This window comes from Antechinus flavipes, chromosome X (assembly GCF_016432865.1).
Source record: "Antechinus flavipes isolate AdamAnt ecotype Samford, QLD, Australia chromosome X, AdamAnt_v2, whole genome shotgun sequence".
NCBI classification, from domain to species: Eukaryota; Metazoa; Chordata; class Mammalia; order Dasyuromorphia; family Dasyuridae; genus Antechinus; species Antechinus flavipes.
The window spans coordinates 80,900,612-81,044,790 of record NC_067404.1 but is presented as its reverse complement, the minus strand read 5'-3'; the positions used below and the strand labels follow the sequence as shown (position 1 = coordinate 81,044,790).

At 42.0% G+C, this 144,179-nt stretch overlaps 3 protein-coding genes, 1 long non-coding RNA gene and 1 other non-coding gene across 11 annotated transcripts; 2 read left to right on the top strand and 3 right to left on the bottom strand.

Moving 5' to 3' along the window:
* Positions 1–61,087: 61,087 nt before the first annotated feature.
* LOC127543200 (melanoma-associated antigen B10-like) lies at positions 61,088–108,348 on the top strand. Of its 4 annotated transcripts, none has more exons than XM_051969219.1 (13): positions 61,088–61,180; positions 100,771–101,150; positions 101,401–101,841; positions 102,728–102,818; positions 103,157–103,300; positions 103,760–103,823; positions 104,229–104,308; positions 104,732–104,826; positions 105,332–105,411; positions 105,516–105,558; positions 107,049–107,111; positions 107,740–107,857; positions 107,979–108,348. In XM_051969219.1, the coding sequence occupies exons 2-13, from the start codon at positions 100,798–100,800 to the stop codon at positions 108,204–108,206; spliced, it is 1,800 nt and encodes a 599-aa protein (XP_051825179.1). In that variant the 5' UTR covers positions 61,088–61,180; positions 100,771–100,797; the 3' UTR covers positions 108,207–108,348. The 4 variants fall into 4 exon arrangements, with proteins under 4 accessions (XP_051825179.1, XP_051825178.1, XP_051825181.1 ...); XM_051969218.1 differs by lacking the exon at positions 61,088–61,180 and adding an exon at positions 94,747–94,818; XM_051969221.1 differs by lacking the exon at positions 61,088–61,180 and adding an exon at positions 94,749–94,818 and having other exon boundaries at positions 107,740–107,854.
* Positions 75,266–92,480, bottom strand: LOC127543202 (uncharacterized). The gene is made up of 8 exons (XM_051969226.1): positions 92,292–92,480; positions 90,706–91,123; positions 81,900–82,053; positions 80,523–81,755; positions 80,176–80,298; positions 79,350–79,469; positions 77,962–78,087; positions 75,266–77,005 (listed from the first exon to the last, which is right to left on the bottom strand). Exons 4-8 carry the CDS (start codon positions 80,625–80,627, stop codon positions 76,724–76,726), a joined length of 756 nt encoding a protein of 251 aa, XP_051825186.1. The 5' UTR covers positions 80,628–81,755; positions 81,900–82,053; positions 90,706–91,123; positions 92,292–92,480; the 3' UTR covers positions 75,266–76,723.
* Positions 98,593–102,721, bottom strand: LOC127543204 (uncharacterized). The gene is made up of 2 exons (XR_007949154.1): positions 102,227–102,721; positions 98,593–99,096 (listed from the first exon to the last, which is right to left on the bottom strand). It is a non-coding gene; the product is annotated as an uncharacterized LOC127543204 (long non-coding RNA).
* LOC127543295 (small nucleolar RNA SNORA11) lies at positions 107,435–107,569 on the top strand. Its single transcript, XR_007949197.1, has one exon. It is a non-coding gene; the product is annotated as a small nucleolar RNA SNORA11 (small nucleolar RNA).
* Positions 108,349–109,425: 1,077 nt separating the features above from the next.
* PFKFB1 (6-phosphofructo-2-kinase/fructose-2,6-biphosphatase 1) lies at positions 109,426–128,531 on the bottom strand. 4 transcript variants are annotated; one of them, XM_051969225.1, is made up of 15 exons: positions 128,328–128,531; positions 122,866–122,991; positions 121,324–121,417; positions 120,698–120,764; positions 120,244–120,318; positions 119,826–119,882; positions 119,131–119,252; positions 117,683–117,890; positions 115,718–115,864; positions 115,190–115,294; positions 114,535–114,664; positions 112,683–112,745; positions 111,737–111,801; positions 110,753–110,868; positions 109,426–109,943 (listed from the first exon to the last, which is right to left on the bottom strand). In XM_051969225.1, the coding sequence occupies exons 1-14, from the start codon at positions 128,356–128,358 to the stop codon at positions 110,782–110,784; spliced, it is 1,377 nt and encodes a 458-aa protein (XP_051825185.1). In that variant the 5' UTR covers positions 128,359–128,531; the 3' UTR covers positions 109,426–109,943; positions 110,753–110,781. The 4 variants fall into 4 exon arrangements, with proteins under 4 accessions (XP_051825185.1, XP_051825182.1, XP_051825183.1 ...); XM_051969222.1 differs by lacking the exon at positions 128,328–128,531 and adding an exon at positions 125,235–125,465; XM_051969223.1 differs by lacking the exon at positions 128,328–128,531 and adding an exon at positions 125,235–125,465 and having other exon boundaries at positions 110,753–110,846.
* Positions 128,532–144,179: the final 15,648 nt, after the last annotated feature.

Sequence of the window (144,179 nt, the reverse complement as noted above, 5' to 3'; positions counted from 1 at the left end):
GGCACAAGGCGCTGGTCTCCACCCAGGATGAGACCGTCCAGCCCAATGGGCTCTGTGACAGACAAACTAGCATATTTATGGCAAAAAAGTGTCCACGTTGCTGGCTTTCTGAGATGGTTTTGGGGTCGCCTTCAAGCAAGATTTCATGGAAAGAAGGACTCACATCCAGAAGTGCCCCGGCCTGCTGGCCTCCTCCTCCTGCCTGTGGTGTCATGGCGCCCGAGCACCTGCCATCTTGTGGGGCGAGCCACAGTTGGCAATGGGGAGCAAAAGGGGAGTCCCTGGCCTCGAGGGGCCCCCGGGCTGCTTGGAAGAAGGGGTGTGTCCTCAGACCTCCCATGGCTCCCCTAGTCCCATCTACTCAGCTGAGAAGCTTGCCTCCTATTTTACTGGGAAAAAAAAAGCAGGACCCTTAACATGCCTGCAGGCCTCTTGGGGCTCCTCCTGTGCAGGGCCCGGGCATCCCCAGTGTCTTTGACATTTTTGCCCATTTGTCTGTGTTAACCATTTTCTTTGGTAATTTGTGGGGAGAAGGGAGGGCAGCAGGGAGCCCAAGATAATCCTCAATCTCCAGCTGTAACAGTCGGTGACTTGAAAGCAGGGGTTTCACATGTTTTTTTTGTCATGGGCAGGACAACCTGGTGGAGAAACCTATGGGTCCCTTTTAAAAGATTAGCTTTTAAAAGATTAGTGGATGGAATGGCTTCCCTGAAGCTCTAAGAGAGCACATTTCCATGGTTACAGGAGATAGAGCATTCACACAGTTCCTGTTTTTGTGTGCAGAGAGGTTTCAGAAACCAGGGATGGATTTTTGCCGAGAAGCGAGAGTTAGACGGCTCAGCCCAGGAGCTCTGCCGTCCCATTGTCCTGCTCCCCCACATAGACATAAGGCCCCAGAGTGGGAGCCGTGGGAAAACAAGGGCCCTGGGCCAGGTGCCTCGTGTGAAGAATCCCAAGGGAAAGGACTTGTGGAAAGATGCCTGATGTGGCTGTTTGTACTTGTCACTGACAATTGTTTTCTACCTTCCTCTGGCAACCTTGGTCTTAAGACCAGATGCTTTGATGGCACCCATGTAACCCAGGTTGGACATATTACTGTCTCAGGGAGGGATGAGGGGAAGGAGACAGAAAATTTAAAAAAAAAAAAGGTTAAAATGGTTTTTACATGTAATTGGAAAAAATAGTTTTAAAAAATCAGATATTGATGTAGCAAAGGTAGCAGTTCTGTGTGTGTGTGTGTGTGTGTGTGTGACTGACATCATAACCAATCTAGCCTCCCTTCCTCAAAAGTCCCATTTGGTTTTTAGGTTTGGGAGGGTGGGATAATTGAATGAGAGAAGAAAACATTCAGAGCATTATTATTACAACTACTTCCTCCCCATTGTTACAGCCCAGATCCATATTTTCTTTTCTTTCAGATCATTTTGAGAACTGAGCTCTCCTGCTATTAATTTATCTTGAGAGCATGAAGAATAGTCCTTCATTCCAGTGATACCATCGGCCCTCCTAGGCTGCCCTGATTTTCAGCTAGAGATTTGTCTCAGCTTTTGGAAGAGGTGATGAGCACAGCTCCCTTTCCGGAGGTGAGCTTGCCCTGAGACTCTCAGGCCGGCCTCAGTCATAGCAATCTCAGGATAGAGCTGATAGGAGCGAAGAACTGGGCATCAGAACACCTGGGTTCTAGTGCCAGCTGAGCCACTTCTTGGGTACACACTTCAAGACATCATTGTGAGCATCAAATGGGATAGGAGATGGGAAAGCTCCTTGTCGAGTTAAGCACTGCAGAAAGGCCAGCTGGTACCGTGTGGAGCATTGTCATGCTGCTTGTTTTCAGTCATCTCAGTTGAGACTGGCTCTTCATCTCATTTGTGTTTTCCTCGGCAGAGATCCAGGAGTGCTTTGCCCTTTCCTCCAGCTCACTTTACAGATTAGGAAACCGAGGCAAGCAGAGTTAAGTGCCTCGCTTAGGCTCACAAAGCTGGAAAGTGTCTCAGGCCAAATTTGAACTTAGCAAGATGAATGTTCTTGACTCCAGAACGTGTTGCATTAGTATTCTCTATCCAAGGTGCTACTTAGCTGCCCCAAAGAAAAAAATAGTAGAATGTATGGAACATCTACTCTACAATATTCTACTATATGACAGCAAAATAACATTCTACTCAATAACATACAACATTCTACTATATAATAGTACATAGATCTAGAATATACTTTATTTAATATCCTACTCTTTAGGATTAGAATGTATATAATTTCTACTATATAATATTCACTTATATAATATTAAATAACATTCTATATCTTCAATATACTGTATTTAATATCCTACTCTCTAATAGTAGAATATATATAATCTCTACTATATCATATTCAATTATGTAATAGTAAATAACATGCTACTATATAACATACAACATTCTACTATATAATATATTTTTTACTGTATTTAATATCCTACTCTCTAATAGTAGAATGTATATAATTTCTACTATATAATATTCAGCTATATACTAATAAATAACATTCTACTCTATAATATACAGCATTCTACTCTATAATAGTAAATAATATTCTAGATCTAAAATACACTATTTAATAGCCTACTGTCTGATAGAAGAATATATATAATCTGTACTATATAATATTCAGTTATATGGTAGTAAATAACATTTTACTCTACAATATACAACATTCAACTATATAATAGTATATATAACTAGAAGATAATGTATTTAATATCCTACTCTCTAATAGCAGAATGTATATAATTTCTACTATATAAGATTTAGTTTCATACTAGTAAATAATATTCTACTCTATAATATACAGCATTCTACTCTATAATAGTAAATAATATTCTATATCTAAAATACAGTATATTTAATATCCTACTCTCTGATAGTAGAATGGATATAATCTGTAGTATATAATATTCAATTATATGATAGTAAATAACATTCTACTCTACAACATACAACATTCTACTGTATATAAGACTAGAAGATAGTGTAGTGAAAATCCTACTCTCAAGAGTAGAATGTATATAATTTCTACTATATAATATTCAGTTACACAATAGTAAATAACATTCTATATCTTCAATATACTGTATTTAATATCTACCCTCTAAGAGTAGAATGATATAATTTCTACTATATAATATTCAGTTATATACTAGCAAATAAGATTCTACTCTGTAATATACAGTATTCTACTATATAATAGTAAATAATATTCTATATCTAAAATACTAAATAATATCCTACTCTCTGATAGTAGAATGTATTTAATCTCTACTATATAATATTCAATTATGTAATAGTAAATAACATTCTACTATATAACATACAACATTCTACTATATAATAGTATATAGATCTAGAATATATTGTATTTAATATCCTACTCTCTAAGCATAGAATATATATAATTTCTACTATCTAATATTCAGTTATATACTAGTAAATAACATGCTACTCTGTAATATACAGCATTCTACTATATAATAGTAAATAATATTCTATATCTAAAATACATTGTATTTCATATCCTACTCTCTGATAGAAGAATTTATATAATCTGTAGTATATAATATTCAGTTATATGATAGTAAATAACATTCTACTCTACAATATACAACATTCTACTATATAATACTATATAGGACTAGAATATATTGTATTGAATATCCTACTCTCTAATAGCAGAATTTGTATAATCTCTGCTATATAATATTCAATTATGTAATAGCAAGAAACATTCTACTATATAACAAACTACATTCTACTATAAGATAGTATATAGACCTAGAATATAATGTATGTCATATCCAACTCTCTTAAGAGTAGAATGTATATAATTTCTATTATAAAATATTCAGTAATATACTAGTAAATAATATTCTATTCTGTAATATACAGCATTCTACTATATAATAGTAAATAATATTCTATATCTAAAATACACTGTATTTAATATCCTACTCTCTAATAGTAGAATGGATATAATCTGCACTATATAATATTCAGTTATATGATACTAACATTCTACTCTATAATATACAACACAGTACTATATAATAGGATATAGGACTAGAATATACTTTATTTAGTATCTTACTCTCTAATAGTAGAATGCATATACTTTCTACTAAATAATATTCATTTACATAATAGTAAACAACATTCTATATCTTTAGTATACTGTATTTAATATCCTGCCCTCTAAGAGGTGAAAGTATAAAATTTCTACTATATATTATTCAGTTATATACTAGTAAATAATATTCAACTCTATAATATACAGCATTCTACTCTATAATAGTAAATAATATTCTATATCTAAAATACACTATTTAATATCCTACTCTCTGATAGTAGAATGGATATAATCTGTAGTATATAATATTCAATTATATGATAGTAAATAACATTCTACTCTACAACATACAACATTCTACTGTATATAAGACTAGAAGATAGTGTAGTGAAAATCCTACTCTCAAGAGTATAATGTATATAATTTCTACTATATAATATTCAGTTATGTAATAGTAAATAACATTCTATATCTTCAATATTCTGTATTTAATATCTAACCTCTAAGAGTAGAATTATATAATTTCGACTATATAATCTTCAGTTATATACTAGTAAATAACATTCTACTCTATAATATACAGTATTCTACCAGATAATAGTAAATAATATTCTATATCTAAAATAAACTGTATTTAATATCCTACTCTCTGATAGTAGAATGTATTTAATCTCTACTATATAATATTCAATTATATAATAGTAAATAACATTCTACTATATAACATACAACATTCTACTATATAATAGTATATAGATCTAGAATATACTATATTTAATATCCTACTCTCTAAGCATAGAATATATATAATTTTTACTATATAATATTCAGTTATATAAGAGTAAATAACATTCCATATCTTCAATATTTTATATTTAATATCCTACCCTCTAAGAGTAGAATGTATATAATTTCTGCTATATAATATTCAGTTATATACTATTAAATAACATTCTACTCTAAAATATACAGCATTCTAGTATATAATAGAAAATAATATTTTATATCTAAAATACACTGTATTTACTATCCTACTCTCTGATAGTAGAATGTATATAATCTGTACTATATAATATTCAGTTATATGATAGTAAATAACATTCTACTCTACAATATAAAACATTCTACTATATAATAAGATATAGAACTAGAATATACTGTATTTAATACCCTACTCTCTAAGAGTAGAATATATATAATTTCTACTGTATAATATTCACTTATATACTAGTAAATAACATTCTACTCTATAATATACAGCATTCTGCCATAGAATAGTAAATAATATTCTATAGCTAAAGTACACTGTTTTTAATAGCCTACTCTCTGATAGTAGAATGGATATAATCTGTACTATATAATATTCAGTTATATGATAGTAAATAACATTCTACTCTACAGTATACAACATTCTACTATATAATAGGATACAGAACTAGAATATATTGTACTTAATACCCTACTCTCTAAGAGTAGAATGTATATAATTTCTACTATATAATATTCACTTATATACTAGTAAATATCATTCTACTGTATAATATACAGCATTCTACTATATAATAGTAAATAGTATTCTATATATAAAATACAATGTATTTAATATCCTCTCTGATAGTAGAATGGATATAATCTATACCATATAATATTCAGTTATATGATAGTAACATACTACTCTATAATATACAACATTCTACTATATAATAGGATATAGGACTAGAATATACTTTATTTAATATCCTACTCTCTAAGAGTAGAATGTACATAATTTCTACTATATAATATTCATTTATATAATAGTAAACAGCATTCTATATCTTTAGTATACTGTATTTAGTATCCTACCCTCTGAGCTGAAAGTATAAATTTCTATTATATACTATTCAGTTATATACTAGTAAATATTATTCTACTCTATAATATACAGCATTCTACTCTATAATAGTAAATAATATTCTATATGTAAAATACAGTGTATTTAATATCCTACTCTCTGATAGTAGAATGGATATAATCTGTACTATATAATATTCAATTTTATGATAGTAAATAACATTCTACTCTACAATATACAACATTCTACTATATAATAGTATATAGGACTAGAAGTTATTGTATTTAATATCCTATTCTCTAATAATAGAATGTATATAATTTCTACTATATAATACTCAGTTACACACTAATAAATAACCATCTACTCTATAATATATAACATTCTACTGTATAATACTAAACAATATTCTATATCTAAAATACACGGTATTTAATATCCAATTCTCTGGTAGTAGAATGGATATAATCTGTACTATATAATATTCAATTGTATGATAGTAAATAACATCCTACTCTACAATATACAACAGTCTACTATATAATAGTATATAGGACTAGAAGATACTGTATTTAATTTCCTACTCTCTAATAGTAGAATGTATGTACTTTCTGCTAAATAAGATTTAGTTCCATACTAGCAAATAACATTCTATTCTATAATATACAGCATTCTACTCTATAATAGTTAATAATATTCTATATATACAATATACGATATTTAATATCCTACTCTCTGATAATAGAATGTATATAATCTCTACTATATAATATTCAATTATGTAATAGTAAATTACTTGCTACTATAAAACATACAACATTCTACTACATAATAGTATGTAAATCTAGAATATACTATTATGTAGTAGAATGTTGTATGTTTTATAGTAGCAAGTAATTTATTATCCTACTCTCTTAAGAGTAGAATGTATATAATTTCTATTACATAATATTTAGTAAATAACATTATACTCTATAATATACAGCATTCTAACTATATAATAGTAAATAATAGTCTATATCTGAAATATACTGTATTTAATACCCTACTCTCTTAGAGTAGAATGTATATAATCTGAACTATATAATATTCAGTTATATGATAGTAAATAACATTCTACTCTACAATATCCAGCATTCTACCGTATAATAGTATATAGGACTAGAAGATACTGTATTTAACATCCTACTCTCTAATAGAAGAATGTATATAATTTCTACTAAATAAGATTTAGTTCCATACTAGTAAATAACATTCTATTCTATACTATACAGCATTCTACTATATAATAGTTAATAATATTCTATATCTACAATATACTGTATTTAATATCCTGCTATCTTAAGAGTAGAATGTATATAATTTCTACTATATAATAAGCATTTATTTAATAATAAATAACGTTCTATATGTTCAATATACTGTATTTAATACCCTATCCTCTAAGGGTAGAATATATATAATTTCTGCTATATAATATTCAGTTATATACTAGTAAATAACATTGTACCCTATAATATATATATTATATTATATAGAGTATATAGGAGTATATAGGTATATAGGAGTAGAGTATACTGTATTTAATATCCTACTCTCTTATAGTAGAATGTATATAATCTCTACTATATAGTATTCAGTTATATGATAGTAATATTCTACTGTATAACGTACAACATTCTACTATATAATAGTATATAGATCTAGAATATACTGTATTTAATATCCCACTCTCTAAGCATAGAATATATATAATTTCTAATATATAATATTTAGTTATATACCAGTAAATAACATTCCATAGCTTCAATATTCGGTATTTAATATCCTACCTTCTAAGAGTAGAATGTAAATAATTTCTGCTATATAATATTCAGTTATATACTAGTAAATAACATTCTACTCTATAAGATACAGCATTCTTCTATATAATGATATATAGGAATAGAATATAATGTATTTAATATCCTACTCTCTTATAGTAGAATGTATATAATCTGTACTATATAGTACTCAGTTATATGATAGTAATATTCTACTGTATAACATACAACATTCTACTATATAATAGTATATAGATCTAGATTATACTGTATTTAATATCCCACTCTCTAAGCATAGAATATATATAATTTCTACTATATAATATTCAGTTATATAATAATAAATAACATTCCATTTCTTCAATATTCAGTATTTAATATCCTACCCTCTAAGAGTAGAATGTATATAATTTCTGCTATATAATATTCAGGTATATACTAGTAAATAACACTCTACTCTATAATAGACAGCATTCTTCTATATAATAGTAAATAACATTCTATATCTAAAATACACTGTATTTAATATCCTACTCTCTGATAGTGGAATGTATATAATCTGTACTATATAATATTCAGTTATATGATAGTAACATTCTACTCTACAATATACAACATTCTTCTCCATAATAGTATATAGAACTAGAATATACTGTATTTAATATCCTACTCTCCAAGAGTAGAATGTGTATAATTTCTACTATATAATATTCAGCTATATACTAGTAAATAATATTCTACTCTATCATACAGAGCATTCTACTCTATAATAGTAAATAATATTCTATATCTTAAATACACTATTTAATATCCTACTCTTTGTTAGAAGAATGTATATAATCTGTACTATATAATATTCAGTTATATGATAGTAAATAACATTCTACTCTGCAATATACAACATTCTACTATATAATAGTATATATAACTAGAAGATACTGTATTTAATATCCTACTCTCTAAGAGAAGAATGTATATAATTTCTACTATGTAAGATTTAGTTCCATACTAGTAAATAACATTCTACTCTACAATATACAGCATTCTTCTATATAATAGTAAATAACATTCTATATCTAAAATACACTGTATTTAATATCCTACTCTCTGATAGCGGCATGTATATAATCTGTATTATATAATATTCAGTTATATGATAGCAACATTCTACTTTACAATATACAGCATTCTTCTCTATAATAGTATATAGAACTAGAATATACTGTATTTAATATCCTACTCTCTAAGAGTAGAATGTATATAATTTCTACTATATAATATTCAGTTGTATACTACTAAATAATATTCTATTCTATAATACACAGCATTCTACTCTATAATAGTAAATAGTATTCTATATCTAAAATAAACTATTTAATATCCTACTCTCTGATAGAAGAATGTATATACTCTGTACTATATAATATTCAGTTATATGATAGTAAATAACATTCTACTCTACAAAATACAACATTCAACTATATAATAGTATATATAACTATAAGATACTGTATTTAATATCCTACTCTCTAATAGCATAATGTATATAATTTCTACTATATAAGATTTAGTTCCATACTAGTAAATAACATTCTATATCTTCAATATACTGTATTTAATATCTACCCACTAAGAATAGAATTATATAATTTCTACTATATAATATTCAGTTATATGCTAGTAAATAACATTCTACTCTATAATATACAGTATTCTACTATATAAGAGTAAATAATATTCTATATCTAAAATATACAGTATTTAATATCCCACTCTGATATTAGAATGTATTTAATCTCTACTATATAATATTTAATTATGTAATGGAACATTCTACTATATAACATACAACATTCTACAATATAATAGTATATAGATCTAGAATATAATGTATTTAATATCCTACTACTCTCTAAGCATAGAATATATATAATTTTTACTATATAGTATTCAGTTATATAATAGTAAATAAATTCCATATCTTCAATATTCTGTATTTAATATCCTACCCTCTAAGAGTAGAATGTATATAATTTCTGCTATATAATATTCAGTTATATACTAGTAAATAACATTCTATTCTATAATATACAGCATTCTAGTATATAATAGAAAATAATATTCTATATCGAAAGTACACTGTATTTACTATGCTACTCTCTGATAGTAGAATGTATATAATCTGTACAATATGATATTCAATTATGTGATAGTAAATAACATTCTACTCTAGAATATACAACTTTCTACTATATAATAGGATATAGAACTAGAATATACTGTATTTAATATCCTACCTTCTAAGAGTAGAATGTATATAATTTCTACTATAAAATATTCATTTATATAATAGTAAACAATATTCTATATCTTCAGTATACTGTATTTAATACCCTATTCTCTAAGAGTAGAATGTATATAATTTCTACTATATAATATTCAGTTATATAATAGTAAATAACATTCTACTCTATAATATACAGCATTCTACTCTATAATAGGAAATAATGTTCTATATCTAAAGTGTGTATTTAATATCCTACTCTCTGATAGTAGAATGGATATAATCTGTACTATATAATATTCAATTATATGATAGTAAATAACATTCTATTCTACAATATGCAACATTCTACTATATAATAGGATATAGGACTAGAAGATATTGTATTTAATATCCTATTCTCTAATAGTGGAATGTATATAATTTCTACTATATAATATTCAGTTACATACAAATAAATAACCATCTACTCTATAATATATAACATTCTACTATATAATACCAAATAATATTCTATATCTAAAATACAGGGTATTTAATAGCCTATTCTCTGGTAGTAGAATGTATATAATCTGTCCTATATAATATTCAGTTGGATGATAGTAAATAACATTCTACTCTACAATATACAACATTCTACTATATAATAGTATATAGGACTAGAAGATACTGTATTTAACATCCAACTCTCTAATAGTAGAATGTATATAATTTCTGCTAAATAAGATTTAGTTCGATACTAGTAAATAAGATTCTACTCTATAATATACAGCATTCTACTATATAATAGTTAGTAATATTCTATATTTAATATCCTACTCTCTAAGATTAGAATGTATATAATTTCTACTATATAATATTCAGCTATATATTAGTAAATAATATTCTACTGTATAATACACAGCATTCTACTCTATAATAGTAAATATTATTCTATATCTAAAATATACTATTTAATATCCTACTTTCTGATTGAAGAATGTATATAATCTGTACTATATAATATTCAGTTATATGATAGTAAATAACATTCTACTCTACACTATACAACATTCTACTCTATAATAAGTTATAGAACTAGAATATACTGTATTTAATATCCTATTCTCTTAGAGTAGAATGTATATAATTTATACTATATAATATTCATTTATATAATATTAAACAACATTCTACTATGTAACAAACAACATTCTACTATATGATAGTATATGTAGATCTAGAATATATTGTATGTAATACCCAACTCTCCTAAGAGTAGAATGTATATAATTTCCACTATATAATATTCATTAATATATTAGTAAATAACATTCTATATCTTAAGTATATTTTATTTAATGTCCTACCCTCTACCAGTAGAATGTATATAATTTTTACTGTATAATATTCAGTAATATACTAGTAAATAATATTTTACTCTATAATATACAGCATTCTACTCTATAATAGTAAATAATATTCTATATCCAAAATACACTGTATTTAATATTCTACTCTCTGCTAATAGAATATATATAATCTGTACTATATACTATTCAGTTATATGATAGTAACATTCTATTCTATAATATACAACATTCCACTATATAATTGGATATAGGACTAGAATATACTTTATTTAATATCCTACTGTCTAATAATAGAATGTACATAATTTGTACTATATAATATTCATTTATATAATAGTATATAACATTCTATATCTTCAGTATAGTGTATTTAATATCCTACCCTCTAAGAGTAGAATGTATATAATTTCTGCTATATAATATTCAGTTACATACTAGTAAATAATATTCTACTCTATAATATGCAGCATTCTGCTATATAATAGTAAATAATATTCTATGTCTAAATTACACTGTATTTCATATCCTATTCTCTGATAGAAGAATGGATATAATCTGTACTATATAATATTCTGTTATATGATAATAAATAACATTCTACTCTACAATATATAACATTCCACTATATAATAGTATATAAGACTAGAATATACTGTATTGATATAATCTGTACTATATAATATTTAGTTATATTATAATAAATAACATTCTATATCTTCAGTATACTGTATTTAATATCCTACCCTCTAAGAGTAGAATGTATATAATTTCTGCTATATAATATTCAGTTATATACTAGTAAATAATATTCTATAATAAACAGCATTCTGCTATATAATAGTAAATAATATTCTATGTCTAAAGTACACTGTATTTCATATCCTATTCTCTGATAGAAGAATGGATATAATCTGTACTATATAATATTCTGTTATATGATAATAAATGACATTCTACTCTACAATATACAACATTCCACTATATAATAGTATATAAGACTAGAATATACTGTATTGATATAATCTGTACTATATAATATTTAGTTATATGATAATAAATAACATTCTATATCTTCAGTATACTGTATTTAATATCTTACCCTCTAAGAGTAGAATGTATATAATTTCTACTATATAATATTCAGTTATATACTAGTAAATATCATAATATCTTACTCCCTAAGAGTGGAATGTATATAATTTCTACTATATAATATTCATTTATATAATAGTAAACAACATTCTACTATGTAACAAACAACCTTCTATTATATGATAATATTCACTTACTCTATAATAGTAAATAGTAAATATAATAGTATATAGATCTAGAATATACTGCATTTAATATCCCACTCTCTAAGCATAGAATATATTTAATTTCTACTATATAATATTCAGTTATATAATAGTAAATAACATTCCATATCTAAAATATTCTATATCGACAATAAACTGTATTTAATATCCTACTCTCTGATAGTAGAATGTATATAATCTCCACTGTATAATATTCAATCATGTAATAGTAAATCACATGCTAGTATATAACATACAACATTCTACTTCATAATAGTATATAAATCTATAATATACTGTATTTAATATCCTACTCTCTTAAGAGTTGAATATATGCAATTTCTAGTATATAATATTCAGTTACATGCTAGTAAATAACATTCAACTCTATAATATATAGCATTCTACTATATAATAGTAAATAATATTCTATATCTAAAATACACTGTATTTAATATCCTACTCTCTCATAGTGGAATGTATATAATCTGTACTATATAATATTTAGTTATATTACAGTAAATAGCATTCTACTCTACAATATAGAACCTTCTACTATATAATATTATATAGGCTTAGAATATATCGTATTTAATATCCTGTTCTCCAAGAGTAGAATGTATATAATTTCTACTAAAAAATATGCAGCTATATAATAGTAAATAACATTCTATATATTCAATATACTGTATTTAATATCCTACCTTCTAAGAGTCCAAAGCATATAATTTCTGCTTTATAATATTTAGTTATATACTAGTAAATAACATTCTACTCTATAATATACAGCATTGTACTGTATAATAGTAAATAACATTCTATATTTAAAATACACTGTATTTAATATCCTACTCTCTGATAGTGGAATGTATATAATCTATACTCTAATATTCAGTTATATGACAGTAAATAACATTCTACTCTACATTATACAACATTCTACTATATAATAGTATATAGGACTAGAATATACCGTATTTAATATCCTGCTCTCTAAGAGTAGAATGGATACAATTTCTACTGTATAATATTCAGTTATATAATAGTAAATAACATTCTACTATATAATGATATATAGAACTAGAATATGCTATATTTAATATCCTACTCTCTAATAGTAAAATTCTATTATATAACATACAACATTCTACTATATAATAGTTTATAGATCTGGAATATAATGTATTTAATATCCTACTCTCTAAGAGTAGAATGTATATAATTTCTACTATATAATATTAAGTTATATACTAGTAAATAGCATTCTATAACTACAATATACTGTATTTACTTTCCTATTCCCTAATAGTAGAATGTATATAATGTCTACTATATAAAATTAAGTTATATAATAGTAACTAGCTTTCTACTATATAATATCAAGCATGCCACTATATAATAGTAAATAATATTCTATATCTACAATATACTGTATTTAGCATCCTACTCTGTAATAGTAGAATGTATCTGATGTCTACTGTATTAATATTCAATTATATAATAGTAAATAACATTCTACTCTATAATATACTGCATTCTACTATATAATTATAAATAACATTCTACATGTACAATACACTCTATTTAATATCCTACTCTCTAACATTAGAATGTATATAATCTCTACTATATAACATTCAGTTATATAATAGTAAATAACTTTCTATATCTACAATATACTCTATTTTATATCTACCCTCTAAGAGCAGAATGTATAAAATTTCTACTATATAATATTCAGTTATATACTAATAAATAACATTCTACTCTGTAATATACAGCATTCTACTATATAATAGTAAATAACATTCTATATCTAAAATACACTGTATTTAATATCCTACTCTCTGATAGCAGTATATATATAATCTGTCCTATATAATATTCAGTTATATTACAGTAAATAACATTCTACTCTACAATATACAACATTCTACTATATAATATTATATAGGCTTAGAATATACTGTATTTAATATCCTGTTCTCTAAGAATAGAATGTATACAATTTCTACTGTATAATATTCAGTTATAGAATAGTAAATAACATTCTACTCTACAATATACAACATTCTACTATATAATAGAATATAGGACTAGAATATACTGTATTTAATATCCTGCTCTCTAAGAATAGAATGTAAACAATTTCTACTGTATAATATTCAGTTATAGAATAGTAAATAACATTCTACCCTACAATATACAACATTCTACTATATAATAATATATAGAACTAGAATATACTGTTTTTAATATCCTATTCTCTAATAGTAAAATTCTATTATATAACATATAACATTCTACTATATAATAGTATATACATCTGGAATATAATGTATTTAATATCCTACTCTCTAAGAGTAGAATGCATATAATTTCTACTATATAATATTAAGTTATATACTAGTAAATAGCACTGTATTACTACACTATACTGTATTTAGTATCCTATTCTCTAATAGTAGAATGTATATAATGTCTACTATATAAAATTAAGTTATATAATAGTAACTAGCTTTCTACTATATAATATCAAGCATGCTACTATATAATAGTAAATAATATTCTATATCTACAATATACTGTATTTAGCATCCTATTCTGTAATAATAGAATATATCTGATATCTACTATATTAATATTCCATTATATAATGGTAAATAACATTCTACTCTATAATATACTGCATTCTACTATATAATTGTAAATAACATTCTATATGTACAATACACTCTATTTAATATCCTACTCTCTAATATTAGAATGTATATAATCTCTACTATATAACATTCAGTTATATAATAGTAAATAACTTTCTATATCTACAATATACTGTATTTTATATCCTACCCTCTAAGAGTAGAATGTATAAAATTTCTACTATATAATACTCAATTATATACTAGTAAATAACATTCTACTCTGTAATATACGGCATTCTACTATATAATAGTTAATTTAATATCTTACTCTCTAAGAGTGGAATGTATATCATTTCTACTATATAATATTCATTTATATAATAATAAACAACATTCTACTATGTAACAAGCAACATTCTATTATATGATAATATTCACTTACTCTATAATAGTAAATAGTAAATATAATAGTATATAGATCTAGAATATACTGTATTTAATATCCCACTCTCTAAGCATAGAATATATATATATATATATAAAATTTCTGCTATATAATATTCAGTTATATAATAGTAAATAACATTTCATATCTTCAATATTCCATATCTAAAATATTCTATATCTACAATATATTGTATTTAATATCCTACTCTCTGATAGTAGAATGTATATAATCTCTACTGTATAATATTCAATCATGTAATAGTTAATCACATGCTAGTATATAACATACAACATCCTACTTCATAATAGTATATAAATCTATAATACACTCTATTTAATATCCTACTCTCTTAAGATTAGAATTTATATAATTTCTACTATATAATATTCAGTTATATACTAGTAAATAACATTCTGTTCTATAATATACAGCATTCTACTATATAATAGTAAATAACTTTCTATATCTAAAATACACTGTATTTAATATCCTACTCTCTGATAGCGGAATGTATATAATCTGTACTATATAATATTCAGTTATATTACAGTAAATAACATTCTACTCTACAATATACAACATTCTACTATATAATATTATATAGGCTTAGAATATATCGTATTTAATATCCTATTCTCCAAGAGTGGAATGTATGTAATTTCTGCTATAAAATATGCTGCTATATAATAGTAAATTACATTCTATATATTCAATATACTTTATTTAATATCCTACCTTCTAAGCGTAGAATGTATATAATTTCTGCTATATAATATTTAGATATATACTAGTAAATAACATTCTACTCTATAATATACAGCATTCTTGTATATAATAGTAAATAACATTCTATTTCTAAAATACACTGTATTTAATATCCTACTCTCTGAAAGCGGTATGTATATAATCTGTACTATATAATATTTAGTTATGTGACAGTAAATAACATTCTACTCTACAATATACAACATTCTACTATATAATAGAATATAGGACTAGAATATACTGTATTTAATATCCTGCTCTCTAAGAGTAGAATGTATATAATTTCTACTGTATAATATTCAGTTATAGAATAGTAAATAATATTCTACCCTACAATATACAACATTCTACTATATAATAATATATAGAACTAGAATATACTGTATTTAATATCCTATTCTCTAATAGTAAAATTCTATTATATAACATACAATATTCTACTCTATAATAGTATATACATCTGGAATATAATGTATTTAATAAATAACATTCTACCCTACAATATACAACATTCTACTATATAATAATATATAGAACTAGAATATACTGTATTTAATATCCTATTCTCTAATAGTAAAATTCTATTATATAACATACAATATTCTACTCTATAATAGTATATACATCAGGAATATAATGTATTTAATATCCTACTCTCTAAGAGTAGAATGTATATCATTTCTACTATATAATATTAAGTTATATACTTGTAAATAGCATTCTATAACTACAATATACTGTATTTAGTATCCTATTCTCTAATAGTAGAATGTATATAATCTCTATTATATAAAATTAAGTTATATAATAGTAGCTAGCTTTCTACTATATAATATCAAGCATGCTACTATATAATAGTAAATAATATTCTATATCTACAATATACTGTATTTAGCATCCTATTCTGTAATAGTAGAATATATCTGATGTCTTCTATATATTAATATTCAATTATATAATAGTAAATAACATTCTACTCTATAATATACTGCATTCTATCATATAATTGTAAATAACATTCTTTATGTACAATACACTCTATTTAATATCCTACTCTCTAACATTAAAAAGTATATAATCTCTACTATATAACATTCAGTTATATAATAGTAAATAACTTTCTATATCTATAATATACTGTATTTATATCCTACCCTCTAAGAGTAGAATGTATGAAATTTCTACTGTATAATATTCAGTTATATACTAGTAAATAACATTCTACTCTATAATATACAGCATTCTACTATATAATAGTAAATAACATTCTATATCTAAAATACACTATATTTAATATCCTACTCTCTTATACTAGAATGTATATAATCTGAACTATATAATATTCAGTTATATGATAGTAAATAACATTTTACTCTATAATATACAACATTCTACTATTTAATAGTATATAGGACTAGAAGATACTGTATTTAATATCCTACTCTCTAATAGTACAATGTATATTATTTCTACTATATAAGATTTAGTTCGATACTAGTAAATAACATTCTGCTCTATAATATACAGCATTCTACTATATACTAGTTAATAATATTCTATATCTACAATATGCTGTATTTAATATCCTACTCTCTGATAGTAGAATGTATATAATCTCTATTATATAATATTCAATTATGTAATAGTAAATTACATGCTACTCTATAACATATAACATTCTACTACATAATAGTATATAAATCTAGAATATACTGTATTTATTATCCTACTCTCTTAAGAGTAGAATGTATATAATTTCTACTATATAATATTCAGTTATATACTCGTAAATAACATTCTACTCTATAATATACAGCATTCTACTATTTAATAGTAAATAATATTCTATATCTAAAATATACTGTATTTAATTTCCTACTCTCTTATAGTAGAATGTATATAATCTGAACTATATAATATTCAGTTATATGATAGTAAATAACATTCTACTCTATAATATACAACATTCTACTATATAATAGTATATAGGACTAGAAGATACTGTATTTAATATCCTACTCTCTAATAGTAGAATGTATATTATTTCTACTATATAAAATTTAGTTTGATACTAGTAAATAACATTCTACTGTATAATATACAGCTTTCTACTATATAATAGTTAATGATATTCTATTTCTACAATATACTCTATTTAATATCCTACTCTCTGATAGTAGAATATATATAATCTGTATTATATAATATTCAATTATGTAATAGTAAATTACATGCTACTATATAACACACAACATTCTACTATATAATAGTATATAAATCTAGAATATACTGTATTTAATATGCTACTCTTTTAAGAGTTGAATGTATATAATTTCTACTCTATAATATTCAGTTATATACTAGTAAATAACATTCTAGTTTATAATATACAGCATTCTACTATAGAATAGTAAATAATATTCTATATCTATAGTACGCTGTATTTAATATCCTACTGTCTGATAGTAGAATGTATTTAATCTATTCTATATAATATTCAATTATGTAATAGTAAATAACATTCTACTCTATAACATACAACATTCTACTATATAATAGTATATAGATCTAGAATATACTGTATTTAATATCCCATTCTCTAAGCATAGAATATATATAATTTCTAGTATATAATATTCAGTTATAGTATAGTAAATAACATTCCATATCTTCAATATTCTGTATTTAATATCCTACCCTCTAAGAGTAGAATGTATATAATTTCTGCTATATAATATTCAGTTATATACTAGTAAATAACATTCTAGTTTATAATATACAGCATTCTTGTATATAATAGTAAATAACATTCTATATCTAAAATACACTGCATTTAATATCCTACTCTCTGATAGCGGTATGTATATAATCTATACTATATAATATTCAGTTATATGATAGTAAATAACTTTCTACTTTACAATATACAACATTCTACTACATAATAGTATATAGGACTAGAATATACTGTATTTAATATCCTGCTCTCTTAAGAGTAGAATGTATATAATTTTTACTATATAATATGTAGTTATATAATAGTAAATAACATTCTATTTCTTCAATATACTGTATTTAATATCCTATCTTCTAAGAGCAGAATGTATATAATTTCTACTATATAATAAGTTATGAAAGTGTAAATAACATTCTACTCTATAATATACAGCATTCTACTATATAATAGTAAATAATATTCTTTATCTACAATATACTGTATTTAATACCCTACTCTCTAAGAGTAGAATGTATATAATCTCTACTATATAATATTCAATTATGTAATAGTAAATAACATTCTAGTATATAACATACAGTATTCTACTATATAATAATATATATTTTTACTCTATTTAATATCCTACTCTCTGATATTAGAATGTATACAATCTTTACTATACAGTATTCATTTATATAATAGTAAATAACTTTCTACTTTATAATGTACAGCATTCTAGTATGTAATATTAAATAACATTCTTTTCCATCATATACGGTATTCTAATGTATAATAGTATATAGATCTAGATTATACTGTATTTAATAACCTACTCTGTAATAATATAATGCATATAATGTGTACTATATAATATTCAATTATGTAATAGTAAATAACATTTTACTATATAATAGTAAATAACATTCTATTCTATAATATACAACATTTTACTATTTAATAATATATTATATATATCTAGAGTATACTGTGTTTAAAATTCTACTCTGTAATAGTAGAATGTATTTAACCTGTAGCTCTATTTTGATTCAAATGATATTTCCTATATTTGGAGCTTCCTTAGGTGGAGGGGGACACAGTATCTTTGTTATTAACAGTGCCCTTGTCTTTAAAGTTCTGTGTATCTGCAAAAGAGCTGTTGCTGGGGAGATCAGTTATTCAATCAGGTGGTAAACTCTTTGATAAATCCTGAAAATATTGCCCAGTTTCCAGGCCAGTTTTTTCCTTATTGCCCTTCACATCCTTTGTCTTTCCTTCTTCCCCCCGTCCCCCCATCACTTCTGCAGCCACCTTGATCAAGATCCCCAATAGCCAGGAAACATTTTGAGGAGTTGGACAGAGGGCTGCCAAAGCCTGGCCTTCTCATGCTCCAGATGACCTCGTGGGGCCATTTTGGAAAGGTCGGGATTATTATGGCGATTCTGGTTTGATTTGGGGCTTGGGGAATGTGGTCTTGTCATTGCATATTCTGATTCTGAGAGAATCATTCCCTCTCTTCTCTCCCTGTGCTCTTCCCTTTAGCGTCTACACTACATGCCTCCCTCACTGATACTTCTCCACCTGTACATGCATGTGCCCACAGACACACTTCCCTCAGGCCACCCACTATTTACAGGTCATCCAAGTACTCAGGGGAACTGAGGAAGGACTTTGTGTCACAGGGAGGGGTGCGTGGCACCCAAGGGCAGGGAATTTAGATATTAAAACAGTAACTTAGTGTTGCAGACCAAGGTCTCCGCTTTGGGCTCATCTGCCTCTGACTGGGAATGTCAAGGCCAGACTTGGGCTCTGTTATCAGCGAGAAGCTACAAATCATTTCTATTCCCCCTCCTTGTTCTCCGTCATGGAATAAAATGTTGCTTGTTAGGAATCCCTTGTTCCTCCAACTTGCACGTCCTTATCTCTCCACTGTTTCTTTCTTCTCCCTTTGCCATTGGCAAAAAATCTATCGCTCTCCATGAGTCTGTTCTCTTTTATTCCTGGGCTAATTCCTCTCTTTCCCACCCCATGGCCAGTTGGTAGCACTGTTCTATTAACTTTATTTGACACCGAAGAAAACAAAGTACTGATGTCAAAGAGACACTAACATCTCGGCCTTCTGGGATTCTGTTGTGGGATAACTTGAATCTTGGTGCCAATGAAAGGCGAGGAGGTGAACCCAGAAGGGCCCTTGGCTTAATGGGCTCCTCAACATTTTATCACATTCATTCAACTAATAGTGACTGAGAACGTCCTTTGTGGCATGGCAGGTCATGGTCAGCACTAGGCACAGAGCATCAGAAGAAGAATCCGTGACCTCAAGGGGCTGGAAGAGAGTTTGGGGGTAGGATGAGGCAATATACCAATAAAGGGAATACCAGAAAGAATGGCTTATGGTGAAGGAGAGATCCAGGGTTCTCCAGAGAGAATTTGAGGAGGATGAAATCAGGTTCAGATTAGAGGGAATCAGGGAAGACTTCTTAGAGATGGCTCCTCAACTAGTTCTAAAAGGAAGGGAGATTTTTTCTTTTAAAAATGCATTTATGATGATTATTTTTACATTTTAAGCTCCAAGATATAGACTTCTATGGCATCAGCTCTTTTTCTGGAGGCAGATAGCATCTTCCTCATAGGTCTTTTGTAGTTGATTTGAATAGTTATAATACTCAGAATAGCTTGCTTGTTCACATTTATTCTTTGAACAGCTTTGCTGTTCCGGCATACAGTGTTCTCTTGGTTCTGCTCTTTTCACTCTGCATTATTTCATGCAAGTCTTTGCGGGTTTTTCTAAAATCAACCTGTTCCTCATTTCTTCCAGTACAATAGTATTCCATCACACTCATATCCCATAACATGTTTAGTCACTTCCTAATTTTTGGCCATCCCCTCAGTTTCCAGTTCTGTACCACTACGAAGAGAGCTGATATAAATTTTTTGGAACATATAAGTTCTTTTCCTATTTCCCCAATAACCTTGGTATTGCTGGGTTAGAGATTATACACAGTGTTAGAAATCTGGGTATAATTCCAGTTGCTTTCCAAAATGGTCAGATTTGTTCACAATTCCACCAACAGAATATTAGTGTCCCAGTTTTTCCACATCTCCTTCAAAAGCTGTCATTTTTCCCTTCTATCATAGTCAATCTGATGTGTATGAGATGGTACTTCAGAGTTGCTTTAATTTGCATTTCTCTAACCAATAATGATTTAGAACTTTTTTCATTTGACTATATAGCTTTGATTTATTCATCCCCAAACTGCTTGTTCCTATCCTTTGGTCATTTATCACTTGGGATATGATTCATAATCTTATGAATTTGACAAAGTTCCCTATATATTTGAGATGTGAGACCTTTATCTGAGAAACTTTGTATCAAAAAATTTGTCCAATTTTCTGCTTTCCTTCAAATCTTGGTCACTCGGTACTATTTGTAAAAACCCATTTTTCTCAACAATATTTTATTTTTTCAAATACATGTAAAGATAGTTTCCAACATTCATTTTTATAAGATTTTGTGTTCCAAATTTTTCTTCCTTCTCCCTCCCCAAAACAGCAAGTCATCTGATATAGATTAAACATGTATAATCCTGTTAAATATATTTCTGCATTTTTCATGTTGTGCAAGAAAAATCAGACCAAAAGGGAAAAAACCAATAGAAAGAAAAAACAAACTAAAAATGAGGTGACGATACTGTGCTTCAATCCATATTCAGTCTCCATAGCTCTCTCTCTCTCTCTGGATGTGGATTGCATTTGCCATCCCAAGCTTATTGGAATTGTCTTGAATCACCATATTGCTGGGAAGAGCCTAGTCCATCATAGTCGATCATCACATAATCGTGTTGTTGCTGTGTACAATGTTTTGTTGGTTCTGTTCACTTCACTCAGCATCATGTAAGTCTTTCCAGGCTTTTCTGAAATTAACCTGCTCGTCATTTCTTATAGAACAATAACATTCCGTTACGTTCCAGTGACTTATTCAGCCATTCTCCCACTGATGGGCATCCACTCAGTTTCCATTTCCTTGCCACTACAAAAAGGGCTGCTACGAACATTTTTGCCCATGTAAATCCTTTCCCCCCTTTTTATGATCTCTTTGGGATATAGACCCCATAGAGACACTGCTGGATCAAAGGGGATGCACAATTTGATAACCCTTTGGACATAGTTCCAAATTGCTCTCCAGAATAGTGGGATCAGTTTACAACTCCACAGCAGTGTATCAGTGTCCCAGTTTTCCCACATCTGGGAATTGATAAGAATCCGTCTGAATTGATCATCTGGCATAGCAGGGAAAGTACTAGATAGTACTTCAGTACGCCAATACTATAAGGAACTTCCAATGCATGAAGACTGCAAAGAATTTCCATTCTGCCCAACTTGAGGAATGCTCAGATTTCTATCTTGTCAGCTGGTCTTGATTTCCAGGTCAGTCTGGCCTCTTCTGGATAGTAAGGGAGCTAGAGTTAGTAAGGTCACATTTTTACATTCCTTCCTTCTGGTCAAGAGAATGCCTAAGACATTTCTCTCGGATAAAGAAGGAAAGGCCACAGCCAGCATTATTTTGTTCCCCAAGAAGATGGAGCACTTATTGGTCTAGACAGAACCCATGATAGATCATTAGCTGCATAAAAAGCATTCCAGTACCAAAAAGGAGAAACCCAATAAGACCTCCCACCCCCAGCAGGGTGGGAGCCAAAAACATCATACCGCTGGGCTGCTGGAGCTTATTCCCATTTATGGCCTGGTTTTCTGCCTTTTAAGATTATCAACCTGTACATAGTTCCTAGAGAAAAAACGTGTAGTCCTATTGCTTTTCTCAACATTTCATTTAATTAGAAAGCTTTCACAATCCCTTGTCTAACAATTCCCCCCCTTTGGAGGATCTAATCCCTATGTTATAAGTAAATCATAGATATAGGTTAAAATTGAAAGGTGTTCAGACTTATATTCTACTATAATAACTCAGAGATGTTCCAGTATCAATCTATTATTTAATAGATTTAGTGTTGTACTTACAAAACTTCTTGATTATAGAAATTTGCTATAAAAGAATAGACGTGAGAGAAAATGTTCCCTTAATTTGATGTCAATTTCAGACAAAAGTTAGATAGATGACCAATTGCATTGAACCAGGCTTAAGTCAGCCAAGTGCGATGTAGAAATTCGTGTTGGGGAAAATGAGTCAGAAGACTCCTACCTCAACTTTATGTAAACAGTTATTTTCCCAACCTTTCCCATGAGAACTTCACTTCTAGTTTATGGATATAAAACTCTATACAGTTGCTGGCATTATGGATCGTTGGCTTAATAGCATTCCTTGATGATCATATGTAGAGTCAGACTGAGAATAGCATCATTTAAAGTCCCAGAAAGTCTTAAATAGCAAGTTCCAATAATCAGATCATCACTTAGGTTCAGCTCTCAAAGATCACATCTCCTCAATAATAGGTATTGACTATAATTTATAGTCAATAATTTATTACAGAAAATTCACAACTTCTCTTGATATAGCTAGTACTCAATGCTAAGTAGATGCTTTTTAGTTCAACATTACACAAATGATTTTGCTTTAAGATGCCTAATAACAACCAAAGATTTGTCATGTATAAATACAAACATTCTAATATAGAGAAACATTCTATAGAGAGAACAGGTTTTATGAAATGTTGTCTATAGTAAAACATGTTCAGTTATTATTTTTGAAGGGACATAAACATAGACTGACTGCTTCTAGAATCCCTTTAAAAATGAGGACATCTTTTTTTTTCAGTTCTTATATATTTTATTTATTAGATTATACACATACATTCATTTTTTACATATTTCTGTGTGAGTCATGTTGGGAGAGAAAAATCAGAACAAAAGGGAAAAACCATGAGATAGGAAAAAGAAACCAGAAAGGAAAAAAAAAGTGAAAATAGTATGCATCAATTGGCATTCAATTTCCATAGTTCTCTCTCTGAATGCAGATGGCATTTTCCATCCAAACTTTATTGGAATTGCTTTAGATCACTGAATTGCTGAGAAGAGCTGAGTCTATCAGTTGCAATCTTGCTGTTGCTGTGTCCAATGTTTTCCTTGGTCTGTTCATTTCACTTAGCATCAGTTCATGTCAGTCTTTCCAGGCTTTTCTAAAATCAGCCTGCTTGTCATTTCTTTCTTTCTTTTTTTTTTTTTTTAACCAGTTTGAAGAAGGACAGGAGCTCTGTTTTTTAAATTTAAATACAAAATAGAAAAAAAAATAGAAAAAGAAAAAAAAACAGAAAAAAGAAAGAAACTTTGTCATATATACAACAGAACACAATGGAGGATTTTATGAAAGTATATATAATAATAGAAGACACTGTATTCAAAACTGTCCATCTTTGCTTCCTTTAACTAGATGTGTGACTCTCTTAGTAATCCCTTACATTCTGGTTTCTGACCTCATCATTCCATGGAAAATGCTCTCTCCAAAGTTAACATTAATTTCAAACATATGCGTGGACAATTCTTCAGCATTAGCCCTTGCGAAACCCTGTGTTCCAATTTCCCTTCCCCTCCCCCCATGCCCTCCCCTAGATGGCAAGTAGTCCAGTATATGTTAAACATGGTAGAAATATATGTTTAATCCAATATATACATACAGATTTATACAGTTATCATGCTGCACAAGAAAACTCAAATGAAAACAGAAAAAAAAGAGAAGCAAAACAAAATGCAAGCCAACAACAACAAAAAGCGTGAAAATGCTATGTTTGAACCACACTCAGTTCCCACAGTCCTCTCACTGGGTGTAGGTGGCTCTCTTCATCACTGAACAATTGGAACTGGTCTAAATCATTTCCTTGTCGAAGAGATCCACGTCCATCAGAATTGATCATCATATAATCTTGTTTTTGCCGTGTATAATGGTCTCCTGATTCTGCTCATTTCAGTTCTGCTTATCATTTCTTATAGAACAATAATATTACATTACATTCATATACTATAACTTATTCAGCCATTCCCCAACTGATGGGCAGCCACTCAGTTTTCAATTCTTTGCCATCAAGAAGAGAGCTACTAAAACTTTTTTTTTCACATGTGCATCCTTTCCCCTCTTTTATGATCTCTGGGATACAGGAATTGAAACATCTTTAAGGTGATGCTTAAGTAGTTGCATAGAAATCAATACATATTCGAATTCCATGTTATATAATAAACATAAATAAAATCAGGTTTCTCATTAGGATGACACAAGATAGCTCATAAATTATGGCTCTTCACCAATATAACTATTGAAATTCTTTCTATTCCTTAAGAAACACAAAAGACTTCTGAACTTTAACTTCACAATTTAATAGGTTGATATCTTTATTTTACAAGTTTATTTGTCTAATTATCCTCATAGCAAAAAAAGAAGGAATTGAACCCTATTCATGTGACAGGTTCAAGCACTAAATTAACTCTTGCTTAGGCCATGAAATAACAAAGTGAGCTCAAAACAGCAAGATCTTTCGCACACATAGCTTGTTACAGTTATTTAGCTATCTTGGTATTATTCAAACAACTCACAATTCTAATTATTTTAATAATAATTCAATATTTCATTGGCAAATTTCCCCTTTTTGTTCATCCTGATAATAGAAATTGGCCATGAAAGGTATAAGCAGAGACACGTGACCTCCCTACATTGTTCTCAGGGCAGATATTCACTAGCCTTAGACTTCAGGTATGGCTTCCAGTGAGCTGCTGACTGTTGACTGTTTCTCTGGATGTGCTCATTTAAGGAGGGTCCAAATTTCAAAAATAATTTTCAGGGTCCTGAAATCTCACTAATCACAGTAGATTTGGACATAAGGCTTACCAATATCACATTATTATTATGGTAAATTAGCTTATCACTGAAAATTTAGTAGGCCTTCTAAAAATCACACAAAAGATTTTTACAAGAGCTTTCTTTCCTTAACTTCAACATTTCTTCCTAAAAGTATTTTCCTTTTTTAAAAGCATCTTAAAATTTGTCCATGTGTCAAAAAGAATAACCACTAAACTTTTATGAAGTAAATTAGATGGAAATCTCTAAAACAACAGATCTCTCTCTCTTATTCAGCCTTAAAGCAAAAATAAATTTTTAAAATTGGAATTTATCAAAACCATCAGTGTAAAATTGTTTTAAGTAACAAATAAATCTCCAAAGTATTGTAACAAGATAAATTGGAATTTATCAAAACCATGACTGTAAAATTACTTTAAGTAACAAATAAATCTCCAAAGTATTGTAACAAAATAAATTCCTAATCATTACAATTTTTTTTTTGTTACAACCTTTCTTTAACCAAAAAGTGTTTGCAGTGGGGATGAATTTAAATTTTTATAAGCCAGAAAGAAAAATACAACAGTTAAATTAGCTTTATCACAATAAAGTGTATCAGCCTTTAGATTTTTACTCAATATCTTTTTCTTCCCTTTTTCTTTAAATATCTCACTAGAAATCAAGCAAAATCCATTCTGAAATCCCACATAGATAGTTCACTTAAACTCCCAATTAGCATAGATACATCCTTCTCTAAAGGTTATTTTGTATTCACCCCTTAAAGCAAAACTGATCTTTAAGAGTGGAGTTGGTTAAGACCGAGTTGTTTCAAGATGTGTATGATCTCCACAAGTGATAGACAAATGATCTTAGAGAAAGTCATTTTACATTACAAATAGGCTTGAAAATTTCACTCCTTGTTTTGGGCAAGGATTCCCATTTTGTATCCCATTTACTCATCAGGAATTCCCCAATAGAGCACTTTTGCATAAGATAAACAAGAATTTATGATTAGATGAGTCTAAGAATCCTTGTAGTTGATTCTAAAAATTCCTGTAGGTTTACAAAGTCTTTTCTTTGCAGAATCACCCATTTTCCTTTAAAAATACCTTTGTAAAGGTAATCCCAATAGACTTGTGGTGGAAAGCGCCATCGCATCCAGAGAAAGACCTATGGAGACCAAATATGGATCAAAGAATAGTACTTTCACCTTTTGTTGTTGTTTGCTTATTTGTTTTTTTTTTTCTTTCTCATTTTTCCTCCCTTTGATCTGATTTTTCTTGTGTAGCATGAAAGATATAGAGATGGCTTTGGAAGAATTGCATATGTTTAATCTATGCTCGATTGCTTGTATGCTGTCTGGGAGGGAGAAAAGTTTGGAACGTGAGGTTTTGTAGAGATGAATGCTGAAAACTATCTTTGCATGTATTTGGAAAGATTAAAAAGCTATTATCAAATAAATAAAATAAAATGCCTTTGTAAATACTTCATTAAAATATTAAGTCCAGATAAATTAGTTTAAAATATATTAATTTTCACAAGTGATGGCCAAATCATTTTAAGTGTACTTTCCTCTTATATATACACAAAACTTGGAAGTTTCTAAGTTCTTAATTATAATACTTCAGAATATTACTGCAAATGTTCAGCAGGACTGATAGAATGACCTAACAGCTTCCTAACCCATCCATTCACTTCTTTTTAAATAGTACAATTCTTCATTTAACAACATTTATGTTATAAGAGAAATGGCTTTTCTAATAATATAACAATAATAATATATAACATATAACATGTATAATTGTTTACCAATTTGCACAATATAAGAAAATTTGTAAATATAACAATACCATAAATGATATTACATTTTACCAATCAAGTGACATCTTACACACAGAAAATCATTCATGTCAACATTGGCATTCTATGCTGATCATATATAATCATATAAACTTATCGAGTGTGAAGTAGTTACGTCCAATAAAAAACAGGTGATGTTCATTAACCCTTCACTTATAAATTAAAACTACCTCTATTCTGGGGCTTCAAATGTACATCAAATAAGTGATAGATTAGTAATATCACTAGATATTCCTCATTAAATATTTAACAGTTTTCAAATATCCACAATTTTTTTTGATCACATCCTTTTAAAAGCCTAGCTCATGTGTAATAACAACCAAATTGAAAGGGAAGTTTTGTCAAATAGTGTTTCCTGATTAGTAATGGTCTCTCTATAGAGAGAGACTATAGATTTCACACTATGGATTTGGAAATACAATCCAATTTAGAAATATAATTATAGTACAAACAAACATCAGATGACATCAATTGCATTTACAAATCATCACCTATAAAAAGCATCAGTCTTATCACCTTTGGCACTATAAAACCATTTTTGAATTATCGGGTATGGAACAATTATGTTCCATTACATAAATAATCATAACGTAGTGCTTAGCAAATGCTAGTCACTGTGTAAAGTACTTTACAACCAGGATATTATATTTTGATCTCACGACAGGCTGTGATCCCAGAGCAGCAAGTGCCTGAGGAACAGAGGGAAACACTCCCTCTCCGATTTAGAAATCTTATAGACCTTTTGAATTAATTTGTTTCTAAGATCAACTAATTTGGACCCGTGATGAGAACCCCACTGGACTTCAGGGCCGCTGACTAGCTCTGGCAATACTTATGGTCATCAGACTGCGTCACTGAGATTCTGACTGACCCATGCCCAAATTACAGAGGCTCTCTGTGGGGCCCCTATGCTCCTCTAGCAATTGGTATGGTCTTTTTTTTATTAAAGCTTTTGATTTTTCAAAACATGGATGCATAATTGGTACAGTCTTTTAAATATTTAAAAAATATTTTATTTGTATTTTAACCAATTTCCTTAGTGATTTGGGGGAGGAAGGCAAGGTAACAGGTAAATGGTATTTAAGATCTTAGCTCAAACAATCAAAGATTTAAAGTCGGAGGTTCCATACCCCTTTTGTGTGTGGCTGGGGGGGGTAGTTGTCGCCTGCTGGATAAGCCTATGAGCCCCTTCTCAGACTAAGGCTTTTAAATTATTAGATTTCATTGAAATTATGAAACCTTTCCCCCGGGAATAGCAGAACTCGTTTCCATGGTTACAGGAGACAAGAGAGCCACATAGCTTGGCCTTCTGTGTCTAAAGAGGTTCTATAAACAAGGGATGGATTTTTCTGGGAAATGGGAGCCAGAATCCCAGGTAGCAAAGCTACAAGGATTCCATCGTCCTGCCAATGCAGACAGATAGGGGTTCCCAAAATGTGATCCATAGGAGGAAAACCTGCTGGCCGAACCACAGGGAACAAGGGCTTACCAAGGAAAGGCCCTTTGGAAAGAGGCAGGGATGTGATTGAAGTCCTCACTACTTTAGACCCCAATCCATTTCCATCTTCCTCTAGCTACTTTGTTCTCAAAATGGAATGATTGGTGGAACAAAGCTTGAAGGGTTTTGTGTGTGTGTGTGTGTGTGTGTGTGTGTGTGTGTGTGTGTGTGTGTTTTGTGTGTCTGACATTAAGGACAACCAAGTATCCCTTAAAGGAGAGTTCCATTCAATTTTTGTATTTATAAAAGAGAGATTTATGGGAGGAAAAATCCATCCTAGAGACAATAAGAATGTTATTATCATGGCTGCTCCCCACCCTCTTGCACAGACATACGCAGATATAGTTATATACATATAAGCATATACACACACACATACAGACAAATATATATCTCTGCAGGGAATAGGGTATATATGTATAAATATTATGAACTCATTATGAGTATGTATATGTGTATGTGTGTATATATATATATATATATATATATATATATATATTATATATCTCAAAGCTTCTTAAACTGTGGGTCACAACCCCATATGGAGTCTCATAACTTAATGTGAGGGCTGCAAAAAAATTGACAACAGTAAAAGGTATCAAAATACCACCAAGATTTAATTTTCTATGTAAAAATAAACAAGCAGGGGCAGCTAGGTGATGTAGTGGATAGAGCACCAGTCCTGAAATCAGGAGGACCTGAGTTCAAATCTGGCCTCAGACACTTAACACTTCCTAGCTGTGACCCTGGGCAAGTCACTTAGCCCCAATTGCCTCAGCAAAAAAAAAACAAAAAAAAAAAAAAAGAAAGAAAAAAAAAGAAAATAAATTTCTTTATGATTTATTATCAGTGTTTTATTTGTATACCTATTTGAAATACCTGTACCTATTTATTGATATACCTATACCTATGTGAAAAGGGATCACAAGTGGAAAAAAAATTTAAGAATCCTATGGATTTACATTTTCTTTTCATTCAGAGTATTTTGGGGACTGAAATCCCCTGGTAGTAATCAGTGTTGAGGACATGAAGAAGGATCTTGCACTTCAATGATACTGTCTATCATACTGGACTGATCTCATGTTCACCTGGAAACTTATCCCAATTTTTGGAAGAGAAATCAGTGATGAGCACAGAGGTGAGCCTGCCCTGAGACTCCCAGGCTGGCCTCAGTCATTGCAGGCTGAAGGCAGAGCTTGTAGACAGGGCAGATGATGGGGCATCGGGACACTTGGTTTCTAGTCCTGCCATAGCATGTTTGGAGTTCATACTTCAGTGGGCCCAGGTACCCTCTGGATCTCAGGCTGTCATTGTGATCATCAAATGGAATAAGAGATGGGAAGGCTCTTTGGAGAGTTAAGCACTGCAGAGAGGCCTGGGGCTCCCATGGCCATCCTCATCAATGGAGGGCCAGGAGTTTCTGGGGACTCTGTGACAGTAGCAGACACACGTGAGAGCTCAATAAATTGGATGATGGAGTGGCTAGGTGCTGCTGCAGTGAACAGACTGCTGGACCTGAAATTAAGATTTATCTTCCTGGATTCAAATTTGGCCTCAGATACTTACTAGTTGTGTAATCCTGATCAAGTCCCTTTCCCCGGTTTACCTCAGTTTCCTCATCTATAAAATGACCGGGAGAAGGAAATGGTCAACCACTTCAGTACCTTTGCCAAGAAAATTTTAAAAGGAGTCACCAAGAGTTGGACAAGATTGAAAATGACTAACCAAACAAAATAGCAAAAACATTGGATGGTGGTGTTGATAGTGACGGTGACGTTCTCTTAAAGCAAATTGGTTTCCCTGGCTTGTATTTAGCACTTTAAAGAGGCCCCCTAGAAATCCTTTTTGTTCCTGGACCAAGAGGACAAAAGTGTGGAACAGCTTTTCTTGGAGCCAAAAACATGTTTCAAGATTTGCTAGCCTTTTGGAAATCAATTATTTTGAAAAATATTTTTACTTTGTGGAACTCTTTGAAAGTAAATGACATTTCCTATATCTGGAGCTTCCTTAGCTGGAGGGGGACAGAGCATCTTTGTTATTAGCAGTGTCCTTGTCTTTAAAGTTCAGTATATCTTGACAAACCCAAAGACCCCAGCTTTTGGGATAAGAACTCACTATTTGACAAAAACTATTGGGAAATTGGAAACCAGTATGGCAGAAACTAGGCATGGACCCACACTTAACACCATACACCAAGAAAAGGTTGAAATGGGTTCATGATTTAGACATAGAAAGTAATATCATAAGCAAAGTAGAAGAACAAAGGATACTTTACCTCTCAGATCTGTGGAGCAGGAAGGAATTTGTGACCAAAGAAGAACTGGAACTCATAGTTGAACACTAAATAGATCATTTTGATTATATTCTTAAAAAATTTTTGTACAAACAAAACCAATGCAGACAAGATTAGAAGGGAAGCAATAAATTGGGAAAGCATTTTTATATTCAAGGGTTCTGATAAAGGCCTACATTTCTAAAATATATAGAGAACTGACTCAAGTTTGTAAAAATTCAAGTCATTCTCCAATTGATAAATGGTCAAAGGATATGAGCAATTTTCAGATAAAGCAATTGAAACCATTTTTAGTCATATGAAAAGACGCTCTAAATCACTACAGATCAGAGAAATGCAAATTAAGACAACTGAGATATCACTACACACCTCTCACATTGGCTAAAATGACAGGAAAAGATAATGACGAATGTTGGAGGGGGTGTGGGAAAATTGGGACACTAATACATTGTTGGTGGAGTTGTGAACGGATCCAACCATTTTGGAGAGGAATTTGGAACTATACCCAAAGAGCTATCAAACTGTGCATACCCTTTGATCCAGCAATGTTTCCACTGGGCTTATATCCCAAAGAGATCTTAAGGGAGGGAAAGGGACCCACATGGGTAAAAATTGTCTGTGGCAGCCCTTTTTGTAGTGGCAAGAGACTGGAAACTAAGTGGATGCTCATCAGTTGGAGAATAGCTGAGTAAATTATGGGATATGAATGTTATGGAATATTATTGTTCTGTAAGAAATGATCAGCAGGAGAATTTCAGAGGGGCCTGGGGAGACTTACAGGAACTGATTGAGTGAAGTGAGCAGAACCAGGAGATCATTATACATGGCAACAGCAAGATCATACGATGATCAATTCTGATGGACTCTTTTCAATAATGAGATGATTCAGGCCAGTTCCAATGGAATATTTTTTATTAAAGCTTTTTATTTATAAAACATGTGCATGGGTAATTTTTCAACATTGACCCTTGCAAAACTTTCTATTCCAAATTTTTCCCTCCTTCCCCCCAATCCCTGCCCTAGATGGCAGGTAGTCCAATACACGTTAAATACGTTAAAATACATGTTAAATCCAACACATGTATACATATTTATACAGTAATCTTGCTGCACAAGAAAAATCAGATCTAGAAAGGAAAAAAAACGCAAGATAGAAAACAAAATGCAAGCAAACATCAACAGAAAGCATGAAAATGCTATGTTGTGATCCATACTCAGTTCCCATAATCCTCTCTCTGGGTGTAGATGGCTCTCTTCATCACCGAACAATTGGAACTGGTTTGAATCATCTCATTGTTGAAGCAAGCCACATCCATCAGAATTGATCATTATATAATCTTCTTGTTGCCATGTATAATGATCTCCTGGTTCTGCTCACTTCCCTCAGCATCAGTTCCTGTAAGTCTCTCCAGGCCTCTCTGTATTTATCCTGCTGGTCATTTCTTACAGAACAATAATATTCCGTAACGTTCATATACCATAATTGACTCAGACATTCTCCAACTGATGGACATTCATTCAGTTTCCAGTTTGTAGCCACTACAAAAAGAGCTGCCACAGACAATTCTTGCACATGTGGGTCCCTTTCCCTACCTTAAGATCTCTTTGGAATATAAGCCCAGTGGAAACACTGCTGGATCAAAGGATATGCACAGTTTGATAACTTTTTGAGCATAGCTCCAGATTGCTCTCCAGAATGGTTGGATCCGATCACAGTTCTGCCTACAATGTGTCAGTGTCCCAGTTTTCCCACATCTCCTCCAATATTTGTCATTATCTTTTCCTGTCATCTTAGCCAATCTGACAGGTGTGTGGTGGTATCTCAGAGTTTGTCTTAATTTGCATTTCTCTGATCAAGAATGATTTGGAGCATCTTTTCATATGATTAGAAATAGTTTCAATTTCTTCATCTCAAAATTGTCTGTTCGTATCCTTTGACCGTTTATCAGTTGGAGAATGGCTTGAATTCTTATAGATTTGAGTTAATTCTCTATATATTTTAGAAATGAGGCCTTTATCAGAACCTTTGAATGTAAAAATGTTTTCCCAGTTTATTACTTCCCTTCTAATCTTGTCTGCATTAGTTTTGTTTGTACAAAAACTTTTCAACTTAACATAATCAAAATTATCTATTTTGTGATCAATAAGGATCTCTAGTTCTTCTTTAGTAACAAATTCTTTCCTCCTCCACAGATCTGAGAGATAAACTATCCTATATATAAAAATAGTTTCTTGGGAGTCTGATTGGTATAGCACTAAATAAATACATTAGTTAGGTAGAACTGTCATTTTTATTATATTTGCTCAACCTATCTAAGAGCACTTAATATTTTCCCAATTGTTTAGATCTGACTTTATTTGTGTGGAAAATGTTTTATAGTTTTGCTCATATGGTTCCCGACTTTTCCTTGGCAGATAGATTCCCAAATATTTTATGCTTTCGGCAGTTACTTTAAATGGAATTTCTGTTTCTCTTGCTGTTGGATTTTGTTAGTGATATATAAAAATGCTGATGATTTATGTGGATTTAGTTTGTATCCTGCAGCTTTGCTAAAGTTGTAGATTATTTCTATTAGTTTTTAGTTGATTCTCTAGGGCCCAATAGACTTGTGATGGAAAGAGTCATCTATACCCAGAGAGAGAACTATGGGAACTGAGAATGGATTACAACATAGCATTTCACTATTTTTGTTGTGGTTTGCTTGAATTTTATTTTCTTTCTCATTTTCTTTTACTTTTTGATCTAATTTTTCTTGTGCAGCAAGATAATTATATGAATGTCTTCCTATATTGGATTTAATATATAATTTCACCATTTTTTATCATATATATATACATATATATACATATACATATATATATATATATATATATATATATATATATATACACACACACACACATACATACACACCATATATACCATTTTTAGCATATAACAGATTACTTGCCATCTAGGGAAGGAGGTGGGGGGAAAGGGAGAAAAACTGGTACACAAGGTTTTTCAGGGGTCAATGTTGAAAAAATTGACCTTGCATATGTTTTGAAAATAAAAACTTCAATAAAAAAATAAAACTCAGTCTATCTCCAAAAGAGCTGCTTCTGGAGGGGGCGGGGAGGGATAAGTTAGTCAATCAGTCAATAAACTCTTTGATAAATACTGAAAATATCGCCCAGTTTCCAGGCCAGTTTTTTCCTTATTGCCCTTCACATCCTTTGTCTTTCCTTCCCCGCCTCTCACCTCCCATCACTTCTGCAGCCACCTTGATCAAGATCCCCAATAGCCAGGAAACATTTTGAGGGGCTGGACAGAGGGCTACCAAAGCCTGGCCTTCTCATGCTCCCGATGACCTCGTGGGGCCAATTTGGAAAGGTCGGGATTATTATGGCGATTCTGGTTTGATTTGGGGTTGGGGAATGTGGTCTTGTCATTGCATATTCTGATTCCGAGAGAAATGTTGCTCATTCCCTCTGTTCTCTCCCTGTGCTCTTCCCTTTAGTGTCTACACTACATGCCTCCCTCACTGACATTTCTCCACCTGTACATGCATGTGCCCACAGACACACTTCCCTCAGGCCACCCACTATTTACAGGTCATCCAAGTACTCAGGGGAACTGAGGAAGGACTTTGTGTCACAGGGAGGGGTGCGTGGCACCCAAGGGCAGGGAATTTAGATATTAAAACAGTAACTTAGTGTTGCAGACCAAGGTCTCCGCTTTGGGCTCATCTGCCTCTGACTGGGAATGTCAAGGCCAGACTTGGGCTCTGTTATCAGCGAGAAGCTACAAATCATTTCTATTCCCCTCCTTGTTCCCATCAGGGAATACAATGTTGCTTGCTAGGAATCCCTCGCTCCTCCAGCTTGCACGTCCTTATCTCTTCACTCTTTCTTCCTTCTCCCTTCACCACTGGCAAAAATGGTGTCCATCCTCCTCTATTCTTGGGGGGTCCCTCTCTTACCCACCCCGTGGCCACCTGGGCCTAAAGTTCCATTCTGGGTCTTCCACATTGGAGAAAAGAAAGCAGTAATGGCACAGAAATGCAAGAGCCCATGGATTTCTGGTATTCTTTTAGGGGTGACCTGAAGCTGGGGGCCAGTGAACGACAGGGAAATCCCCAAGTGGCCCAGGCCTGGTGGCGGCCTCAGCATTTTGGGCCCTTTCGTCGGGCCGACGGTGACCGAGCTCCAGCTTTGCTGCAGGCGCGGGGCTTTACTAGGGGAGCCCCTGTCCCCAAGGGGCTCGCAGTCTTTGTGGGGGGGGATAAGAGACACACACAAATGAGGAGGGTACAAGAAAAAATGTCACAGTGAAGGAGTGATCCAGAGAGAGGAGAGGTTCAGATTGGAGGGAATCAGGGAAGGCTTCTCGGAGGTGACGCCTGAGCTGGTCCTAGGAGAAGGGGGACTTGAGCAGGTTGTGATGAGACAGACCGTGGGAGAACAGAGAGTCTCCACAAATGCACAGGGGAGAAGAGAGACCAGAGGAGGGCGAAGAGGACCAGGGAGGCCCAGGGTTCGGGCTGTAGGAGGACAGCGTGGCTGCCATTGGGGCACAGTTGCCACTGTGCCACCTAGCTGCCCACCTACAAATTCTTTTGAGATACCTTGCAATGCCAGTCTGGACCCCCAACATTTTTGGGATCCCCTTCAACCTCAACTTGAGTCAACTTGACTCTCCTCCAGCTGTGACAGAAGCAGGTGGAAGTCTTGCTATCTCCTGTCCTGTGAGCAACCTATGGTGTTCTATTTCCATATAGGGACAAAGACTTACAGAAAGGTCACATCAGCTGACCAAGTTAGTTAACTTCTCCCCCCCAAAGAAGGAGTTCTCTGTCATTTATGAACATGAGTTGTCTGATGGGAGGGGGGGCCTGTCTGTTATTTTTGTCATCCCCAGCCAGTTGTGGGGACAAGGGCGGGATCCTCCACTTCGGGATAGGAAATACAAGGCTCCTTCCCACAATTATACAGGTGAGTCCCTGGGTATAGCACTCATTTCTTGCAAAATTGTAAAGAACCCAACTTACTTCATAGACTCCTGAGGCCTCTTTATCTTGCAGCACATTTTCTGCCCTAAATCTTCTTGATGTTGGCCAAGTCTCCCCCTCTCTCTTTGGACCTCAGTTTCCTTGTCTGTATAAAAGGAGATGATTAGGTGGTCCCTGGCATGTGTTCTCTCCCTTTTTTTGGCAGGGATGCCCAGAATCATGCTTTAAGAAGATGGCTTGGGCATCTCCCAAGTCCCAGTCCCAGGTTCTCAATACCTACATTGAACTTTGTTGGGTTAATATGGATGGCGCCATGTTTAGAGAGCACAGAATTTTAATCATGAAAACCCCGGCCCAAAGACCTACATCTGGCACTCCCTAATGTGTGACCTTGGGAATGTCTCAAAACCTGTCAGAAACTCACCTTGCTCCTCTGGAAAATGGGGATAATGCTGACATCTACTTCCCAGTCCTACCATGAAGGGCATGAGGCAAAGTGGGCAAGGCACTTGGCAAACCTGAAATCATTATAGATATGTGAGCTATTACTATGAAATGAACTTTGCTCCAAATAGATCTCCCAATAGATGTTTCATGGGTTTTTTCACACTTGACATGGTTGGGGTCCCATGTGCCTGTTGGAAAGAGTAGGTTATTGGCCCAGAGAAAATGGAGCCTGGCCCTTGGAGCCTCCGACTCTGGTGGAGAAGAGACAGAGATCAGTTTGAAGTGGTGGTTATTTTTATTGTTGTCGTTGTTCAGCTTTTTTAGTCATCGTCTTACTCTTTGTGGCTTTATTTGCGCTTCTTTTGGCAGAGATACTGGATGGTTTGCCATTTCCTTCTCTAGCTCACTTTACGGATGAGGAAACTAAGGCAGACAGTGTGGAGTCACTCGCCCAGTGGCACACAGTAAATGTCTGTGGTTGGATTTGAAGTGAGATCTTCCTGATGTCAGGCTTGAGACTGCATCCACTACGGTACCCCTTAGCTAGCCATGTAATAACATAAAAACCAAAGAAACATTGATATATGAAATACAACATAGAAGTGTTTAGCCACTGTTGGGATACTTTTATAGACAGAGGTGAAAGAGAAAATCAGATGCTGTTGAGGATTAACTCATTAGCTTCAGAATGTCACTGATATGCTAAATTTATGGCTTGGGTCAAAGGTAAGATTTTGTCAGGCATTTTGCCTTACTATTATTAGTCATTATAGTTGGCCATTAATATGTGAACTAAGGTAAGATCATTCTTTTTTTGAGCTGGCACCCTAGTCATGAAATATAAACACAACCAGGCTTCTTTAAACCCGATAACTTGGATCCTGTCCTATTATATCATCCCTAAGGGCTGCATTTCTTAGGTTATTAAGCCTGGTGGTTACAATCACATCAGCCACCACATTAGTCATGTTAGAAAACCTCGTTGATTGCCTTCAGAACCTTGAGCAAACAATGGAACGTCCCCACTGTCCTAGAAAGAAGGAATTTATTTTTGGAAATGGCTGAAAGTCGCTGGAGTCTCAAACAATGCACCTGCCACCTAAATTGATTATTAGCTGAACGATAGATACCCTTTAGGGGTTTCAACCTTTTCCCCCAGAGTCCGGTCTAAGAAAGTCAAAACAGTTTGGATCCATGACTTTATTCCTCCCGAGTAAGCAGACAAGTGTACATGGGGTACAGTTAGAACTGGGCTCCCAGTGGGCATGGGCAGCAGGGGTTATAAAAACAAAAATAAAAAAGTTGGGAACTGTGATGTAATCCCAGTGCCTTTATCAGATCATCTCTGGACTGGATTGTTTTTTGGAACCGGGAGCCGATATTGATCAGTCTGAGTTGGTTATGGAATAGCAAGGAAAGCTCTAGGTTCAGTATGTCAATGCCACAAGGAACTTCTGATACTATAAGAAACTTCTAAAAAGCCCAGATGAAGAAATACTCAGTTTTCTCTGATTCCCAGATCATCCTGGCCTTTTCTGGAGAGTAATGGAGCTTGAGCAAATCAAGGTGATTACGAAAGTCATTAACCATTCCATTTTCACATTCCCTCCCTCTGGTCAAGAGAAATGCTTGAGGCCTTCCTTGAAGACCAAAAGGGAATGGCCACAGACAGCGTAAATTTTTTTTTAGCTTTTAGCAGTATTTTATTTTTTTAAATACACGCAAAGGTAGCTCTCAACATTCATTCACTTTTGGAAAAACTATGTGTTTCAAAGTTTTCTCCCTCTACTCCTCTCATTCCCCTCCCCAAGATTAGCAAGCAATCCAATATAAGTTAAACATGTGCAATTCTTCTAAACTTATTTCCATATTCGTCATGTTACTAAAAAAAAAATCAGATCAAAAGGGGAAAAAACACAAAAAAGAAAAAAAAAACAAACAACAAGAAAAGGTGAAAATTCTCTGCTTCAGTTCGCATTCAGTCTCCATAGTTCTCTTCTGGATGTGAATGGCACTTTCCATCCCAAGTCTAACCTGGATGTTGTCTGCTTCTGGGTCCATACCAGATGAGATCCCAACCAGGGTTCTGCCATTTCCTCAAGAGCAGGGGCTTTCTTCAGCTGATCCCACAAGTTTAGCAGATATGGGTGATGTGTTTGGGGTACAGCACCAAATGCTGGGATTGATGTAGGCAACAAATGATGTGATTGAGGAGAGCAACTGCATCAGATGTTGGGGTTCGGTCATATGAAGAACTCACAATGGCCATTCTCTTTGCCGAAAGGGACATTTGTTTAGGAGAAGAGTTTACTGACAAAATGAAGAGACACAATAGATACCAGGAGTGGTAAATTGAAATAGATCTGGAAGAGCATATGTTTAACAAGGAAAGGGGTTGTAACAGAATGGAAAAGACAAGTTCCCTGGTGTAAATCACAATTAAGCAGGAGGAAAGGGAATACACTATGAGGTGGGAGTACTCCATTGGCTGCCAGGCTAAATCCATAGAAGAGTTTAATACCCTAAAAGAGTTAGTTAGGGGCAGCTAGGTGGTTCAGTGATTAGAGCACCACCCTGAAGTCAGGAGGACCTGTGTTCAAATCTGACCTCAGACACTTAACATTTCCTGGCTGTGTGACCCTGAGCAATACAGACCCTGGAATACAGACCCAATATTTAACCCCAATTGCCTCAGCAAAAAAAAAAAAAAAGATTTAGTTAGGAGAAAGGCCCCATCAGGGGATGAGAAAAAAGACATCAAAAGGTCTGGAGGAAGAGTGAGGATAAAGACATCACAAGACTGAATGCCTTGGTGGCCTAGGCCAAAAGGATTCAGCAAAGATTGTGTGGGTCATGGACAGATTTGTAGGGGAAATTTAACCTTGCGGGTGATTGGGCTTTCTGATTAGATACTGTAAGGTGAGGTTATCCACAACCTCCAGGAGATGGGAGGGAGCCTATAAGGTTGAGCTGATCCTTATCAGTGCACTTCCCAGCTTGCCCTTAGGGAGTAATCTTATCAGTACTTCAGGCTTTTTCTGCAAATCCTGCCTACTGGTCTAGGATCTCATCATGGGGTAGTCTGAAGGATCTGGTAGATCCCTCAGAGGAAACTACTTGCATCGATCTTTGAATCTGCTATCTCCCATCAGCACCACACAGGTCCTACATGAACAGTCAATGCATAGAGATGATCCAATCACACAGCGCTAGGTTTAAAGAATACAGTAAAATTTTTCTCACAATTCTTATGATTGCATAATTACATTAAAGCAGATCCAGATCCAGCCAGATCGGATCATTTCGAGAGCTCACAGGGGATTAATTCTGAGAAGGGAAATTCACATATCACCAAGGTAAACAAGAAAACTTAAACCTTAATATCAAGTCTCATCTTCACAACGAGTTATTAACAAATATTAATGAATAACAAATCAATAACAAAGTTATTAACCAAACACTCCCGTACCTTGGGGTGGCAGGGGAGGGGCAAAGCACCCAAGTTGAAACAATACAAGTTAGGGGGATTGAGTGTGCTGAAAGGATTGTCCCAGATGTCATGTGACGTTTCTATCCTTACCTAAATCCTGTACCTGTTATCATGTTTGATAGAATTCACTAGCAAATCTGGCTGGTTGTAGTGCTTTTTTTTTCCTTAGGAAGCTCACTTATGGCCTGTTCTTCTACCCTTTAAAATGATCAATCTGCCTATAGTCCTTAGAGAAAAACCATCTAGTCCTGTTGCTTTTCTCAAAATTTACTAATCCATTTAATTAGAAAACTTTCACATTACCTTATCTAATCATCCCCCCTTTGGAGGATATACTCCCTATCTTATAATTTGATAATTAATACCGATTGAAATTGTAAGGTGTTTATACTTGCATCCTATTATATATAACTCAGAGATGTTCCAGATCAATCTATTATTTAATTTTAATTTATTTATTTTTATTTTTTGCTGATGCATTTGGGGTTAAGTGACTTGCCCAGGGTCACACAGCCAGGAAGTGTTAAATGTCTGAGGTTAAATTTGAAGTCAGGTCCTCCTGACTTCAGGGCTGGTGCTCTATCCACTGCACCACCTAGCTGCCCCTCAATCTATTATTTAATAGATTTCTTGTTGTACTCCCAAAACTTCTTGATTACAGAAATTTGCTATAAAAGAATAGAGACATATGGGAAAACATTCTCTTAGTCTGATGTCAATTCCAGACCAAAGTTATGTAGATGGTCATTTGCATTCAAACAGGCTCAAGTCAGTCAGGTGAGATATAGAAATTCATGTTGGGGAAACTGAGTCAGGAAAGTCCTACCTCAGCTTTAAGGGAACAGTAGTTCTCCCAACTTGCCCGTGAGACCTCTCCCTATCGTTTATGGGTGTAAAACTCCATACGATTGCTGGTATCGTGGATCATCGGCTCAGTAGGATTCCTCGGTGATCATATCTGGAGTTGGATTCAGAATAACACCGGTGATCAGTCCCATAAGGTCTGAAATAGCCAGTGCCAATAATCAGCTCTCAAGGATCACATCTCCTCATTAAGTATTGACTATAATCTTACATTGGTAACAGTAAGAGATTCATCAGGGGACATTCACAACTTAGCTTGCTATAGCTAGGACTCATGCTGAGTAGATGCTTTTTAGTTCAACATTACACAAATGACTTTGCTAATTTAAGATGCTTAATAACAACCAAAGACATGGGATGTATAAATGTAAACATTCTAAATTGTATATAGAGAACAGATTTTATGAAAAATGTGGTCTATACTAAAACAGAGTCTATTATTAACCATGTTCGAAGGGACATAAACATAGATTAGCATTCCCAGAATCCCTTTAAACAATGGGAACATTTTGAAAAGGTAATTTTTTTTTTCTGAAACAATTGGGGTTAAGTAACTTGCCCAGGGTCACCCAGTTAGGAACTGTTCATTGTCTGATAGCAGATTTGAACTCAGGTCCTCCTGACTTCAGAGTTGATGCTCTATCCACAAAGGTAACTTTTTAAAAAAATTATTATAACTTTTTATTGACAGAACTCAGCCTGGGTAATTTTTTACATTATCCCTTGTACTCACTTCTGTTCCTACTTTTCCCACAAAGGTAACTCTTACAAACAATTACATACAATTCTATACATATTTAAATTCTAAATCAAATAAAAATATAAATAAAATCAGATTTCCAATTAGGGTGATACAAGATAACTCATGAAGTACTGCTCTTCAACTACATCACCGAATTGAAATCCTATTCCTTAAAACAAAAACAAAAGTCTTCTTAGCTTTAACCTCACAACTTATATCTTGGTTTCACAAGTCCGTATGCTTCATTATACTCGTGTCATTCTGAAAGAATGAGATGCTTCAGGAATTGAATCCTATAATATGATAAATTCAAATACCAATTTGACTCTTGCTTAGGCCATGGAATCACCACAATTTGAGATCAAAACAGCAAGATCTTTCTCACTTACATCTTGTTATAGCAATTTAGCTGTTTCTACCATTAGCTGCATTCTACCAACTACTGATTCTAATTACTAGTAACAATTCAGTATTGTAATGGAAAATTTCCACTTTTTGTCTGACCTGATAATAGAAATTGGCCGGGAGAGCCATAAGCTGGCTCACAATTATAACAGCATCAAAATTGGAACTCAAGCCTATGTTACTGGAAATTACCTGCCAAGACAAACCCAGGAACTATATGAACACAATTACAAAATACTTTTCACGCAAATAAAGTCAGATCTAAACAACTGGAAAAACAGCAATTGCTTATACTTAGACTGAGGTAATATAATAAAAATGACAATTCTACCTAAATTGATCTACTTGTTCAATGCCATACCAATCAAACTGCCAAAAATTATTTTATAGAGCTAGAAAGAAAATAACCAAATTCATCTGGAAGAATCATTCTTTTGTCCTAGAATATCAAGGGAATTAAATGAAAAAAAATACAAAGGATGGTAGCTTAGCAATACCAGACCTAAAACTTTATCGTAAAGTAGCAGTCATCGAAAACATATGGTACTGGCTAAGAATGACAGTGATGGATCAGTGGAATGGGTTAGATATATATGACACGATAATCAATGACTATAGTAATCTAGTACTTGATAAACTCCAAAACTCCAGCTTCTGGGATAAGAACTCACTATTTCACAAAAATTGCTGGGAAAACTGAAAAATCATGTCAGAAACTCAGCATAGACCTACATCTTACATCCCATACTCAAATAAGATCAAAATGGGTTCATGATCTAGACATTAAAGGATGATACTAGAAGCAATTTAGGAGAGCAAGGGATAATTTACCGGTCAGATCTTTGGAGAAGAGAGAAATCTATAACCAGACAAGAAATAGAGAACATTATGCAATGCAAAATGGAGCATTTCGATTATATCAAATTAAAAAGGTTTTGCACAAATGAAACCAAAACAGCCAAGATTAAAAAGGAAGCATAAAGCTGGGGTAAAGTTTTACAACTTTTTCTGATTGTTTCTCTTTCTGTGTTTCTGATAAAAGTCTCATTTTAAAAATATATAAAGAGCAGTCAAATTTAAAAGAATACAAATCATTCCCCAACTGATAAATTATCAAAGAATATAAACAGACAATTTGCAGGTGAAGAAATTAAGGCCATCTATAGCTATATGAAAAAATGCTCTAAATCACTCTTTATTAAAGAAATGCAAATGATCAGATTGACTAAAATGACAGGGAAAGATAATGATAAATGTTGGAGGGAATGTGGGGAAATTGGGATGCTAATGTATCGTTGCTGGAATTGTGAACTGATTTAGCCATTCTGGAGGGCAATTTGGAAGTATGCCCAAAAGGTTAACGAATTGGATCAAAACCTTGGCTGCAGTAGTGTCACTACTGGGTCTGTGTCCCAAAAAAGATCATAAAAGAGGGAAAAGGATTCACATGGGTAAAAATGTTTGTAGCAGCTCTTCTTGTAGTGGCAAGGAATTGGAAAATGAGTAGATGCCCATCAATTGAGGAATGGTTGAATAAGTGATGGTACATGAATGTTATGAATATTATTGTTCTATAAGAAATGATGAACAGGCTGGGTTTTTTTTTAGAAATACCTGGAAAGATTTAGATGAACTGGTGCTGGGCAAAACAAACAGAACCAGGAATATGTTGTACACAGCAAGATTGTGACAGACTTGGTTTTTCTCAGCAGTTCACTGATACAAAGCAATCCCAATAAACTTTGGTTGGAAAATGCCATCCATATCCAGAGAGAGTGCTATGGAGACTGGATGGAAATCAACACATGCTAGGTTCATTTTTTTTCCTTTTTCTTGTTTTATTTTTCTCTCGTAATGTGATTCATAAGGAAATATGCAAAAAAAATGAATGTACATGTATAGCCCAAAGAAAATGATCAATTAATTCAAAAAATTTTAAAAAGAACTTATCTAACATATGGAACCAGGTAAACATATTTCTTGTATGGGAAAATAAAATAAGAATCCACTTTAGCCTTTTCTACGTAACCCTTCTACCTTATTCTCAGGGAGAGATAATCACTCGCATTAAATCTTAGATATGGCTTCCAGTGACTGTTGACTATTTCTCTGAATATTCTCACTTAGGGAGGATCCAAAGACACAGGAAACTTAAGAATAAAATTCCAAAAAAAAATTCAAGGTTTTGAAGTCTCACCAGTCAGATCAGATTTGAACATAATCATTGTCAATATTAAATTATTATTACAATAAATCTCTGAAAATGAAATGAAAATTTAGTAGGCTTTCTAAAAATCTCACAAAAGATTTTTACAAGAATTTTTTTTACTTAAAACATTTCTTCCTGAATGTGTTCCCTTTTCTTAAAAGCAGCTTAAAATTTATCCTGACATTAAAAGAAATAATCACTAAACTTGATTGAAATCTCAAAAATAACAGATCTCTCTCTTATTCAACATTCAAGCAAAAATAAATCCTTAAAATCGAAATTTATCAAGACTGTCAATGTAAAATTGTTTTAAGTAACATAAATAAATCCCCAAAGAACTATAACAAAGTAAATTCCTAATCATTACAGGATTTCTAGTTACAACCTTTTTTTTGGTCAAAAAGTGTTTACAGAGAAAATTAAATTTTTATAAGACAAAAAAAGAGAAATACAACCAATTAAATTAGCTTTATCACAATAAAGTTTACCATGGCTTTAAAATTGAATTAATATCTTTTTCTTCCATTTCTCTTTAAATATATCACTAGAAAACGAGAAAAATACATTCTGGAATCACAAATAGATACTGAATATGTGATAGTTTGCTTAAACTCCAGATTAACATATATACATATATCTTTCTCTAACAAATATTTTGCATTCAGCTCTTAAGGCAAAATGAATCTTTAATAGTAAAGTTTGTTAAGACTAAGTTGCTTCAAAGTATGTATAACCTTCGCAAGTAATAGAGAAATAATCTTAAATGAAACCCACTCTACAGGCTGAGTAGGCTTGGACATTTCACTCTAATTTTGTCCAAGGCTTCCCATTTTGTATCCCATTTACTCACCGGGAATTCCATAACATATAGGATTGATGAGAATTTATGATTACATGATTCCAAGAATCCGAAATTTATGGTTACATGATTCTAAGAATCCTTGTAGGTTCACACTGGAGATTTTACTAGGTCTTTTCTTTGTAAAATTACCAATTTTTCCTTTTGAAAATATCTATGTAAATATTTCATTAAAACAATAGCCCCAAATAACTTAATTACTGGTCCATTAATTTTCTTTTTTTATTATTATTATAGCTTTTTATTGACAAAACATATGTATGGGTAATTTTTCAACATTGACCCTTGCAAATACTTCTGTTCCAATTTTTCTCCTCCTTCCCCCCACCCTCTCCCCTAGATGGTAGGCAGTCCCATACATGTTAAATATGTTAAAGTGTATGTTAAATACAATACACACATACATATTTATATACAGTTGTCTTGCTGCACAAGAAAAATCGGATTTAGAAAGAAGGTAAAAATAACCTGGGAAGAAAAGCAAAAATGTAAGCAGACAACAACAGAAAGAGTGCAAAGGCTATGTTGTGGTCCACACTCATTTCCCAGTGTTCTTTTGCTGGGTTTGGCTGGTTCTGTTCATCACTGACCAATTGGAACTGAATTGTGATCCATTCATTTTCACGTGTGATAGCCAAATAATTTTAGGTGAAACTTCCTTTTCAATATAGACAAAACTTGCAAGTTTAAGTTCTTAATTACAGTGCTTCAGCAGGGCTCATAGAATGACCTGAAAGCTTCCTAACCCATCCATTCACTTTTTTTTTTAAACAGTACAATTCTCAACATCTAGATTATAAGAGAAACTGTGTTTCTAATACAATCCCTGATATCATTGTTTGCCAAATTATACAATATGAAAAAATTTAGAACTACCTTAAACAATATTATATATTACCAATTAGGTGATTTCTTATATAGGAAATCTTTCATCTCAACACTGACATTATATGTGGATCACATCTGAAAAACCCACATAAAGTTATAAAGTCTGAAGCAGCTGCATCCAATAAAAAACAGTCTTCATTAACCCTTCACTTATAAATGAAAATGACTCATATTTGGAGGCTTTAGACATATATTAAATAAGGGATAGAATAGGAGTATCACTAAATATACCACATTAAAATAGTCAATGGTTTTCAAATATCCCCCAAAAAGAATTCTTTTTATCACCTTCCTTTAAAACACAAATTCATGTGTAACAACGTCCAGATTAAATGGAAAGTTTTGTCTAATATTGTTTCTGGTTAGCAAAGGTCTCTCAAATTTTGCAATAGAACTATAATAATAACATAATGACATCAGTTGCATTTACAAATCATCACCTATAAAAAGCATCAATCTTATCAACTTTGGCCCTTTTGAGTTATCGGGTATGTTCCATTATGTAAATAATAATAATGTAGTGCTTAGCATAGCCCCATTGGAGGTAGTCATTAGTAGGGCCCATGTAGCTCCATTTCATTCACTCATGGGGTCTTTCAGACTTTTGCTTATTTGGAAGTTTTACTCCATCTTCTGTAGCAATTGAGGGGGCGGGGGGGGGGGGACAAGAGGGAGGCAACATGTTACATAAGTTGATTCCTGAAGTCCCTCCAGCTCAGACATTCCAGGATTCCGAGGCACAGATTCCGTGCCTCTTTTGGGCCTGTGGCCCTTGGAGCAGCCTGCTGGATAAGTCTATGGGCCCCTTCTCAGAATAAAACTTTTTAATTATTAGATCTCATTTAAATTATGAAAGTGATTCCCTGGGAAGCAGCAGAGCTCATTTCCTTGGTCACGGACACCCGGACCCCTCGTGTTTCAGATCCATGATGCTTTTCACCTCTATGTTCCCATCCTGTGCTACCCACCATCCTCTGCAACATGCAGGTGATGATCCACAAACATACACAGTACCCATAGACACCTGCATGTATCATAAAGTCCCCCCTTCCCTCCTCTATGGGCCCAAGTGCAAGACTCTTTATTCACATAGCCTTGAGATCTGGATCAGGACATTTAGAAGAGCTTGGGGCCAAATAAGGGGTTCAGAGCCCACAAGGGCTTGTAAATAACACAATAACTTAGTTATAATAGTGTTGCAGACCAAGGTCTCTGCTTTGGGCTCATCTGCCTCTGACTGGGAATGTCAAGGCCAGACTTGGGCTCTGTTATCAGCGAGAAGCTACAAATCATTCCTATTCCCCTCCTTGTTCCCATCAGGGAATACAATGTTGCTTGCTAGGAATCCCTCGCTCCTCCGGCTTGCACGTCCTTATCTCTTCACGCTTTCTTCCTTCTCCCTTCACCACTGGCAAAAATGGCGTCCATCCTCCTCTGTTCTTGGGGGAGTCCCTCTCTTACCCACCCCGTGGCCACCTGGGCCTAAAGTTCCATTCTGGGTCTTCCACGTTGGAGAAAAGAAAGCAGTAATGGCACAGAAATGCAAGAGCCCATGGATTTCTGGTATTCTTTTAGGGGTGACCTGAAGCTGGGGGCCAGTGAACGACAGGGAAATCCCCAAGTGGCCCAGGCCTGGTGGCGGCCTCAGCATTTTGGGCCCTTTCGTCGGGCCGACGGTGACCGAGCGCCAGCTTTGCTGCAGGCGCGGGGCTTTACTAGGGGAGCCCCTGTCCCCAAGGGGCTCGCAGAGTCTTTGTGGGGGGGGATAAGAGACACACACAAATGAGGAGGGTACAAGAAAAAATGTCACAGTGAAGGAGTGATCCAGAGAGAGGAGAGGTTCAGATTGGAGGGAATCAGGGAAGGCTTCTCGGAGGTGATGCCTGAGCTGGTCCTAGGAGAAGGGAGACTTGAGCAGGGTGTGATGAGACAGACCGTGGGAGAACAGAGAGTCTCCACAAATGCACAGGGGAGAAGAGAGACCAGAGGAGGGTGAAGAGGACCAGGGAGGCCCAGGGTTCGGGCTGTAGGAGGACAGCTTGGCTGCCATTGGGGGAGAACCTGAAATGCCAGGCTCAGGAGAGCATCAGGACCAAATAGATGGAGGCTATGTGGGCAGGGGAGAGGCTGGGTCAGAGAGCTGGGGAAGGAGCCCCATTGTCTCGGCAACTATTGGGCCGGGATGAGCCGGATAGGGGAGACCGAAGTCGGGGAGCCCGAGCAGGGGGCTCTGGGATGGCCCAATGCCAGGCACTCAGGGCCTGTCTGAGAGGGGCGGCCCTGGGAATGGCCGGGGCATGCTGCCCACAAACTGTCTCGGTTGGCTCTTGCCACCTGGCCTTTGCTGATCATTTCGGGGCAAGAGCCTCCAGCGGGCTCCCGGGCTCCCTGACTTTTCCTACCTCGCATCCCTGAAGTAGTCAAGGAAGGAGGGTTTCTGCTGATAGTCTAACAATGCTGCAAAGTCTGGAGAGTGAGCCACGGCTTGTGGGCCAGAGAGGTCAGTGCTCTGGAACACCAGAAGGGGCTTGGGATTAGAGACCAGGGGCATCGCTTACCAGACCAGTGGGAAAGTACTGGGAAATCACTCACTTTGAATGGGGGAGCTGGTTAAAGTGGGGAAAAGTGAGGACCACGGACCCTGAGCCATACCATCATGCCGAGACAGTCACAGTAGCCTGCTGCTTGCTGTATTTGTCTCACTGCCTTCCATCCTCTTCTTCTAGGTCAAATCTGACCGTGTTACTCCCCTAACCAAGAAGATCCAGGGGCTCCATATCCCCTCCAGATTCAGATTCAAACTCCTGTGTTCAGTGTGCAAAGCCCTTCCTCACCTGACTCCTTCCAACCTTCCATGATTTCCTTACTGCCCTCCATAGAATCCAGGATCTGGCTACACTGGCCTCCTGAGTGTTCCTTACGCAAAAAACTCCATCTCCCCGCTCCAGACATTTTAATGAGCTCTCCTGCACGCCTGGGATGCTCTGCCTCCTGCTTCCCTGGCTTCCTTCCAGTCCCACCTAAAATCCCATCTTCCAAAAGAAGCTTTTCTCAGATCTCCTCCGAGCTGCTACTTTCATTGAGAGATATTCTCCAATTCTTCCTCCCTATATATTGGGATTTTTCATAGTTGCTTCGGTGTTTTTTCCCTTTTAGTTTGTGAGCTCCATGAGCCATTCTCATTATATAAATTGAGCTTTCTTTCATTATACTAAATGGCACAATGAATAGAGAGGACAGAACTCAGGAACATGAAAACCTTGCTTGAGAGCCTTGTGTTTGATATTTTCTAGGTTTGTGACTTAAAATCTGTCTTAAACTCAGTTTCTTCATCTGGAAAGTGGGGGAAATAGTAACATTTACTTCACAGGGCCACTCTCTGAGGAACAAAAGATAATGTACACAAGGCACTCTGCAAACCTTTGAAATCACTATATATACATGTGTATGTATATATATATATATATCAGCTAGTATTAGTAAATCAACTTAATTCCTTCTCATCCAAATCTCTATTTTTAGTGTTCATTTCAAACTTGATGTGTTAGAGAAGCTTTTAAATGGCCTTTTTGAGGGAGCAGACATTTTCCCATAGAAGTTGCTGTCTGACCTTCTGAGGCACCAGATCTGGTGAGAGAAGCCAGAGGTCAGGAGGAGTAGGGGATTATAATGTGAGGTAAAACCCAAGAAACACGGAGAGCAGAAGATAGAGCCACCATGGCCGCCCCATCGATGGCTTTGGGGCGCCTCCTGCCTCCTCTGGGATTGCCTCCAGAACCTTGGCTACACAATGGGCTATCCCCACAAACCTAGGAGTTTCCAAAAGTCATTCAAGCCCCAAACAACAGACCTGCAGTCTTGGTGGATTTTTGATCATGTGATTTCTAGGTCCAAATGTGCTATGTGAACGACAACAACAACAACAAAAAAACCTAAAGCAGGTTTCTGGTGAGGATGTAAATGGGCTCTAAAGGCAATTCCCGAAGAGGATTCTGGGAGCCTTCTGAGCAAGTCCTGGGATATGGCTGCCTGAGCTGAGCGTTTTGAGGAATGGACAGTTGTCCCTTTTAGCTTGTTTAGGATATGGATCTTATGGATAGTACTTCTCAGTGACCACATCTAAAGCCCTCTGGGAGCCAGTCTTAGGCACAGCCCAAGACCTCCATGTCATTCATTCGAGTCCCCTTTGTCCCTTTGGCGTATTTGTTTTATACCCTCACCATCAGTGCTTTAGAAGATGGTCCTTAAGGTTCCTGTATCTTTGACTAACAATAACTGAGGTTTTTTTGTATCCCCGGCCCCTTGGGCAGCCTGTTGGAAAAGTGTCTGGGTACCTCAGAATGAGGCTTTTCAATTATTTGATGTCGTTCAGCTTATCGAACCTCTTTCCGGGGAAGCATGAGAGCTCGTTTCCATGGTGACAGGAGACAAGAGGGCTACATAGCTTGGGCTTTCATCTCACAAAGAGGCTCCGTAAACAAGGAATGGATTTTGCTAGGAAACAGGAGCTTGAATCCCAGGTGGTGAAACTACAGCCGTCCCTTCCTCCTGCTGCGGATGGATACGGGTCCCAGAAGTGTGAACCATGGAGGGACAATCCCCCCAGCCCAACTTCAGAGAATGGGAGTCCCCTAGGAAAGGTCTTTTAGAAAGATGCAAGGATGTGACTGAGGTTTTTACTAGTTTAGATTGACAAGCTCCTTTCCCTTTTCTTCTAGATAATTTGACATTAAAATTGAATGATTCTAGAAGGGGTGTGTGTGTGTGTGTGTGTGTGTGTGTGTGTGTGTGTTTTAAGAGTGACACTGTGGGCGATAATGGATCCCTTAATAGAGAATTCCATCCAATTTTTAGGTTCACAAGGAGGAAAGTTGTTCAGGAGTAAAAATCTGTCCAAGGAACAACATGGATGCTATTCTCCCCACTGCTGCCTCCACCCCATTGTTTCATACCAAATTCATTTTTTTCTTCTTTCATATCATTTGGAGATCTGAAATTCCCCTGCTAGAAATCTGTGTTGGGAGCATGCTAAAGACAGGCCCTCCATTCCAAATGATATGATCTACCATGTGGAACTAATCTAATTTTCACCTGGAAACTCATCCCAATTTTTGGAAGAGAAATCAGGGATGAGTACAGCTCCCATGCCAGAGGTGAGCCTGCCCTGAGACTCCCTCGGTCATTGCAGGCCAAAGGCAGAGCTTGTAAATGGGGCAGATGATGGGACGTGGGGACACCTGGGTTCCAGTCCCGCCGTAGCACGTCCGGGGTTCGTACTTCAGTGGGCGCAGGTGCCCTCTGGACCTCAGGCTGTCCTTGTGAGCCTCAAATGGAAGGAGGCTCTTTGGAGAGTTAAGCACTGCAGAGAGTCCTGGGGCTCCCGTGGCCGTCCTCATCAATGGGGGGCCAGGAGTTTCTGGGGAGCCCGTGACAGTAGCAGACACACGTTAGAGCGCCATAAATCAGATGATGTGTGGATAGCGATAGCGATGATGACAATGTTCTCCTAAAGCTAAACTGCTTCTTGGCTTCTGTTTGGCTCTTCTAAGAGGTCTCCATAGAAATCCTCCTTGTTCCTGGACCAAGACGAGGTTATAATTATAATTATATATATAATAGCCATTATAATTAGTCCCCATTATTATTACTCTTTCCTTTCCCCCATCACTTCTTCAGCCTCCATGATCAATATCCCCAATGCCAGAAGGGCTTGGAGAGAGTGCAGGGACCAAAGCCCAGCTTTTTATGCTCTAAATGTCATCTCAGGACCAGTTTGGAAATAAATGTCAGGCTTGCCTTTTGGGGTTGGTCGGTTGGTTTGGAAGATTGAGAATCCAAGTATTGCCATTATCTATTCTGGCTTTGAGCTAAATGGCGTTCATCCCCTCTGTATTTTTTTACCCAGTTTTCCTCCAATCCCCTCCCCCTCAATACCTGCACACATGTGTATTAACAGACATTTAGCTCCACATGTAATAGAGTCTCTGTCTCTTTCTTTCTCTGTCTCTCTGTCTGTCTCTCAAACACACACACACACACACACACACAGGGCACTGTTTACAGGTCCTCTAGAATATTGGGAATATCCAGTAGAATATTGGGAAATGAAGGAACAGACAGCAGGGGACTTATCCATGGAAGAATCACTTCATTATGATAATCACAGTAGCCAAAGCTTCTACTTTGTAAAATCCTGTTTCTTGCTATGAATTTCATGGAGACAATTCTGTTCTTTTATCAGCAAGATTCCACAAAGCATTTCTAAATCCCTGCTTGCTCTCAGCTATAGACTAAAATGTGACTCTTTAAGGATCCTCCGTTCCTGCAGCTGGGAAGTGTTTATCTCTTTCTTATTCTTTCTTTCTTGTCTATTTGCCACTGGCAAAAATCCATAGATTTTCAGTGTTCATCCCTCTTTTATTCTTGGGGAATTCTTCTATTTCCAACCCCATAAGCAGTCTTCTCTGATAGACATACAGAAGGAAGGCTACAGAAGAGAGCAGGGGGATTAGGGGTAGCTCAAGGGGAGGCTCTTGTCTCCCTATTCTTCTCCAAAGGAAAGTTGATTTTCTGGCAGGAAGGAAAGCAGGACGTTGGGGACAGAAGCTTGCTCACTCTGCTCTACTCAGAGACAAGGGACAAGGGGCTGGAGTTACATCTGTCTGCTCTCCTAAATATTATTAGTCTAGGGGAGACAGTTTTCAGGTTCAAGCTAACTTCGGATCGCTTTCTCTTTATTGGGGAAAACAGGACAGGAACCCAAGCTTTCCATTCAAGTCTTGACTCCACATGTCAGGTAGCAAAGAAATCCATTTATCCAAGTGCAGGAAACCAGAAATCAGACAAAATCTGTTTAAGAAAATAAACACCAGACAATACAGAGAAAGAGTTCTCTTATTGATTGTGGGGTAACAGCCCAAGAGATCAAGAGAGAATGAGAGAGAGACACACACAGAATGATAGAGACACAGAGAGAGGAGAGACATGGGGGAGGGAAGAGAGAGACAGAGAGAGAGAGACAGAGAGAGAGAGAGAGAGAGACAGAGGGGGGGGGAGGGAGGGCGAGAGAGAGAGAGAGAGAGAGAGAAGAGAGAGAGAGAGAGAGAGAGAGAGAGAAGAGAAAAAAAGGAGGGAGGGAAGGAAAGACAGAGAAAGGAGAGAAAGGGAGATAGAGACAGAGACAGAAAACTCTCAGTCCTGAGGGGGGTTTCCCCAAAGTCTCTAGTGGGGTAGGCAGGGGGCAGGGACATGAGGAAGACTGCCAGCTGTTCTCATGGTAGCTTCCTCCCAGCTTTTCTTCAGCAACCTGAACTGAGAATTGTCCATAATTTCTGTCAAACAGGGGATCCCAAAGGGGCAGAAGTGACAGTGGTACCCAAAGGCACAATTGAAGCTCTCCTCCCCCCCAGATCCCCCAACTCCTCCCCACCCCTGAAGCAGACACAAGGCACTGGTCTCCACCCAGGATGAGACCGTCCAGCCCAATGGGCTCTGTGACAGACAAAATAGCATATTTGTGGCAAAAAAGTGTTCACGTTTCTGACTTTCTGAGATGGTTTTGGGGTCGCCTTCAAGCAGGATGTCGGGGAAAGAGGGACTCACATCCAGAAGTGCCCCCCCTGCTGGCTTCCTCCTCCTGCCTGTGATGTCATGGCGTCTGAGCACCTGCCATCTTGTGGGGCGAGCCACAGTTGGCAATGGGGGGCAAAAGGGGAGTCCCTGGCCTCGAGGGGCCCCGGGGCTGCTTGGAAGAAGGGGTGTGTCCTCAGACCTCCCATGGCTCCCCTAGTCCCATCTACTCAGCTGAGAAGCTTGCCTCCTATTTTACTGGGGGGGGAAAGCAGGACCCTTAACATGCCTGCAGGCTTCTTGGGGCTCCTCCTGTGCAGGACCCAGGCATCCCCAGAGTCTTTGACACGTTTGCCCATTTGCCTGTATTAACCCATTTTCTTTGGTAATTTGTGGGGAGAAGGAAAGGCTACAGCTTGTACAAGAAGCCCCTTTAAATGCTTCTGCCTCTCACAGTCACTAATTTTAAGTGAGGGGTTCCATGTGTCTTTGGTGATGTGGCCCCCTTGGGCAGCCTTCTGCAGAAACCTATGGATCCTTTCTCCAAAGCAGGTTTTTCAATTATTAGATTTCATTCAGCTTATGGAACTTTCCCTCCCTCCCCAAGCCAGAGGGTTCGTTTCCATGGTTACAGGAGACAAAGCAGGCACACAGCTTGGGCTTTCACGTACAAAGAGGTTCCAGAAACAAGGGATGGATTTTGTAGGGAAGCGGGAGTGAGAGCCCCAGGTAAAGGAGCTACAACTGTGCCATGGTCCTGCTGCCCCGGCTGCATCTGGGACCCAGAACTGGGAGCCACGGAAAGAGAAGGCCCCTGGCCAAAGGGCAGGGAAAAGCCACGGGGATGGGGCTCTTAGACTGACCATGCCTTTCCCACATCCTCTAGATCCCTTGAGCTTAAAGGGAATGATGGATAAAACAAAACTAGATGGTGTGTGTGTGCAGAGAGACAGACAGACAGACAGACAGACACAGAGTCAGAGATATACAGAGAGACAGAGAAAGAGAGTTTAGGGATAATCAAATATTCATTATTGAGAGTCCCATTGGATTTTGGGAATGATGTACCTGGGAGGGATGGGTATGGGAGGAGAAATCCATGGGGGGACAGCAAGAGCATTATTATAATGGCTGCTGTCCCTCCATGTTGTTTCACACAAGAATCTTATTTCCTTTTATTTCCAACCATTTTGAGAGCTGAGATCTCTGCTAGTAATCAGTCTTAAGAGCCTAAAGAAGAACGACCCTCCATTTCAGTGAGCCAATGCTCAGCTAACCACCATGTTTACCTGGAAACTTTTGTCCCAACTCCTGTAAAAGGTGTTGGTGACGATCACAGCTCCCTTACTAGAAGGGAGCTTGCCCTGAGATGCAGTCTCAGTCATTGCAATCTCAGGATAGAGCTGGTAGAAGGAGCGGAAGACTGGCCATCAGCACACTTGGGTTCTTATTGGCTACATACTCCAATGGCCCGAGTGCCTTCAGGACCTCATGAGGTCATTGGGAGCATCAAAGGCTCTTATAGACCTAAACCGTTGCTCCAAGGCCACACGGTATCATCGTGATGCTCATCAGTGGGGACCATATGCTTCTGTCAAGCCCGTAACAGTAGAAGCCCCCAGATTGGATAATGGCGTCAATAAGACAGTGATGATGAAGCTAGACTACTTCTCTGGCTTATATTTAGCTCTTTGAAGAGGCTTTTGTAGAAAGCTACTTTGGTCCTGGACCAAGAGGTTGAGTTCATTGAATGACTTTCCTTAGAGCCCAAACCTGTTTCCTGATTTGATATCCTTTTGTAATGAAATATATTTAGAGAAAATTGTAGATTGTTTTAAATTTGTTGCTAGGTTTGTATTCAAATGCTGTACCTTCATCTGGAGCCTCTTAAGCTGGTTTGATTGAAAAGGAGCACCGAGGGCTTACATGGAGGTAAAGGCCTCGGGCTGTAGGAGGGCAGCTTGGCTGCAGTTGATGGAGAGCCTTAAATGCCAGACTCAGGAGACAGGCTCGCCAGCCCATCAGGATCAAATAAATCAAGGGTATTTGGGCAGGGGAGAGGCTTGGTCAGAGAGCTGAGGAAGGAGCATCACTATCTTGGCAACTATGGGCCAGGATGAGCTGGAGAGGGGAGACTGTAGTCAGGGAGACCAAGCCAGAGGCTTTGGGATGGCCCAATGCCAGGTGCTCAGGATCTGTCTGAGAAGGTTGGCCATGGGAGCAGACGGGTATGCTGCCCACACGCTATTGCCACTGACCAACGTCCGTTGGTATTTATTGATGGTTTCAGAGCAAGAGCCTCCAGCGGGCTCCCGGGCTCCTTGACTTTTCCTACCTCGCATCCCTGAAGTAGTCAAGGAAGGAGGGTTTCTGCTGATAGTCTAACAATGCTGTAAAGATGAGAGACCAAAGTGAGAGTAAACTGTGGCTTGTGGGATAGAGAGATGAGTGTTCTCTGGACATTGTAGGGAGTTTGGGGATAGGGACTGCCTACTAGACCAGTGGAAAATAGGAGAAAAGAAGTGGGAAATGCTTGGATCCAAAATATGCCTTCTTCTGGCAATATGGAAAATTCTGCACTTTGAGCCATTGGTTGCCATCTTGCACAGACTATTGCGACAGACTGCTGGTTGGTTTCGCTGCTTGAAATCTCTACCCCTATTCCTTCTCCACTCCTGGCCATTCTTCATTCACCTCCTGAAGAACCAATCTGATGATGTCACTCCTCTGATTAAATCTGCAGTGGCTCCCTATCACCTCCAGGATCAAATGGAAACTCCCCTGATCGAAGCCCTTTCTACTAGGACCCTTTTCTACCTTTCCTGTCTTCTTACACCTAGATGCTCTAGCTACATCAGGCTCCTAACTGCTTTTCATACAAGAAACTCCATCTCCAGCTCTGTGCATTTTCACTTGCCGTTCCCAGGCCTGGACCACTCTCCCTCCTCACTTGTTCCAGGTTTCCCCGGCTTCCTTCATGTCTCAGCTAAATGGCTCCCTCCTACAAGAAGCTCTTCCCAGTCCACCTCGATCCAACCATCTTCCTTCTGAGATGATCTCCAATACATTCTGTCTATATTCTGGTTTTACGTACCTGTTTATATGTTTTCTCCCCCATTTGATTTTAAGTTCCTTGAAGGCTGGAGCTGTTTTGGGTGCCTTTGTGTCCTCAGGGCTAAACTCAGGCCTGGCACACAGTAGGTATACCATAAATGCTTCTTGACTTGACTTGATCCCTATTCTCTCTCTATCAGGAAGTTTCACAACCTTCCACAAGTCACTTCTTCTATTTGAGCCTCAATTTCCTTATTTGTAAAATTCGATTATTTGATAGCCTCTGGTGTGTTTTCTCTGTCTTGGACTGTTAAGTGCTAGCTTGACATGGAGCTATGGAATTATTCTTTACAAAAATCACCTACTAATGTCCACGGTACTAGTCTCAGGACGTCAAAATAAAAATCAAGCTTCTTGAAAAATCATGTTGTAATGCACAGTGGATAGAGAGCCTTGAATTTAGAATCAGGGAAACCTTGGTTCACAGATCTCCCTCTGAGACTTTCTAGCTGTGTGACCCTAGGAAAGCCCCTCAAAATGTCTCTGAATTTTAGTTTTCTCATCTGGAAAATGGAATAAAAATTGGCACCCGTTGTCACAGGGCTACTGTGAGGGTGAGTTAGTCAGAAAATAACCATTTCTTAAAATAAAAATAAACATTTATTAAAAGCACATAGTAACGTACCAGACTGTGCTAAGTGTTGCCGAGACAAAACAAAGCAAAACCAGTCCTTGCCTGCATGAAGCTCCCGGTCTGATGAGGGAGAAAACAAGCAAACAGAAGTGCACAAAAAAGTTAAATTAAGATGAAAAGGAAGGCACTGGAATTAAGAGGGGTTGGGAAAAGCTCAGAATTCCAGTTAGAAGGTAGGATTTTCTTTTCTTTTCTTTTTTAATTTTTTTTGTTTTTTTATTTTGTTTTTTTTTTTGTTTTTTTAATTTTATTTTATTTTTAGAAGGTAGGATTTTCATTGAGATTTAAAGGGAAGCCAGGGGAGAGGATTTCAAGTAGGAAAAAATACCCAGAGCCAAGAATTAGGGGGTCTTGTCCATGGAACAGCCAGAGGCCGGTACCACTGGATCCAGGATTATGTGTTAGAGTCTAAGGTAGAAGAAGAATGGAAAGGAGGGGGCTAGGCTATAAAGGACTTTGAGTGGCAGAGAGAACTTCAGATTTGTCCCCAGGTCAAGGAAGCTCCCACTGTTGAGTGGGGCCATGGCTGAAATGATCAGACATAAGCTTTAGGAAAATCACTTTAGTGGCCGAATGGATGATGGGTTGGAGTGGGGAAGGACTTGAGGCAGACCAGCAGGTCATTGCCATGGTCCAGCCATTAGATGAAGAGGGCCTGCACCAGAGGGATAACAGTGTCAGAAGAGAGAAGGGAGGGAGCTGAAAAGATTAAATTGAGAGGTCATTAAAACAGACTACAGATGAAGGGTCCGAGAATAAAGAGCAGAAGATGAACCAAGTTCTGAGCTTGAGGGACTTGAGGCTCAACAGTAATAGGGGAGGAAGGAGGCGGTTTAAGGATGGGCAAAATAAGAACTTGGATTATAGATGTTGAGTTGCAGGTGTCTACCGGTCATCTAGTTCAAGATGCCCAAGGGGCAGTTGCAGATGTAAGATTGGAGGGCAGCAGAGAGATTGGAACATGAGATAACTGGGACAGCCAGATGGCACAGTAGATGGAGCAGCAGCCACACTTAATACCTACTAGCCATGTGTGTGACCATGGGCAAGTCACTTAACCCCAATTGCCTCAGGAAACAAAACATGAGATAACCTATGCAGATATTTTGCAAACATGAACTCTCCCTAGACCTAAACCTAGACCTCTTTTTAATGTCCATTTCTAACAGTTGGCATGGAATAGGCCATTGGTAGGGGAAAGTTTCCCATTGTTCCCAGAGAAGATGGTACCTGAACCTCTGGTGTACCACATCTGATGGAAAGGAGATGGAGGGCAGTATGAGAATGGGATTATAATGTGGTATTAAAAACAACAAAACATGGAAACCAGAACTGCCATGTGGAACTGCTCTAGCCCCCATATCGGATCTTTTTGGGAAGCCTCCTAGAACCTCAGATACACAAGGAGATATCCCCCCTGTCCTAAAAAAAATGGCTTTTCTTTTTTGGAAAGAGGTAAAAGACATTCAAGCCCCAAACTGTGGACCTGGCCCCTGAGTTGTTTGTTGATTGACTGATCCATATTATTTTAGGACCAAACTGTGGGGGAGAATAAAAGAATCCAAAGCAGGTTTCTGGTGTGCATACCAACTGGACAATCTTCCCAAAGGGTTCTAGGTTTTAGGAGTGAGCTCAAGCCTTGAAATATGTCTCTAGCTACTTGAAATGAGTATTTGCAAGATCAGAAAGCAGTCCTCTGTCGTCCCTGAATTAAGAGGGGTTGGGGAAAGCTCAGAATTCGAGTTAGAAGGTGGCTTCTATACTGGTTAGGACATGGATCTTATGGGCAAGAGTCCTCAGGAGCCACGCCTTAGGACCTCTTGGATCTAGTCATCAGCAGGGTCCCTGTATCCCCCTGTTATTCCTTTAGGTTTTCTTTCACATTTTTACTTATTGGTGTCTTTTCACCCATTTTCTTAATTTTTTTTTTTGTGGGGGGCAGGGCAGGGGAGGCAACAGGTTGAGTAAGATGATCATTCAAGTCCCTCTTGGACCATAAGGTCATTGATTTTTAAGTCAGGGGTATCATGACTCTTTTGTGTCGTGCCCCCCCCCCTTGGGCAGCCCGGGGAAGAAGCCCACGGACCCCTTCTCAGAACAAGGATTTTAAATTATTAGATTTCATTCCGATTACGAAACCTTTTCCCTGGGAAGCCAGAGAGCTCGTTGCCATGGTTACAGGAAGCAGGACAGCCACACAGCTCATGCGTCAGTGTGCATAGAGGTTCTAAACAGGTGATGGATTTTGCTGGGAAGCAGAAGCCGGAATCCCAGGTTAGTTGGAGTCAGTCTTTTTTATCTATTTGATTTCTATTTATTTGGATATCGAGACCTTTATTGGTCTCATAAAAAGAGTCTGTTGGGTAACTCACTGTCTCTGCCAGGAGTTTCAGAGTCCTGTTCTGCATTAGGTAATATTTTTTAATAAGTTTTTATTGATATTTTCTATTTCTTATCTCATCCTAGTTATTCCATGTATCCTTCACCCTTCATTCTTCCAGGGGGCCATCCTATATAAGAAAGAGAATTTTTTTTTCAAGTGAGGAAAAAAAAATGAGCACAATTTTTCACCCCATCGAACATGTCCAAAAACCTGTGTAGTGGGTGCCACCTGTGGCCCTCCCACCTCCCCAAAGGGCTGGCTTGGGAGCGCCTTCTCATATCATTGCCCTCGGGTCCCACTTGAGCTTTCTCGTTTTGCTTCATCATTTGATTTTTTGACGTGTCGTTATTCTTTCCATTGATATGATCGTAGTTACTATGTAGATTGTTTTCTTGTCTCTACTCACTTTACTTTGCATCAGTTCATGGAGATCTTTCCATGCTTCTTTGTATGCATCATATACATCATTTTTTATAGCACAGTGATATAGTATACCATGACATTCGTGTACCACAATTTGTGTGGCCATTCCCAGTCGATGGGCATCTATTGGGTTTGCAATTTATGCTATCACCAAAGAAATGCTTCTGTAAATATTCTGGTGCATCTGGGGATTTTCTTCTTCTTGTTGCCTTCCTCTGGTCTAAACCTCACACTTGAGCCTCTGGTCAAAGGGAACGGACATCTTAGTGAGTAATGTAAATTTTTTTTTTAACGATACCAAAAAATTGTCCCTCTGTGCCTCTGCTCTGTTGGGGTTTTAGCACAAAAGAGTGCTGCATTTTGAGCAGAGGCTTTTTCTGCATCTACTGAAATGATCATGTGTTTGGGATATTTAGGTTTTTAATAGGATTAATTCTGTTGATTGTTTTCTCAGTGTTGAACCATCCTTGCAGCCCTGCTATAAATTGCACTCGGTCATATTGAATAATATCTGTTGGAGAAATTGCTGCAATCTGTCTGGCAGGGTTTGATTTCAAATTCTTGAGTCAATATGCATTAATGATAAGAGCCTATAGCTTATCTTTTGTGTTGTTAATTTCCCTGGTTGAGGTATTTAGGACTATATTTTTCTTATAACAGGATTCTGGATGGGTGCATCCTTTTTCAGTTTTTGAGAATAATTTATGAAGTGTTGGTACTAATTGTTTTTTTTTTAAAGTTTAATAGTATTCTTCTATGAATCCATCAGGATCAGGAGGATCCCCCCCCCCCCCCGTGGTAGTTTCTTTACGGCTAGATCTATTCCCTTTCCTGAGATCAGGTTATTTAAAATCTGTCTGGTCTCCTGAGAATCTGGCTATTTTCGATTTTTGACGGTATCCTCTATTTCTTTTGTGTTCAGATTTGTTAGCATATAACTGTGCAGAAAATATTCTCGTTATCCTTTTTATTTCTTCTGGTTTTGTTGTGTTTGCACCTCGTTCGTCTGCTATTTTGCTGGTTTGATTTTTGGCCGTCTTTTAAATCAGATTACTTAAGGCTTTATCAATTTTATTAGTCATTTCAAAGAACTGGCTTTTAGATTTATTGATCATTTCTATGGAGGTTTTATTCCCAATTTATTTCTCCTCTCATTTTTATTATTTCCTCTTTTGTGCTGATTTTAGATTGCTTTATTTGTCGGCTTTCTAATTTTTAAAAGGCAAGTCTAGTTCATCAGTCCCCTCTTATTCTATTAGGTTAATGCATGTTTGCAGGGATGTGACTGAGTCAGTCTTAATACCAGGAAATGTCTCGAAAGATGTGAGTGCTCATTATCCCTTTGGTCTGGTGCAGTGATTGTCAGCCTTGTGTCCGTGGACTCAGTCCAGTCTCCCTGGTCCATCTGCAAACGTTTTACTAGCAAAAGACATTTATTTCTTACGGTCCCTAATCTGCCTCTTGTCTCCCAAGGGGGTTGTCACTTCAGCTCTAGGTTGCCAGGGGAACGGCGCCTAATCAAAATTTGTTTCTTTGGTGGAAAAAGGTCATCTCGTCACCTCTGTGTGCACATCACTCCCCACGGTTCTGTCCCTTGCTTAGTGGAATCGTCCAGTTCTTATAATTCAGCCTGTGTTTTTGATGAGCAAAAACCCGATTACAATATCCTATTGATGGGTATTGCTTGGTTTTGTCTGTAAAAAAAATCCCAGACATTTGCGACTGGCTCATTCCTGCTGATACAGATGAAGCAGGTTCTGGCCAGCTGCAGGGAGAGGAGAAAAGCTCAGGTTTTGTCTGGAGAGATAATGACTGTTGGGTTCAAATTCGATCCCTCCTTTGGCAGGATCAGACAAGGGTTTCCCAATGCTGCAGCGTACAATTTGTGGGGATGCTTGTTAAATGAATGAATGCATGGAGCCAGAACAGCTTTCTCACATTTGAAAACAAAACATTTTAGAACGAGAAAGAAACTCATTAATATTCTGGGGATGCAAATTTCTCGAAACAAACCACCAGAGGAATTATTTTAAAAAGTTGAAAATGCCAGCTCTGAAAGCTTCACATGTAATCGCTTTCTGGAATTGCTATGAGCTAGAAACCATTTTGACAATTAGAAAATCAGTCACAGACTGGGCTGGTCTCTGGCCCCACTGCTCCTTGATGTCACCTCTTTAACTCAAGAAGAAAGAATAACAATCTCACCAATTAGCTCCAATTTCTACACATTTGATCATAATCCTACCATTTGCAGAACATCTTTCACTGATAATCCCTAATGCTGGCAATTAAATGAGAAAATGAGAATTCAGATCTCCCAACATCAACTCCAAAATATTTATTTATCTATTCATTTTAAAATAATTTTTTTTGTCAAAAAAGACATTTTGGCTACGTATCCCCTCCTGCATCTCCCCCCTTGACAAATGCCACAAGGACTTTCTTTTCTAAAAATAATTTTTATTGATAATTTCTCTTACTTCATAGTTACTGGAAGTATCCCTCTCTCTTCCCCTTCCCAGACAGATATCCCATATAGCAAATAGTTTTTTTAGACAGGGAAAACTCTCTAGGGGTCAATATACAGGAAGAATTCAAAATCATATGCAGGTTTTGAGAATAATTTATGAAATGTGGGGTACTAATTTTTTTTAAAGTTTAATAGTATTCTCCTATGAATTTATCAGGATCAAAAGGTTTTTTTCCCTTTGGTAGTTCCTTTACAGCTAGATCTATTACCTTTCCTGAGACTGGGTTATTTAAAATCAGTCTGGTCTCCTGAGAATCTGGCTATTTTCGATTTTTGAAGGTATCCTCTATTTCTTTTGTGTTCAGTTTTGTTAGCCTATAACTGTGCAGAATCTCCCACCTCCATGAAGAGGTGGATTGAGGATGTCTCCACTTTGGTTGTTGTCCTTTGTGCTCAAAGGCTACCAAACTGACATCTCTACGTCAGGGTCAAGGTATAGCATGTCCGATTTTGGCCGATTGGACCAATACTAGCTTGGAAGGCTCTATCACAGTTGAGGCATGAATAGTCCATGTGAACACATGAGTCCTCTTTATACTTCTCATCAGTCATGTTTCAACTTTATCATTTTGTTACATTTGCTTTTAAATTTTTTTGGCCCGTGGCTGTCCTTTCCATTTATGTTTTCGTTACCATGTACACTATTTTCTTGCCTCTGCTTACTTGACTCTGTCTCAGTCCATATACATCTTCTCTGTACTCATCACACATATTGTATCTTATAGCACATTCAATTGTATTCGTGTGTCATTTGTTTGTTTAGCCATTACCCAATCAATGGGCATTTATTTTGTTTCAAATTCTTGGCTCTTGGAAAATGTGCTATTGTAAATATTTTGTCTTATATGGAAACTTTTTCCTTATCAAAGGCTTCCCTGGGGCATAAGCCCGGTGGTGACTCCTCTGGTTCAAAGACTATGGACATTTTGGCCATTTTATTGCTTAATTCCAAACTGCTTTCCAAAATGGCAGTACCATTTCACAGCTCCACCAACAATATAAGAACGTGCCTATCATTCTACAACTCCTGTGATGTTGACTGTTGCCATTTGGTGTTGTTTTTGCCAATTAGTAGTCTGTCAAGTGAAATCTCTGGCTAGTTTTGATTCGTGGTTTTCTTGTTACTAGTGGTTTGGATCATTATTTCATGTGGTTTTAATATTTTGTGGTTGTGAACTGTTTGTTACTATCTTTTAACGGCATCTCTGTTGGGAACTGGCTATTTGGTCTTGTCTGAAAATGTACAATTCTCTTGGCGATTGATAGCATGGCCTCTCTGGTAAGGCGGTAGATAACATACTTCGTGTTGGACCTCTGCCATAGACTTTGGGTACTACATTGATCAGAGCCCCCCCCAAACTGCAGGCTATCCACAAGGTGATTTTTACAATTCTCTTAGCTGTGCTCACCTCACTCTGAATTAACCCTCACAAGTCTTCCTGATTTTCTCTGACATCATACTCCTCGTCACTTCCCACGGTGCAACAGTCTTTTACACTCACATATCTCCTAATCCACAGAGCTATTTGGGAATTGATGGGCACCCTCTTAAGTCCCCGCTCTTTGTCATAATATCTTTGTGCACGGATTCCTTCCCACTCCATTTGATTTTCCTGGGGAAGTGGGCAGATCAGTAGATATATTCACAGTTTATTGGCTTCTGAGTTATACCTCCAAACCACTTTCTATAATGGGTGAGTGGGTGGGACTAATTCCCAGCTCCACAACAATGTGCCTGTTCTCCCACAGCACCTCCAACAACTGTCACCTTACTTTTCTGTCCTTTTTGCCATTCTGATGGGATATGAGGTAGAATGGGCAGAGCTACTCCAGTGATACACAATCCATTTTCAACCGACTTCTTCATTGTGTAATCTTTTATGTATATTCTCATTCAGACTTAGAGGCATTATGGAATACTAGCCTTGAAGGCATGAGGAGTTGGATTTAAATCACACCTGTAACAGACACATTTTGTCTGTGTCAAATACTGGGTTTGGAACCTGGGCAAGTCATTTAACTACTAAGTCCTCTAGGTAACTGTAAAAAGTCCTCTAGGTAACTGTAAAACTATAAGTTATAGAGAAGGTGCTTACTTATATTTTAGAGTTTCCTTGCTTAGATGTTTTCTTTGCCAAAGAAATTCTGGGTCCAGTACTTATCCTGTGCATTTGGAAATTATTATGGTCCACAGTACAATGTGCTGGTGTGAGTCTATTTTTTTTTTGTCAAAATGGTTTCCAGAATTCCCAGAAGTTCCTACACTCGCACTGATTTCTTTTTTTTTTTTAGACTAAGTTTTTATTTAAGTATTTTTTAATATCATTTCCCCCAGAATCCCTCCCTGTCTCAGAGCCATCTCCTGAAGCAACTAGTATTTTTTTAAGACAAAATAAAACAGAAGAGGAAGAAATGGGCGTAACTGACCAACATATCAGAATGGTCTGAAAATATGTGGACCTCCCACCTCTGCAAAGAGGGATGAGGAGAGGCTTGCTGCATCTTCTCATGTCTTGTCTTGTATAATTCTGTGAGAGTGATGTTGCTTTTTCCATTTACATTGTGGTAGTAGTCATTGTTTAGAGTTTTCTTGGCTCTGCTAATTTCACTCTGGATCAATGAATAGAGATCCTTCCATGGTTTTTGGTGTCCATCACATTCATCACTTCTTATAGCACTATAATATTCCTTTACATTTTGGTACTACAATTGATTTAGCCATCCCTTGACTGATGGGCATGTAATTTGTTTCCAACTCTTTACTCTCACAAAAAGCCCTACTTATATTGTGGTATATTGGTTTTTCTTATCAATGGTTTCCTTGGATTACAAGCCTAATGATGGAATTGCTTGATCAAAGTGTTTGGACATTTTAATCACTTTATTTGAATCATTCCAAATTCTTTCCACGATGATTATATGGAGTCACAGCTCCATCAACAAGACACTAGTGTGCCTGTCATTCCATGACCCCTTAGACTTGATTACCATCTTTTGTCATTTTTGCTTATTTTCAGGGTGCTAGGTGAAACTCTGAAATCATTTTGATTTTCACTTCTCCTGTTATTAGTGATTTGAATTCATTTTTTATGAGGCGGCTAATAGTTTTCAATTCTTCTTTTGAAAACTCTTTGTTCAAAATTTGGAACACAAGGTTTTGCAAAGGTCAAGTTGAAAAATTTCCCATGTATATGTTTTGTAAATAAAGAGCTTCAGTTTTAAAAAAATCAAAAAAAAAGAAAGAAAGAAAACTGTTTGTTCGGATCCTTTAACTACATATCTGTTGGGGAATGGCTTTTGTTCATATATGTATAGTGGTGTGTATGAATATATGTGTGTATAGACATATACATATATTGTCTATATATCTTATGTACTAAACTTTCATGGGAGAAATTTGATACAATTTTTTTTACTTGACTGTGTTTCTTTGTTAAATTTAATATACTCTTTTATTTTTAAATTTTGTTTTTACTTTAAGTTCCAATTCTTTTTCAAATTTAATATACTCTTTTATTTTTAAATTTTGTTTTTACTTTAAGTTCCAAATTCTCTAGTCCCTTATCCACTCAGTGAGAAGGCAAGAAATATAAAACCTATCATCCGTATGAAGTCATGAAAACATATTTCCATATTAGCCATGTTCTAGGATGAAAAAAGCAAGCAAAAATAAAGGAAAAAAATATTTCAATCTGTACTCTGAGTCTATCCTCTTTCTGGAGGCAGATGAATAGTATTTTATATCCTGAGTCTTTTGGAGTTATGGTGAATCAACATATTAATCAGAGTAGCTAAGTCAATCACAGTTGATCATCTCATAGTATAATATCACTGTTGCTATGTATATAATATTTTCCTGGTTCTGCTCACTTTACTTTACATCAGTGAATATAGGCTTTCCCAGGTATTTCTGAAACCAACCCCTTCATCATTTCTTACAGCACAATAACTGTTTTTCTTTTTATCCTAGGTGCATTAATTTGTTTGTGGCAAAGCTCGCCTGTTTCATGTACTCAAAATTATCGGTTTCGTTTTTTGTGATTGCCTCTTTCTCTTGTTTGGTTAAGAATCCAGCTCCTACTCATAGAGGTCTGTGGTCTGCTTTTCTTCTAATTTTTTTTTAATAGTAAGATCACATACACACTTAAAATGTATTATGGAACATACTATAAATTATTAGTCTGAGCCTCGTTTTTGCCAGGCTGCTTTTCAGTTTTTCCCTAAGTATTTTTTTTTTTTTATCATTTAGGGAGTTCTTTTCTCTGTAATTTATGTTTTTCTGTTCATCAAAGATTGGGTAATTGAGTTCTATTGTTTCTTAATTTCCATTCTCTCATCTGTTCCATTGATCTACTTCCCTATTTTTTAACTACTGCCAGATGGTTTTGATGGTTTTGATGCCTGCTATATTACATGTAGTTTTTATATAGTTTGATTTCTTGAAGAGATCTTTTCTCTTTTTTTTTGTGCCTCTATAATTTCTCTTTTTCAGATGAATGTTGTTTTTTTTTTTATCAAGTATATTGATGATTTGATTGAGGTAGCCTTAAAAGTACAAATTAACTTTAGTAATATTGTCATTTTTATTATTATATTATCATGACCCATCATGAGCAGGGAATATTCCTCCAGTGACTTAAATTGTTCTTGATTTCTTTAAGAAGCATTTTATAATTAGATGTATACTTGTCTTTTGTGTGTCTTGGTAGATTGATCCCCAGTTATTTTATGCATTTTCTTTTTTGTATTTGAAATGGGATTTCTCTTTCTATTAGTTCCTCTTGGGTTTGTACAAAGGTAGTTGATTTTTGATTGTTCTCTAAAAGTTTGATAAAATTATTCTGCAAATCCAGTTAGACCAAGAATTTTTCTTTTTGGTAGTTACTTTACAGCTAGTTTTATTTCTTTCTCTGAGACTAGGTTACTTATGATCTCTATATGGCCTTCTCTTAGTCTGGATATTTCATAGTTTTGAAGGTATCCCTCTTATTTGTTTGTAATTTTAGTTCTGTTAGCCTATAACCACAGAGCAGATCTGATAGTTGTTTTTATTTGTTCTGGTTTTGCTGTGATTTCAGCTTGTTGGTTTACTATTTTGTGGATTTTAACATCTGTCCTCTTTTTAGTCATTGATAAATGTTTATCAATTTTTTGGTTTTTTCAAATTGCCAACATTTAATTTTGGTTATCATTTCTCTAGGTGTTTTTTTTTAATCAAGTTAATTGTTTCTCTTCTAACTTTTAATATTTCCTTTCTTGTGCTTTGTTAATTTAATGACTTTCCAATCTTTAAATGCATATTCAGTTCATTAATCCTCTGTTTTTCTGTTTTGTCAATGTGTGCTTATAGGGATATAATTTTTCCCCAAAGGATTGCTTTATGTAAATGTCATAAATGTTGATATCATTATGATTTTCTTTCACATAATTATATTAATTATTTTTGTGGTTTGTTCTTTGACTCACTCATTTTTTAGGATTTCGTTGCTGTCCTCATTTGTGCCTAGGTGTTTTGTTTATGGTCCCTGAACCAATTGCTGTTTTTATTGCATTAAGGTCTGTAAGTTACATATTTACAATTACTTCCTTTCTACATTTGCTTTCAATATTTCTATACCCAATACATGATCACTTTTATAAAAAAATTCCATGTGATATTGAGAAATACACATCCTTTAGTGGTCAGTAAGTCTCTTAAGTCTAGTTTCTGCAGTAATTTATTCGGGTCTTTATTGTCCCATTTATTTATCTTTCTGTTAGACTTGCCCATAACGGAGAGAGGGATATTGAAATCTCTATCACTGTTGTGTTACTTAGTCTTTGTCTTCTATAGCTCAGTTAATGTTTCCTTCATAAATTTTAATGAGAAATCATTTGGAGCATATAAATTAAATACTGATTTTCATTTGTTGTTTATGGTTCCTTTATGCATAGTGCAATTTCTTTGTTTATTCCTTTTTATCTTATAAAAGGGATTTGTTTTTGCTTTGGCCGATAGCATGATTGTAACTCTTGTTTTTTTAAGATTTACCTGATGCTGTCAAATTTTTTTCCCCAGCCCTCCATTTTATTCTGTGTGTGTCTTTGTTTTTTTAAAAGCATCTCCTATAGGCAACATTTTATGGGGTATTGTTTTCTTATTCAATCTATATATTTTTCATTTTATTGGATTGTTAATCCAGTCACAAAGTTGTGATTTAGGTTTGTCATATATATATATATATATATATATATATATATATATATATATTCCCCCAAATTAAGCTTTCCCCTCTTTATTCATTTGTAAACACCACACCTGTAGGTAGAACATCATATGGTTTAGTTCATGATGCTTCAGGTCTATTTCTGTACCTTTTTTTCTCTTTGACTTCTGCTTTTATGCTTTTCTTGTTGAATACCTTTAGAAAGTCTCTTAATCATCTTTCTGTCGTTATCTTGTCGTTATCCTCCGCTGCTGTATTTGTTTGCCCTTCTTGTATTTTTGTTGTCTGGAATGTCTGAATATTTGAAATAATTTCTTCTAGGAATGGTTCAAACACCATTTTTATTGAATGCTTATCTTTGTTTCATTAACGATGAGGCTGAATTTGCAGGGTGGGTCTCTTTGGGCTGCCTCTTGAGCTCTACTGCTCTTTGGTATATGTTATTCAATTTCCTTCTGTGGATTCTTATTAGTTACAGAATAATCTTGTATTATTTGACCTTCCTTTATATTTGAAGGTGTTTCTCCTGGTCACTTACAGAAGTTGTTGTTTTTTAATGGACTACTCATCTGAGAGTTTGTAACCAAGGTTTTGGTTTTTTTTCCTGGAGGCAATCTATGGATTCTTTCCATTGGCGCTTTGTTTCCTGTGTTCAGAAGTTCTGGACAGTTTTCTGGTATTATTTCTTGCCTTACGATGTTCAAATTCTGGGAGAACTAGAATCCCTACATTGTCTCTGCACAGTTTGCCTTTTAGATCAATATGTTTTACTTATATAGAGATCATGCCTTCCTTTAATATAATTGCTTTTTACATCTCTTCTTCCAGATTGTCCTTCACTTTCATGGAGTTGCATTCCCCATCAGTTATTCTCTCTTTGATTTCTTTGTTGAGACTTACCACCGGGGGTTCAAGTTTTTTTATTCTGCCCGTAAGTTCTGCTTTTACAATGTTGATTTCTCTTTTAAACCATTCAGCAATAACAATCTGTCATTCTATGTTCTCTTCAGACTGCACAGGGTCCTCTGTCTCATCAAGTATTGGATCATTTTTCTTTCTCATACTGTATTTTTTCATACATGCCTGAACTTGTTTTTTTGTTTGTTTGTTTTTCCCAAATCTAGGAGCCATTTTTCTTGTTATTTGCTTATGCTCAAAATCTTTAACTTAGTTTTCTTTTCCCTTATAGCTTTCTTATAATCTCTTGTAGTTTCTTAGTCTTGTAGAACCTATTACTCACTTTCTGATTCTTTCCCTTTTGAGTGGTTTTCTGGGGGGCTGAACCTCAAAACCATCTCAGTTTCCTCCCAGCTGGGCAATTCATGGTTTACCAGCCTTGGTCTCTGCCTCAAGTAACTTCTGTAGGGACATAATTAGTTACTGGCCTTGGAGTCAGGAAGATCTGAGTTCAAATTTTACCTCACTTCTTAGCTGAGTAATTCTAGAAAAATAACTTAACCTGTCTCAGGCTTAGTTTCCATATTTCCTGCAAAACGAGAAGGTAAGATTCAATCAATGTCTTCTAATACCTTTCCAGCTCTAAATCTATGTAACTGTGATCTTTTTACATTTACATAGAATTGTTTCTGGGTGTTATAACATGGTCTATTTTTGTAAAGATACGAGGTGATTCTGATACATTTTATGTTCTTGAATATTTCAATTCAAAAGATACCATATGTCTTTTTGCTTGTTTCTCCAATAGTTTGTTTACTTCTATAGTTTGCTTTTTGTTTATCTTTCTGTTAGATTTATTCACAAGAACATTAAAATCTACTCACAACTGTCATTTTATCATCTATAGCTCTTGGTAATTTAGTTTACTTTTCCTTTATGGAAGTATTTAGATGTTTTGCCATTTGGTGCATCTATGTTTGATACAGATATTGTTTTATTGTCTATAATATCTTTAAGCATAATGTAATTTCCTTATTTATTTATTTTGATACTGCAATTTTTTTTTGCCTTTTTTTGATCATGTGATTACAACTGCTTTTTGAAAATCAACTGGTATAGGAACTATAATTCCAGGGTCTTGATGTTGTTGTACATAGTAAATGATCTTTTTTCACTTTTCATTTTCATTTTGAATCTGTTTTTTAGATATATTTCTTCTGTCCACTAAATTGCTTGACTTTGTTTTGTTATACCTTTTGCTACTCTTTTGTTTTTGATTTTGTACTCCTTCAATCCATTCTCAAGGTTACAATTATTAAACTTGTCTTTTTTTGTATTGAATTTTATCCCTTTTGTTCTTCAAGTTAATTCTTTGTGATGAATTTAACTCATACAATTTATAGCTCATGTATACTCACATTCTCTCTTCTCACTCCCATTTGCACCTTAAGTTTTCTCACCTTACATGATAAATGTCTTTGTTTTCTTTTTCCCTTTTTTTTCTTTCTCTGTTATTCCACCTCTTTTGAGTTTTTTCTTTCCCAATCCAAATATTCTCCACCCATCTATGGTATGGGACCCAGACATTCATAGACAATTTTTTTCAAGAAGATTAGTAGTGAAAGAGAGAAATAAAATAGGTCACTTAGAAGCAGGGGTATGCTGATCAATGTTTAATATCTGGCTCTCCAAAAAAAGATATACCAACACACTTTTCAGTTTAATCTGCATTATTAACATTTTCTTCACCATTTTCTTAGGTTTAGACAATCAACAGAACAATCAATCAAGTCCTGGTTTGTAGCCTTTGCTGATGTCTAAGGTATAAATGCTTATACTAAAAATCTTACAGTTGATTCTCTTGAGCTGGTTCGAGCTAACTCTAGCACATCACTGGTTAGAAGGACCAAATGAACCCTTTTTTTTCTGGATTGGGGATACCTAAGCATGTATGTAATGATAAAAGCTTTCTTTCTCTAACATTTTTAAGGTCTGCAAAATGTACCATTATTTCATTTGATTTTCACAATAACCTGATGAGATCGGCCTTTCCATTTTATAGATAAGGAAACTGAGGCTTCATGACCTGTATGTCCATGGTTCCATAGCAAATCAATATCAAAGGGGGCATTTAATCCAAGTCTCTCTAGTTGTCAAGTCCAGTGCTTTCTTCACTATAGCACACTGCAGAAAGGAACCCCCGTGGCAAGGAAGAAATTGAAGATGCGCATGAGAGGGAGGATGCTACAGGAACAGGGTCCTAGAGGAGCAAGGGAGCAGGTAGAAGGATTGCTATTGATGAATTGAATAATCCTCTCTTCTGTGATTAAAGGGAAGGAGGAAAGAGAGCCTAAAAATGCTTAGAAGGATTAAGAGGCAGAACCTAACTAGGGTTTCAATCTTCCCATTGAGGTAGGTCTTCATACTAGAGAGCAAAGTGAATGATTTGAATCCCAAGGTCCAATTTCTGCCCAATCCTACCTTTTTTTCATCTGGCCCAGGTAGTTTTTTTTTAATATAATTTTTTGTTGACAGAACATATGCATGGGTAATTTTTTTACAGCATTATCCCTTGCACTCACTTCTGTTCCAACTTTTCCCTTCCCTCCCCTAGATGGCAAGCAGTCTTATACATGTTAAATATGTTATAGTATATCCTAGATGCAATATATGTGTGCAGAACCAAACAGTTCTCTTGTTGCACAGGAAGAATTGGATTCAGAAGGTAAAAATAACCCGGGAAGAAAAACAAAAATACAAACAGTTTATACTCATTTCCCAGTGTTCCTTCTCTGGATATAGCTGATTTTGTCCATCATTGATCAATTGGAACTGAGTTAGATCTTCTATTTGTCGAAGAAATCCACTTCCATCAGAATACATTCTCATACAGTATTGTTGTTGAGGTATATAATGATCTCCTGGTTCTGCTCACTTCACTCTGCATCAGTTCATGTAAGTCTCTCCAGGCCTCTCTATATTCATCCTGCTAGTCATTTCTTACAGAATAATCATATTCCATAACATTCATATACCACAATTTACCCAACCATTCTCCAATTGATGGGCATCCATTCATTTTCCAGTTTCTAGCCACTACAAACAGGGCTGCCACAAACATTTTGGCACCTACAGGTCCCTTTCCCTTCTTTAGTATCTCTTTGGGGTATAAGCCCAGTAGTAGCACTGCTGGATCAAAAGGTATGTACAGTTTGATAACGTGTTGGGCATAATTCCAGATTGCTCTCCAGAATGATTGGATCCATTCATAACTGCACCAACAATGCATCAGTGTCCCAATTTTCCCGCATCCCCTCCAACATTCATCATTACTTTTTCCTGTCATCTTAGTCAATCTGACAGGTGTGTAGTGGTATCTCAGAGTTGTCCTAATTTGCATTTCTCTGATAAGTAATGACTTGGAGCATCTTTACATATGGCTAGAAATAGTTTCAATTTCTTCATCCAAAGATTGTCTGTTCATATCCTTTGACCATTTATCAATTGGAGAATGGCTTGATTTCTTATAAATTAGAGTCAATTCTCTATATATTTTGGAAATGAGGCCTTTATCAGAACCTTTAACTGTAAAAATGTTTTCCCAGTTTATTTCTTCCCTTCTAATCTTGTTTGCATTAGTTTTGTTTGCACAAAGGCTTTTTAATTTGATATAATCAATATTTTCTTTTTTGTGATCAATAATGGTCTCTAGTTCTTCTTTGGTCACAAATTCCCTCCTTCTCCACAAGTCTGAAAGGTAAACGATCCTATGTTCCTCTAATTTATTTATAATCTCATTCTTTATGCCTAAATCATGGACCCATTTTGATCTCATCTTGGTATATGGTGTTAAGTGTGGGTCCATGCCTAGTTTCTGATCCAGGTAGTTTTTGAAAAAGAAAAATACACAAGGAGCCAACTTTTTCACCATACTTAATTTTCTTTATTTGTTGTTCTTGCTGTTATTAACTAAAAATATTGGTGGAGGTTTAGGGGAGGGGTGGACAGGAGAGAGAAAAATAAAAAAGAACATGGCTTCCCCTTTCACCGGGTGAATGAAGGGCTGGAGTGAAGATCAATTGTCCTGAAAATTAGGGCTGCTAAAGAGAAATGGTGAGAGAACCTCCACTTCCAGGAGATAATCTGATAACCAAGGCGCTACAAAAAACAACTTAAGAGAGAGGTTAAGTTCAAAATCCCTAGTGATTCTCAAATTCATTTCTTACAGAAAAATAACATGTTACATTCACACACTACAGCTAGTACGACCATTCCTCAAGCGATGGGCATCTATCCTGTTTCCAGTTTCTTGCTACAACAAAAGGTAATCGTGTCATATTTTGATTATGTTTGGGATCTTTCGCTCAATCATTGATCTTATGCTAAATGGTCATCAACATAATATCACTGTGTCAAAGGATCTAAATGATTAGATATTTTTAACAGAGTTCCAAGACCCAATTCCCAGCTTCACTTTTTTCACTTTTTTTTTTTTTTACCCATAATAGCCCCATAATAGCAACCTTAACAATTTCCATCTTTTATCCTCTCTGATCCCATATAAATAGAGAGTTGTTTTGTTGATTATTTCTGTTCTTCTTAGTGCTACGGGGCAGTTTTTCAAAAAGCCATTGTTTATTTACATTCAATCCAAAAACTTTGTTCCTAGTCTTTGACCACTTATCTATTGCGGAATGGTTCTTGGTCTCATATATTTGTATTAGTTCTATATAAATCTAAGCTATTGGACCTTTATCAGAGATGTACACTATGAATATCATATTCCCTAACAGTAGTTTCTCTTTTTAATATTATGTTGATTTTGTTGGTGCAAAAGTACTTCAAGTTCATATAATCCAAAACAAAAGTCTATTTTATCTATTGTGATCTCCTCTATGTCTGACTTAGCTATGAATTCTCCCCAAGCTCTAGATCTGAAGGGTACTGCCTTCCCTTCCCTGCTAGTTTATTTTTCTATGACATGGCCCTCTAGTTAATGGGAGCTTATTTTCTTTCTACTGCTTCTGCTGCAGTTGGAGCCATACGCTGTCCACAGTAGACTTTCTTGTCCCAGAATATAATGCTAGGTGACTTAAGCTAAGAGCATTTTCAGCCTTTGGGTGGGGAGGAGGTGAGTTCAAGTCTAACTCATGCTTCAAACAAAATGACTCAAATTTGGCCAAGTGACTTTGCTCGTGTAGCTCGTCCCACTCTTGATCTTGGCCCCATCTGGCCAGGACCGAGATGACTTCTGTATATAGTAGTACTTCCTCCCGGGAGGCTGGCACTTGAAAGTTAGTGCCCTACAATCTAGAGATGTTTGCCTAAGCTTTGAGGAAAATAGAGGGGGGAGATGGGGGAGCTCCCCGGAGGCCTTCCTAATAGTCTAGGTAAGAGATGGGCACCCGGGCTATGGGCTCAGGCTTCTTATAGAGTTTATCACCCTCATCGCATTTCAGCGTAGGGGGCTCGTATTGCTTGCTGCTGCTGCCTGGCTTGCGCCAGGAAGAGGTGACTATGGCAGAAGCAGTCAGCTTTTCCTTGACTTTGCACTCACAGGCCTTATCCACAGTGCTGGCGCCCTGAGAATTGTTCAGGAGCTGTTGGGACACTTGCTTGTCGCAGTGCTCCTTCCAAAAGTCATCTTCAAATGTCTTGAGCTACAGAGGACACAAGGGAGTGAATGGAGAGGATGGAGTCTGGGCAGGCCTTAGACCTTCGAGAGCACTGGCAGCGAAACTGAGGCCCGCAGACTCCAAGTAACATACAGATGGCCCCACCCAGAAGCCTTTGCTAAGAGCTTGTATTTGCACTTAGAATCAGAGGACACCATTCTCTCTCTTTCCCCTCTCCCCCCAATACTCTGTCTATCCCTCACCGTCTTTCTTTCTCTGTCTCCTTCCATTTCTCTCTGTCTTTCTCTTCCTCACTGTTTCTCTCATTGTCTCTCTGTCTCTGTCTCCCTTTGTCTCTGCCTCTATCTATCCCTCACTGTCTCTTTGTCTCTGTCTCCCCCTGCCCCATCTCTCTCTCTGTCTCTCTCTTCCTCACTGTTTCTCTCATTTAGCACCTAGGTAGAGAAGAAACCTTTTTGGATTTGTGAATTTGTGATTTGTGGATGGTACAAGGTGATTCTCACTCCTCTTCCCTCCCAGTCAGTTGAATTTAATTCAGGTCACTCAAAGATTTTTAACAAGCTAGGAACTAGAAAGGGCCATGGGAACATCAGGGTGAACCCAGTGCCTTATGGGGACCAGATCTAACTACATGCTGGGAATGGCCCTCTGAGGACAGGGGGCTGTGTGTCTTCATTGATTCTTTTGAGAGAGCCCCCAGGAGGTGCTGGGAAGTCATCAAGCCCCACTATGGCCTGATCCCAGAGCCAGAACCTTCTGGGGCTGTCCAGGCTGGGAGCTAGCTCGCCCTCTGCTCCTGGAGGGGTCCTGGCTATCCTGATGGGCTTACCCTGGCTTTCTGGGGGGGGGACCCTCTGTGCCACTGGCCGCAGTTGTTAGAGCACTTCCTGCAGGCTCTGGGGCCTCGGTTTCTTGGGGAAGGCTTAGCCTGCAGTGAAGCAGGACAGCCTTACAGTGAAGGGTGCTAGAAAGCCACCAACCTCTTCCTGCAAAATTGACATTTGCTGCCTCATCTCCTCTTCCTTCTTGCGCAGACTTTCATTTTCGGCTTTTATCCATTCCCAGTCTTTATACTGTGTCAGAGGATCAGCTTCAAACATTGCGGTCTGTTGGAAAACAGAACCAGAGGGGTCATGTAGGAAAGTTGGGAAAGGGGGACCAACTTAAGATTAGGGACCCCCATTTCCCCAGTGGCCAATGCGCCCAATGGCCAGCCGCCAGGCTGGCTGGAGAGTGAAATTTCCCAAAACAACAGTGGGAAGGAATCAAACCCCTCCAGGACCTGGGAAGGTGGGTAACCATGGGGTACATGGGACTGCTCAATAAAGCCAATTAGCCAAGAAGTGTCTGAAGCACAATCCACTACCTCAGTTTCCCCTCTGAATCTTAGAATCTCCTCTGAGTCCATAGTCTTCCTCCTCTCCCCCACTCAATAACTTGCTCAATCCTACTGATTCTACCTCTGCAGCACCCCTCCTCTGCACTCCAGATGCCTGTACTCTAGGCTAGGGTCTGGTTACTTGGACCTGAGCTAGTGCAATGGCCCCTAAAAGACTGCCCCCCTCCAATATATCCTGCACACAAAATAGGGGCCAGAATCACCTGCAGCAGGTGGGACTCAGAGACTTTTCATGGCTCTAGCGTGCAAAGGATTATGGACCCTGTGGGGCACAATGGAAAGAATGATGGCCTTGGAGAATGAGGACCTGGGTATAATAGCAAGGGAGGTCCATACCAGCTGACCTTCTAGGTCTAAATCTTGAGCCAGAGCCTTGCAGGGACTTATGGACACTTGGGGCAATCTGGGAAAGAAGCCTCTGAATTCCTCCGAATCATGCATTTAAAATACCCTACATGGGATTACAGAGGAAATCAGCTACACTTGATACAGTGATCAAAATAGTGAGTTTTAAAAAGCCAAACAAGTGCCTGGACCCCAGGTTAAGAGCTCCTGGACTGTGGGGGAAACAAAAGTAATGGGAAAACGTCCCGGGGTCCTTGGAGAAGAGAAAGCCAGAGAGAAATGAAAGGAGACAGAGAAAGAAAGACAGTGAGGGATAGACAGAGTATTGTGGGGGGGAAGGCAAGAGAGACAATGGGAAAATGCCCATGTCAGTGGGCATAAGGCTCAGCTCTTGAAGCTGGCAAAGGTCTTTTTGTAAATGTCCCCTCCTTTGGATGGTCACCCAGGATGGCAGGACCAGGATAAAGATGATTAAATAAAGACAATAATCTTGCCATTTAGAGCATGTCAAGTTAGTTCCAAAGTGAAGGGGAAGATGGTCAAGCTTTTCCCAGCCTATGGCCTAGCTCTTCTTCATGATGGAAACCCTCAGTGATCACAGGGAATTTCAGTCAGGTCAGTCACCTCTTTCTCCAGGTTGGGGACATCCAGCAGATGCTTACAGTACACGATCTTCTGTCCTTTGTTCTTTAAGCCCTTTCTGGTCATTGGGGTTGAAAAAGTATCATAGTCTTCTAAGTAATTCTAAGAAAGCAAGAGGGATTTCAGCTCAGCCATTTACAGAGCTGTAGTAACTGTGAGATCAGTTCCTGCCCCATTACCCTGAGATGTCACGGATGGCACCAAAAAAGAGATCCATTTTGTTCCAGTAAGAGATAGGCACTAACTAATGGGCTGGGCTGTGGTTACTGAGCTGACCATTCCCTCCTCTCCCCTATCCTCCGTCCCGTAGGAATTGTGGATGTCTTTAGAATTCTTGAATCCTAGAGCTGGAAGGGTGCTTCAGGGGCCACCCGGTTTAACACCACGTGAACAGAGATCCTTTTTAAGAGATCCCTGACCTGTCTCATCTGACCTGTCCTCCCAACTCTGCAATTAGAGGCAGATTTATAAAATGGATTCAGGAAGCCTTGGCTACAAATCGCACTTTGGACACTTACTACTGTGTGACCCCAGGCGAGCCATTTGACCTCTTGGGGCCTCAGGTTCCTGACCTGTAAAAATGGGGTTAATAATTGCACCTACCTACTAGGGGTATCTTGAGGATCAGATGAACTAATATAGGTAAAGCGCTTTGCAAACCTTGAAGCACTGAAGAGCCTGCCTGTGTGGCTTGCCCCTGCCTACCTCCCTACTGCTTCCAAGAGAAAGGGTGGGGAGGAGTCTGGCCTGTGGCGCTCTCTTCCCGGCCTATTGCCCTTGTTCATCGGTGGGCGGGCCGATCACTCACCACCAGGGTCCGTCTCTCATTTTTCTGGTACAGTTTACTCTCAAGCTGTCTCACGTATTCCTGTAGTTTTTGGTTCTTTTGACACTCCTGGAGAAGGGTTTGCTTATAATACTCCTTCTTGTTCTGAAGAAAGATCCCAAACAGGCTGCTACAGCTCTCGGTGCTCCTGGGAAACAAGCTGCACACCTCTTGTTTCTTTGGGGTCCCCCTGGCCCTTTGCCCACGTTCCTGACACCCTCCCTAATCCCAAAGTCAGTCCTTGGGAAACACCATCCGAGAGACCCACCCCGGGCCATAGACTGGGGGCTCATCCACGTGTAGGCCAGGGCTCCCTTTGGGGGTCTCACCTGCTCGTGTTCGATCTTTCTGATCAGGTGCTCGATGCACTTCTTGAGGCCGGCCACCTCCATCTTCAGAGCATTCACCTTCTGCTGCATTTGCAGGGTAGACATGCGATAGATATGGTCCCACTCCAGATTCAGCTTCAAAATCTGTAAAGACCAAAGTGACTCTGGTGATGGAGGTGCCTCGGGGCCAGGACAATGACCAACTCAGCCTCTCAGCCCACAGAATATACCAGGACCCTCCACGGTCCATTGTGGCCCCTGGAGGGCTACCTGGGAGTTGCTCTCTGATCAGAAGCCCTCTTGTCATTATTGAAATCATCCCCCACTGCTATCTCCTTTATTCCTATCCCACTCAACCCAACCCTGCTCCCTTGCCCCTCCCAGAGACTCCCCAGCCCTTCCAATGGGCCCTCTGGAGTGCTAGCCCATTAATAATAAGCTTCTCCTTTGCCACTCTCCATGCTTACCGGCTGTACCTTCCCTCATCCCCCTTCTCTTTCACCATCGCCACCCTCTCTTGCCTTGAGCTTTGCCCAATCTCTACCTAGCACCCAATCAGGAGGAACTTTATAGCAACGTTGGAGAGTGGGCGGGGGTGACTTCTTCCTTCCTTAGAGGTCCTCGGTCATTTCGACCTGAGCCTGAACTTGGCTTTCTTTCCTTTTCCTGCGAACTCACCCTGGACTCACAGGGCTTTCTGGGGGCGGGGAGGAAGCAGTTGAAACCCTACCTTTCACATGTATGTATGAAGTCCAACTTTGCCTACATGCTCATTTCCAAGATTCTTGTTGAGAAATCATTTGGTGCTAGGACTCCTGAATCACATCCCGTGGCCCTGATCCCGTCCTCTCATGTAATGAGCAAAGCTGCTTTCGTTGCTATTTGTTAATATCGCTTATTATGCAACAATTATGCAAAAACGTGGCTTTTGAAAACTTTTTTCTGAATAAAGAAGAGCACTCGGGAACATTTATCGTAAAATATTGTAATGCAAACTTCTCCTCCCCCCCATGCAAATATAGTACCAACACACACATGTATACACACACATACATACACACACAAAAAGTAGGCCGTGTAAATCCATTATCAAGAGCATAGCAAACTGGCAAATACCAGTAGCATGCTGAAAAATTGGGCCACATTGCTTTAGATCAATACCAGAAGGGGTTTCCTGGACAGCTGCAGGCTGGATAGAGACCTAGGAGGGCCCGTCCCCTTCACGGAGCCTCCCTAAATGGGAGAAAAGTTTGAAGGTATCAACTGGTATATCCCCAAGGCGGATCCCATCCTCCTTCTCCCTTCTGCCTCTCCTCTTCTCTTCCCCTCATTCCCCTTAGGCCCCCTGGTAGCACAGAGGCTTTGGGGAGTCCTTACATTTTGGTTGAGCCTCTGGAGCTCTGTAGTCTTGTTCAGCAAAAACAGCTTCTCCTCATGGGCCGAGGTCGCCATGTTGTCTGAGACGTAGAGGACACCTTCCTGTGAGTCCTTGGAACCTTTGTACCCAGCACAGGTGTGGAGTTTGTTCTCCCTAGGATAGAACGACGAGGGGAGGGGGGAAACCAAGTGGGGAAAGTACCTCAGAATTAGGTGTGTGAAGACAGAAAACTTAGGGTTTGAGACCGGAAGAAGAGCAGAAGCGAGGGAGAATGGTTGAGGCCAGGGCATGAGCTTTCTGGGGGGGGGACTATGAACCCCAAATAAACCTTCAGCTGATAGAATGTGGAAGGGGAGATCTTTTTAAGCAGGGGGTCCTTGTCAATTTAAGTCCACCCACACACGTGCACATATGTGCAAATACACACACACATCCCACCACCGATGCAGTGACCTTGGGTGGTCATGTCTCTCTGGGCCTCAGTTTCCTTGTCTGTAAAATGAGGGGTGTGAACAAGAGAAGCTCTGAGCCATTTTCCAAATTCTATGGTCATAATTCTCAAGCTGAGGGGAAAGGAGTCACTATTTGTCACTTGCTGTTGTCACTCGAGAGGTCTGCTAGCTTTCTGGAACATCATGGGGCACTTCCTGTCATTCGTCAAACCAGATGATGGATGTGGGTGTGAAATGCATGGGAAAAAGCATCGGAGTGGGAGGTCCAGGTTCAAATCCTACTCTGGGTGGCTTCGGACAAGGCCTTTAGCTTCCCTTGGTTTTCTTGTCTGTACCATGAGGGAGTTAGACTAGAGACCTTCTGAGGGCCTTCCCAGCTTTGGAGCCCTGAAGCCGAGAACCAGGAACCAGCACTAAACACTCAAGTCCCAGCCAAGAAACTGGACACCTTCCAGGAAATGGGGACAGTCTTCGCCAGAAGAGGAAGGACAAGTTTGGAACTGAACTTCCAGGCAGCTGGATTTTCAGCTGAAAGTTCTTTAGGGGAAGAAGCTAGCCTGGAAGAGCTGAAATGTGAAGGGCACTGAGAGAAAGAATGTCAAGGAAGAAGAAAAAGGGAAATTGTCCTAAAGGGACACATTGATCAACTTAGATTTCCGAGCGATACGTACAGAAGGGGAGAGCGAGGGCGTGTGAATGAGGATGCTCATGAATGCATCTCACCAAAAAAAAAAAAAAAAAAAAAAAAAAAAACCTTCTTGCTCAAAATGGCTGACAAAAGGCCTGCACAGGAAGGGCTCACAGGGAGGAGGGCTAGTGTAGTGCCATTTTAGAATGGGCCTCCATTTCAGTGTAGATGAGTAGTCATGCCAACTCTGGCTTATTGCCTTTCTGTTTATCCAACCTTTTGGGATGGTCCATCTCCAGATCGTATCTGGAGGGAGCCAGTCCTGGATTCTACCTTCTTGGAAGGGCATACTTCTCTAAGACAGACTCTTTGGGCTTAAGCCTGCTTGGGATCTGGCCTGGTGGGGTGGGATAAGACCAGTGAAAGATGTAGAGGTGGCAAAGAGTCAGGGGACCCAAAGGAGACAAGCCAGTGAGGAGCAGACATGAATGGGGGAGAGAAGGAGCTCTCATTTCGAACTTGGGGGCTAGCTCAGCATCATGTCAAGAAACCAGGAGGATGGGAATAATATATGGCTGCAGTACCTACCCCACAAGGTCATAAAGAGGCTCAAATGAGATAATATATGGACAAAAGTACTCTACAAGCTTCTGACTGCTCAGTAAATGTCCATTCCTTTTCCTTCTGGTGGCTTGAGGACAGATGCTCTCATCTTTGCCCCCACCACAGTGCAGGCACATAATAGGTGCTTAATAAAAATGTGTTGAACCGCATCCAACCAACAAGGATTCGGGGTGTATGGGAGAGGTCCTGGGGGCTTGGTCACTGCTCAGCTCCTCTTGGCCTCCTCTGATATCTGGCAGCTTTTTTTATTTTTTAATGATCAACAGGGCCTGGCTTTTTCCCATCTTGTTTCAGAAAAGCTTAAAAAAAAGCAAAAGAGCTCTTGAGCTGAGGGCCTGTGCCTCCATGGGATCTCTAGACTGTCTGAAGCCAAGAGGGACTTGGAGGGGGAAAAAGTCCCTGTGGAGTAGGTGCCACGGGCGGCTGGAGACAGGTGAAACCACGCAGATGAGTCACTGAATCTGTGCCAAGAGTGGGGTTCCCCTTTATGGGCTGGGAATTCCCACTTCCTCCGGGATGTTTTTCTAATCAAAAGGACTCCCTGTAGGAAATGTAAGAGTGGAGGAGTGGAGACAAGATGGTGGAGAAAAGGCAGAGACTCGCCTGAGCTTTCCCCCAAACCCTTCCAAAGACTTTTAAATAATGCTCTGAAACAAATCCTAGAGTGGCAGAACCCACAAAAGGATGGGGTGATACCATTTTCCAGCCTAAGACAACTCAAAAATTTGGCAGGAAAGCTCTGTTGCACTGAGATGAGAGTGTTGCTGAAATGCAGGTCACCCCAAGAACAGGCCTTGGGAGTGAATGAATCAGGAGCTGCTCAGCCCACAGATGGTAGAGGAGTTGAATGACTGGTCAGAAGGAGATTACAGGGGTCTCTCTGATGGCACTTCAGGATTCTCTAGCTTTGCCCATATCTAGATCTAGGTTGCAGTCTTGGGTGGAAGCGCTGAGGTGGGGAGGAGCACTAGCACACCAGAGTAACAGGGATCCTCATCACAGTTTCAGGGCAGAAAAGAATGCTTGTGGTCACTCACAGACCAGAGCACAGGCCAGGAGATAGTAAGCACACTCTTCTTAGATCCCACCACCTTGGAAAAACTGAAAACTTACAAGTCCCTAGAAGTATCTCTGAAAATAGCTACACAGAATCCCTGAAATTTGAGACAATGCCTTCTCCACCCTAGAAGCAGAGCCCACTTGAACAAAGAATTAAAAGTCAAGTAATCAGCTGGGAAAATGAGCAAACAACAGAAAAAATTCTGAATCTAGAATGTTATTAGGATGACAAGGAAGATCAAAACACACATTCAGAAGACAGGGAAGTCAAAATTCCTACATCCAAAGCCTCCAAGGAAAATGATAATTGGTCTCTGGCTGTAGAAGAGCTCAAAAAGGATTTTATAAATCAAGTAAGAGAGGTAGAAGAAAAATTGGAAGGATAAATCAGAGTGATGCAAGAAAATCATGAAAAAAAGACTCAATGGCTTGATAAAAGAGGCACAAAAATCCAATGAGGAAAAGAATACCTTGGAAACCAGAATTGGCCAAATGGAAAAAAGAGGCACAAAAACTCACTGAAGAAAGGAGCTCATTTAAAAATAGAATTGGTCAAATGAATGGGGAGGTAGAAAAGCTTACTGAAGAAAATAATTCCATAAAAAATTAGAATTGAGCAAATGGTAGCTAATGACTCTACAAGACAGCAAGAAACGATGAAACAAACCCGAAAGACTGGGAAAATAGAAGATGATGTGAAATATCTTATTAGAAAAACAAGTAACCTAAAAGACAGGATCAGGAGAGAGAATTTTAAAATTATTAGGCTTCCTGCAAGCCATGATCAAGAAAAGAGTCTAGACATCCATCTTTCAAGAAATTATCAAGAAAAACACCCCTTATTCCAGAACTAGAGGGTAAAATAAAAATGCAAAGATCCACTAATCACCTCCTGAAAGACATCCCAAAATGAAAACTCCCAGGAATAGTATAGCCAAATTCTAGAGCTCCCAAATTAAGGAGAAAATATTTCAAACAGCCAGAAAGGAACAATTCTAGTATTGTCAACCCACAGTTGTGATAACATAATTTAGTGGCTTCTACATTCAGGGATGAAAGGACTTGAAATATGATATTCCAAAGGGCCAAGGAGTTAGGATTACCACCAAGAATCACTTACTCAGCAAAATGAGTATAAGCTTTAGGGGGGGGATGCATATTTAATGAAATAGACCAGAGCTGAATAGAAAATTTGACTTCCCAATAAATGACTCCAAAAAAGGTAAACTTTTTCTTAAATAATATTAAATAATAATAAGATTATTAATTATTATATAATTATATTAATTATAAGACTTAATAAGATTAAACTGTTTACATTCCTATATGGGAAGATGATACTTGTAACTTACAAGAACTGTCTCATTATTAAGGCAGTTAGAAGGAATATATGTTGACAGAGGGCACGGGTGTGAGATGAATACAATGGGATGATATCTTTAAAAATAAAATTAATGGATGAGAAAGACCAATGCACTGGGAGAAAGGAAACAAGGTAGAATGGGATAAATTATGTCTCACAAAGAGACAAGAAAGAACTATTACAGTGGAGGGGGAGAAGACGGAAATGGTGGGGAACATCTTCCTCTCATTAAGATTGGCTCATAGAGGGAAGGATATATGTACTCATTTGTGTCTAGAAATCTCTTATCTTACAGGAAGAGAATAAGAGAACGGGGTATTGTTCATAGAAGAAAGGGTAGATTGGAGGAGGCAATAGTTAGAAGCAAAATACTTTTGAGAGAGAAAATAGAATAAATGGGAGAAATAGGATGGTGGAAATACACTTAGTAGTCGACTGTGAAAACCATCTTAAAGCAAGTTTCTCTGATAAAGACCTCAGCTCTCAAATATGTAGAGAAATGAGTCAAATTTCCAAAAATAAGAGTCATTCCCTATTGACAGATGATCAAAACATGTGAATGGTTTTCAAATGAATCAATCACATCTATCTGTATCTGTAGGAAAAAGACACTCTCAATTACTTTTAGCTGGAGAAATATAAAATGAAACAATAGCGAGCTACTACCTCACAACTACTAGATTGATGAATAGGACAGAAAAGGAGAATGTTGGAGGGGAAAAGTGAGGCGTTTAATGTGTCGGTGGAGTTGTGAACGGATTCAGCCATCGTGTAGAGCAATTTGGAACTATGCCTAAATATTTATAGCGGCTCTTTTTCTGGTGGCCAAAAATTGGAAACTGAGGGAATGCCCATCAACTGGGGAACGACTGAACAACTTATGATATAAGATTATGATGAAATACTATTGTGATATAAGCATTGATGAGCTAGATGCTCTCAGAGAAACCTGGAGAGACTTAACATGAAGATGCAGAAGGAAAAGAGCAGAACCAGGAGAACGTTGTACACAATAACAACAATACTGTAAGACAGGCAGCTGTGAATGCCTTAGCGATTCTCAGCAATACAGTGATCCAGGACAACTCTGAAGGACTTGAGAAAAATGCTATCCATCACCAGACAAAGAACTGATGGTGTCTGAATACACATTGAAGCCTTTTTTAAACTTTATTTCTCTTGAGGATTTTTTTTGTTCTGTGTTTTCTTTCACAACATGACTAAGATGGAAATATGTTTTGTGTGACTACAGATGTATAACCTATATAATCCTTGCCTTCTCAATGAGAGGGGTGGGAAGAGAAGGAGAGAATTTGGAAGTCAATGGAAAAAAAATGAATGTTGAAAACCATTTTTAACGTGTAATTGCAGAAAAATAAAATATTAATTTTGTTTAAAAGAAAAGACAAGATATGTAAGGGCCTTGTGATATCTCCTGGGGCTCCTCGTTGTTTGGGTGGGGGTGAAGTTTTTGTCTCCCTGTATAGCCTGGAAGCCATTTTGGGACAAGATGGTATCCTTTCTTTTTGTCTGCCCCGCAGAGCTAGGCTCAGTCAGCCAGTAAGCATTTATTAGGTGCCTACTGTGTGCCAGGAATGCTGGTGAAAGACAAAAGACAGCCCCTATTCTTGAGGAGCTCAGATCCTTAGGAGGGGAATACAAGATGTTGAGGACTCGATACAAAGGAACTATAGACAGGCTAGATTGGGGGTAAGTGCCAGAGGGGAGACACGAGAACTAAGGGGGTTGGGAAGAGGCTTCCTGTAGTGGGTGGGATTTTAGAGAAGAGGGGAAATATACAGACGGAGGAGACAGCCAGATACTCAAAAAAGAAATGGAGAAGCTTAAGAAGAGCTGGCCAAGGTTGTGAGCTGGGTGATCCCAGGCAAGGGTGTTGGGTTAAACCCCGAGGGGAGCTGGGAGCCAATGGCCTGGGAGACAGCCTGCATTTTTCAGGAGTTGTTCTTCTAACTCCAACTTAACTTCCAACTTCCAAGTCTATCCAGGGGAATGGAAGGTCCCTGAGGACAGAGTTTGTTTCATGTTTGTCTCTCTATCCCTGTTAACCAGCACAGTGTCCAGCACACAGTAGGTGCTTAATAAATGCTTGATGAATGAATGAATAAGTGAGTGAAGAGGGCAAGGAGGAAGCAGCAGTGGTCTGTACTCATGGTAAGTCTGAAATTTCAGATGTCAAATAATGCTTTTGATTTCATTCAAGTGAAACGTTCAGCTGTGGGTAAAATGAGGTAAGTGAATAAGAAGTAGTCATTTCTGGTCAGTCAAGGGTGTCCTCCGGAAAGCAGTCATCTCTTGAGACCTTCCCTAACCCAAAGCTGGCCCTTTCAGCGGGTGGCCCCCCAAAGAGCAGTCAGATCCCCAAGAAAGAACCCCCAAGAAAGAAATGACTGGGAATTGTCCTTCGGAAAGAATGGCCGATTTAGCCCAGATTCCAAATGGGCCCCATCTAAGGGCTCCCCGAGGGCTCCCCAACACCGGCAGAGGCAGGCAAGAGCAACTTCTACAGAATTATGCTGAGGCAGGCAGAGGTCACTAGGGAGTGGGGAAGAGCCGTGGCAATGGAAGCGGAGCCTGGCACGTGCCAGCAGAGCGTGTCTTCCCAGAGCAAGACTGGCTGGTTGTCTGCCTGTGCTTTCCTGAACAAACCCCCCTTTGTGGGGCAACCGGGGGGCATGGTGGATACAGCACCAGAGAACCTCCAGTCAGATCTGGTGACACTTTCTAGCTGTGTGACCTTGGGCATGAGACATAGCCCTGATAGCCTTGCTAAAAAACACCCCCCCACACCAAAAACAAGCACTCTTCAAGTGGTCTTAGAGCCATTTTGCAGAAGAAGAGACTGAAGTCCAGAGAGACGAAGTGACTTGCCATGCAGGGAGTAAATGTGAACTTTTAGTCACATCCCACTTAATACCTGTGAGACTATGGGCAAGTCCCTTCAAATTTGAGGGCTCCCATTTCTTCTTGTCTAAAATGGGGGTGGGGTAATCCTCGGGCAATCTATGTTCCTTAGAGGGTTGGCGTAGAAAAGGGGCCTTTGGTGCAGTGCCATCTTGTTTTCTTTTCCTGTTGCCCATGTCTCCCTGGGGCTTTTCTAATGACTCACGTTCAATTGATACCCCTGAGATTGAATTCCCATCAAGTTGATAGACTTTCTCAAACGTTTACCAAGCAAGGCACCTCAGGGCCCAAAGGTGGCCAAACTCACCCTGTCCTGCCTATGGCTCTCCATGCATGCACGGGATGGAGTATGGTTCAGGCCAAGGGGAGAGCCAGAGCAGGTACTCCAGGGAACCAACCGGGAGGACAAGGGAGTGCCTTCCGGCTTGCCCTGAGCCAGGTCTTTATGAACCAATTTTACAGAAGGGGAAACTGAACCACACAGAGGGGAAGAAAGGAGTTTTGACACTGGGTGGAGCGAACATGGGGGGCATTCCAAGCATGGCCAGTTTTGTGACTAAAGAAGGAGACTGCGATTGGGTGGATGGCTCCCCGAGCCCTTTGCTCTGGTGACTCAGAGGAGGTGAGATGAGCCAGACTGTGGAAAGCTGCCCCACTAAGGAGCTCCACAGGAAAGCTACTGTGGGCTTTTAAGTAAGAGAGTAAGGGAGGGGACTGAGCTTATGCCTCAGAAAGGGTTGAGAGGCTGGAGGCAGGGAGTCTAGTTAGGAGGCTTTTACAGTAAAATAGGCAAGAGATGGGGAGAAGGGGAAGGAAGTAAAAGATGTTATATAGCAGGAGGTTTAGCCCAGATGTGGGAGAGAGCAGATCAGACCAACCTCTGCTCGAGCGAGCAGGACCCTGTCTGTGTCTCCTGGCATCTAAGGAACCGTAGCAACGAGGCGGGGTTGCCAAACTCTGTTATGTGTTGCTTATGGGCCTTCTTGGAGCCTCGGTTCTTGACGTTTGAATGTTCCTTTGGGACTCCCGCAGTCAGTCATGGCACTGCTGTTGCCCGGTGCTCGAGAAGAGCACGAGGTTGGCAGGCTCTCTATGTCACCCTTCCCCAAGCCCCCAAAGGAACCATCCCGTCAGACCGGCCACGAACTGAACTCTTTCCTCAAAAGTTGCTCAAGAGATTGGTGCTCAACCAGTTCTTTTAGGCTCTGCTGAGACCAGCCAAGGGCCCAAGTAAGAAAGTAGTGAGTGGCCCTTTGTGCCCTTGGGAGAAGCAGGCAGGCTGGACCCAAGTGCCTGGTGCTTTGGGAGCCAGCTCAGCGGGAAAGAGCGAGCAGTGGACAACAGGGATACCGAGACCAGGTCTGAGTGGCGTTGGCGGGAGTGAGGGTCAGTGGCGAGCAGGATTGGAGAGCAGAAGGTGGTTTCCCAAGGTAAGTGTGAGCTGCCCCTGAGAGGTCAAGCCACCATCCTGAGTCTGTGGAGTTTCCCCGAGAGGGAGAAGAGAACGAACTAAAGAGTGGAAAGTATGGCTGTTGTCTAGTGGCTAGCGTCTCCTTCCTCACCCAGATAAATACAGGTCCAGGGCAAAAGACAACACAAGTCTGTCAGATGTCAGAGAATAGACGCCCTGTCCCACAGCTGCTCTTGTGTCTCTTAAGACTCCCCCATGCTTTCCCTTCTCCCGGACTTTTCCCTTCTCCATTACTGCCCGCCCTCCTCCTTCCTTCCGGCTTCACCCTTGCCCATACCCTACCCACCTGTAGGAAGGATGAGACTGTAGAGACAGAGGCTGTTTTTTCCGGGCCACGGGGGTAAGTGGCAGGGTGTGGATCTGCTGATTGGCTCCAGCTGGAAATCTTTCCCAATTTCTCCAGAAGCCTGAGTTGTCCTGCTGAGGGACAGGCAGGAAAATGGATGTACTACTGCTCATGCTTCTGCACAGGAATCCCCAGGCTCTGGTGAGATAGCAGGTAAGTTCAGTGGTTAGAGCAAACCCTCCACCCTGACCCAAGGGAACAGGGCAAGACAAGATCCGGTTTCCTTTTCTTCTCCTCCAAAGCCTGGCCAAGTTCTGAGTCCCTTCTGTTCTCTCCCCCTCCTATCAGAGGAGCAGAAGGAGGCCGTTCCTGTCTCAGTCCTGGTAACCAGTTTCAGAAACAAACCGGTGTCTGTTCCCTGTCAAGACAAGTAGGGGCAGAGAATGAGTGGACCTGTGACAAATGAGGGAGAACCCCCCCACACACATCAAAGACTTCAGCTGGTGCTTAAGGCTTTGCCCATCCCCCAGAATACCTTGGGATATCTGGTAGTTAAGACCCTGGTTTCCACACCGCGCTCTACCATCTCTATCCCTCCCTGGGCATTCTCAACTCAAATCTCTTGAACTGGGGTGCAAAGCTTTGTTCCGAATCATCTTGGTTTGGGGTCAGATTTGGAGTCAACTCTGAGTTGTCCCTTCAGCGGTAGGAGAAAAGGGCCTTTGGTACTTTGTTAAGGACATTCCTTCTTCCAAGAACAGATCTACCCATGGCTGCAAAAAGAGATGGCGTGGCATGGGAGGAGTGAGGGTATCTAGAGACTTCAGTTCTTGTCTCCAAGAAAATCATGCAGCGCCTTTATGGGGTTCTCTGTAAAGATATCACCTTCAAAAGCAACTCAAGACTCTCCTGAAGGTGCTTTCCTTGGCTTTTCACCATGTTCAGTGGGCACCAGGCGTCACAGAAATAACGAAAAGCTCAGGGAGATATTGGACTAGCAATCCTACCACTTGGTTGTCATGTTCCATAATTAAGCCTCGTTAATGTGGGCTAAGTGAGCAGAGGCTGATCTGCTCTGTCACCTGTTCTTTATGTGATCTTCGGCAGATCACTTAATCTCTTTGACCTCAGTTTCCCCATCTAGACGACTTCAGAGGTTGCTTCCAGCTCTCAATCTGTGAAGGCCCCAGGTTCCTTCCAGTAGGGACGATACCACACTTCTCTTGGATTGGACCCCACCCAGAACTTCAGGGAGAATCTCTAAACTGAAAACCGGTACCAGTTCCCCATTTCCGGGCCCATCCCGTTAGACTGAACTGGGCCTCCCAGGAGAGCTGGAGATTCCAAGGCTCCTCGGTGGTACCTGCAGCCACTGGGTAAGCTTGACTTGAAGAATATTCAGCGATGGACCTTCTCCAACCCCTCTTTACCCCATGGCACCTTACCAAGGCCTTGCCAGTTCCCCATCGGATTCCTTCTTCCGGATATTCCAGACCATCCCTTCCCCTAACTCCCTAAGCTTCTCTCACCTACACCCCGGAATCAAATAGCAACCCCAAGGTAACCAGAATTGTTTTTCCACTGACCTGAGCCAAGCTCCCTGCCCAAGTTGCTGATTGGTGCAGTGGGGGATCCAGTCAGGTCCTAAAGTTCCTCTCTCCTCAGCCAGGTTCTCTCTCCCACTGCTTCTGGCAAAGAGTCTCCTTATACCTCAACTCTTGCCTTTATATATCCTCTCCTTCAGATGCCCCCAAGGTGACACTGCTCCATAGCTTGACCTTTCCGGCAATCAGGGCAATAATTAGGATGCCTTTCACAATTATCACCTCTTCCTATGGTCACTGTTGCTTTTTTCCTTATAATAAGGAACAATATCTCCATGCATCCTGGTGATTGCAAACTTGTAACTAGATATTGAAACCATCTTGCTATGGCTTGAACAAATCTCAAAAGTTGCTCCTCATGTTGAATGGGAGGAAAGGGCTGGACAGACCAAGAACTGAAAGGGAAACTAATTCTACTCCATCCTATTCCAGAAATCCTAATTGTCAGAGATGAACCTTGAAGTCCAGCTCTTTGGGTACCAGAGTCAATGCCCTTTCTATCCCACCACACCTTTTATTACCCGGAGTCTACTTCCCAGTTCAGCCATTTTCTATTTTATTTTTTTTCTTAAAGCTTTTTATGGACAAAACATACGCATGGGTAATTTTTCAACACTGACCCTCGCAAAACCCTCTGTTCCAACTTTTCCCCTCCTTCTCTCCCCCCTTCCCCTAGATGGCAGCTAATCCCATACAGGTTAAACATGTTAAAATATATGCAATCAGCCATTTTCTAGCTAAGTGACCCCGAGTGAATTAGGCCCAGCTTTAGTTTTCTTGTCTTGAAAATGGGAGTGATGAAAAAAATCAAAGAAAATAGGAGGGACTATCCATGCATCTTGTAAAGTCCGGGCCAGCTCCCTGGAGACCTCAGGAACAGCCAGAGTCAGGAGAAGTAAAAGTCCTCGGGCTTCAGGGGGGAAGTGAAGGAGCCGGACAAAGTGCCATGGGCCCGCCACCAACCTTTCTCCTCCTAGTCCTGCTGCAAAGTGCAGTTCTCTCACTTCTCTCACCCCACCCCTTAATCCTTACCTACCATTATCTCTATATACCAAACATGGAGCCAGCGCAGAACAGTGAGAAGGGCCATTTTCCCAAACAGATGCTAATAGAATCATTGTCCAATAGGTAATTAGCCTTAAGTGCTCGGTTGTCTGATTCCAGCACACCTTTTAAGAGTTTCAGCCCTTTACAGCACCTCTTACTTCACAGCTGTGAGGTGTCACCACAGTGGACTGAGCATTGGGTCTGGAGTCAGGAAGACCAGAGTTCAAATCCAGTCTCAGACATTTAGTAGGTTTGTGACTCTGGGCAAGTCATTTCACTTGTTTGCCTCAGTTTCCTCAACTACAAAATGGGGATTGTGAGAAGCACCTATCTCTTGGAGGTCAAATGAAATAATATCTGTAAAGCACTTGGCACAGTGTCTGACACAAAGGGGGCACTTAAGGAATCTTTATTTCCCCCCTGCCTCTTCTCTCAAGTTTGTTGTAAACCTTAAAGCCCTCTCAGAGTGGGAGTGACGACTCTAGCCAAGTTCTTGCAGATACCATCAAGGCCTTTTGCTTCCCACTCTTCAGGTGTGGTGGGGGTGGGTGGGACAGGCTTCTGTAGTACAGAGGACACCAAGTATCGGAAAGAAAGCTTTCACAGGAAGAGAAATAAAGTCAGAGGTACGACAACACTGTGAGCCAGGTAAGTGGCACAAGTACCGCTAGACCCATTTTAGAGGGAAAGAAACTTAGACTTGTGGAGGTCAGAGTGGTCCCACAGCTTGGGATCCCACAGCTGGGGAGTGGCAAATTCAGCACGCAAACCCATCCAGCTCTTTGCTACAAGAGCGGACTCTTTCTGGTCAGTTCCAGGGAGAGATCAAGTGAACTGCCCGGGTATTGCCTCAGTCAAACAAAGACCTGCTGAGGACCTTGGCTTACAAAGGCCAAGGCTTCCCCCCCGCATCCAAGGCCATCTAGTCCCGATCTCTCTCTGGCCTCTGGAGCCAGGTGGCTCCGGAGGAGAGAGCCAGACTCTCTCCCTCAAATCCAGTTCACTTGCACATCCCGGCATATGTCCCCGATGTCAAGGTTCTCTTCCCAAAGGAAGGATAAACAAGAGGGAGCGATCACTTTCACATCCCAGCTGCTTCAAAGCACAGTGTTTCTGGAGGTGAGCTGAGAGATGTCCCAGAGGAGGTCCAGGTTGAACTAGATGTCCTCTGGGTTTCTCTCTTAATGTCCTGTTCTCTTTGCACAAGTGACCTCTCCCTCCACAGCCCCCCTTCTCTTCCCCCCCTACCCCGGGGCTCCCTCTGCTCTGTGCTGTTCTTAGCTGTCTGTCCACTGAGGCTCCCCACCCCCATCATGTGAGTCCTCTCCAAATCTCCCAAGTTTAGCAAAGGCCCGCCTACCCCCTCCCTGCCATTGTCTTCTGTCCTCCACCAGTGAGAGGGTCCTCTGAAGGAGCTCTAGCACCGGTGAAGGGAGGAGGCCGAGAGCGGGCTCAGCTAACAGTAAGTAACTGGGGACGTTGGAGGGGGTAGGATGTGACCATTAAGGTGATGGGTGATTAGCCCGAAAGGTACTTTCAGACTTAGAGCGTGGAGAACCTTGAAAGCCCAACTTGGAATCTGGGAGTTTTTATGGTAAGCTTGGGGAGTTCAGAGCTTTCAGAGAAGAGGAATGAGGTGATCAGAGGGAGTTTTTGGAAAATGAAGCAATCTGCGGCTCGTACCCTTGGCTCTGCAATCTCCGAGTCTTAAGGTAGTTGGTCCGGCTTTGTGTGTGCAGATTACAATGGGAACACCGGCCTTGGAGAAGGGAGAAGGGGTGGGATGGTGGTAGGTGAACAGCTAGAAACTGTTAGCTTGGCAGACTCAGTGGCCTCCAGTCTAATAAAATGGAGATAAAATCCATCCTCTCTAGTCCACCACTGCAGAAATGGGAGCTCTTGCTGTTGCTGGGGGGGCTCCTTGTTATGATGACGATTCCTCTATCCTGCTATAGCAGTAACCCTATTACACAAAGGTCATTTTTCCTTCCTACACGTTATCTTGTTTTTCACATAAAAGACAGCTGTCTTTTAGGAGGCTTTCTCCGAATCCATTCAAGTTGTGGTTGTTGTTTTGTGAATAATGTTTTTGATCCTGCTAGTTCTTTTCCTGATAACAGACCACCCTTGTGTTCCCAGCATAAATTTGACTTGGTTGTCATGAAAAATAAGTTGCACTTGTTACAAGAATCTTTGACCGGTATTTTCTTGAATAGTCTGGCAAGGATGCCATAGGTGATTTTCCTTCTATAGGGCTCTTTCCATGCTTCATCATTCTTTCTTTGAGAATCAGGGCTATGTTGGTCTCAAAAAATAAAAAAAAAACACTTTAAGAGACAGCCTTCCCCCTCCTGATTTGAAAATCCTCAAGCAGCATAATGCAGACTTGTTCTTTAAATGCTTGCTACAGTTCACTTGCAAATCTGTGTACAAAATGTTCGCTTTTCCCAGTCTAAACTCCTCATTTGCTACTTGTTCTTTTTCTGAGATCAGGTTGAAATCAGAAAGGAGCTGACCCGGGCTTCCTGACCCCGGTGCCCAGACTCACCCTCTGGGTACTTTGGTAAAAGCCTGAAGAATACCTGTTTCGAGGTTTAAATGAGCAAAAGCAGGGAAAGCTTTTTGCCGATGTTAAAGTACTCTTTCAATGGGAGCTACTCTTTTTTTTATATATCTATATTATTTTATATATCTATGTTATTTTGCTCATTTCTCTATTTTCTACTTGTTGAGAATTCCCCTTTGCAATTTTGATTTTGCTATCTTTTTAAAAAGCTCAAATGAGCATAGAGCTAACCAATGTTTACATCTTCAAAAACAGTTCTGTTTTTATTCATTTAATGTCCCCAAACATCTTCTATGCTTTCATTTTCAAAATCATATTTTTGGTATTCATTTGCTTCTTTAACAAAATTGCACTCTCCCTTCTTTGGTCGTCCTTTTTACCCTTTAATTAGTATGGGTGTTTCAGGAATAGAAATTTTCCTCTCACAACTGGGTTAGCTGCACCCCGTACATTTTGTGCATGTTGTCTTATTGGTAGAATTCACTTTAATAGACTGTTTAATAGACTGATGATTTGGTTTTGACTCCCTTCATTATTGGTCATTTTTGATTTTACATCATCATCGCCTCCAAATACTTTCTTCCTTGTCTTACTCCCTCCTCAGGAAGCTTCCCCTTACAATAACGATTAAAAAGATTATTTCAGCAAAACCAAATCAAAGCTGGTACATGTCTGACAGTATGCACTCTGCATCCATGGGCTCTCACCTCTCCAATGAAAGAGGGAAAGTCTCTTTTGGGGGAAACTCAGCTCCACTTTCTTGTTCTTTTGATCTATATTTTGGAAATCATGTGCCTACCATTTTGTTCGGTTCTATTTCCCTCATTCGGTATCAATGCACACGTCTTTCGTGTTTCCCTGAATTTCTCATTATCCTAGCTTATTTCATCATTGTATCACTCCCTTTGTTGCAGAGAGAGCAACATATTTGCCTATATGGGGCGGGGGGGGAAGAGAGGAGAAGTGAGAATTTCATTTCCTCCAGGAGGTGGTCCTGACCTTCAATCAGTGATAGAGACAAGATTCAAACCTTTATTTCTTGATCCCCTAGCCCCTCGAATTTAGGGCAATTCTTGGGTAACTCAGAAGACAGAGATTGCTATGGACTGGATCATTCAGGGAAAGCTTCTTAAGGTTGTGGCAGTTTGGACTATAATTGGGATCAGATAAGGCTTCTGCTTGAGGGCCAAGAAGTGGAGGTGTTCCAGCTCAGGACAACTGTTTGACTTTTTTTTTGGGGGGGGAGGTGTAGAAGAGACCTTAGTGAAATCATTGTGTATGAACATCAGGAGTCCCCCTTTCAACATCCCAACAAGTGGGCAGCCCTGATTTGGAGATCTCCAGTGAGTGAAAGCATTCCCTTCCAATTTGAAATAGCATGAAAATTTAGCTATTTTGTCCTTATCGTGGACCAAAATCTGTCTCCTTGCAGCTTCTAACCCTTTGGGGTCCTAATTTTGTCCTCTGGGGCCAAGTAGAAAAAGGATAATCCCTCTTCCAAAGGATAACATTTCAAATAGTTAAAATAGTGGGGGGCTCCACTCCACCTCTTCCCTGTTCTTCTCCCCAGACTAAGCACTGATGCTACAGCATGGTCTCCATCCAGTCTTCTCAGCACCCTAGTAGCCTACCTTGTTAATAATGTGCTCCAACTTTTCAATATCCTTCCTTCAATGTGGTTCCCAGAATTAAGGCACAGAATTGTAGACGAGATGTGGCCAGGGCACAAGTCTGTGGGACCGTCAAATCTTATGAAGCTGAACTTCAGTAACTCCCTTTGTAAAGTTCTCCCTATGGATCTAAGTCTCCTCGTTCTTAGGTCAGCGATGCTTGTTACTGGGGCTTCCCCTTCGGGATTGCCCGAGCCCAAGTCTAGGGTTCAAATGCTATTGGCTTTCTCTTGCAAGTCCGGCACTCTGAGAGTCTGTGTGGATGGCAAATCCTGTATGCCTTTTGCCTTGGAGAAGGCTCTTGGCTGCCTATGTGGCCCAGGGGTATGAGGTACTATTATTGGGGGGAGTAGAACATACAATTGTGGTTTGGGCATTTTGATGGGACCTCTCTTATACCAGACACTTTATGAGATTTGAGAGTCCCAGATTGAGTATATACCATTTGTTAGTGCCTCCTTGTTCAGTTGAACGCAAATGATTTGAAACTGGAATTAAACTGAATTAAATAGAATTTTACTGCTGTTCCCATAGAACTGAATTTTCTCCTTTCCACAATAGTCTCTGCTCTTTGGACTCTTCTGTACTAGAAACTAAAACCAGCTAGCTGAGACAAGGCTAAGAGATGCCCATGTGCTTCCTAAGATACAGGGGTGTAAGTACTCCCCGATAAAATCTATGTCTGAGCTATCAGCTCCGGTCATTTTGCAAGCACACAGACATTGCTTAGCAGGGTCTCCTGGCTCCTAAACTTCTCTTGAACCCCTCACTGAGTTTGGTTTTTTTTGAAATAGGTTAAAAAAATATTCCCCCAAATCATAATTTACCCAAATAGCTATCTCATGGGGTTCCTATCTTATCTCCATTCCACCTTCTGGCCACCCAAAAGGATATTGTAGATTATGATATATTTCCTGGATGGAACGGAAAAGAAAAGATAACATGAATATTCCCAGTTGGCTAAGGTCCAGCCATTCCTTGAGTGAGCTAAAGTCCTAAATCCCTGTTAAGATCTTTATTCTCAACTTCACTTTTGGCAAAGGAACAGTCATACGATAGCCTTTTGTAGAGAAGCGCAATTCCAGATCGCAATCACAAAGTGAAAGCAAAGAGAACCTTGCCATCCCATGGCAGGTGGCACTCAGGAGCCTGGCTCCTATTAGAATGGCATCTGCTTGCCGGCTGATGGCCAGCTGCAGCTTGAGGCCGGTGAGTAATAAGGGGATGGTCCTTGGAGGTTTGGGCAAGAGCCGTCTCCCTCATCTTCCTTCGGGGTCCAGTGCTGTCCAGAACCTCGGCCGGAGGGCTGACTGTCTTTGGCACAGCTGGCGTGTTTCTCCTGCTTCAGCTCTAGCATCTTTTAGTCTGTTTTCTATAAATCCCGGTGACCGTTTTGAAGTCTCCTGCCATGGCACTATATGAAACAATTGCGAGCAACAACTTAGAAGAGGAGTCCCACGCCTTGGGACTCCCTGCTCCCCGAGTTTTCCCTTCTCCCTGGTGCCTAGAAATAGCAAGAAAACAAAGGGGAAAATACTGAGCATTTGGCTTACAGAGGGCTGCTGCAACCATGGGTGACAGTGAATTCACTTGAAATTCAGAATAATAGTAGCAGATAATCCATGGGACCTGCAATCTCATTGATTTGGAAGCTCTTCCCAATGATATGGGATATGAGGGTCACCTTTCTACCCGCTGATGAGATTTAAGATATTATGAATATTATGACCCCCCCCCCACTTTACAGATAGTTTGGGACCTTCCCATGGTCACACAGGTTATAGGAAGTGTTGGAGGTAGAATTCAAAAGCAGGTATCCTGAATCTCCTGCAGCTAGTGTCAAATCTGGAGTCAGGAAGACCTGAATTTAAACCCAGCCTCAGACACGTCCCAGCTTTGTGAGCCTGGTCAAGTCACTTCACCTTGTTTGCCTCAGTTCTGGAGAAGGAAATGGCAAACTAGTCCAGAATCTTTGCCAAGAAAACGCCAATAGGGTCACAAAGAGCCACACACAATTGAAATGACTGACCAGCAAGAACAATGATTTCTTGACTCCCTCCTGTTCACTGAATTGAACTGAATTCCACTGAACTCAGTTAAATTGAAGGTTAAGCCAATCAATCTATCAGGAATTTATTAAGCATCTACTCTGTGCCGGGCACTGGGGACACAAAATATAAATACAGGACAGTTCTTGACCTCAAGGGAATGACATTGTTCTAGTACACTTCCACACTTTCACGGATGAGTGAATACAAGATGGAGAGCAAATGAATTTAAGGCGATTTGGAGGGGCTGGGGGACGGTTCGGAAATTCACAAAAGGGGAAATCAAGAAAAGGTTCTTTCTGAATGTGGGCTATGGGCTGATCTCTGAGGGGAGCTAGGGATTCCAAGAGGCAGAACTTGTCAGGCATGGGGGGTAGGCAGCTTGAGAAGAAAGCTCAAGTGTTTCATACTCTGAAAAGCAAAGAGATCAGTCTGGTTTTCACATAGATCACATGAGAGGGAACCCCTGGACCTGGATCTTGAAGATATCAGGTAGAGAAGTGCATTTGGGGTACCCTGAACAGGGAGCTATGTTTTAGAAATAGGCATCTGGCAGTTGTATTGACAGACTTGAATTGAATTAGCTGAAATGACTGGAAAGGATTGTTGGGATGGAGTCCTTCTCTCCCCCACCCCCACCCCCTCTTATCAAAGAGAAATTAGGGTGAGTGATCAGGTCTCTTCAGAGCCAGCCCTGTAGGGACCAAAGCTAAGAGGCAGGAGTGGACCAACCTGCATGGGGTATAGCAAGGGACTGATGGACTGAGAGAGAAGGGACCTGGGCTGAATTGACCGGAACCAATAGAAATACATTGGACTCCGGTGGATTTGGATTAAACTGAAGTGAACAGTAAGGAGTGGAGTAGGCTCCCCTGCCCCAAGGGTTTCCAGTGGAGGAGCCCTGTGATGACCTCTTGTGTCACAGGTGCTAGGGACCGCCCATGAAGGCGGTCAAGGGCATTGGGAGGGCACTAAGGAGGGCCCAAGTCGGGTCAGCCTATACAAGGAGAGCTAGTCCCATTTGGCACCTGGAGGGGAGTTGACCCTACCATAATTTTCAGTGCTGACGTAGTCTGCCCCTATTGGGCACTGCCGGACTTATAATAGCCCTCATATGTGTGTGCCCTCAGTTGTGAGACAGCTTCGGAAAGGAAGAGATGGCAGCCAAGCAGCCCCGAAGAGGGTCGGCCCGAGGCGGCGGCCCTCAGAGCCGAGGAGAGGACATGGAGGCCATGATGGATGCCTGGCACCGGCTGGGCACCCTCACTGATCTGCAGGGCGAGTCTAGTGGCCGGCAGCAGCGAGGCCGCTCTCGCACCCGCTGGCCTCGCTGGGCCCCAGAGGGAGCCCCCCCGCAGTTCGGCAGCTCCAGCTCCAGCCCCAACCCCACCCCCAACCCTGGATCGGGGGCCGGGTCTGCTCCAGAGGAGGGATCCTTCCAGGAGGAAGGCGCCTGTGCCGGGGCCGTCGGGGAGACTGAGGCTGCTGAGGCAGCGGCTGCTGCCTCGAGGTAAGTGCTATGTCGGGCCGGAAGCACTAAGTGGGGGTGCTGAGTGGATGGGGGGGCGAGTCCCTGACTGGGGAGGGCGTTTGGGAGGGGGCGAGACCCTGTGGATGCGAGCTCCCCCGCCTCGCGTGGCTGGGGGGCCGCCGGCACGTGAGTCGAATGGGACCGCGCAGGCGCCCCCCTCCCCTCCCGCGGTCGGGGGTTTCCGGTGGGCGCAGTGGCGCACGCGCCGTGTCTCCCTTCTCCTCCGCAGTCCGTGCCCAGACGCGTGGGGAGGTCAGCAGCCCAGGGAGAGCGAGGAGAGCGAGGGCAGCGAGGCAAGCGAGGGCAGCCAGAGGCGCAGGGAGCGCAAAGCGGCCGCCGCCCCCGCCCAGCCTCTCTTCCCCGAGGCGCCCCGAACCATGAGCGGCAATCCAAACTTGGCGCTCGGGGCCCGCCCCCGGCAGCCCATGGGCGGGCGCGGCCGGGGCCGCCCGCGCGGGCGGGGCCAGAGCCGAGGGGAGCTGCGAGAGGCTGCCGAGGAGGCGGGGGCGAGCGGCGGTGCCTCCGGGCGCTGGCGGGCCGCTAGCCCCTCCCCGCCTCCCGCGGCCGGCCCGCCTCGCTACTCGCTGCGCTCGAGGGCCCGCGGAGCCGAGGCCGCTGGCGGCCTGGACGAGGGCCCTTCCACCTCGGCCTTCGGGGTGGCCGGAGCCAGGTGAGCAAAGACGGGCAGGAAGGCCGAAGTTGGGAGGTGGGGGGGAGGTGAGGTTGGGAGGTGGGGGGGGGGGGAGGACTCGCCAGCTACTGAGGGGGCGGGGGGCGGCCGATGGGGATGGGGGGGGCATCGTCGAAGGGAGTGGGGCTGGGTGGGGACCTTCACCGGCTACTGAGGGAAGGGGGCTCGGCCGATTTTCGGGGGGAGACGTAGGCGAAGGGTGGGCAGTGTTCTTTGGTTCGTGGAAGCTCCCGAAGGAGGGGAAGGTGCCGGCTACGGTGGGGGGGGGGGGAGGATTCAGATCAAGGAAGCTCCTGGAAGGAAGGGGGAGAAGAGAACTTGAGCTAGAGCGGGGCTTGCTGTAGGAGCGAAGGTCGATAGCTACCCAAAGGAGCACTCGGTCCATGGAAGCCAGGAAAATTCGGGGCGGGGGAGCTTGGTGAGGACTTGGGTTGAAGTGGGTGGGAATGGGCAATGGAGCGAGGCTCCGTCCTCCATCTTCTTGGCTGGGGGCGGGGCTTGGGCGAGGCAGGTTCCGTAGCCGACGGCCCTGTAGAGGGAGCCAGGCCCTTAGAAGCAGGTAGTGTTAAGGTTTGGTGGCTTATGAAAGAGCACCAGTGATGCGAAAGCGGGAGAGGGTGGGGGCCGCCAGGCCGAAGGGAGTCCGATTGTTATGGGGAGCTTCGGGAGGAGGGGGATGCTGGGGAGGGAGGCAGGGCAGCCGGGATCTGGTGGGGGGCTCATTCCCCTAAGTGGTGACGACTTGGGCACAGGGATGGGCTTAGTGAGCCACCTAGTGGCCCAGTCATGGCTACTGAGGTGGCCTTTAAAAGGGGGTGTGTCTGTGAGGGATCCTATGTAGACCGTGGGGGTTTGGGGGCAATAGTGCTTTTCAGGATCAAGATGCGGCTGTGGGAAAAAAGTCGCCCAGAAAGAAGAGAGGAGCTCGCAGAAGGACAGTGCATGTTCCTCTCGAGGTCAGTCTGCTGCTACCCTTCCTGGCACCCCAAGTCCCTGCAGAGCCCTCTTCCCCTGCTTTTTTTCTACCCCCAGAGCAGAGGATGCCCTCTTTGTACCATAGAAGCAGCCTTAGAACCCGACCCTGGAGGTTCTCCCCACAAGGCCTCCAGGGAGTACATGTGGAGTGATTTTGGACTCTGCTTTCAGTCATGAGGCTTTCTTTTCACCATCTGGGCCAGCTGGGAAATGAGACTCACCAGCTCTTGATGCCCCTTAGGCAGGAATAGCTTCCCGGATTTAGGGCCCACGCCTCCTAAGGGAAGCCCATCTCCCTTCTTTCTTCCTGCCACTGCAGGTGGAGAAATCTAACAGTGATGAAGAAAGGGATGAAGTGCGCAGACCCAGCCGCAGGGAGGAGGAAGAGGAAGAAGAGGAAGAGGTGCCTGGGGTAGGTTTGGGAAGCCTGCCCCACAGATCTCATTCCAGGCTGGAAAAGAAGGTATGGCTCTTGTTTTACTTTATTTTTCTTGAGAGTTTTTTGGGGGGATGGGATGGGGAGAGGTAGATGTTTTCTGTCACAACATGACTTTTATGAAACTGTTTTGTATACCTTCACATGAGCTTTTTTAATAAGGGTGGGGGTAGGGTTAAGGGAGAGAATCTGGAACTCAAAATTTTAAAAACAAAATGTAAATACTGTTTTAAATGTAACTGGGGAAAAAACCAGAAAATACTAAAGAAATCCATTTTCTAAAAAAAAAAAAAAGAAGAAGAAGAAGAAGGTAAGAGCTCAGTTTTCTCCTACCTCACCTTGTCTGTCACCCTGCTGTCTTTATAATCTTTTTTGGGAGTTTTTTTGTGCTTTGTCAGCTCGGGTCTCCTTGTCTTCCCTTCACCTTGCTCCTATAGTCTCATCCTCCTGTCTCTCTTGAGCTCTAACCCTACACTCTCTCCCCAGGCTTGTGAGGTGGTCCATTACCTGCTAGTGAAGGATCAGACAAAGTTGCCCATTCACCGAACTGGTAAGTGGCTGCTCCCTCTCCGTTCTGCCCCAGGGAGCCTGCCTTCCCCAGCTGTGCCCTGAGTCAGCATTCTTCCTGCCCCCATCAGACTTGAACCCAGAAGTTTTAGACTTTCTCTGTCACCTCATCTTACTCCTTACTTAGTCTCAGAGTTACAGGGCAGAGCTCCACACCCTTTTGACTGTGGAGTGCCTCTTTTGAAGATCCAGTAAAGGAAAAAGTTTGAGAAGGGCCCGACAGGTTGTGCGGGAAGTAGGAAAGATACCCCAAGCAGCAGCAAGTGATTACTGCGTGTCCAGTACTGGACAGAGGCCAAGAATGAGGAGTCCACGGGAAGGGCCTTGGGGCCCATCCCATTTGGGGGTGAAGGAAGTTGGAGCTGTGACTATTGCTTGTCCTCCATAGATATTGTGAATACTGTTATTAAAGAATACAAGGACATGACCACAGAGATCATCAATCGAGCTGGTCAGATGTTGGAGCAGGTCAGTGGGTGCTGCTGAATCATCAGATGATAGCTGGGAAAGATCCAGTGCGATGTGCCCTCATTTTATGTGTGCAAGGGTTAGAGCCTCAGACTCTTGTCCTCACGGGCTGCCCAGCCTCCCCCTCATTAGCATTTCCAGCCGGTGCTGCACTTTTTCTTTGCCCATTTGCCCAGATTCCTCATAAAACCTGGAGATGTGTAGTCCTGGTCTGTGTCCTCTCCTGCTGCCATCCTGCCCCTGAACTCCACCCACCTGTATTTTGCACTTTCTCTTTCCCATCTCTGTCCCAGCCTCCGAGGCTCCTCTAGTCATGAGATTCAATTTCCACACACCCCAACTTGTGTCATTCTCTGCCTGGGGTTTGCTGAATGCTGTTGAGCTCCCTCTTGCTGAGCCTCTCCCCTCTCTCTCCCTTGCCAGGTGTTTGGGTTAGAGCTGAAGGAGATCGATGATAAGGCTCCTGCTTATGTGCTCCTGAACAAGCTGGAGCCCCTGGAAGATGATGCTCCGAGACCGTAAGAAGGGAGAGAATCTGATGTCGTTTCCCTCCTTCCTGCTTCAGAGGCCTGTGACCTCCCCTTCCTCTAGCTCATGACACCACACTGGCTGCCAACTGACCCGATCAGGGACCAAATGAGAAACCCGGGTTTTGTGTGAGAAAGCCGGGCCTGGCCTTTGTAACCGAGAAGTCCCTCAGGAGTACTCTAGGGCTCACTGCACCCGCTTTATGCCATATCAGGAAGGGAAGTCAATTGGTGATGGGAATCTAGAAAAGGTGTTTTAGAGCTGAGAGGGACACCAGGTGATTGAATCTAGCTCGGTCCCCACCCTTCACAGTGGAGGTCCACGAGCAAATTGGCACAGCTGGTGCTTAGGAGACGTAAGGACTAGGTTTGAGCCCAGAAGTCTTGGAGGGAAGATGATGGGGGACAGGAGGGCATCTGTTTGGTTCCCTGAGTCTCCCATCTTCCCTTAGAAATCAGCCTTGCATGAAGGTGATTGTCTTCTTTTGTCCTCCAGAAAACATGATACAGCAAAGATGGGACTTCTGATGGTGATCCTGAGCCTGATTTTCATGAAGGGGAACTCTGCCAAGGAGGGTAAGTAGTCCCAATCTTCTCCTGTAGGAGGGAGACCGAATGGGGTGTAAAGGAAGCGATCTGCCACTCACTGACTCCCTTTCTCCTTTCTCTCTCTTTACCAGGTATGGTTTGGGACATGCTCAGGAAGATGCGTCTTAACCCAGAGTACGGTGTAGCGATTGAATGCTTTCCTTTCTCTTTTCTCTTCCATTCTTCCCCCTCCTCCAAAGATGGGCTTGGTCATTCTCCCGGACCCCACCTTCCCCACCAGACTGGCAGGCAGGCGGGCGGACATGTTTCTGGTAGTGCTAGGAATCGTGGCGAAAGCGCCCGACACTGGCCGTTCTTCCCTAACCTCAGATCCCTTTAGCTGTGCTGAGAAGGCCGGACCACGCAGAAGGAAGAATAAAATGCAGCCCTGGTGTCTTCCTAGAGTCCCGGGACCTCAAGGCCCATTGCATCTGTGCTTACTCTCCCCTAGTCTTGTGAAGTGGGAGATGCAAATATTTTATCTTCCCATTTTGTAGATGAAGAAACTAAGACTCTGAGAAGGCTTCACATTTAAAAACTGTTTCTGTTTGTTTTCTTAGAGAATAATATTTCATTCCATTCCCACACTCTAGTTTCTTTGGTCTTTTCCTGCCACCAAGAGTATGGTTGTAAATGCTTTGGCGTACACAGAGTTTTTCTCTTGTGTCTGGCCTCGGATCATGTCCTGGGGTCTAAAGCTAGAAGGGCCATCAAAGGGGAGTTTTTGCTAAGTGGGGTGGGCTAGGGGAATAAAAGGAATTTTTTAGGATTGGCTTCAGACTAGGTGAGCTCAGCAGAGTCTTGACTCATTTCGAGATCCAGGAGCAATGGGAAGAAGTCAGAGAGACATTTTGAAGCTAATGGTTAGTACAGACCCTGAGAAAGGCTGTCCCAGCATCCAGTAGGCTCCCCCTTGCCAAAGGTCTTCAAGCAGGATGACATGGCTGATTGAGAGGGAAGACATTCACATACAGCTCCAAATCCCCATTCGTGATGATCTCATAGGAGTAAATCTTAACCATGGCCCGGGCCCTCCCAGGGTGAGGAATACGTTCTGAAGCCATCTCTGTCGCTGCCCCTGAGTTAGGCCATTCTACTGTGAGACATCTGCTAGTCTCTGAAGGTTAGTTGCCCCCCTGGGATTGTCACCTGCTTCTCCTGGTTCTGCTCTGGGGATCCCAGCAGAACAAACCTCCATTTTTCAAACTCTGTAGCAACCCTTCAGAGTGGCTAGAGCACTGGGCTAGGAGTCAGGAAGCCCTGAGTTCAAAGCCAGCCTGAGACACTTACTAGCTGTGTGACCCCCTAGGTAAGTCACTGAAGCCTGCTTGCCTCAGTCTACTCATCTATAAAATGACCTGGAGAAGGAAATGGCAACCCATTCTGGTATCTCTGCCAAGAAAACCCCCAATGGGGTCATAAAGAATAGGACTAGTCACTGAAGTGACTAGCCAGTAGCAGCAGCTACTGCTGCTGTCCTTTGGATGCTTTGGGACATTGGCCAGAGCCTCCTGAGGCTCCTTCTTGGGGTCAGCATGCCCTGCACTTTCAAGGGTCTCTTTCTTTGAGAAATACTTCCCAGATTCCTTTGCGTCAGCTAACATGCTTTTTCCTTGTTACTTTAGCAAAAAACATCCGCTCTTTGGGGATGTGAAGAAGCTGGTCACTGACGAGTTTGTCCACCAGAGGTGAGTCGGTGCCTCCCGAACAGGCCCTCCCAGAGCCCCTTGCTGTCTAGCTTTAGGTCGGAGGAGCTTGCTTTGGGCTCAGCCCCTTTTGCCCTCTGGCCTCGAGAGCTCAGTCCCCCCAGACGGCCCTCCCTCTGTGTCTGGGCTGTCGGACGTTAATAGTAACCCTTGTTGTGTCTTCCTCACGTAGTAGCTGTAAGTGAAGTGCTTTGTAAATGCTGGAGCACGAGCCGTTATCGGCCCCTTGGTTTCCGTGGCCACCCCTCTGTTACGAGCAACCTTCCGCTTGCGCAGAAATCCCTCCGGCCCCCGGGCTGGCAGGAGTGGTGTGATCAGAGCAGTCGGCAGAGAGCGTGGCCAGGCTGTTTACCACACACCACACAGCAAACCCAAGAGGTCCTTCAATCACAGGGAGGCAGAAGCCTTTGCCTCACTGTCTCTCAGTTGACCGCACATATTTAGCCTCGTCGCTCCCGAGAGCTCGAGGTTGCAGGTGGCATCGGGGTCGGACTTGGGGAAAGGCCTGAACCTGGGTGGAGTCGGGGAGGGCAAGGTGGTGACTTCCAGGGTTCTGGGGGAGGGCGAAGGCCAAACTTGGAGATGAGAACTCTTTTCCCTCATCCCCAAGGTATTTGGAGTACAACCGGATTCCCTACACTGATCCTGAGGAGTATGAGTTCCTCTGGGGACCCCGAGCTTTCCTGGAGACCAGCAAGATGCAGGTCCTTCGCTTCGTGGCTAAGGTAGTAGCAAGGGTGGGGTGAGGTGTGGGGAGGGCTGCTCGCCCCCTGGGCCTGAAGGATGGGGCACCCTGTTAGTGCTGAGCTCCCTGGCTTCTAACAGGTGACCAACTCTGCTTTCTCCTAGATCCAAAAGAGGGACCCTCGTAGCTGGGCGGTCCAGTACAACGAAGCCCTTCGGGAGGAGGCCGCGGCCGCTGCCTCAACCTCCGCTTCGGCTTCGGCCTCCGCTTCGGCTTCTGCTTCCGCTTCCGCTTCCGCTTCCGCTTCGGCTGATGCCGACGCTGACGCTGATGGCGAGGCCGAAGCCTGTGCCTCTGCGTCTGCTTCTGCTTCTGGAAGTTTCCTGGACTAGGAGAGTGCACACTCCGAGTGCCCCACAAAAGTGGTGATTCCAAAGCACAAGAAGCAGTGTTTTACATAAGTTTTGTGCACAGTAGTTGTAAGTTAGGACCCGTCCCCTCTGTAGTCTAAGTTCAATAAAAGTTGCAAGTTCACCCATGTGGTATCTTTGTGCACCTCCAGCTCTGCGTGCGTGGGCCCCTTGCCGGCAGGGCTGCTGGCCTTGGAGCCACAGTGGCACACTGTTCCCGGTGTGAATGTTTGTCTTGGACTGGCCTTGGAGTTTGGGGTGGGGGATGGAGTCACAAGAAAGTATTTGGAAAGTACCTAGCCCAGTGCCTGCCCTCCCCCCCATCCTCTTCCCACCCAAGTAAGTAACTGAGTTCTTGTGCCCCCTGGAGATTTCCCTTAATGGCTTCTAGACTCTGGCTGTGTTCTACTTGGGATGTGTCATGACTTTGTCATCTCTGGGGTGGTTGGTTATGTCCTCGTCCAATGAAACTGAAATAAACCTGAAGGGACTTGCCTGGGGTCACACGGCTAGTCGGTGTCTGAGGCTGGATTTGAACTTGGGAAGATTTGTCTTCCCCAATCCAGGCCTGGCACTCTGTGCTGGTTAATTAACCTTCCTCAAAGCAATGGTAAGCTATCTCTCCTGGCCCTGGGTCTGGGGGTCAGCTTGAGCAATCTCAGTAGGGCTGGGCCGGGGTGCTGGTGGCTAGCTTCTACCCTGGCAAGTACAGGAAGACATGGGGCTGGACCTGGGCTCAGCAAGGGCTGCCCACCATGCTGCCGCTCAGGATCAGTTGCCTAGAACATCATTGGAAGGTGCCAGAGCCAGTAGGGGTCAGGTGTGGGACTGGGCCTGGGCTCTGCTGGCTTTAAGGCCCGGTTGCTTCTCCATGGAGATTTAACCAGCATGCTTCGGAAGGCTGGGATGAGGCATCAGGCCATATGGCCTTGGTTCTGGGGTGGGAGGGTTCACCAGGACTCCCCTCAGGGCTGGATGCCACTGAGGCCTCAACTGGTTGGGAGAAGAAAGAGACCTGGGGGTGATCTGGTAAGGAGTTGGGAGCCCTGGTGGTCAGAGAGTGGGGGGGGGGATGCTCCAAGATACGCTGATGTGTAACCCCCACTCAGGAAGGCCTGGATTCTCAGGAAGCATGTCACCCACAGAAGAACTCCCGGGAAGGGCTGCAGAGACACTGGTGGGTTGAATTAAGCGGGCCGACTGAGACAGTCTCCCCAAACTTGGAGACCTTGATAGTTTTATTGTTTTGAAGGCTGAGTCCACAAAGCAGGGAGACTAGTGCTTTGGTTTTGGCCTGTGAATCGTTGGGGGTGCTTGCAGATGCTCCTTACCTCAGAAAGGCCCAGCTGTGTGCCGGGGAATCCTGGGGGCCAGCTGCCACGGAGCATCGGCGGGGGCCTGCTTGGGAGTGGCGTCGCTAGCTAAATCTGCCCCACCTCACTATCGTTCTCTGCCCATCCCTTCTTCTTCCCCATCCCCTCTTCTTCTCTTCCTCAGTTTCCAAAATGGAAACGCTAAACAGGGGCGAAGCTTTGGTCCGGTCAGCTGTGAGACCGAAAAGGTGAATGGGGGGTGGGGGTGGATCCCTCTGTGGGTGGATAGGCCAGCCTCTGGCCGTGGGAATAAGAGGAAGTGGCTCTGTGGCCTGTCCCAAGATGCTTAGTAGTGAGCCGGCACTGTATCCAGGGCTTCTTCGGGTTCACGGGTGACATCCACGTTCTGCAACAATAGAGGGGCGTTGTAGGAGGGGTTTGGGACTGAAAACCCAGGAGACCTGGCACCTGGCCTGACTGCTGCTGGTGGCTTACTGGGGGACCTTGGCAAAAGGCTTTCCCTTCTGCTTTCTCAGCCTTAGTTTCCCTCCGTGAAGCAAGGAGGCTGTCCTCGGGTACCTTTCAGTCCTAATGTGCCAGCCCGATTTCAGAAACTGGATAGAATGCCCCGGTCTACGGGGTCGACTTCAGCCTTTGTCTCCAACTTGACTCCTGGCTTCCGCAGGGGCACCTTCCACTCCTCCACCATCAGTGAGGGTGGCAGCTCTCCAAGCGGCCGGGCCGTGCTGACTAAGGGCAGCGAGGAGGTGCTTGGAGGCAGGAAGGCCCAAGTCCAGATCTCCCCTCAGACACTGGCTGTGTGACCCTGGGAAGTCACTTAACTGCTGCCTGCCTCAGTTTCCTCATCTGTAAAATGAGTTCCCTAGTAGCACCTACCTGCCAGGGTGGCTGTGTGGTTCCAATGAGCGAACAATTAGAAAGTGCTTAGCACGGTGCCTGGCACGCAGTCGGCACCTACTAAAGGCCTGGCGTGTGTTTGGCTTGAGGCCAAATGGGAAGGAGACATCGGAGGCCCGTCTGGGGCTGCCGCCTCCTGGCCCCCTCTCTGCCCTGCCCCTTGCCCCCTGCACTGCGGGGACCACCAAAGGCCCTCGGCGGATCCTGGAAGCCAGCCTCTAGGTCGTAGGTCGGATCCAGTGGAGTGGTAGCCCCCCAAGAGAGACTGCCTGGACAGGGAGGGGAAGGGAGGTTTACCTGAGCATTCAGGGAAGGGAGGCCTTCACTCAGGTCTTCCAAGTAGGGTTGTTTGGTTGGTGGGGGGCTGGCCAGAGGAACAGGGTGGAAGTTCCTGTGTGTGGGAGCACGGCCGGCTGAGCGGATGGAGGGGGTGGGGTAGGAGAGGGAGGACGGAAATTGAGGTGACAGAGCCCAGCCCAGCTGTGAGTCCAGCCCTCTGAAGCGATCCGGGATTCCTCCGGCTCACAAGAGGGGAGATGCACAGGAAGGGACCCGAGCCCCACGGGTGGCCGGCTTTGTTTGGGGGGCACAGGCTATTGGCTCTTCCAACCAACCACCAACAACAGCCAGAGACTCTCAGAGCCAAAAGGAACATGGAGACCGGGTCCAGCTAACACAGATGAGGAAAACTGAGGCCCAGCAGGGAGAGGAGGATGCCTTCTGGGCTGCTACCTCTCCCAGTCTCTCCCCCGGAAATGGGGCAGCAGACACAGGTGCTGTCTCAGCCATGAGATCTCACTTTAGAGATCACTGGACCCAGCTAACTGGCCACTTTCCAGATGAGGCAAAAGGTCCAAAAGGAGGATGAGAAGATCTGTTGCGGTAGCGCTACTCTCATCCCCACCCATCTCCCACCCCCGGTGGTGACATGGGAAGTGTGGCCCTTAGCTATGAGGCCCGGCCTGGAGGGAAGGAACCACTGGGGCTCTTGGGCCAGGCCCCCACAGTCACCCGGCCGAGGCTGTGATGGGCAGCCTGGGCTTTCCCCACACTTCGCCCCCACGTCCCTGTGGCCCTGAAGCGGGGCCGGCCGGCAGTCGGGGCCCAGAGCGGGTCTGCCCGCAGCCCAAGGTCCCAGGCTCCTCCTGCGGGCTGAGCCGGGCCTGCGGGGCCCTGCCTTCCTGGGTGAGCGGGAAGGGCTGTCTGGGTGCTAACAGTGGGGAGGGCCTGCCAGCCTCCCTGAGGCTGCAGCTCTGAGGCCTTGCGTGCCCACCCACCTACCTCGGGCTTCTCCCGGTGGGTGTTCACCGCCTCCACATTCAGGTAAATGGACTCGACTTTGCAACCTGAGAATGGGGGCAGGAGAGCAACCCATCAGGCCTGCACCGTGGATGGGTAAAAAGAGGTTCAAGTGGGCACCAGAATCGACCCCTGAATGACAGATGGAAAGGGGGGGAAAGGGGCAGAGTGGGTGGGGAAGAGGGAGAATGGGGAGAACCAAAAAGAGGGAGAGAGAAGGGGGAGAAAGAGAAGGAAGGGGAGAAACAGGAAGAGAGAGGAGGAGGAGAAAGAAAAGGTGGGAGAGGGAAAGAAGGAAGGGGGAGGGACACAGAAGGTTGGGACAGCATGGAGGGCCAGCCACACTCTGGGGCTGGAGGCACAGATGATGCAGCTGGTCCAGCAGAGGAGCCTGGGGAAGAGGAGGCCCGGCTGGGGAGGAGGGGGCAGAGGAAGGAGCAGGGCCATATAGGGTGAGGCAGGATCCAGGAGAAGGCAGTGCCCCTGCACCAGAGGCTGCAGCCAGGTTAGGCTGAGGAGGGGGGCAGTCTACTGAACCCCCCAGTGCTGACAAGAGAGGAGTCTTGGGCTGGGGGCTTCCAGGCTGCCAAGACTGGGAAGAGGGCAAGAGGAGAGGAGGCAGAAGCTGCAGCCGTCCAAGGTTTCCCCTAAGAAGCTGAGCCACACAGGGCACAGGAAGTAGAGGATGCTGGGAGGGATGGAGTGTCCAGCGGAGGGGCAGAGGCCTCTGCCCCAGCTTGCTGGGTGGCCCGGGGGCACTCCTGCCTCTCTCCCCACCCTGTTTTTCGGTCCAGAAAAATGCATGTGTGACTGGGACGTGGGGGACCCTGGGCGTCCCTTCTAAGTGGGGGTGTCCCACCGGCACTGGGAGGGAGAAGCCTGGTGGCAATCACCATAGTGGGAGAAGCTTCTGGACCACACCACTCACCATAAGCCACTGGGGTGAGTTTGAGCACCGTGTGCAGGGGACACTTGAGATAAGGCAGCTCCTCTGGAAGGGAAGGGAGAGAGCATTGGCTGGAAGAACCATGGCCGGCTGGGCCGCCGGCCATCCGCCCCCCCGCCCCATCCTCACCTGTCGGCTTCCACCAAAAGTTCATCCCCCAGCCCGGCTCCTCCTCGGCTTTCCAGCCCCAGGAGCTCCCAGGCCGCCCACTGTCCCACACACTCCCTTCCATCCCACCCCATCCTCATCCGTCCGTCTCCCACCAAAAGGCCAGACGGCTCTGGGGCGGGGGAGGGTGATGGAGGGCACGGCCCCGCCTGCATCTATCTGCTGCCACGGGACCGGGGCCTCCCTACCAGCAGCGCGCCAGGGTGCCCATGGCGACCCACAGAGAGCTCCACAGTGGAAGAATGGAGGGGGCCTTGTCCTTGAGTCGGTCTAAGGACAGCGTGGCCTGTCCCCAGGGCATCAGGACAAGGGAAGGGAGGCCCTCCCTCACTCTCTCTGAAGGATCCGGAGCACAAAGTCAGCAAGAATCGGTCTGGAAGGACGCCCGCCTCAGAGGGAGGAAGTTCCCAGATGTGGCTAGGGCTAGGGACTGGGCCCCCGCTTTCACTGGCAGGAGCATCTGCTGGTCTTATAGAGTGGCATGGAGCCCTGAGGACTGCAGTGACTTGGCCACAGTCACACAGCCAGCCTTTATCAGAGGAGGCCTTGAACACAGATGCTTCTGGCTGACTGCCCCTTTCCATGAGCAGGGCATTCTATACTTCCGAAGCTGTCTCTGTTGATGCCGGCCTCAGCCCCTCCACACTTTGGCCGGAGATCAAAAAGACCTTCTGTTTTTTGACCTTTTGAAGGTATGTAAAGTGCTTTCCTCACTGCAGTCCTGTAAAGTGACTATTGGAAATATCATCTGCATTACAGAGAAGGAAACTGAGGCCAAGGGACATAGCCAGGGTCACTTCTGAGCTGGGGAGTTGCAGGCTTGGGTATGGGGTGTCCCTTCCCAGGATGCCCGGTACCATGGCCTCTGGTGGTGAGCTGAGGCAGGCCGAGTCCTTTCACGTGACTTCTGGGCCCGGTGCTTGGAGCTGCTGGGGGAGGCGTTCCACAGGGCACCATCTTTGAGAACCTGGCTGCCCTCCATATCCTGGCAGTCTGTCTCTCTCTCTCTCTCTCTCTCTCTCTCTCTCTCTCTCTCTCGTTTTTTCTCTCTCATTTCTCTCTCTCTCTCATTTCTCTCTCTCTCTCTCTCTCTCTCTCTCTCTCTCTCTCTCTCTCGTTTTTTTCTCTCTCATTTCTCTCTCTTGTTTTTCTCTCTCTCTCATTTCTCTCTCTCTCTCTCTCTCTCTCTCTCTCGTTTTTCTCTCTCTCATTTCTCTCTCTCTCTCTCTCTCTCTCTCTCTCTCTCTCTCTCTCTCTCTCGTACGATAAGGCTTGTCTGTTAATGGATAAAGCACATCCCACACCCATAGAGCCCCCAGTCCACTCCTCTCCAGGCGTTGCCTGCTCTGGCCTTCGGAGGCTTTCCATGTGGGCAGCATCTTGCTTTGCACAACAGTGCTCATAATAATGCTGTTCTATCTCTTTTAGTAAAGAGATTGGTTTGCTTTTTTAAAAAAAAAACCAAAAATATTGATCTATTTTGAGCTGGACGGACTGCTGTCCGGAGCACGGCACACCAATCAAGGCCTTCTCTGGCATGTCTGCTTCCAACTGCTGAGTGCCCCTTGTCTCCCCCTTGCAGCCACCCCCGGCCCCCACGTGGCCAGCCATGGCAAGCTGGGCGCTCCTCCCCGGGTTCTACCCCGAGCCCTAAGTTAGCGGTTACCTGCAGTCTTATCCAGAAAGTAGGCCAGGAGACAGCGCATGACGGCCTGGTGGCAGATCACTAAGACGTTCTCCTGGCGCTCCAGTTCCATGATCACAGGCTCCAGGCGCTGGACCAAGTCCTCGTAGGACTAGAAAGGAGAGACAGACCCAGACCTGAGCAAGGAGGTTCAGCGAGGTCTGCCTGCAGGCCAGAGGCCAGCCAGGGCAGCACCGGGAGGCCTAGCCCCATCGCCCACCCCTCTCCAACCCACTGCCCATAGCCCCAGTCCTCAATCCCTTTTGCTGGATAACAGGGGAGCCCAATGCCGTCGGTCCACAGGGAAAGGAAGGCGTGGGCATCTCCCTCACTCAGTTGGCCAAGAGAGCGTCTCAGCAATCCCGGGAACTCAGAATCAAACCGGGGATGAGGCAGGTCATTTTTCACCCAGGTGTGGGGTTGGGGGGTGCTGGTCATGGGCTCTCCCTCCCAAGGTTCATAGGGCAGACTGTGGATGTACTCTTGGGGGAGGTAGTAGGTGAGCAGAAAGCACCTGAGGGTGGGAGGAGGCCCGAAACCAGCTGAGTGGGTGCCTGCCAGACTCTGGAGCTGGCTAAACACGGGGCCTGCCGGGGCTCCGGAGCTCTGGGCCAGGCTTCCAGCGGACCTCCCTCACCTCTCCCTTGGGGTAACGGTAGCGATATTTGTCCTGGTCCCGAAGCGCAAATTCCTCTGGGTAATGTTCTTGGATCTCCTCATAGGTCATCTCTTCGCAGACCCCCTGAAATGCAGCAGGTGCTGATAACCCGGGGCAGGAAGGAGAGATGGGTGTGCAGAGTGGGACGTGGGCACGTGCAAGTCCACAAGGTGCACAGAGTAGTATGAGCAAGCTGGGCCCTGGGAGCAGTTGCCTTCCCTGCGTGTCTCTAGCTTCAGTGTAGGTTGGGGGAATATACGGGTGTGCTTCTGGAGTGTGTGTGTGTGTGTGTGTGTGTGTGTGTGTGTGAATGCACATGGGGGGGTACCTTCCCTCTAGGTCACTGTCATCAGGGACCTTGCTAGGCCAATCCCTTTTGCTCCACAGGGCCGTGTCCCCCAGTAGTATCTAGAGGTGGCCCTTTCCTCCTGAATTAATAGGCCTCCCTCCCTCCATCCTTTCCTCCCTCCCTCTCTTACTTCCTCCCTCCATCTGTCCCTCACTCACAGCATCTATCTCATTCAGGGCCTTCCACTGCTCATAAGGGACCCTCAGGGCCTCGGCCGTCTGGATGGTTCTCTTCATGTGGCTGGTCCAGACCTTCAGGGAGCTGATGTCCTGGGACTGGATGAAGTTGGCCAGGGCGTATGCGTACTGCAAAGTAAGGAGGAGAAGGCTGTGGGGGCCTTTAGACCTTTCTGGTTAGAGGCGGCTTATGCCCGGCCCTGGGCTCAGCTCTGGGGACGGAGGCTAGGAGCACAGTCCTTGCCCTAATGTTCCAGGATGCCGGGGGCGCACAGGGGCCATTTCCAAGTGATCCGTGGACAGGAAGCATTACCAGTGGGAAGGATCAGGAAAGTGTTTGGGAGGAGGTCTGGCCTTGGAGGAAGCTCCAGGTTGGGAAGGCGTGGTATTGATGGCGTCCAGACTGAGTTTTGGAAACTGCTGTTAACCCAGTTGAGTAGAATGTGTGTGGGGAAGATATGGGGGGAATAAAATGAAATAATGCAGAAGGAAGGAGGGAAGGAGGGAGGGAGGGAGGGAAAAAGAAAGGAAGGAAGGAAGGAAGGAAGGAAGGGAGGGAGGGAGGGAGGGAGGGAGGGAAAAAGGAAAGAAATAAGGAAGGAAATAAATCAGGCTAGAAAGATGAGCTGGGGCCACACTGGGAGCCTTCAATGCCAGGCTGAGGAACCGGGATTTGATTCAAGAGACAAGAGGAACCACTGAGAATTCTAAGCAGGGGGTAGCATGCTCCAAGCTGGATGTTAGGGCTATTTGGAACCCACTATGAAGGATGGCCTGGAGAGGGGAGAGCCCAGTAAGGAAGCTACCACATTAGGTCAGGTGGATTCTGGGAAATGGGAAAAATCCTGCTGCCAAAAGGAGGCATTCATGAGGGAAGGGGAGGGGCAGAAGGCAGACACAGAGGAATGAAGGAATGAATGAATGAATGTGTTGACAGTGGAGCTTTAGAATTTACATTTCCGCATTTCTGTGAAGGAAGAATTTTATGAATGAAGGAGGGAAGTATAGAAGGAATGAGTAAAGGGAAACAGGATTTAGTAGAATAAAGCAGGAATGAGGGAAAGAATAAATGAACGAGTGGAGGAAGAATGGAATGAACAAAGGAATAAAAGCATGAGGGAAGGGATGAGGGAATAAAAAGAAGAAATAATGAGTAGAAGAAAATGGAATGAAGCAAGGCAAAGATTGCATGACTGAGAGAAAGAAGGAATGATGAAAGAGTAAGTGAAGGAAGGAGGTGGAGAAAGGAGCAAATGAGTGGAAGGAGAGAAAGAAGGAGACAGAAAGGAGGAAGGAAGGAAGGAAGGAAGGGAGAGAAGGAAGAAAGAAAGAAGGGAAGAGAGGGATGAAAGGAAGAAAGAAAGAAGGGAGGAAAGAAGGAAGGAAAAGGAGGGATAAAAGGAAGAAAGAAGAGAGGGAAGGAGAAAGGAACAGAAGAATGAAGTTGGGTGAAGGAAAAGATGGTCGTACTGAGTCCCTTTTCTCATCTGGAGGAGCCCTAGCCCCTACCTGATTGTCCCTGGTGGAAAGGCCTGAGGGAGAGAAGGAAGGAAGGAAGATAAGGGAGGGAGTAAAGGAAGAGAAGAAGGAAGGTATGAAAGGAAGAAAAAAAGAAGGAAGGAAAAAAAGGAAAGGAGGGATGAAAGGAAGAAAGAAGAGAGAGGGAGGGAGGAACAGAAGAATGAAGTTGGGTGAAGGAAAAGATGGTTGTATTGAGTTCCTTTTCCCATCTGCAGGAGCCCCAGCCCTTACCTGATTGGCCCTGATGGAAAGGCCTGTGGGAGAGAAGGAAGGGAGGGAAGGAAGGGAGTAAAGGAAGAGAAGAAGGAAGGGAAGGGAGGGATGAAAGGAAGAAAGAAGGGAGAGAGGGAGGGAGAAAGGAACAGAAAAATGCAGTTAGCTGAAGGCATAGGTGGTTGTGTTGAGCCCTTTTCCAGGAGCCCCTACCTGCTTGCCCCTGGAAGAGAGGCCCGAGTCCCCGCCAATGCGGCCCTTGAGGTTGAGCTCGCTCTCGCCATGGCGGCACAGGTAGATGGATCGAGGCGTGACGTGGATGTTCATCAGGTAGTACACGGTGCGGCTCTGGATGTGGTCCTGGACTCTGTTCACCAGATAGCGGGTGCCCACGTCAAAGATCTTGATGTAGGACAAATGGCTGGAGGAGGAACAAGGGACACTCAGGTCTTTCCCAGGGTTCAAGCCCTCCAGTGAGTGCTGGTGACCTCCTCCAAGAAGACAGACCTCCACCCCTAACTTTCTGTATCTTCTTTGTTCTCCAAGAGGTTCTGAACTTCCCCACATCCCAGAGGGCAATTCTCCCCAGCTGTGCCCAGAAGCAGGCCCTGCTCCTGTTAAGCCCTGAACACACATTCAGAAAAAAAGCTTGGATTTACATGGAAGAGAGATTTGGGGGTGATTCTGCTCTTTCCAGAAAGGGCCCCCCCGGAATAGCCAGGCTCCCTCCATCTGCTTGGCAAAAGCTGGGGCGACACTGGCTTTTGCGCCTGCATGTGTGCAGGACTTGCAATCAGTCAGCACCAGCCAGGAGGCTGGGAGGCCCCAGGCAGAGCTTCGGAGGGAGTCCAAAGTGCACCCATCATCCATCCATCATCTTCCGGGGGCTCCTGGGCAGAGCACTGCTCCGTCACCCCCAGGGAGAAAGCCCACCCAGCCCACCTGGCCTGCCTCTCTCCCCCAAACACCCTCCCCTTCCCGTCTCTCTGCAGCTGCTCCTTCCTCCCCCCTCCACTTGATTTTCCCATCTCACCCTCCTTTTAGTTAGTGGATTCTTGGAAGCCCAGCTCCAGGACTGGCAGTGTGTGTGTGTGTGTGTGTGTGTGTGTGTGTGTGTGTGTGTGTGTGTCTTGTCCCCCACCTCCAACCAGTCTTCCTTAACTCCTTCTTTCAATCCCCTTCAAGTCTCTTCCCTCATTCTTTTTTTTTTATTGCCTTCTTCCTCTTACTCATTCATTTATGCGTTCATTTTTCCCTACCCCATTCATTCCTCCTCTCATTCAGTCTTTCCTTTCTTCCTTTTTTGATACCTTCATTCTCTTTCCTTTCTTTTCTCATTCTTTCTTACCCCTTTTTTCATATAGTCTTTCTTTCCCTTGTTCTTTCCTTCCACATTTATTCCCCCATTCACTCATTCTCTTTTATTCTCTCTTATTCCTTCCTTCACTCATTCCTTTCAACCCTTTCTTCATTCACCCTTTCTCCCCCCCTCCAATCACTCCTTCTCAGGCCTCTTTCTCTTCTCAGGCCATCTTTCTTTCTCTAGCCCTCGAGTCACTTCTAGCCACAGTGCTGGGGCCTGCCTCCCTTTCAGGGCCTTTCCCACCTGCCACCCTCCCAACAGCACGTCAAGAAAAGCAGAGTTCCCCTGGTCCTCGGACCTGTCTAGCTCCTCATCAATGGGCTGGTAATTCATCTCGTAGCACTCGATTCTCTTCAGAAAGTCTTCCACTACCTTCTCCCGATCACAGTCTTTGTAATCTGGGCTGCTCAGCTTGACTTGCTGAGAGAGACAGAGAGAGGGAAGGAGAAAAAGAGAGAGGGGAAAGAGAAACAGTGAGAGAGGGAAAGAAAGAGACAGTGAGAGACAAAGAGAGACCAACAGACAGAAAAATAGAGAAAGAAAGAGACGGAAATTGAGAGATACAGAAAGGGAGGGAGAGCCAGACACAGGGAGATACAGAAAGATGGAAGAGAGGTTTAAGGGATGTCTCCCAGACTTTTGAACATGAACAGTCTGGGTTGAGGTCAGATACCTCCTTCTAAATCAGCCCGGCACCTTTCCAGGGAGGAGATTGGCCCACTGTACCATATAATTTGGGGTTAATATCACTTCCCTCTGTGGGTTTCAGTTTTCTCATGTATAGAAAGGAGGAGAACAAGACTTTCTCTAAGGTCATTTTCAGCTCTTAACCATGGGTTACTTTTACTTCGTGGGCCGCAGCTTCCTCCTCCACAGCCCAGAATGTTGGGGGGCAGGCTTCGCTAAAGACGTGGCCATGGAAAGGGGGAATCGACCCTTAAGTTGAGCTCGGGTGGGCTAAGACAGGCATCGTGCAGTGCAGGGCTCTCTTACTGTGATGTTCTCGGCAATGATGTCTGGGTCATGACAGATGGACTCAATGAAGAAAACCTGTAAGCGTACAAGAGAGGAGGTCCTCAGTTTCCTTTGTGGGCCTGGCCTTTAGAGATGAACTCATGAAGTTCCCCATAAACTTAAAAGACGCATTTGAGATGGAAATCTTGCTGAAATATCTGGCTATGATCTAAACAAGGACTCAGATCACCCACACAGAAGTCTGCCTGTGGTTCTGGGCAAATCTCTTACCCCCTCCAAGCCTCAGTTTCTCCCTCTTTAAAACGAAGGGTTTGAACTATATGGTAGCTAAGCAACTCTAGTGCCATTTCCCCCGTAGTTTTCTCTTCTCACCTCCATTTGTGAATGTCTGGACACAAGACAAAAGTTAGCCAGCCCCGAATGAGAGTTGTTATACCTTGTACCCGTGCTCCTTGGCGAATTGCAGAATGAGTGACCTTCTTTCCCTGGTGGTATTGGTGGCATCAAAAACCTAGAGACAGACGATAGGGTCTAGGTTGAATGACTGGGGAGGACTTCCTGGAGGGGGAGGAAGAATCAAGGATATGGGGCTGGAATTAGGCCTTCACTGACAAGACAGGCAAGTGTGAGACTCCTTTCTGCCCAGCTGTCCAGGTGACACTGAGAAAGGGAAGGCACGGGTTCAAGGCCAGATGTTCTGCTGTGTAATTGCTTGTGTACATGGATATAAATGTGCGTTTGGATATTTTCTCGCCCCTCTCTGGGCCTCCCTCTGTTTGCCTCCTCTGTGAAGTCATCAAGGTCACCCCAGATGACTTATGGGGTTTTCCTTCCAGCTCTGCGGCTTGGTGATTCTGACCCAGCACAGAGAGACCCTTAGGCCAATTTACCGCTACGTGGCCTTCCTCATGGCCAAGGTAATCATGGACATCCTTCAGGGCCGCCATTGCACACTGCCTGAGAGAGGACAAACAGAGAGAGAAGAGGTCTGATGAAGGTGGTGGAGGAGGGGAAAAGAGAGATGGAGAAAAGGAAAAACAGACACAGAGAGAGGAGAGACAGAGAGACAAAGAAAAAGAGAGACAGACAAAGACAGAAACAAAGAACATGAGAGACAGAGGGAGACAAAGAAAAGGAGAGAGACAGGCAAAGAAAAAGAGAAACAAAAAAGAGACAGAGAAGAGAGAGAGAGAGAGAGAGAGAGAGAGAGAGAGAGAGAGAGAGAGAGAGAGAGAAGGTGATAGAGTTGGCAGGGAAAGGGGAAGCTAAGGCAGGGAAGAGGAAGAGGAAGGGGTCAGAAGCCAAATGCTAAAGGTTGTCATGGGTGGGTCAGATAAGCAGGAGATGAGTTTGGGTTTAGGTCAGGTTAAGTCTGGATTTGCAGAGGGGGAAGAGGCGGGGGCAGGAGGCCCAGTGGGAGTGAGGGGAGAATGAGCAGATAAGAGAAGGCTGGTGGGGTGGGGATGAGTGGAGGGGAAAGAAAGGATATTTTGTGAACGGAGGTAAGATTACTCACTTCCGGATGACCAAGGCTTCCTTGTTATCTGGCCGAAAGAACTCATAGTTCTTGTACTGGACAGCCTCTCGACGATACTGGCCTAAGTTAAACACTAAAAAGAGTTGGGAGAAAACCTCTTTGAGTGGGTGACTTTGACCCATTGACCCTCAGGACATAAGGGGCCTAGGGATGGGGTGATTTCTCAGCCTCATTACTTCTTTTCTTCTCTGGAAAGGGATCCAGGCTTATTTTGAGGTAGGAAGGACCACAGGAGTCTGTATTGGGTTTACTTCTGGAGACCACATTAGGAAGTATATCCAGGGAAGGGCAAATAGGCTGGCAAGGCCCCCAATTGCTGAACTAGTGGAAGGAAATGGGGAGATTTCCCCTGGGAAAGAGAAGACTCAGGTAGGATATGAGAGCTGGCCTTCATTCTTGAAGAGACCCATAATGTCAGGGAGGTACTGCAGTGACATGCAAGTGAGAGAGGGCTTGGGCAAGGTCACCTGCCTCACTTTCCCCTCCAGAGTCTTCTGGGACCAGTGGCAAGACATAGATCAAGATGGCCGGAAATGTCCCTGCATGCTATGGGAGACCTCGACCTTTTTAAGCAAAGGTCTCAGTTAGACTGAGGTAACGCCCATTCAGTGATTAAGGCTGGGTAAGAAATGAGGCAGAGAATGGCCTCTCCCCCATGTAGTCAAAAATCAATCGATCAGTGTGGAAGGCTTTCTGGCCAAAGCACAAATGACTGCAATCTACATTCAATCTGAGCCAATCTGGACACAAACAGTGACCAAATGGGGAGGGATCGGTCCCATTCTGCTGGGCCTTAGAGGACACAAGCAGGAGCAATGGGAGGAGCCAGAATCTCCTCCTAACTTACTACTTCTACTTCTGCTCAAGGCTTCTTTCCTTGAGGCTAAATGTTTTCCTTCATTGGGTCCTCCCCTGACAAATTCTCCAATCTCCCCTTCCTGGTCCATCCCCTTTGGAGCTCTTTCCAGTTTGGGCAGTCTAACTAGCAGAGGATGGGATGCACCTGGACCCTCTCATCCTTGATACTTGGGATCACATATTTGGCATATGTTCCAAGCTACATTGAATTCAGTGAGCATTTATTAAATGCCTCCTACGTGCAAGACACTGGGGCGGTGAACAATTCCTGCCCTTAAGCTGATCTCACTCTGGATCTTGCTGGGGAAAAAAAACCACTGCATTGCTTTGGAGTCACAGAACCCGAATTCAGCTACTGGCCGAAAGTTGGAGCAATTCACTTTGGGCAAAACCTAAAGCAATTTACTTTGGCCACAACTCGAAGCAATTCGCTTTGGCTAAAACATTGTCATGTCTTTATTGGAGCTGTGAGATGACCGTGTGTGTTTGAATGTCACTTGGGTCACGAGACCTGAGTTTTGGGGGTCTTGGCCATTCCTGAGGCTACCAGGTGGTGATGGGTGAAGATACTGACTCTGGGATCTTAAGGAAGGGGAATCCCTTCCTGTTGACGGAGAACTAAGGGATGGTACCAGATCCCCTTTGCCTGAAGGCTGTACGTACCTTTGGTTGGAGTCCCAATCCAGTTGAGGTACCTGGTAAGCTTGGTAGAGATATAGGTCTTGCCTCGTGCAGGCAGCCCCACCATGATCACCATTGTTGGGGAGTTGGTGAACTGAGGAATGGATGCTGAAATTCAATTTGACACGCATGTAGTATGCGCTTGGGACAATGACCGCTGCCGGTCCCCCTCCCTCGCCCGATCCTCGCCCTCCAGGAGGGTATGCTCTAATGAAGTCGGAGGTGGGCGGCGCTTTGTACACGGTGGAGTACAAGGTAGCCTATGATGGGGTAGAGGACAGACCCGGGCAAAGGAAAGCGTGAAGAGGGTGAGACGGCAGAGATGCCAGTGCCGTATCCCAGCATCGGTTGGGGCTGGGGAGAGGGCATCGAGACCCCCTGGCCCCAGGCTGCTGCCGGCCACTTTCTCCCGGTGCCAGGTGTCTCAGGCCTCCATGGCGATTGTCTTTGGCGGCCTGCCAGCATGGTGGGTGGCGGGAAAAAGCCTTTGGAATCGGGATGCCCAGGCTTAAAGCTCCGCTCTGGCTGTACTTACTGGACACAAGTAGCCAGCCTGGTGAACCTCAGTTTCCTCCCCTTTACACAGGAATGCTAATGTTTGGGCATGGGAGGAAAGGCCTTCCAGCCTACAGTCAGGCGTACTCATTATTGAAAGGCAGAGGGTCTTAGGGGACCCTCCAGTGACTTTCTGTTACCATGGCACATTGGGACACTTCCCCTTCCCAGTCCGTCTCCCTTTTGCAGAAGTCAGAAGACTGGACTGGGCGGACTGAGGGGTCTCATGCAGCTCCAGTCATAGGATTACAAAGGCAGGGCTGCCATCTTTGGGGCTTGTTTCCCAGCACCCACTGAGGCGCCTGTGGGAAGCGAGGTAGGCACTTACTGATTGCTCGGGCTGGAATTGGGATGACTGCTCTCAGGACAGGAGAGAAGCAGCTCCGGAGACCAGGCTAGACCTGGGAGAGCCCCAGAGGGAGCGGGGGAATGCCCTTAGGAGTCGGGGAGTTGGAGAGGTGGCGGAGGGGGACCCTGCTTCCCTGGGTTCTCCCGAGCTCAGGGTGATGCTGGAAGGGACCCTTTGAGCAAAGTGGGAGAATCGGCTGCTCTAAGATCTCACTTTGGCCCAAGGCCTCCCCTGCTCAGGCCCCTTGCCTGTTACTGTGGCTTCTCTGCAGGCCCCAACCCATAAAGCTCAGCAAAGCAGTCCTCCCAGAGCAAGGGCAGGCTCTCTTATCTTTGGGGAGCTGGCCTCTCTCTTCCTTGAAAATATTTTTGGCTCTTGACCTTCTCCTTCAACCCCATTTCCCACTGCCCCTCCTCCCTCCCTCCAACTTAGGCTCCCTCCTCCTCATGTAAACTTTTTTTTCCTGTTCTAAAATTTGAATTTCAAATGATTTCCCCCTCTCTTTGATGTTTCTGGGCACCAGGGCATCTCCTTCCTTCCCTCTCTTTTTTATTACCCTCCCTGCAACATTTGGTTCTGGGACAGTGGGACAGTGTCCTCCCATTAATGGAAACAGGACACTCTGAAACGGAGGGAGGGAAGGGGGGCCCCACGTGGCGGTTTTGTGTAACCAGCACCTGTTTCCCACAGCCAGAGGGACTGAACCAAGACACGTCACCTCGCCTCACCCCAGCCCCCAGCTGGAGACAGGGGCACCCAGAGAAAGAACGCCACTCTTGGTCTTCATCTGGGAGTCAGGGGAACTGGGCTCCAAACTTGGAAGGGCTTCCAGCTCATGAAACCTCCCTTCCTCCCCTGGACCTCAGTTTCCCTGCCTGTCGAATGGCGGACTGGGTGAATTCCAAGTCTCTCGTGTTTGAGTCTATTCACGTGCAGGGTGAGCCCGCTCTGGGCCTCAGTTTGCCTCTCTCTAAAAGGGGGTGGACATGGTGAAGGACAGGATCTGGTCTGTAATTCCAACATGCAGACTTGGGGCTCCCAAGACCTGTGTGGTTCCGAAGGGAGGGGCACAGAATAGAACGGTTTAACTCACAAAGGAAAGGTTCTAAGTGGGAGGGGAAGGTTCTGGAAGGAAAACGGAATGTTCTAAGTAACGTACGCGGATCCCCAAGGAGATGAACTTCTCTAGGAGAGAGAGGAAGCCCCCAAGAGCCAGGCAAAAAGGGCAGGCTGAGAAAATAAGGCAGCAGGACAGAAATAGCAGAGATTCCTCCTCCTGTCCAGGAGCTGCCCCTCCCCAGACCCTGCCAGCCCTTCCCGCCCCCTGCCCTGCTTGGGCCCAGCCCCACTCACAGCCCCCTATGTCCCCCAGGCCCACCTCCCCCTTACAGCTCCCTCACCCCCGCCACCCCCACTTACAGCCCTGTGATTCACCCCCCTCACTTACAGCCCCTGCGAGGCTGCAGCCGGCTGCCACTGGTGTGGGGGATCCAGATCTTCTGTAGCCGGGTCTGCGTGAGCTCCCCCATCTCTTGGGACATGTTGGACCTCTCTCTTCACTCACTCAAGCTCTCTTCCTCAGTCTCTCCCTCTGTCTCTGTCTGTCTCTGTCTCTCTCACCTTTCTCCCTTTCTCTCTCAATTTCTCCCTTTCTCTCTCTCTCTCTCTCTCTCTCTCTCTCTCTCTCTCTCTCTCTCTCTCTCTCTCTCTCTCCTGTCTCTGTCTCTCTCCCTGTTCCTCTCTGCCCCTCAGTCTCTCTCTCTCTCTCTCGCCACTTTCCCACCTCAGTCTGCTATTCCCAGGTCCCAGACTGCCTTGGCTAGGGCTCAGCCGGCTGTGCTTTTGCTGGGAGGGCCCCTGGGGGAGGGGGCTGTTTGTAATATTGTCCTTCCCCTGTCCCCTCCTTGTGGAGGTGGCCCCAGGGAGGACAGAGGTCAGTACCGGAGGCCTCCAAACTCCAACCACCAAGCGCTGCTCTCTAACTACTGTCTGCAGCCCCTTCTCCCTCTCCTCCCTCTGCCTCCCGGGCTGCCAATAGATAGAGGGCTCTGGGTGTCGGCAAGTCCCCCCCTCCTGCAGCCTGCTCCCCGCTTACAGGGTGGCCCCTGGGGTCAGAGAGGGCAGAGGTGGCCACAGCCCTGTGAGAGACCTGCCTACCCCCATTCTCAGCCCCAAAATGGCCCTTTGTACCCTCCCGGGAGGCCGGGAGGAGGGGGGAGAGAGGCAGGATGGAAAGAGGCAAGTACAGAGTACACGGAGGGACTGAAAGCTTGAAGGATAGATGGGGAAACTGAGGCACAGAGAAGAGGAAAGATGGAGGGATGCCCCGAGAAATAGAAAGAGGGAAGAAGGAAGGAAGGGAAGAACAGAGACACGTTATAACAGAAGAAGGAAAGATGGCTAGAGGAACTGAGGGAAAGAGACATGGAGGCAGACAGTGAAGGAGGGAAGGGAGAAAGGGAAAGACAGAGAGAAGAACGACAGGGTCCTGGCACCATTGGTGGGGGCGAGGGGGAAGGGAGGCTTGGGGAGGGGAGACTGTGCAGGGGGAGCCTGGGGCAGTAGCAGGGTCACTGCACTGAGCTGGCCTCAGCCCAGGGCTCGAGAGCAATGGCCCCTAAGTAGGACAGAGCGATCCCTGGCCCAGAGGCAGGCCACACAGCGGCCTCCCCCATCCCACGTGCAGGGCCCATGGGCCTCCGGCCCTCTCAGCTACCAGAGCCTGGCCCCATTCCCACCCCTGGTTCTTCGACCCCTTAAGAAGGGGGCCCAAAGCCGACGCTGGTCTCAGCGCGGCCCCTTGCCTGCCTGCAGCTCTAATGGGGCTGGCAGTGTGGGGCTTAGCTCTTTTACTCTCTCCCTCTTTCTCTTCCTTTCTCTTTCCGCCCTCCCTTTCTCTCTTGCTCCCTTTCCTTCCCTCTCTTTCTTTCTCCCTTTCTCCCTGTCTCCCCTTTCCTCCTCTCTCCCTCTTTTTCTTTCTCTCCCTCCTTTTCTTTTTCTCCCTTTCTCTCTCTCCTCTTTTTCTCTCCCTCCCTTTCTCTCTCCTCTTTTTTCCCTCTCTCCCTTTCTCTCCCTCCCTTTCTCTCTCCCTCTTTTTCCCCTCTCTCCCTTTCTCTTCCTCTCTTTATCGTCTCTCTGTCTCTTATTTCTTGTTCCCCCTTCTCTCTGCCTCTCCCTGTGTCCCCCTCACATCCCTCTCTGTGTGACCCTGTCTCTCCTTCATCATGTCTCCTCTGTGTATCTCTCTGGCTCCGTGTCTCTGACTCTGTCCCCTTCTCCCATCTCTCCAGCATTAGATCCCTTCCCCTGTGACTCTGTGCGACCCCAGCCCTTCTCTCCTCTCAGCTCCAAGATTTAAAAACCATTCGGATCCCTTTCTTGGCCCCTGACTGTCATGGCCCCAGGGCTCAGGCTCTCCCTGGGTTTTACAAAGAACATTGCGATCTTTTCCCAAGAGCTCTGTGAGTGAGCCGGGCATATTTGAGGAGGACATATTATTCTTCCTTACACATCACAGGAGAGAAAACTGAAGTTCTGAGGGAAAGGGCTTGCCCTGAGTCACAAGACTGGTTAATAGCCAGAGTTGATATTTAAATCCATCTCCAGGCACTTTTTAGCTGTGTGACCCTGGCACGGTGTATCACCCTGCTTGCCTCAGTTTCCTCATCTGTAAAATGAGCAAAAAGGAAATGATCGACCACTCCAGTATCTTAGCCGATAAAACCCCAAAACGGGGTCACAGAGAGTTGGACACAATAGAAAAGAGTGGACATTTGACTCTTTCTATTCTATTTTACAGCCCAGGAAACCAGCCCAGAGAGGAGCAACAACATGGCCGCTCCAGTACAGCCAGTGTCCTGCCCCTCCTGACTTTCAGGCTGCCACATGCTGCCCCTCCTGCTGGACAGACTGAGTGGTGGAGGAAGATGCTAATTGGCTCAGAGATCCAGTCCCACCTTTTACCCAGGGGAGAAGCCAGGGTTAGAGGTCAGTGACCAGGGAATCCAACTCCCTCGGAGACTGAGATGGGAAAGGGACCTAGAACCACAGAACATCGGACCTAGAAAGACACTTAAAGGTCCTACAGCTTGACCCTAGAGTTACAAAGGGAGAAACTGAGGCCCACGGATCATTGACAGTGACCCTTGTCACATCAGCAAAGAGTCAGGGAGGCCTAAGGCAAAGGATCTAGACGTAGAAGAGCCCCATGGTCTAATTAGTGAACAAAAAGGACTACTCAAATACCTCCAGTTTGGTATACAGGTGGTGGTTCGGGGAAAGGGGAAACTGAGTCTCTGAAGGGCTTGCTCAAGGTCAGAGTGGCCCACCCCTCCACCATGAGGTACTCCAGATCAGGTGTGTTTCAGAGGGCCATCCAAATGAGGAACCTTCCCTGAAAGATTAGCCTTTCTCCAACCCTTGGGGTTTTTTACTTCTCCTAGTGGAGAAGGAGCCTCACCCTGTCAGCTCTGCCCAGTTTCTGCTTCCTCCCCAGTCATCCGTGCCTTCCTTTGCCAGCCTTTATGCCCCCTACCCTTACCTGCTCTCTTCACTCTTCTTCGGTCCTCCATCGTTTAGCTAATTCACCGAGACAAGCCCAATGGGGCCTTTCGATTTGAAAATGGGGGAGAGTTGCCGTGGGCTTGCTCTCCCAGGAGAGTGGAGAGCCAGGAGAGCACTCTTGGATAGGGGAGGCTGTGGCCTGGCTTGGCTAGAAGAGGCAAGGAACAGTGAGGGGAGGCCCGATGGAGGGGGGGTGCAGTTAGGTTGCAATAATCAGCTGTTGCTAGCTCTTGCTAAAACTGCCTGTAAATCTTTCTCCTGAGTTTCCCCCCTCAAAGGTCAAGGCTAATTTTAAACACGTCCTGGCTTGAGAAAGGAATATAAAACCACATCCAGCCCTCACCCCTCATTGGGATTCACTGGCTCCAAGAACGAGAGATGTTGGCCGATAGCTTCATAGTGTCTGGACCGAATGCAGGGAGCTAGCAGAATCAGCTTGGAGATTTGTCCCTGCTACTTGCTAGGTGTGACTTCGATATCCGGCACTCGCATCCTCTCCCTAGGTCTCTTTCCAGTCTATATAAAACAAAGGGCTTGGAATCGAGGGTTCTGAAGCTCTCTTTTCCTCTTCAGGTTTTGTTTATAACATGAAAAAATGGACTGGAGAGACTTTGACAGGGTGGGAGGGAGAGCTTTCCTTACTTTTGAGACTCAGTTTCTCTTGCCTGAAAGATGAACAGGGGTTGAACATTGAGCCTGTGGGCAATATGAGGTCCAGGAAATCATTTGCTAAGGCAACGGCAGGAAGTGATGAGCTGAAAGCCAGGTACAACAGCGTCCCAGTGCTTGAATTCTCATTTTGTATGATCTGCGGATGATGTTACAAATACCCAAGTGGCCCTTGACAGAAAAAGGGTTCCTCACTCCTACTTTAGAGCAAACTCAAATGGTCACATATTGACTTACAAACATTTCCCAATTAATCTGGTTCTGGTTCCACTGAACTCTGCAGGTCCTTGAGTTTGATACCTCTGGAGATATCTATTCATACCTCTTGGAAAGCCCCATTTTACAGAACCATATGGATACATATAACATACATGGGTAAAATACAACATTTGCACAACATCCCTTACATATGGGAACCCCATCGACAGGAAAATATCAGTAACTCCTGGTCACTTATTTTACAAGAAACCATGGCTTCTTTCTGTTGTTGTTGGTTTTTGGTTCTAAAAACCTTAAAATTAAAAAAAAATCCTGTTCTTATGATGTTCCGCCATGTTTTTCCTCAAGTGGCCCAATGTTTTCTTCTTTTAATTTTCATTTTTCCCCTCAATTCCATGTAAACAAAGACGTTAACTTTTTTTTTTTTACATTTTGAGTTCTAAATTCTCTCCCTTCCTCTTTGAGAAGGAAAGCAATTTGATATAGATTATACAAATGTAGGCACATAAAACCTTTCCATATTAGTTATGTTGTGAAACAAAACACAAATCAAAAAATAATAAAGTTTAAAAAAGCATGCTCCCTTCCGCATTCATACTCCATCATTTCTTTCTCTGGAGATAGCTAGCATCTTTCATCATAAGTCCTTTGGAATTGTCTTGAATCGTATTGCTGAGAATAAGTCACTCACAGTTCATCGCTGCACAATATTGCTGTTTACCGTGTATAACGTTCTCCTAGTTCTGCTCATTTTGCCTTGCATCAGTTTGTGTCTTTCCAGGTTTTTCTGAAAGCATCCTGCTAGTCATTTCTTATTGGACAATAATAACCCATTATATTCAGTCCCTCCCCAGTTGATGGACATCCACTCCATTTCTAATTCTTTGCCATCACAAAAAGAACTACTATAAATATTTCTTTCCATATATTATTTCCTTTTTCTTTAATCTCTTTGGGATACAGACTCGCTAGTGATATTGCTAGATCAAAAGGCAAGGCACCGTTTTATAGCTCTTTGGGCATAGTTTCAAATTGGTTTCAGATCAGGTCACAACTCTACCAATAATGCACTAGTGTCCCTCGTTTTCCACATCCCCTCCAACATTTGTCATTTTCCTTTTCTAACTTATTTCTCTATCTGATAGATGTGAGGTGGTATCCAGAGTTGTTTTAATTTGTATTTCTCTAATCAGTAGTGGCTTAGAGAAATTTTTCTTTTAAAGATAGCTTTTCCCCAATTACACCTAAAAAAATGAACATTTGTCACTTAAAATTTAGAGTTCCACAGCTGGCAGGTTTCCTCAGTATCCTCATTTGTAAAATGAGCTGGAGGAGGAAATGGCACACCACTCTGGTATCCTTGCCAAGAATACCCCAAATGGGGTCACAGAGTCGGATGCAATAAATTGACTAAACAACAACAGCAATAAAAAATACGTTCCACGTATGTTCTTTGTGGAACTGATATTTGGTAGAAAGGTAGTCACGCTTGGAGGTATGCTTCCCTGTGAAGGAATAGTGATGAGAAGCTCAGCTTGAACCCGGAAATTAGAAACCAAAAGATAACTAGGTGGCAGGTGGATAGAGCTCTGGACCTGGAATCAGGAAGACCTGAATTCTCACTTAGCCTCGGGAACTAGTCATGTGATCCTGGTCGAGTCACTTCCCCTCTGCCTCAGTTCACTCATTTGTAAAATGGGGATAATAATGGTCCCTACTGCTCAGTGTTGTGAGGATCAGATAAGAGAATTGTAAAGCGCTTAGCGTAGTGTCACAGTAAACCCTAGCTATATAAATGTTTGTTTTTATTATTATAAAAAGCGTGAAGTTCATAATTAAATCCGGGATGCTGTTTCATCTATGTGTAAGGCTGAAGCCATACCCCCCTGTGCTAGAGAGATAGCAGACCCCAAATTGGCACTTATTCTAGTCACGTGACATCTAGGAGAAGAATTCTGGGAACCTGGCTCTGGATAGGCAAGAGTGGCTTCTGAGCGGAACAGTGACGATACTGACTCAGAAACTGAGTATCCATTGCTGCAGTGACAACGGATACAATCCTTGAGTCCCCATCAGGTGTCCCGGCACAAATGTATACACATTTTAGCTAAATGTTATTATGTCTTTAGTGATTGTGTCCTTAACATATTGTAACAAGAGAAAAGCCTGTTGTGTTCTTCCTCAGGTGCAACAATGTGTTCAGGAACTGACAAGGGATAAGGGTTGTGGATGCAAAGACTGTAGACAAAGTTACATTGAAGAGGTAGAATCAAGGCTTGCCAGTGAGATCACTGAAGCTGTGGAGACATAGAAACCATGGACAGTGATGTGTGACATCCCAGGGCTCAGACTCAGCCGACCTCACGTTTTCTCCATAGAAGCGAACGAGGGCAGAAGCGCCAGCCGTGCTGAGCGGGAGTCACAGCTGAGGCAACTGGGATCAGTTGCAGAAGCCTATACTCTGAGGGAACGGAGGGCATACAAGGCTGATAGAAGACCTTCTTGCAGGTAATCTCTAGAATTACAGATGCACCTTTTGTCATGATTTGGTTTGTCACAATTTTCAGTTGCGTCTAACTCTTCGTGACCCCATATAGGGTTTCCTTGGTAGAAATACTGCAGTGCTTTGCCATTTCTTTCTCCAGCTCATTTTACAGATGAGGAAACTGAGGCAAACAGGATGAAGTGACTTGTCCAGAGTTAGTGGACAACTAGGAGGAATCTGAGGTCAGGAACATGTGCATTCTATTCACTAAGTCACCTGGTGGAAAATGGGGCTGAAGGTCCTGGAAGAAGCTGGGGAACAGAGGAGAGAAGCTCACACTCTGGAGGAGAAGCCCTCTATGGAAGAGGACTAGTCCTCTCTGGAAAAAGGCAGAAAACATGGATTCCTCAGTGCTTGCCCTGACTTTCAACACTTGAGAGAAGGGCACCCTCCCTGACTCCACGTATAACCAACAAGGCCACAGAAAGATAAAAAAAAATGGCTGTCGGGATGAAGCAAATACTGCAAAGAAGCCTCTGGAGGAGGAGCACTAGGTCTGATGCTTCTCACAATGCCCTAGAAAATCAGAGAGGAAGAGGACAAAGGTTGAGGAAAAAGGGGATCATGACTTCTTCCCTTCTCAGGGTTGTTTGTTCCCTTCTTTCTTTTTTTTAAACCATTTGTTCCAAACTAACGTTGGTGAAATGGTGATTCATTTTAAAATGAAAAGATAAATAAATATTTTGGAGCTTTATGTTTTGAGATTTTAACTCTCAATTTTTCATTTGATTTTTGAAATTAGGGATTACTAGTAAATAATGGAGATTTTCTAAAGTCATTCAGCAAATATTAGGATGTGTGATGAAAAGTGTAGAAATTGAAGCTAATTAGTGAGATTGTCCTTCTTTCTTATGCTTTGAGTTAACAATGTGACATCAAGGCCAGTGGGGCCAGATACCTACTCTTTGTGTGACTGACTTTATACTTGTCAAAATGGTTTCTAGCTCACAGCAATTCCAGAAGGTGAAGCTGGCATTTTAATTTTTTAAAATAATTCCTCTGGTGTGTCACTTCGAGAAATTTGCGTCCCCAGAATATTAATGAGTTTCTTTCTCGTTCTAAAATGTTTTGCTTTCAAATGTGAGAAAGCTGTTCTGGCTCCATGCATTCATTCATTTAACAAGCATCCCCACAAATTGTATGCTGCAGCATTGGGAAACCCTTGTCTGATCCTGCCAAAGGAGGGATCGAATTTGAACCCAACAGTCATTATCTCTCCAGACAAAACCTGAGCTTTTCTCCTCTCCCTGCAGCTGGCCAGAACCTGCTTCATCTGTATCAGCAGGAATGAGCCAGTCGCAAATGTCTGGGATTTTTTTTACAGACAAAAGCAAGCAATACCCATCAATAGGATATTGTAATCGGGTTTTTGCTCATCAAAAACACAGGCTGAATTATAAGAACTGGACGATTCCACTAAGCAAAGGGGGGAGTGATGTGCACACGGAGGTGATGAGGTGACCTTTTTCCACCAAAGAAACAAATTTTGATTAGGCGCCGTTCCCCTGGCAACCTAGAGCTGAAATGACAACCCCCTTGGGAGACGAGAGGCAGATTAGGGACCGTAAGAAATAAATGTCTTTTGCTGGTGAAATGTTTGCAGACGGACCAGGGAGATTGGACTGAGTCCACGGACACAAGGCTGGCAATCGCTGAACCAGACCAAAGGGATAATGAGCACTCACATCTTTCGAGACATTTCCTGGTATTAAGATTAACTCAAACTAACTGATGAATTTGGCTCCTACGTCCAAGCAAAATCTATTCTTTGTTTACAGAATCTCTTTGCACCCGGAAGCCCAATCCACGTATGGCTGTCGTGTTTCCTGTTACCCTGGAAACAGATCTCCTCCATCTTAGGAAAAGGCTTCATGAGCTGAATTAAATATAATATGAAAGCCTTATTCTGAGGAGTATTTAGGCCAAGGGCCCCCACAACAAAAAAGAGGATCCCTTACCTTAGAATCATTGACTATTAGACCTAGAGGGACCTTAAGGATCATTTTCTATAACCTGTCTCCTTTCTCCCTACAAACCACTGCAGAAATTGGATTGAAACAGACATAAACAAAAATGGGACAGAAGACCCTAATGAATGGGATGGAGATACATGGGTCCTGCACCAAGAGATGAACTCCAAGAGGGCCTTTAGGCTTGAGGAATTTTGAGGAATATTGCCTGTAAGTTCCATGACCTAAATAGGCCAGAAGGGGTTGCTGTCCATCTTTTAAAACACTCACTTTAGGCAGCTACATATGTACAGTTATCCCTTCCACATCACAGGGGTAAAGATCACATACCCCCATAATTTGACAAATCTGCCTAAACTTTTCTGGCCCTCCTTTCATACCAGAGGAGAAATCTAAAATTTTTTTTCTTTTTCTTCTACATGGTGTTTATAGAACATTATTGAAAAATTTGGTCATAGGCACAGTGTCATCTGCTGGCCTTCTTGTGGCATTTACAGCTTCCACAAAACTCTCCCCAAATTCCCATTTAATTTCTTAGGCCAATTTATTGAAAAAATGATGGTAACAGTTGTGATGTGAAAGGGCTAATTGTATCCCAAGGCTTGCTCTTGCTCAGAAAAGTCCCAGAAGCCTTTTTGGGAATTTAGTCCATTTAGATCCACAAACCTGCTTTAGGTTTTCTTTGTTCACCCAGCACCCCAGAAATCAAATGAGCAAAAATCCACCGAGGCACCAGGTCTTTTGTTTGGGGCTTGAATGATTTTCAGCCATTTCCAAAAATAAAATCCTTCCTCATAGGGTCGTGTGGCCAAGCTTCTGGAGGCAACCCCAGAGGAGGCAGGAGGCGCCCCAAAGAGACCGATGGGGCGGCCATGGCCGCTCCACCTTCTGCTCTCGGGGTTTCTTGGGTTTTACCTCACATTATAATCCCCTACTCTTCCTGACCTCTGGCTTCTCTCGGCAGATCTGGTGCCTCAGAGTGACAGGCCAATTTCCTCATGTCTCATAGAGGCACCTGGGAAGCCTTTCCTTACCAACGGACTATTGCACACTAAGTGATGGAAATGGACATTAAACATACTGATTTGGACCAGAGGCAATGAGGTATGTTTAATAACAATAGCTGATATGGCAACAAGGATTTAAGGTCTTCAGGGTATTTTGCACCTATTATCTCTTGCCCCTAAGAGGTACCAAAGTTCATTGCATGATATTTCTATATAGATATAGCTCCTCCTAGGAGGAGCTTTGAACTAAAATTTTCCTGGTTCCAAGTTCAGATGAAAGGAACCCCAATTTATATATTGAGATATCAGGACTAATGATGTGGAAATGCAAAAGCCAGCTACTTAAAGCATGATAAGATCCCCGGCAAAGTGACAAGTAGACTTTAAGAGTGAGAAAATACACTGGGGCCCCTCAAATTATTTCCTTTTACAGACAAGGAAACTGAGGCCCAGAGAGATAAAATGAGTTGGTGAAGGTTGTGAAGATTCTTGGCAGAGCAAGCAGACTAATTGCCAGCTGCTTCTATCACGGCTGGATGAGGGTCAAGTCGATTCAAAGCAGCATTCATTAAGCACTTACTGTGTGCCAGGCACTGTGCTAAGCCATGGGACACAAAGAAAGCCCACAAAATGACCCGCTCTCAAAAACCTTACCCTCTCCTGGGGAAGAAAAGATGGCAACAGCTAAGTGAAAACAGAATATGGGCAGGACACATTGGAGAAAATCTCAGAAGGAAGGCAGGAGCTTTGAGGGGGCCTGGGAAAGGCTTCTCTAGAAAGGGGGCGGGAAGGGAGCCAGGGAAGCGGGAGGCAGAGGGGAAGAGGGAGAGCATCCTGGGCAGCACCAAGGCCAAATGTCCAGAGCTGGGAGAGAGTCTTGTGGGAGGAACGCACAGGAGGCCGGTGTAGCCAGGTCACAGATTATGTGGAAGGGGGGAGAGTGTAGACAGGAAAGGAAGGCAGGAGTGGGGCTTGGAATCCTGAACCGAGGGTTTTCCTTTTGTACCTGAAGGTGATGGGAAGCCATGGAGCTTAGTGAGAAGGGAAGCGACAGACCAGAGCTGTCCCAGGGGGAGAGGCCTTTGGGTGCTTAGTGGAGGATGGCTGTGAAAGGGGAGTGAGACTGGAGGCAGAACCCCAAAGCAGCCAACTATTGCAGTAGTTCAGGGATGAGGGGATCTGGAGGCTCAGGGTTTATGGTCCAGGGTTTTCAGCATTAAAATCAGGACCCACTCTTCCACCCAACCATTCCCCAATCCTTTCCACTCTCCCCATTTCCCCCTGGCCTGGTGAGTGGGGACTTCTGCCGCTGTCACCCCTTCCTGCCATGTCCTGCACTGACCTCTGGCCCACAAGCCGTGGCTCACTCTCCAGACTTTGCAGCATTGTTAGACTATCAGCAGAAACCCTCCTTCCTTGACTACTTCAGGGATGCGAGGTAGGAAAAGTCAGGGAGCCCGGGAGCCCGCTGGAGGCTCTTGCCCCGAAATGATCAGCAAAGGCCAGGTGGCAAGAGCCAACCGAGACAGTTTGTGGGCAGCATGCCCCGGCCATTCCCAGGGCCGCCCCTCTCAGACAGGCCCTGAGTGCCTGGCATTGGGCCATCCCAGAGCCCCCTGCTCGGGCTCCCCGACTTCGGTCTCCCCTATCCGGCTCATCCCGGCCCAATAGTTGCCGAGACAATGGGGCTCCTTCCCCAGCTCTCTGACCCAGCCTCTCCCCTGCCCACATAGCCTCCATCTATTTGGTCCTGATGCTCTCCTGAGCCTGGCATTTCAGGTTCTCCCCCAACGGCAGCCAAGCTGTCCTCCTACAGCCCGAACCCTGGGCCTCCCTGGTCCTCTTCGCCCTCCTCTGGCCTCTCTTCTCCCCTGTGCATTTGTGGAGACTCTCTGTTCTCCCACGGTCTGTCTCATCACAACCTGCTCAAGTCCCCCTTCTCCTAGGACCAGCTCAGGCATCACCTCCGAGAAGCCTTCCCTGATTCCCTCCAATCTGAACCTCTCCTCTCTCTGGATCACTCCTTCACTGTGACATTTTTTCTTGTACCCTCCTCATTTGTGTGTGTCTCTTATCCCCCCCCCCCCACAAAGACTCTGCGAGCCCCTTGGGGACAGGGGCTCCCCTAGTAAAGCCCCGCGCCTGCAGCAAAGCTGGCGCTCGGTCACCGTCGGCCCGACGAAAGGGCCCAAAATGCTGAAGCCGCCACCAGGCCTGGGCCACTTGGGGATTTCCCTGTCGTTCACTGGCCCCCAGCTTCAGGTCACCCCCAAAAGAGCACCAGAAAGCCATGGGCTTTTGCATTTCTGTGCCATTACTGCTTTCTTTTCTCCAACGTGGAAGACCCAGAATGGAACTTTAGGCCCAGGTGGCCACGGGGTGGGTAAGAGAGGGACCCCCCAAGAATAGAGGAGGATGGACGCCATTTTTGCCAGTGGTGAAGGGAGAAGGAAGAAAGAATGAAGAGATAAGGACGTGCAAGCTGGAGGAGCGAGGGATTCCTAGCAAGCAACATTGTATTCCCTGATGGGAACAAGGAGGGGAATAGGAATGATTTGTAGCTTCTCGCTGATAACAGAGCCCAAGTCTGGCCTTGACATTCCCAGTCAGAGGCAGATGAGCCCAAAGCGGAGACCTTGGTCTGCAACACTAAGTTACTGTTTTAATATCTAAATTCCCTGCCCTTGGGTGCCACGCACCCCTCCCTGTGACACAAAGTCCTTCCTCAGTTCCCCTGAGTACTTGGATGACCTGTAAATAGTGGGTGGCCTGAGGGAAGTGTGTCTGTGGGCACATGCATGTACAGGTGGAGAAGTGTCAGTGAGGGAGGCATGTAGTGTAGACGCTAAAGGGAAGAGCACAGGGAGAGAAGAGAGGGAATGATTCTCTCAGAATCAGAATATGCAATGACAAGACCACATTCCCCAACCCCAAATCAAACCAGAATCGCCATAATAATCCCGACCTTTCCAAAATGGCCCCACGAGGTCATCTGGAGCATGAGAAGGCCAGGCTTTGGCAGCCCTCTGTCCAGCCCCTCAAAATGTTTCCTGGCTATTGGGGATCTTGATCAAGTTGGCTGCAGAAGTGATGGGAGGTGAGAGGGGGGGAAGGAAAGACAAAGGATGTGAAGGGCAATAAGGAAAAAACTGGCCTGGAAACTGGGCGATATTTTCAGTATTTATCAGAAAGCTTATTGACTGATTGACCAACTGACCCCCCCTCCCCTGCCCCAACAGCAACTCTTTTGAAGATACATTGAATTTTAAAGGCAAGGGCACTGCTAATAACAAAGATGCTCTGTCCCCCTCCAGCTAAGGAAGCTCCAGATATAGGAAATTTCAATTTTAAAGAGATCCACAAATTAAAAATATTTTTTAAAATGTTTCATTTCAAAAAGGTTATCAAATGCTGAAACATGTTTTTGGCTCTGAGAAAAGCTGTTCCATACACTTGTCCTTTCGGTCTAGGAAGAAAAAGTTTCAAGTCACCCCCAAAAGAGTACCAGAAAGCCATGGACATCTGCATTTCTTTGCCATTACTACTTTGTTTTCTCCAATGCTGAATACCCAAAATGGAACTTTAATCCCAATTGGCCATGGGGTGGGTAAGAGAGGAACTCCCCAAGAACAGAGGAGGATGGACGCCATTTTTGCCAGTGGTGAAGGGAGAAGGAAGAAAACAGTGAAGAGATAAGGACGTGCAAGTTGGAGGAACAAGGGATTCCTAAGAAGCAACATTTTATTCCCTAACAAGGAAGGGAATAGAAATGATTTGTAGTTTCTCGCTGATAACAGAGCCCAAGTCTGGCCTTGACATTCCCAGCCAGAGACGGACGAGCCCAAAGCAGAGACCTTGCTCTGCAACACTAAGTTGTTATTTTTTAAATACATTTCCTGCCCTGGGTGGCATGAACCCCTTCCTGTGACACAAAATCCTGAGTAACTGGGTGATATTTTATAGTGTGCTACATAAGTGTGTACATTTCCACATTGGTATATGGGGGATGTGAATGTGCTTTAAAGGGTAATGCAGCTCAATTTTTTTTTGTAAAAATTATTTCCCAGCTTTTAATTTTTTTCTTATTATAACTTTGTATTGACAGAACCCATGCCAGGGTAATTTTTTACATTATCCCTTGCACTCACTTCTGTTCCGACTTTTCCCCTCCCTCCCTTCACCCCCTCCCCGAGATGGCAAGCAGCCTATGTTAAATATGTTGCGGTATATCCTAGATACAATCTATGTGTGCAGAACCGAACAGTTCTCTTGTTGCACAGGGAGAATTGGATTCAGAAGGTAAAAAATAACCCGGGAAGAAAACCAAAAATGCAAAGAGTTTACATTCATTTCCCAGTGTTCTTTCTTTGGGTGTAGCTGCTTCTGTCCATCCTTGATCGATTGAAACTGAGTCAGCTCTTCTCTTTGTCAAAGAAATCCACTTCCATCAGAATACATCCTCATACAGTATCATTGCTGAGGTATATAATGATCTTCTGGTTCTGCTCATTTCACTCAGCATCAGTTCATGTAAGTCTCGCCAGTCCTCTCTGTACTCATCCTGCTGGTCATTTCTTACAGAACAATAATATTCCATAACATTCATATACCACAGTTTACTCAACCATTCTCCAGTTGATGGACATCCATTCAGTTTCCAGTTTCTAGCCACTACAAACAGGGCTGCCACAAACATTTTGAGTGCTCAGCTTTTCAAAGAGCCTTCCCATCTCTTATTCCATTTGATGCTTCCAATGATATCATGAGGTCCACAGGGCATTTGGGCCCATTGGAGCATATATCCTACAAGTGGCACAGTTGCCACTAGAACCCAGGTGTTCTGATGCCCCCTCCTCTGCACTTTCTACTAACTCTGTCTTCAGATTGCAATGACAGAGGCCAGCCTGAGCTTCGACAGGGGGGCGTAACTTTAGTATTGGGGATACGATCATCACTGACATTTCTTTCAAAAACTGGAACGTTTCCAGGTGAACATGGAATCAGCTCAGACTGGCAGTGCTATCACTGGAATGGAGAATCATTCTTTATCATGCTCCCATCATGGTAATTACTAGCATGGTATCTCAGTTCTGAAGAGGATCTGAAAAAAAATCTATATCTTATATCTCTATTTCTGGTATAATAATAATGCTTTTGTTGTTGCCTAAGTGGATTTTTCCTCCTATGCAACTTTTCCCTTTTGTGAACCAAAAGATCAAATGGAACTCTTGAGGAAGGGATAGTGGATTGTCCATAGTGTCACACACACACACACACACACACACACACACACACAATCTAGGTTTCTTCCATCAATCATTTGTTGTTCAGATCAAAGTTGCTAGAGGAAGCTGGAAACAGATTGTTGTTCTAAAGTAGTGATACCCTCAAAAAGCCACAACTCTTTCTGATAGTTTGAGCAGGGTTTTTTTCCCTGCATGGCTTCCATCCATCTGTGGTAGCAGGAGGAAGGGACAGTCTTAATGTCTCTACTTGTATTTCTGGCCCCTGCTTCTATCTCTTGTTTATAGAACCTCTTTGTATAAAGCAATCCAAACCATGTGGCTCCGTTGTCTCCTTTAACTATGGAAAGGAGGTCTCTGGTTTCAGGGAGTGGGGCATTTTCCATAAGCTGAATAAAATCTAATCATTAATTTTTTATTTTATTTTATTTTATTTTTAACTAAACGTTTTTTTATTTTGCCAAATACATGCAAAGATTGTTTTCTACATTCACCTTTGCAAAACCTTGTGTTTCAAATTTTTCTCCCTCCCTCCCTCCCTCCAATCCCCTCCCCAGACAGCTAATTATCCAATAGGTTCAACATGCAATTCTTCTAACCATATTTACGTATTTGTCATGCTGTACAAGAAAAATTAGACCAAAAGACGAAAAAAAAACCATAAGAAAAAACCAAATAAACAACACCACAAAAGTGAAAATACTCTGCTTTGATCCACATTCAGTCTCCATAGTTCTCTCTCTGGCTGTGGATGGCACTTTTCATCCCAAGTCTATTGGAATTGCTTTGAATCACCTCATTATTGAAAAGAGCCAGTCCATCACAGTTGATCATCACATAATCTTACTGTGTATGGTGTTCTTTTGCTTCTACTCACTTCACTTAACATCAGTTCATTTAAGTCTTTCCAGGCCTTTCTGAAATCATCCTGCTGATTGTTTCTTATAGAACAATAATATTCTATAGCATCCATATACCATAATTCATTCAGCCATTCCCCAACTCATGGGCAGCCACTCAGTTTCCAGTTCCTCGCCACTACAAAAAGGGCTGCCATATTTTTGCACACATGGATCCTCTTTCTTTTTTATCTTCTGTTTGGGACACAGACCCAGTAGAGACACTGCTGGGTCAGAAGGTATGCACAGTTTTATAGATCTTTGGGCATAGCTCCAAATCGCTTTCCAGAATAGTTGGATCAGTTCACAAGTCTGTCACCAATGCATCAGTGTCCCAGTTTTCCCACATCCCCTCCAACATTTATCATTATCTTTTCCTGTCATCTTAGCCAATCTGAGAGGTGTGAAGTGGTACCTCAGAATTGTTTTAATTTTCATTTTTTAATTAATAGTCGAAATCTAATCATTTAAAAGCTTTATGTGAAGTAGGAGTCTATAGGCTCCTCAACCTAGGGGGTTCCTAACACAAGGCATGTGGGATATCTGACTTAGAATCCTTGATTATTGAAGCTGGAGGAACCTTAAGGACCATCTTCTACAACCTGCTGCTTTCCCTTCTCCCTCCAAATCACTAAGGAAAATGAGTTAAGATAGACAAATAAGCAAAGTATAAAAGAGATCCTGAATGAATGACCTGGCAGTGTGTGAGCCCTGCTGATGACTGGCTCCACAAAAGCTTTAGACATGGCTTTTGAGGAGCATTGACCCTGGAGTCCATGTCCTAAACAGGCCAGAAGTGGCTCACACAGGGTTGCTCAAAACATTCAGCTCAGGTGGTCATATATGTATTCCAAGGCTAGTTCTTGCTGAGAAAAATCCTAGAACCCTCTTTGAGAACTGCCCATTTATATCCTCACCAAAAACTTGCTTTGGATTACTCTATTTTCTTAGTGTTTTTGGACACCCTAAATAGTACCTATCGATCAATCAACCAACAATCTAGGTGCCAGATACATCATTTGAGGCTTAAGTCTCCTATTTCCTAAAAGATTCCTTCCTTCTTGGAAAGTGGGGATGTCCTATTTTGTTTCTGAGGTCCTGAAGGCAATCCCAGAGGAAGCAGGAACATCTCAAGGTGACCAGTGTGCTAAGTATTCAATTTAATTCACTAACCAGATATTTTGTTAATTCACGTGTAGTTTTGGTCTCTGAGTTTTGTTATTTTTAAAGTCAAATACCAGTCACATTCATTTTCATCTCTATTTCCTCTCCACTACCAGGTCTGGCATCTCAGAGGGTGATAGAGGTATTCCCTCCTCCGGGAACAATATCTACTCCACAACAGGGGCTCCCCCAGTTCACTTCCCGAATTTTCCTTCACCATGTCAAGTATTTGGAAATGGACATTAAAAATACAGATTCTGATGAGAGGTACCAAAGTTCATTTAATAATACTAGTTAATATTTCTAGAGTGATTTGGGGTGTGTAGAGTGTTTTGAGGAGCATCCCATGCTTTTTAGAGTGGCCCTGGGAGATAGGTGTCATTATTATCCCCATTTTCTAGATGATAACACTGAAGTTCCAATAAACTGAGAGATGTTCCCAGGATCACACAGTTAGGAAGTGTTAGATGCAGGTTTTTGAACCAAGATTTTTCTGATTTCAAGTTCAGGGCTCTCTGAACAAGGTGCCACATAGCATGATGAGTGAACTCTGTTTTTATATTAAGAATTATATATTATATAATATAACATAATATTATATTATATTAAGAAACTGGAATCAGTGCTGTAGAAATGCACAAGCAATTGTCTTAAAGAACGATTTGATTCAATATGTATGGGGCAGACTTGCACTTCAACTTCAGGAGTGAGAAAACATGCCAAGGGCCAGGTAAAGGCCTCATTTCACAGATAAGAAACTGAGGCCAGTGACCTCAAGTTGTGTTGACATGTTGAAGGCCACAGAGAGACGGATGAAAGTCAAATCAAAGAAGCATTTCTTAAACACTACTCTGTGTCCCTCTATTAAGGGACGGCTGGGGGGGGGGGAGGGGTCATAGTGCACAGAATGCCGGGTCTGAAGTCAAGAACACTCCTTTTCCTGAATTCAAATCCAGCCTCAGACACTTACTAGCTGTTTCAGCTGACCCTGGGAAAGTTACCTAACCCTGCTTGCCTCAGTTTCCTCATCTGTCAAATGGCCAACCATTCCAGGATTTTAGAGAACCCCAAATTGGGTCTGGAAGAGTGGGACGCAACTGAAACTAGTGGCAACAAATGTAATTCACTGGGAAAATAAAGGTCTTCGCCTTTTAGGGAGCATGTAAAAGATCAGAATGAGTCAGCGCGGTCTTGGCTCAACCATCTGCGCAGGCGCTAGGCCCCGCAGGCGCCGCAGGCGCCGGAAGGCTCCAGAAGGCGCCGAAGGTTCCAGAAGGCGTCGAAGGGCCCCGAAGGCGCCGAAGACCCCCGAAGGCCCCGCAGGCCCCGCGAAGGCCCCGCAGGCCCCCCGAAGGCCCCGCAGGCCCCCCGAAGGCCCCGCAGGCCCCCCGAAGGCCCCGCCCCCGAGGAGCTGTCCAGTGAGGGAGGCTGAAGCAGGTGACGGCACCTTCTATTCACACCTGTATTTCATTGAGGGATTTTTCACGAGGGCTAGCGGTTGGGGCGGACTAAGGGGTGGGACCGGGAAGGTGGGGCGTCCGTTTTTTGTTTTAGCGCGTGAGAGTGCGGGGGAGTGGGTGTTGGGGTATCCAGGCGTCGGGGCTTCACCAGGCGGGTCTCCCGGGCTGTGGCAGTAAGTTGAGCGCTGGGCCGAGCGAGGGGGTTTGTGGGTTGGCGGGAGACGGGCCCGAATGTCAGGAGGCCTCCCGCCCATTCGTTTCCTAGAAATGACTTGAGTGCTGTGCCAAGGCGCCGCTCTGCAGAGTTGGACAGGACGCGAACAACACTACATACGCCCAATATGTGCCAAGCATTGTGCCAGGTACACGGACAAAAAGGGAAATAATGCCCATTTTCATGAAGGAACATGTAAATACATACAGTATTAACACAGCATGACGATATGTAGGTATCTGATAGGGCACCAGCAGTTTAGGGCATCAGCCAAGGCTTCTGGTAGAAAATGGGCCTGGAACTGCTTCTTAGAGAAAGAGATGGACCTGAGGAGCTGAGGGGATACTGGAGTGAAGGCATGGGGGACAGCCCTAGCAAAGGCCCAGGTTAGAGAGTGTCTGAAGAGGCCAGTTTGGCTGTAGTGAGGAGAAGAGGGAGG

Bases quoted from the DNA above. Each gene is read 5' to 3' on its own strand.
- LOC127543200 (XM_051969219.1), top strand. From the start codon at position 100,798: ATGGCAGCCAAGCAGCCCCGAAGAGGGTCGGCCCGAGGCGGCGGCCCT. The intron at 103,824-104,228 runs GTAAGTGGCTGC...TGTCCTCCATAG, and splicing joins GTTGCCCATTCACCGAACTG to ATATTGTGAATACTGTTATT. The intron at 105,412-105,515 runs GTAAGTAGTCCC...TCTCTTTACCAG, and splicing joins GGGGAACTCTGCCAAGGAGG to GTATGGTTTGGGACATGCTC.
- PFKFB1 (XM_051969222.1), bottom strand. From the start codon at position 125,328: ATGTCCCAAGAGATGGGGGAGCTCACGCAGACCCGGCTACAGAAGATC. The intron at 122,992-125,234 runs GTAAGTGAGGGG...ATTGAATTTCAG, and splicing joins GCTGCAGCCTCGCAGGGGCT to CATCCATTCCTCAGTTCACC. The intron at 115,865-117,682 runs GTAGGGGCTCCT...CTTACTTTGCAG, and splicing joins TCTCTTCCAGGGGCAAGCAG to TACGCATACGCCCTGGCCAA.
- LOC127543202 (XM_051969226.1), bottom strand. From the start codon at position 80,627: ATGTCTACCCTGCAAATGCAGCAGAAGGTGAATGCTCTGAAGATGGAG. The intron at 80,299-80,522 runs GTGAGACCCCCA...ATCTTTCTTCAG, and splicing joins GAAAGATCGAACACGAGCAG to AACAAGAAGGAGTATTATAA. The intron at 79,470-80,175 runs GTGAGTGATCGG...TTGCTTTCTTAG, and splicing joins ATGAGAGACGGACCCTGGTG to AATTACTTAGAAGACTATGA.